Below are 144,179 nucleotides of genomic sequence, written 5' to 3'. Positions count from 1 at the left end.
TTTTTGAGAGTGATATTATGTCCCACTTTTCTACCCATACATAGACTGGCTTCCACAGAGCACTCAAGATGGCTTAAAATGTAAATAATAATAATAATAATAATAACAACAACAACAACAACAACAACAACAACAACTAATTAAAATGTTGTAAAAACAACTAAAATTAGGAATTAGTACCACTCAAAACTCCTGAATGAAGGAGAAGGATTTTTTAATTAGGATGATCAAATTTGGGTTGCAAAACTCCTGATGACCATAAGATGGCAGTGAAGATTTAGTTTTCTGTATCTCTTGGCTTCCATCTAGGGTCCATTTGGATTTTTATACCTAGATCTGGTAGCCCTAACCATAACATTGTTTCTAAACCTCAGAAAACACAAGTCTCAAAGTAATGCGTCCCATGGTATAAGACCAATGTAGAGGGCAGCTTAAGTCCCAAAGTGTCAGGCCCAGCCCAAGAACAACGATGAAACAGTCCAGTCGAGTACAGTTCCTTTATTTGCTTACCCCTTATAGACAGAATCTTGCCAAACTAAATCTATGCTACAGCAACTAATGGATATACCCTGGGAGATTCTAGGGAGTGGCTATTTGAATCTCTTACTCTTCTCATGCTCCCCCTGTGGACTGTGTGGTCTTTTGCCTCCTCTCCCCTGCTGGAATGCACCCCCTCCTTCCTGATAGCCTTGGTCTCCCTCATCACTCTCCTCCTCATAGATACATTCCATCACACACAAAAAAAAAAAAATGTGGTACGGTGGGCATAAGGGAGGAGTGGAGACGGAGATTTTTGAGATGGAGATAAGAAAATAACATGCTCTAATAATTCAGTGAAATAAGAAGCATCGCTGCTGAAGCAGAGGTGTTCGCTTTTCACCCTTCTCTCAATTACACTTACTGTGTCCTTGAAGCTACAAATCTCTCAAATTGTTAAAACATAAACAACTGTTTTCAATTACCTCAACTATCACACTTCCCTACCCCAAATATCTTTTTTGGGTGTTCACAAGCACTGTGAGAACAAATCTGATAACACACCATAACACACCTGGCCTTTGCTGAAGGTGGCTGAGTTTCTTCCTTTTAACTCCTCTGAGATCAGAATCTAATGCCATTTGCCCCCTCCCCACTTTCCCAGTTTTTAAAGTATTGTGCCTCAGTGGCTCATGGCTGAAACTCAGAATATCATACCTCAGGACCTCATGGCTGTTCCTCTTATACAATACATTGACCTATTATATAAAATTATACAGCACAAGATTCCGTGTTGGAAATAGAGCGCAATTACCACATGCACACTTACACATATTTACACACCCCTATCAATGTAAGAAAAAAGTGCCAGCTTGGAGTTTTCTGTGATCACCTGTAAAACCATAAGAATCTTTGTCAAACGAGACTGCAGTGTGAGAACTTGAAGTGAAACCATTCATGCAGAAAAGCCATTAGCTTTGATTTGACTTCACTCTGGTCAGAACTTTGCAACTTATCATTCACAGAGGGCCAAACCCACTGTGGTGTAACCAGAGATAGATGTTCTTCCCCTGGCTTTGCAGAAAAATTGAGTAGGAATTGTTAGAATTTTAAATCACCCCATTCTGGAGGAACCCAGATGATATGGGAATCTTCCAAAGCTGGATAAAATCTTGGTATTTTCTAAGTCCAACTTTATAATAAGAAATGAAGGCATCCCCCAGAAGCACAGCTGTCTAAAATGATGCTTATTTATTGTTGACTATAAAAAAAAAGTCCCAACTGTGCAGCCAACAATTCTCAGATTGTGGTTCTGAACACAAAAAGTATCACAGGACATTCCCACCCATCAAAACAACCAAGGAGGTCTTCTTCCAAACTCCCTCATCTGCTGAAATAAGGTGGGTGGTAAACAGGGAAGACATTTTCCAATACCAGAAATCATTCTCTAAGGCTTTACTCCTGGTCTCTGCAATGATGCCTTTCTGACCCAAAATCCATTGTCTTGTGTATGTTTATACATTATTTATAAGATATCTCAAACCCATTCTAAAATGGTAGAAAGTAAATCCATGAAATCATTTTGAACATAAAAAGAGAAGGTAAACGGTTCCTTCTTATCCTTCAAGTAAAAGAAAAGTGCAGAATGAGAAAATTTCACAAAGCTATGGTAAAGTTAGATTCCTATCAGTTGTACACGAGGCTTTCTAAGGCTAAAGCATTCCATGTGTTCATGTGAGCATTCCTGAGATCACAAATCTGACCTAAACCATGATTAGTGAAGCCTGTTCTATACAGAAAAGAGATTTATTTACAGGAAATACAATTTAGGAATAGGCAAAGGTAGCACCTCATTAGCTACATCTTACTAGGAGAAGAGACAAAAGATCATGTGCCTGGTGAGGCTACTGAGGGAAGTGACCCCAGATAAGCAATCTCATAAAACATAGAATGGGCAGAGTGATAGACAAAGAGGGGACCCAGAATAAACCCTTAACTATCCAGACCCCATTGCCCACTGATGATCAGTAGGTCACTGAAGCATCCATTCCATTGAAATCACACCTCCAACATAAACAAGTTTTCTTCAACCTTTGCACTATCACTTTGAGAGTCAGAATTAGTGGGAATCTTTGCTCAAGAAGGCAAGTTTTCAACCGAAATCTCACTAGAACTAGACAATACTCCTCACCACACCTCCCCCATTTAAAGAGAGGCATCTCTTGTTCTGGAAAAGAAAATGACAATAGAGAACAATATTAGGAAACAGGATAATAGCTCTACTAAAAGTTAGGATGCCATTATTTTTCATTCTAAGCCACCTTGCCTCCAAGGAACTGAAAATGCTATCTATGACTCTTGCTCTCCTTTTTACTTTTGCACAATGTCCCTAAGAAATATGAAAGAAAAATGTTTAGGCCAAAACCATCCAGTAAGTTTTAAGGGACGTGTGGGATTGGAATCCTAGTCTCTTTCAACCTTAAATCTAACACTCTGACCACTGCACCATGTTGTCTCTCTGTGTAATTTAAAATGTAGGAACCTGTTTCTTGATGTATCTTATTAAACATGCTCTCTTACAGGTTCTGGAAATGATTTATTTCCATACACTTTTAAGTAGCTCACACTAAAAGCAGCAGCAGCACATAGCAATAAAACCACAAACACAACAGCAAAAGGGAACAAAGATGAAAACAGAAATCGTTTATCATCAAAAGTAGATACAAGTTTAAAAGGGCTGAGTAAATTTGCACGAGACTACAAAGATAAACGACATAGCACTAAACACAAACTTCCAGGGAAAGAGTTCGAGCAATAGGAACCTTGTCTTTGATCATCACCCATCTTATCTCAGAAGGAATTAGCATTCCCAATACAGCTCAGAATTTGGGCATGTTCGTGTGAAAGGAAGAAGACTGTAAGAAAATCAGGCTTGATGCTCTATAGAGCTTTACAGACACATGTGCACAAAAACAGGCCAGGAAGTGGTTTTTGTATGTGTGTGTATATCTATCTTCCTATCCATCCCCTTTGTTGGGTCCTAGTTGCAATCCCCCAAGAAAGCTGGAAGGCAATTAAAATCAAGACCTGGACCATGTCCTACATGTTACAGTAACAAAACATTGATAGGAGTGGTCAGGCTCACTCTGCCTAATAGCTACAGCTGGTTGAAGGTTCAGTGTGTCCCCAGCACTAGCTGGACATTAAGAAGGCCTAATCTAACATCACCTTCAAGCTGCAAGCTTGGCTTTTTGAAGAGGAATGAGCTCCATTCAGAATACATTGAATTTCATATATATTCTCTGATATAGTCGCTTGAATTTGAACTATTAGGAATCTTGGAGGTTGGAGTAAATTGCTTGAGAGGAACCTCTGGTTAAACCTCTCTCAAGCTCTGACTTAACTACAATTATACTATTTTCATGAGCGTAATCCCATAATAATAAAACTTTCAGACGTAACAGGTCTAAATCTTCAGTTGATACTTTCAGACCAATTAGCTCCACAGGAAAGCCTCCCTTCCCTTTTTTATCTATGGGTGCAGGCCTGTCCCTGGTTGTGCTTTCATCCCACAAATCAACAAAAAGCTGTGAAACCAGTTGTTCTGGGATTCATATGGTTATATGGTTCAAGTCTTATGAATAACTATGGAATCATCAGGCCATTCAGCTACAATAGCCTGTAATAACAGATATGCTGTACCCAGTTTTTCCCATTCTAACAAACAGGAAGTAAATAAAAGTTGCATATCATTTGAGGGAGGAAGATAAAATAAAACAAAAGACTGACATCTAGTTCCACCTTGGTTATCAGAAGGTGCCACAGATCTACCCTCCCCTGGAATTATCCGCTATATTGTGTATGTATATGTTTAAATCTATATGCTGAGAATTCTCTTACTGGTTATTGATTCCCTTTATCTTAAAGTAGGAATAGAGTTTTTTAGGACTTGGGGATTACACCAAAAAACACAGTGTTATCTTAGATCCCTACCCATGGCAAACACAAATGCATAGATAGGAAAGAAAATGCTGAACATTTATGAAACCAGAGCTGAGAATAAGTTGAACAGGTGAGCTGAATATTTATTCTGCATTTTTAAATAATTCTATCTATCAGCTTGATCGAAAAGAAATTCCTTTTCTTTTTTCTTTTCTTTTTTCAACTATAGGTGAGGAAAACTGTTGAAAAATTCTCATGGATATGAATTTCTTGCCTTATCTTAATTATGAGATGACTGGAGGGCTAATATGTCATTCTTTCATTGCAGAATAATTTCTCTCTCATGGTCTAAAGCAGTTTCCATAACTCCCAACTCCATATCATGAAAAAAGTCATCTCCTGGAACAGTTTTTAAATCAGGACCAGCTAGAGAGGCTGAAAGATAACAAATATGGAACAGAAAAAGGGGGAAAAATCAGTACCAAATACCATCTTCTAACCATCAAAATAAATTCTAAATAATTTGTAGAACACTCAGTGAATGAGGTAGGAAAACAGTTTCTTTAGGGGGGAAAGGAGCCTGAGAACCTGGGATATGGGTTTTCTAAAATTTGAAGCTTACAGGATGATGCTATAGTAGGGGAAAAAATCATGTAATAGGGGATCATTTAAACCACAGACCAGGATACACTTTATTGGAGCACAAATTGGATTATTGACAGCACTGGAGGCAAAGATAGAGCTGAAGAGGGGTGCAGTTATAGTCCTTCTTTATAGACTTATGCAAGTTAGAATATATGTCTGATTGGCTGGAGCAGCCAGCCGCTTCCTTGATTATAATGCATCATGTGCCTAGTGAAGTCAGTGAGGCCATTAGGATGTAACTATGAGGTAATGGGGCAGGACAACAAAGAGTGCAGTTTTGAAAGAACATAGAGGCAGTATTCCATGAACAGAATTTATTTCTAGGGAGTTACTTTCTTCTGCTTTCTGAAAGTTCTGCTTTCTTCCCAATATCTTTTCCCAGCTTATCAGCATTTCCCAGCCTTCTAACTATTTTATAGCTAAGCTGACAGTGGAGTTTTCCTGGGAAAGTATTTTTGGAAAGGGGAAAGTTGCATATTTTAACACCATCTACCTGAGCCAGTGCTTTGTTTTCCCTGAGAAGATGTATTTGGATTAGAGGTTTTAGATTTGACCTGCAAAATTCTCTTCAGCACCCAGATAGATACTCAGTACATACACTTTAGTTTTACCCAACATGGGTTCTATTTCCCTGTAATCTATATTATATGGTAAAAAAGATGTCTGCTGATTTAATTTGTGCTTATGCACAGGTAATTAAGTGCAGGCCTACAGCTTTATATATTAGCATCTAAAAAATGACAGTCATTTGCACTTGACAAACAGCTTTTGTGAAAATCCGATTGCAGGTCTTTGTAAGGAAAGACCTATGGGTAAAAAATTTATTTGTATTAATAAATCTTGATTCTCACAGCAGTCCATGGAAATACACCTGCTTCAGTTGTTCCGGTTCCTAAGAAGTTATGAGACCCTGAAGCCACCAACAGGCTTGTCTACACAAAGGTGATTGATTCAATTACACGAAGCAATTTAGTACATCACAAAAATTGCCTCACTATTACCACAAGAAGACCAGGGGGTAATGTAAACAACATATGCTTATGGATGATGTTCATTCTGGCTTTAAAAATATCAGTTATTTTAAGTTTTAGCTTGATTTTAAATTTTTAAGAATTGGAATGAACTATCAAATATCCTGCCCTTCAGCTCCCGCCCAAGTCCTCTGCTATATCCAAAATTGTGACAAGTATTTTCTTCCTTTGCATTCCAAAAGGACAAAAATCAGAAAAGGATAGTGAGATACAGATGACCCCCTCCCTTATTTCCATCTTGCAGTCTACATCCAGGTGAATAATTGGGCCTTTTGAAGCACCTGACATTGCAGTAGGATCACTCTTCCAACCTGCAATCCCACATACCCATTCATCTAATGGTGGGCTCTAGTAAATCAAAGGATCTTGAGTTAATATGCACATTAGTATCTCAAACAATGTTTTTAGATCACTCAAATCTTGTATATCTTGGAGATTATATCACTGAAATCCCATGTTGATAATCTTGGTTTAAGAGGATTTTCCCAATGAACATATGAAACTGTCAGAAATTAATCCCACACCTGCATTGCTGGTTAAATTGGCATATTCAGTGTGGTTTAACAGATTCTTGGTAGACAGCTTACACAAAAAAGAAAGAAATGTAGGTGCTGTACAATAAATCCACAATACGTAGAAGTCCATGCTTATAGAATCAAGAATTTAAACATGCATTATGTGTGAATGAATACATGCAGGAAATTCCCTGTTAATGCATCTAAGTAAAATCCAGAGCATCCACTTTCCAGTGCCATGGATTAATCTTGATTCCAATATTAAGTGACAGGAAGTGGGAGATGGGAAAAATCTTTCACATTAAACAATCCTAATTCAACTTATTACTGCACTATCTCAAGGGTCACTGTCCCATGTCAAACTATAATTTGACAAGCCAGAAATAGATATCCTCTTTTACTTCTCCTCTTCTCCCACTGCACATTAGCACTGAAATGAAGAACCTGGTTATCAAAGTTTCCAAACTTTTTCAGGCTGGGGAGCCTGTTAGTTTTTCTTTTAAAAATTCCTGGATCCTCCGACTAAGAGGCAAAGCTCTAGTGACAGAAAACTGGTTGGGTTTGAGTAACCCCCCGCCCTCTTTGTCTCTCACAGAACCTCATCAAGCTCTTAGTCTGAAAAACTCTGGGGTAAATTAACCCAGAATTCTGGATTATGTCACATGGTATTTAACGTTACTTAACAACCCAGGAAAATAAACCTTGCTTTCTGAAAGGCTTAGCTCAGTAGTATGCAATCTTTTTCATCTTGCAATCCTTTCCACAGCAAACATTAAAAATGATCAGGAGACTGAAGTGATTTGAACCAGGACAAGATTAAATTTGATACACTGTAATGTAAAACATGTGACATGATCTGATCTATTCTTTTTAGTGTATTTCTTACACTGGGTATTACAATTCAGCAGCAATTGTAAGGCAATCTCCCGGGGTCACCTTCAAGACTTTATGGACATTGTATAGAAATCTGAAGCCACCAGTTGTGCATCCCTGGATTACTGTGAGGAGGAGGGGATGCAGGAATGAGGAAAGGAAGTGCTCACTTTCCAGATCTGTGGAAAGGTCTCAAGCTCAGCAGGTCTGGAGATATGTGGCAATGTCTGAGCAACGTGGTGTGGGGCTTCCTTTCAGTGGATGCAAGACAGCCATCTGCCTGGGATAATTTACTTTGAATTCCTGCACTGAGCAAGGGGTTGGACTTGATGGTCTTAATGGTGCATTTCAACTCCATGACTGTATGCTTCTGAACTGTTGCAGCAATAAACTATACCATTGGTCTATCCCTTGTTCTTGTTCAGTCGTTAAGTCATGTCCGACTCTTCGTGACCCCATGAACCATATTGCGCCAGGCCTTCCTGTCCTTCACTGCCTCTCGGAGTTTGCTCAGTTTCATGCTCATTGCTTCAGTGATGCTATCTAACCATCTCATCCTCCACCGTTCTCTTCTCCTTTTGCCTTCAATCTTGCCCAGCATCAGGGTCTTTTCCAAAGAGTTCTCTCTTCGCATTGGTCTATCCCACTCATTTTTTAACTTAATCTTTCTTTTGCCAGCTTCTCCTGCTGTATTACATTTGGTCCCATTCTCTTCTGTTTAGAGTTATCCTACTGACAGATAGATGGATGGATGGACAGAGCCCCTTTACATAATCCCTTTCCAATATTTTGTTGCATGTGCAACAATAAAAAGATGGATTATTCCATGGAACTGCCCTTGGTCTGCTTGCATACTCTTATTTTACCAGGAAAATTATGAGTACCCTCCAATATGGAGTCATAATCTTTTGAGGAAATTGATTGCCAGACTGGCCATAGCCCAGAAGCTATGCTATGACAAATAAATATGAAGAAAAGTAATCAAAAGGGAGAAGTATCCCAAAATAATAAGGCATCTGAAGTATTGCCAAGAAGTAATGTTGGACTGTGAATTTAAAATGTTTTCACAGCAGGCAGAGTATCTGAGTGTAATGATTTACAAAGGACAAAAGATTATACACAGTTATACTCATACTCAGAAAAGACCTATTGAATCAATTAGACAAAGTGGTCTTGAATATAGTACATTACACTGATTTTAATGGATCCACTATAACTTTGACTGAACCTGAGCATGGGCTCCATGAACAGCACTGTCTCTTAAATACACTCTGTAAACAAACTTTACAGAGCTAACAGCTTCAGCTTCTGCTTCATTCCTGATGGACTCCTTACAATAGGTTCTGGCAATGCAAGTCATGCTGAAATGCAGGGTCCAACCATTTTGAAACTACCATGAGAAACTGAATGGATCAATCCCTGTTGCCAGATTGACCTTATATCTGAGTGTATTAATGGCTAAAGGGTGGAATGTCAGAGATTTAACTGAGAATTTACTGGCACACATTGATTCACTGTACTACCTTACTCTAATTGTTTTCAGATTGTATTTATTTATTTGGTACTTAACATATCTAAATTTACATAAAGATGAGGAAGGAAAAAACCATTTATGAAATGTCTTTGGTGCCCCCTAATGGCAAAATGTCTTTTACAAGAGCATATACTTCCATCCCAAATACTTGGAATATACCATGTTAAGCCTTTAATTGTAACTGTGGTCAAATACAGGCATTTATTTTCCTTTTGTTACATACGAAGACAGGTAACACTGCATATGGTAGTGTACATACTTTGTATAACTTTGCATATTTTATAATGCAAAGTTATAAAATATCTCTGTGTGAAATTCTGTTTATTCCAGGTCTAATGCCAGTGTACCAAAATGGATTTGCAGACAGTTTCAAATAAAGCAGTAACAGATTCCAGAAATTCTATAAGCCAATTATGGTCACCCTTCCCGTTTTGTACCTTAGTTTTTCAATCTTTATTCATTTCTATTTATTTATTAAAGGTATGTCCCACCATTCTGCTTATACGATAAGCATTCAAGAAGGCTTAATGACAAGAAAACAAAATGCAAAATATAAGACATGGCATTAACAATCAAATAATTAAAAATAAAAAATGAAATCAATGTAACTAAAGTCAGTGCATTAAATAGGCTGTTGAATTTGACACACCCTGAATTGTTTTGTACTGAAACCTACCTTGTGTATGTGTGGCTGCCACAGAGATGTGCTAAAAGTTAAGCACATGCTCTCAAGAACAGTGTTTGTACTTCAAAATCTATCTGTCACGGGTGACAGCTGGGCCACTGACTGTCATCCAACAATCTAAACATATGAAATGTTGAAGACAATATCCACTTGAAAATCTTTAAGTACACAGCCGCTGTGCCAGGCAGGGAGCAAGGCAGCATTATTACTAGCTATACATACATAGTTCTCACCTAACACATTTCACTGTGAAATTATGTACTGGGCACAAGCCCACTCATAGGCAACTGATAAGTTGTATACAGGGAACATGTTGTGCTAACTTTACGGAGCCTGTAGAATACTCAGCTGTCTCAATTGCTTGACTACAGAGATGTTTGCCAGCCATCTAAATTACTTCTGAAAGAATAGGCACATTTGGGAAGATAATCGAAAAAAGAGAGCATCTAACAGCCATCACCCTGTAACAAGAGATCAAGGCCATTTATGACTAGACCAATGCTTCAAAAGTTTTATTTTCTCCAAAAGTCATTCAAACTTAAGAGGGAGGAAAGCATAGCAATTAGGGCTAAAATAACAAAAAGGATAACTTTTTTCATTCACTGTACTGAAAAACTCAACAAACTGCAAACACCTGATTCTACCCCTCTCCCAATGTTCAGGTTCAATATGGAGATAACATTGACCTCCCTTGGACGGTTGCTGAAAGATTATTGCAGTAATCCATGTGAGATGTTTTGAATGTCCCTTGTTATCTTACATAGGACTACAAGATATGCTTCCCCCACCACTACCATAGGATGACCACAAGTTAACAACAAAGAATTAGTTTTCTATATTGATTTGTTGTCACCTAATGGTAATCTGGATTTTTGTTGGTTAGACTTGGTAGCTGCACAGTAAAATTACTTTTTATTATAGCAATGTTGTCTATGATCCAACACAGGGCTAACAAGACTTGACAAGGCAGTCAGATGTGTTTTATCCTTTGCTATATTTGCATATACAATGTGAATAGCTGGAGGGATACATCCTTAACTGAAAACTTAGTTCACAAGAAAGTATCACTCATCCCTTCCACATCCTGATCTATGCTCTGCTTTGAGCAATATTCTCCCAGCACACATCGGAAAGGAGAAGACATCACAGCAACTTTCCTCAACCAATGTATGCTTTGTTTGAACATTAAAAATGTATATAGGAACTCCCAACAAACACAGCCGGAATAAAATCAGAGCTTCTTGCCATAATGCAACACACACACCCTCACAGATATATATTTGTGGTACTTCATCTGAATTATAAAAAGGAGAGAGGAAGCAAAGTTTAAAGCCATATAGTTTTAGTGGCAGAGCCAGTTTGAAGTTTTATTTTATTTATTTGATGGCCCATGCATCAAGCAACTCTGGGTGACTAGCAAGGGATAAAAGAGTTTAAAACATCCAAAAAAAGGAAAATAGTAAAACAATTTTTTAAATAAGGTAAAAGAAACTGTACCAGACACCAGACACACAACTCAGATTGTGTAGTAGGCCCAGCACCAAGTTTTCAAGGCCCTCTTACAAGGAATGGACCAACTAAATTTTGACAGCTATAGACTATTTCCCCCTGGTGATTTATACTGCCTTCATAGCATCATACAGCCATCATTAACATGATATAAACTCTGTCTTCATTACTATTATTTTGGCAAAATAAACTTTAGATGACTGTAGAAGACACTACATTTCACTAGTAAAGAAATTATCATAATTCCAATGAATAGGTTCTCACATTATTAGGCTAAAATGTGATTGGCAAGTTGTTATGTTGCACAAACCCACCCGGTGTGTCAATGTTTCACTGTGCTGTCCAAATCCAGGCAATTGGCTTCATTCCATAAGCCATTGTTTAGTTAACCATTGATTAACATGTGCAAATCCAGCCAATGGCTGGTTCTGGAATCTACAGAAACAAACAGGGCAGCACTTGGCAGGTCCAACTCAAAGGTGAGGCAAAATCTCAGGGTTCCAAAGGGGATTGAAGAACAAATCAGCTTCAGAAAATTTGGAAAGGAGGCTTAAGCTCATCAGGGATCCAGAAGACCCAAAAAATGAAGATCAGGTATGATAAGGAAGATGATTCTCAACCTCCTCCAGAAATGAGCCATTGATAAGCTAGATGAGACCCGACTGTTTTGTTGCAAGGCATGTGGCTTGAATTCCTGAAACCAAGAGGCCTTTCAGGGTTCAGAAAGGTAGCTGGTTGATTTCCCTTCTCTGCTTGTGCAAAAAGGACCCTTTAAGCTAATACTATCTATAGAGTCTCTAAAAGAGCCAGTTATGTGTAGAGCTAAGGTATCAGGCTAGAAGCCAGGAGACCGTGAGTTGTAGTCCCACCTTAGGCATGAAGTCAGCTGGACAACCTTAGGCCAATCACTCTAAGCCCTAGGAAGAAGGTAATGGCAAACCACTTTGAAAATCTTGCCAAGAAAATTGCAGGGACTTGCCTAGGCAGTTGCCAAGAGTCAACATTGACAGGCACCAAAAAAAAGAAAAGAGTCTCTAGGCTCTATGCTCTATGCTTGCCAGAGTTTGCTTGTTTCTTACAGCAGCATATTATCCTGACTTCTGGCTGTCTTAGGACTATTTGTTCAAGTGTAAGCATCCAGGGCAAATTGAGATGCTTTTTGACATCCTCTCAAAATGATGAGCGGGATGACATGATGTAACTCTTACCCTTACATACTTGCACTCTGATGTATATAAGTCACACATTTTGTCTCATGCTGTCAAAGAAAATAAAAACACAAACTAATACAGAATAAAGAAAACAAAGAAAGAAAGAGAGAAAAGGAAAAAGACAAATGTGCAAAAAGAAAATACAAAAAGAAATAGAAAGAAGCAGCTTCCTATTTCCTTTGCGGCAAATACAAGTATGATTACAAAGTTATCTCTTACTCACTTTTTCCTATTATCTATTTTTTTCTCTAATCATCAAAACCACAAGTCATAAGTGCATTTGTTTCTGTTTCATGCAAAAAGCCTATGAGGGGTTTTCAGTCAGCCATAAATGTAGATGTTGTCTTCTCTTGAATCAAAGAACTCAATTTACCCATCTCTGCAAGATCCATCATCTTCACCAACCATTCCTCTATTGTGGGCAATGTCAAACCTTTCCACTTTTGAACACAGAGTAATCTTGCTGCAGTTGTCATATATAACAACAAAGTTCCATGGCTTTTTTCTAGCTGTCTGTGCATTAATCCCAAAAGAAAAGCCTCTGGTTTCAATTGTACATTAGTCTTTAAAATCTTCTATATTTATTTGTTCTGAATTTTTTTTGGCATTTTTACACATCCACCATACATGATAAATGTCCCTTCATGTGGTTCACATTTCCAGCATAACTTCAAAGTCCCTTCACACATTCTAGACAATTTCTCTGGTGACAAATACCAATGGTACATCATTTTATAAAAATTCTCTTTAAGACTAGAACATAATGTAAATTTCAATCCTTTCAACCACATATTTTCCCATTGACACAGTTGTAAATTATAACCAATTTTCAGCCCATTTTATCGTACATTCTTTCACTTGTTCTTCTGTCTCATATTTCAACAAGTTTATATATTTTAGCAATAACATGTTCATCATTTGTACATAATTCCATCTCAAACTCAGTCTTGCATTGTTCAAAGCCATAAAATCTTTTATCCACTTTAAGCCTTTCTGATAATTGTACATAGACAAACCATTGACAAGTATATCTTTCTGTTATCAAATCTGCTTGATTTTATTTTACAATCCCTTGAGAAAATCATGATGTCATGATGCATGTTTCAGCACTTGTCCCCAGGTCAGGAAACAGACTCCGTGAGGACTACGGAACTCTACTTCATTGTTGCAGGGTATAATAGAATCATGAAAGCCTGACAGAGTTTCTTTCTCCCCTCTCTTATACCAAAAAGAATCAAGGCAGGTCTATCTTGAGTTTCTTTCTTACTCCCTTCTCCCTTCCAGGGCTGAGCAGATGTTTACATAACTGCTCTTGAATTCCTTCTTCCAAGTTATCTCTATACTCCTTGACACACAGACACCTGTGTATTTAAGCTATGTAAAACTGCTTATTGGGATATTTGCCTAGCATTTGAGCTGTTCATAGAAAGAGTTTTATGTCCTCTCTCAAAAACCTTGATCCTGCAAGAAGGCACAAGATATAAAGCAATAAATGAACATTATTTTTGAATTAGACCTTTCAATTAATATTGTCAGTTCAGCACACAGCTGGGTCAGGTAACTTTGATGGTCTGCAAATCCAGGAGATACTGCTTCCTTGTCATTGGTAAAGTTATTTACAGACCTTTTTCACAGTTTGTGATAAGCAATCATGTGAGTAACCATAGTTTGTTGACTAAATCAAAATTGGCTGTGTTCGTACATTGTGCTAAGCTAAAATGAAGCAAAACCCAGATATGTAGGGAATAGGAGAACATGCGAAAATTGTGGATAGGCATGTAGGATGTGGTGATGAAAACACCTGACAGGAATAACTGATTTTTAAAAGACTCATTCCAACTTCTGTACGCAATTAAGGGATTTTTTGCTTGTGCAAAGATTTCTGCCTATTCATATAAACATTTCTTAGTTGATATAAACTTCTTCCATTGAAGATCACCTAAAAGAGAGGGCATGACAAATTGGGTGCAATGAAGAGCAAAAGGAAGCCCCCTAGAATTTAAGCAATTAAAAGTAAATGCAAGTTCACATTGATGATAAGCTTCCACCCAAATCACCCAAATTGCACACAGTTTCTTTTTAAATTAGTCTTAATTATCCAATCCAAATTTAATAAGGAAAATTATTTCATGTATATAACGGTTCACAAGCAAATCGCAGTGCAATAATCATCATTAGAAAATTTTCAGGGTGAAATACATTAGAGTTCCTAAGGATTATTTAGCAGACTCTGGAGTGGAACCTATCATCAGAAAATCAGAAATTGTGTATCACATAAAGAAAAATGGGGTTGGTATAACAGAGAATTGGACTACCAATAATATGGCCAATTCACAGGCTTGGCCTGTGTACAGGAATTTCAGACCAACTTTCCTTCATTCTTATCTGTTGTTTTTTTTTTTCTTTCCTATAAGAGTCTGAAAGAAGCATGAATGTCAACACTTAACTCAGTGCACTGAGGGTCTGAACCTAGGAACAAATGGCAAATATATCATATCTTATTATCAAAGAAACTAGACTTGTGTGAATTAGGCAAAATCCTAGTCTCATTGATTGGGTTTGGAAATTAGGTTTGATTCAATTCAGACACCTGAAACTAATCATTAAATTAGGTCCATTGAGAATCCTAAACCAATTTGGAAAAAAAGCCATTATTACACATTGCACTGGAGCATCCAGAAGTCAATTTTTATATATTTAAAGAATGTATATAGCAGCCCAACTTGAACAATGAGATTTTGGGTAGCTTATAAAAAAGCAACCAAGATAAAAAGCAACAGTCAACAATAAACAATAAAACCAGTATTGGCTCACTTTCATACTCTCTCCTGATGGGAACGTACTCGTCCTGGCCCCGAAGCTCCCAAATTTGATTTGGAGATTCAATCAAATTCTGTGAATCAAATCCCTAAAATGAACTTCAGCACAGGTTTAAAAGAAAGTTTGAGAGTTAGGCTTCAGCAGTCTTCATTACAAAGCCAGACTTTTCTTCCTATTTGGCCCTTCACAGTAAGAAAGGCAGCCTTCTCCAACCTGGTGACCTTTGAATGTGTTATGAAGTAATACCCATCATCCCTAACCAACATTGCCAAAAGGGATGGTAGCTGTTGTGAAGCGACTTACCTAGAAAGCAGGACCAGACTGGGGAAACTGTGGAGAATATAATATAATTTCCTGCCAAGCCTCACTTCCTTCAATCACCCACTCTGGCTGAATCTTAGAATTTGCTGCAGAGGATGAGGAGATATGCTAACAATGCAAAGCAAGGGGGGCGGGATGGGGAGGGACTGTAAAAATACCAACACAATCCAGAGAGAAAAACATTTAAATATACCTGTTCTACTACCTTTCTCACAGTGGTGCTGTCAGGTGCCTGACCATTTCCACTGCTACCTGGGATGGCCACTATAGGGAGTAGGTAGCCTGATTCCCCCGCCCCCCACCCCCTGCCATTCTTTTCATGCAAAGATAAGCACACTTTTCTGAGCTGAGAACTGTGCTTGGCGTTTGGGTTACACTTCAAGAAGCATTGATTGCAGGATAGTCTGCAGGATATGGTCAAAAAAGTCAAGATGGCAGCTGTGATGATGCAATCAAAAGTCCATCTGTTTTGCACATGCAACACACATACAAACGGATGAAGCTTCCATTGCACTACTGTGGCTGCCATCTTGACTTTTTTGACCACGCCCTGCAGCCACCCCTGAATGATTGGGTGATAGGGCAAAACATTACGTTGATTTCATTGAATCTGCAGAACATTCAAGTGAAACTAAAATGAAATACAGTAATATATCTATGCTCCAGGCATGTATTCAATAATTGTTCCCTTTTATGAACCAGTGCATGAATGTGATGGAAGCAACGGTGATTTACAAGGGTAATGGAAACATATAGAGTAAACTTATAGATTTAGTTATATTTCCTTTCCTTTTTCTTATTCATGTCTTCAATTGCTTGGCCTTGCTGTTTCTTACTCTTCTGCTGTGTTTTCCATAAATCTGATTACCCCAAAAAGGAACAGAGTGATGGGTTGGCATGTCTGTTTATCTTTCCCAATTAAATTAGCACACAGCTTTTGGAGATGCTTATGGGGCAAACACAAGGCTTCAGAGAGCCACATGAGACCTGCAGTCTCAAATTGTTCATCTCTGTATTAATAGACTTTCATCAACTGAAGCCACTTGGATTTCATTCATATTGAACTGGTCTCCCTTAGAAGTTGCATTTGGCTCTCACTCTCTTGGCATTTTCAAAATCTGTATAGATGCAGCTGACCTCTTCTGCCAATTTTTGATTTTCATGAAAACTAGTATTGATTTCATGCATGATTTTAACTTTTTAGTTACTATTTTTGTAGTTTTTAAAAATTATAGTAGCTGTCTTGGAACAGGAGAAAGGTGGATTATAAATTTAATAAAAATGTTGTTTTGCAATCAGAAAATATGTAACTTCCATGTGAGCTTTTAGGCAGCCAATGTAAGCCCACTTTGTCATACTGTATCTTCTATATTAAGACATTTCAGGAGAACTAAGTTTGTTGCACTTCAAGATTTATTGATCTGAATTGCTTCCCAATGAATAAGCAGTTTCCTTTGTTTTGTCATCCAACAAATGTATGTACAGTTTTGCTACTGTTTTGAAAAGGGTAGTTTGTCCACAGAAATACACAATTGGGTATTTCTAAAAATAAAAAAGAAATAAAATATTCACTCACCTCTGTTCAGCTTCACAAAACACTGAGAAGCAGAAATGTTCAGGTCAAAATGTAACAAGTGGTCTTTTTTAGGAACATTAAACATTCTAACTCCTTCCATCTCATGAAAAGAAGGATGAAGTGAAGAAAGAAATGCTTTGACTTCTGCTTCTGAGCACTTTGAATACTCTCATTTTATCTTTTTAGTCCAAGTGAGCATCACAACAAAGACATCTTAAAGACTATTATTTTATTTATTATACCTGATATATTATATTGCTATTATAATTGAGACCTGCAGCAAATATAACAGGGCTAACGCTTTCTGTTCAGGGTTCTAAACTGATGATTCATGCTCAACCAACCATTCACTTTTTCATGTTTTCCCATAAAAGTCAGTCCTTCCATTTTTAAGATTCATCTAATGAGGTAAGCTGCAGCTCACAAAAGCTTATGCCTTTTAATAAAAATGTGTTAGTCAGAAAAGGTGCTACCAGACTCCTCCTGATTTCTTGCTACTATAGACTGACATGGCTTTCCTCCTGCAATGTCCTTCCACTTTTAGTTCGTTTATTTTTTTCTGACTATATTTTTACATTCTATGAATCTTCATTTCCCCCCACATCTACCAACACAGACCTTTTGTGTGTGGATGGGGGTACTTGAATTAAAAACAAACATATAAACAAATGGCACATAGAGAATGAGAATGATTACAGAATGCTGGTTAGATTTGAAATGCTTATTAGCATGCTCAATTGTCCATATAATTTTGCCATTACTGGTTATGTTTGTTTTTGTTGTTTTAACGTATCATGAACAATTCTGAATGCACTTGTTGGATGGGGGGGGGGGAAGAAGAGAAGCATATTAATTGAATTCTAATCTAGTAACATCTAGAGTAGGATTAGAGAAAATGATGACAAGGAAACCTTCTGGCTTCAGTAAAACTGGCCAAAAGTCCAAAACCAAGTTGTTTATATTTTCTTGTTCATCTCTGCCTGTACCTTGTGCCTAGAAGCATCGCCAATATCCTATAAGGCAGAAATAGGAAGAAAGCGGCCTTCCAGTTTTTGCTGGGCTACAGCCCCCAGCAACCTGACTAACGCTGAAGGATGCTACGGACTGTATGTAGCAGTATCTGGCAGGCCACAGGTTCTTCATCTTTGCCATAGAGGACATCCAGTTTCAAATCTATCAGTGATATCACAGCTGGGGAAGGCTCAGAGTCATCTGACTGGGAATTTTCCTATATATCAGTTTAGGTAGGGGACTGTGTTAAATGCACACTGGAGAAAAGGATGCCAGCTGTGTCTGTAAGTCAGTTCTGTTCCTGGATAGAGCCCAAGAGAAAAATAAGGATTTTTTAAAAAATGGAACTGAAAGCAAGAGGGAAAAAAATCTGCACAAATCCCATTTTCTCAAATATTGCAGTTTGGTCAAATTCAAGGGTTTTGTTTTGCCAGGATATCATACTGGATGCACTCCTATTATGGAAGAAAATGAAACTATTGACAGCCTGTTTGCTTTCGTAGTATTGGTGTCTGTGTTGTAAAATGACTGCTCTGAGCGATCATGAGAAATTTTCCACTGCAACTTTCTTCTTGGTGTGATCTCAGAGGCAACTAGTAGCTTGATACATGTTATTACTTATTTTATACCTTGCCTTTCTGCTTATGCCAAGACTCAACACAATCGGCAATAAAAATATATCAAATACAAAAATAAAACCAAATTAATATAATTAAAATAAAGATATGTGCTTTTGCCAATTTCTTAAATGCATCCCACCAATTAGAAGGTCCTGAAATACATTCAGGACACGCTCTTTCAATTCTAAGATAATCTATTTAGTAAAGGGTGGCATCAATAAAAGTTCATTAGATGATATGCCAGGATCAAATGAGCAAAATTACATCTTCCCCTTCTCACAGTCTTCCATCTTCCCCTTTCCAGGTTCATTTTTATTTTTCTATCTGATTCTTTTATTTTTCTTCTCTCCATTCTGTTCTGTGTTCCCCACAGACTTTTTCTTTTTTTTAAAAGAAAAAAGTGATATAAGTTGTTGAGAAAAACAGAAGCAGGGTTTGTTTTTTGTTTTTTATTTTTTGGGTTTTGGGTTTTGGGTTTTTTTGTTTATGTTTTTTTTTTTTTGTTTCTTTTTTTTTATGGAGTGACTGAAAATGATGGAAAATAAGTCTACTACTGCAGGCATTAAAATGGACTGGATTTTACTGATCTGTACGTCAAATCTGCTGCAAATAAGATTATGCTACAAGAAACTAAAAATGTCATACGGCCACTCATTTCTAAATTCAAGAGAGATTACCCCCAGTGTTTTGTAGATGATGCCCAGAGAAAGTATATAAATTCTCTGACCTGAGCTAATATGTCTTGAACTCCAGAAGACACAATCTAACAGCCCACTAAGGATACAGACACAATGGTTGGGGAAAAAAAAGAAGAGAAGAGAAGAGAAGAGATTAAATTGGAGTAAAGCCTAAAAATAATAAAGGGACACTGAATTGGCCAGGCAAATCCTGATCAGGCCTTATAGTTGTTGTTGTTGGTTTGTATGTTTGTTTGTTTGGTGCCTTCAAGTCATTGTGGACTCCTGGGACTTCCTGGACAAGTCCCTGCAGTTTTTTTGGCAAAATTTCAGAAGTGGTTTGCCGTTGCCTGCTTCCTAGGGCTGAGACGGTATGACTGGCCAAGTCACCCAACTGGCTTCATGTTTAAGGCAAGACTAGAACTCACAGTCTCCCAATTTCTAACCTGGTGCCTTACTCACTACACCAAACTGGCTCTCTTATAGCTCAAAGGTGGAAATTAAGACAAAGAAACCTCAGTTCAAGTGGAATATATGGCTGTCATTTTGCTTCTGATCTCTCACCTCAAACCCAAGTAACTTCCTGTATCTAATGCTACAAAATTGGACTGCATAAATGTGGATAACTATAGTCTGGTGTAGTGGTTAAGGCATCAGACTAGAAAGCAGGAGACTGTGAGTTTTAGTCCTGCCTTAGGCATGAAAGCCGGCTGGGTGACTTTGGGCTAGTCACTCTGTCAGCCCAACACACCCTCACAGGGTTATTGTTGTGGGGAAAATAGGAGGAGAAAGGAGTATTAAGTACATTTGCTGCCTTGAGTTACTTATAAAGTAATAAAGGCAGATTTTAAAAATCTTTAAGAAATGGCATCAAAGAGAGGCAGAAAGCTCATTATTTCATACCATCTAAGGGGTAGTCCATATTTTTGCTGCTTAGATCTGGTAGCTCTACCCCTGCCTATTCTGAGGAACCTAAAACCTTGAAGTGGTAAATCAGATTGTGCTCTACTCCACTGCAGCAAGTTTAATCAGGAGTAGTTTAATTTTTTTTTTTTTTTCTTCAGTTGTATTCCAGTTGGCCAACTTCAATCATCTTCCTGCTTGGTAAAATATTCTACCTAAGTCTACCAAAATAATAGGCTTATGCCACTTTATAATGTAACTCTCAAATGAAATCATACCAGGAAGCCCAAGTTTTATGGAAGAGAATCTGCCATGTTGTCCTTCTGATCCCAGGATCCTTCCTGACACAGGTGAAGCATCTGCTTGCACATGACCTGATGTTTCTGATATGACCACTGAAGCCTGAAAGAAGCCATCTTCCTGTGACTTCAGGCCCACAGCATGAAGGTAAGAACCAGGGAGCACCCTTATCAAAAAATGGATAGTTGTGACAGAAAAGTATAAATAAATGTACGTGCTGCCTTTTTGATTATATTACTTTACAGGCCTGAAGGCACAAGCATAACAACCCACACTAATTTTTATTCTCTTCATTTTTTGCTTACTCAGATCATTTTTATTGCTTTTAAATTAATATCAGTCCTTGGCTTCAACTTCACGAGCCCTCATCTTTCCTTCGACTGGTCTCCTGAGTTCCATATCAAGATGAAAAAGAGTTACACTTGCCACATCCAAAGCCAAATATTTTAATCTTTGAACTAAATATTCCATCTGATATCAAGACTTTCATAAATGCTTAAGGATTTAAAAGTCTCCCTTGAGTGAAACTCAACTCTTATGTTCACATAGTTCAGTTGGTCTTTTATCCTTTTCCTCTCTTGCTTTCTCTTTTTTCTGAAATGGAGAGTGTTTATAGGCTCATAAAGCAAGTAAACATGTTTATTTGCAAGCTCTAAAATGAGCACTGATGTAAACCTGCATTTTACGGATAAAATGATAGCTGCATAGAAGCTATTAATAGTTTGACTAAAATCTCAGCTACAATCAGCAAATTACTCATAAGTTTTCCCCCAGTACTTTTTAAGTTTTAGCTTCTACTAATGTATTAACAGACATATTTTTATCTATTAATCTATTATCAACAGCAACAACAAGTAGCAGATTCCTGCACAGGGAGCACAAAATGATTTCCAAAATTTCTTCCAATCCTTACATTCTATGATGACACAAGCAAATTGATGGGAGATTGTTTGGATAAATTTTTGTGAACTATAATTCTATTTACAAAAAGACTATTATTTTGTTGGTAGGTATGAATTAAAATAGCTTGTAGTTTTAAACAGGCAACTCAGTGTGTATAAGCTACTGAATCTACAGATTTCTTAGAAGAGTACATAAAATCTCTCTTTAAGAAGTTGGACATTTACTATTCAACAAAACATATAGTACAGTACTATTTATTATTTCAGAGTCTCAGTAGGAGCACCCAAGAAGATATCAGCACCTTGCCAAACTTGGTTGAACTCAAAAAAGCTAAGCAAGTTCAAATGAGATTAATGCTTGGATGGGGGAGCACCAAAACACCCTCAAGCTGTAGACTAAATGGGGAAATTAAAAATACTAGAAGGCAATGACAAGCCACCTCTGTATTGTAGATAGTTTCATGTAGTCACCAAGGGTTTTCTTTTTAGCAAAACCAGAAAAAATAAAACTCGCCTGAAATTAGGTCTTTCAGGTTATAGTAATGGACTGAAATCAGCTGCCACAAGTACCATATGGGTAGAACAGTGTTGTCCAAACTTGGCCACTTTAAGATGAGTGGACTTCAACTCCCAGAATTCCCTAGCCAGCCATGCTGGCTGGGGAATTCTGGGAGTTGAAGTCCACTCATCTTAAAGTGGCCAAGTTTGGACAACACTGGGGTAGAAAGACAGCCTATTGTCAGGTTAGAAAAAGAGAAATCATCAGGCCTTCCTAGGGCCAGATATGAAATATGCTAAAAGAACAACTCAAAAGCTATCTTGATTGCATCTGCCAAAGCTGAAATGTCACTGTTTCTTGGAAGAAGCCATGTTTCTGAATGTGTCTGTTTACAATCTGGACCTCCTACCTGCCTCCTAAGGTAAGAGAAAAGCATCTAGTGAGGAACCCCACTTCTGAAGCTATTAGGGCTAAATGCTCTGTCAGAAGCACCCTATCCTCACTCTCTCTGTGTGCAAATCTTGCATATTAATTGTGTTAATCAGACTTAGAAAAGGACAAAAAGAATCCTTGCTTAGGCACAGGGACACCCTCTAGGAGGGACATAGGAGGTGGAGGCACATGCAGAAATGTAACTATTCCTTCTCCTAAAACCTTACAGCCGTGCTCATCTGGGTAAGACTTAGAGGCATATTGATGTGGGCTTAGATTTAAAACTTAAAAGTTTAGAATTTATGTATTGGAATGTGGTATGTTTGCAATAAATTTTATTTTGAAGTAGCCTCAGCAATGGCATTCTTGTCTACTTTTCCCTCAATTTGAAAAACTTAATTCCTGCTATAACACACTATTGCTTTTGGACATGGTTTCCAGCCTGTGTTGTCAGGGTATATGTAGTTATTGCCATTCATGTTTAGGCAAGGACACATACAGTAGTAACACTTAAATATACAGTGAAATTTTAGAACCAGATTACTTTAAATAATATTTATAATTTCTGCAGGACATTCTAAGACAATATGCATTACCTAGTCATAAAACTTACAACTCTTCTGTAACATAATTTAATATTATATATCTTGGGCTGTGTGAATCTTTGGGAATTTTGATTCAGAATGAGATCTGAACAGAAACACAGGGAGGGATTAATTTGGTTGCTCCTTTTTTCCTTTTTTAAACAAATCTGAGTTATTGTTTCTTCTATGGTCATTTACCTTTCCCCAAATCCACATGCTGTTTTTATCCTTTAACTCTATCTTTAACCAGTAGCATAGTTCCATTCTGTCTGCAGTTTGTCAGTTCTTTCAGTCCCCTCCTTTCATTCCCTTTCAACCTCCCCAAAGTTGTCCATTAAAAAAAAAAAAACTTTAAAAAATTGCTACTTGTCTGTCTAATCTTAACAGTCTCATACTAAGTCAGTCTTCTTCACTGAATAAATAGGTTGAAGATAGTGTGGTTCCTGTTAGAACAGTGTTTTTTAAACTTGACAGCCTTAAGATGTGTGAACTTCAACTCCCAGCATGCTAACTGGAGAATTCTGGAAGTTGAAGTCCACACTTCTTAAAGTTGCCAAGTTTGAAAAACACCGTGTTAAAATGTGTTAGACAGGTAAGCCCCAGTTTAAGAATGAGTTCCATTCCCAAGGTCTGTCCTTAAGTCAAATTGTACATAAGCTGGAACATTATTATTGTATAATATTGTATAAGTAATATTGTGTAGTTAACTTGAACTATTGTGTATTTAACTCGAATTTTGCTACAATAGACTGTGTTCTTAACTATAGGTTGTCCGTAAACCAGGCATTCTTAACCTAGGCATTCTTAACCCATGGACTATCTGTATTGTGTAATGAACCTGAACCATTGTGTATTTAACTCAAATTTTGCTACAACAGGCTCCATTCTTAACTATGGATCATCTGTAACCCAGATGTTCTTAACCTGGGGACTACCTGTATGCAGCAATCTATTGCTTTATACTACAGTGCAGTTTTTCTTGATCTTAGCAACTTTAAGCCATATGGACCTCAACTCCCAGAATTCTCCAGCCAGCATGCTGGCTGCGAAATTCTAGGAGTTGAGGTCCATACAGTTTAAAGTTGCTAAGGCTGAGAAACACTGCTATAACATAATAAAATACACTTCTCAGACTTTTCTTTAAATTGCTGCACAAGTGACATATTATGTTCACAGAAGAGGCTAACCATGCCAATGGGCTATGCTAAGAAGCCAGTTAGCTCAGAAAAGCAAATGATCAAAGGGTAATGGAGTCTTAGTTACTTTTTAAACATTTTTTTTTAGTTATTAAGATGTTATTAAATTGTAGTAAGACACCTGTAGCTTTCATTCAGCACGTCTCCATAGACAATCTGGCTGGACTGCACTGTTGTCTTTCCTCATCCCTGCTATTTTTGCCTGAAAAGAGGTACTGAACAATATTTCCAAAATATATTAGAGTCAAATCCCTAAAACTATCTGGTTGGAACCTAGCAAAGTTAATGTCTTTCTAAAGGATCTGGCAATTATTTTCTACCATCTATTTTCAATTCCTTTCTAAGCAAAAAAAATGAAGCAGCTGTAAGTGTTTTGATGCTTCCCATTTATAGCCCACACGGAATCTTTTATGAAATCAAATTTGCTTGAAATCAAATCTTGTTCTCCTCAAATTTCACATTTATATTGAATCACAATTCAATTTGAATCAGATATTGGCTGATGCACACACTATTATCCCCTGGCCTTCTGTGTAATAGATAGAAAAATGCTATGAAAGAATTAAAGGCTTAAAATATTTAGTAACTTTATGAAAGAGGCACGATTCAAACTGGGGACCTCCTGATTCCCATTTCAGTCTCTTATTATGCTATACAGTTCTATACAGTTTGCTATGGTTAAAAAAAAAGTATATCTATTTTTTGTTATTGTTAAGCTAACCAATAATTCATCTGTGAAATATTAAAAAAAAAAAAGTCCCATCTGCACAGAAATCTAATATCTTTTTTCACTTTTTAAATTCAAAACAGAGACATGACACACACTTCATATGAGATCAGATGGTGCATCTGCCGTAAGAGCTGTATTATATTGCCAGCTAGTGGCTAGTTGACTGCAAGACACAGCAACTCAATCCTCACAGTTTTAAAGGATATCCAGATATTGCAACGCAAGTTGTTCCGGATGATGATGCTTGTGGCAATTAGACATGATTCCCCTCAGTATTCTTATCACAAACCGCCATGTAAAGCAGCACCCTCGGATGCATACGTTAATATTTAGCTACATGAGCTGCACTTGAGATTAGCTATTTATTTCAAATGTACAACTACATTTCAAAATGGAAAAAGCCATCTAACTGGTAAATTCAGGAAATTTAATACCTTTTGATTGCCCCTCATTCCGTTCAATTACCTCATTCCTTACTTGTAAAATTTAATACTATATATTTTTGGGATTATTATTCATTCTTTTAAACTATTGCATATGAATGGTTTCAGAAAACGCATTATTAACTTCCAGATATGGGACCCAACCCAACCTTCCCCAATCCACAGCCCCGCCCCTCCCCCAAAGAATGTCCACTGCATCCTGCAGCCACCAAATGTCATCCATCTCAGCTCTAACTTTTCTGGCCTAGCAAGGTGACCCATTTAGGCAGCCTTGGCTGATTTTGAAATGCTAAGCAGAGTAGGAGCTGGTTAATACTTACATGGGAGACCAACATCCCAGAATAAGTCAGCAGCAAAAAAAAGAAAAGTGTTACTATGAAGAAAACTACCTAGGTCAGTGTTGTCCAAACTTGGCCACTTTAAGATGAGTGGAGTTCCCCATGCTGGCTGGGGAATTCTGGGAGTTGAAGTCCAGTCATCTTAAAGTGGCCAGGTTTGGACAACACTGACCTAGATCTATCTGTGTAGTCACTAAGAGTTGAGCTTGTTGCTGTGGGGAAAATAGGAGGAAGAAGGAATATTAGGTACAGGTGAAACTCGAAAAATTAGAGTATCGTGCAAATGTTCATTTATGTCAGTATGGCAACTCAAAAGGTGAAACCAATATATGAGATAGACGCATTACATGCAAAGTGAGATATGTCAAGCCTTTCTCTGGTATAATTGTGATGATTATGGCGTACAGCTTATGAAAACCCCAAATTCACAATCTCAGAAAATTAGAATAGTGTGAAAAGGTTCAATATTCTAGGCTCAAAGTGTCCCACTCTAATCAGCTAATGAATCCATAGCACCTGCAAAGGGTTCCTGAGCCTTTAAATGGTCGCTCAGGCTGGTTCAGTAGGAATCACCAGCATGGGAAAGACTGCTGACCTGACAGTTGTGCAGAAAACCATCATTGACACCCTCCATACGGAGGGAAAGCCCCAAAAGGTAATTGCAAAAGAAGTTGGATGTTCCCAAAGTGCTGTATCAAAGCACATCAATAGAAGGTTATATGGAAGGAAAAGTGTGGTAGAAAAAGGTGCACAAGCAGCAGGGATGACCGTAGCCTGGAGAGGATTGTCAGGAAAAGGCCATTCAAAAGTGTTGGGGACTTTCACAAGGAGTGGACTGAGGCTGGAGTTAGTGCATCAAGAGCCGCCACACACAGACGGATCCTGGACATGGGCTTCAAATGTCATATTCCTCTTGTCAAGCCGCTCCTGAACAACAAATGTCAGAAGTGTCTTACCTGGGCTACAGAAAAAAAGAACTGGTCTGTTGCCCAGTGGTCCAAAGTCCTCTTTTCTGATGAGAGCAACTTTTGCATCTCATTTGGGAACCAAGGACCCAGAGTCTGGAGGAAGAATGGAGAGGCACACAATGCACGATGCTTGAAGTCCAGTGTGAAGTTTCCACAGTCCACTGTGTTGATTTAGGGAGCCATGTCATCTGCTGGTGTTGGTCCACTGTGCTTCATTAAGTCCAGGGTCAACGCAACCGTCTACCAGGAGATTTTGGAGCACTTCATGCTTCCTTCCGCAGGCGAGCTTTATGGGGATGCTGACTTCATTTTCCAGCAGGACTTGGCACCTGCCCACACTGCCAAAAGTACCAAAACCTGGTTCACTGACCATGGGATTACTGTGCTTGATTGGCCAGCAAACTCGCCTGACCTGAACCCCATAGAGAATCTATGGGGCATTGCCAAAAGATGAGGGACATGAGACCGAACAATGCAGTGGAGCTGAAGGCTGCTATTGAAGCATCCTGGTCTTCCATAACACCTCAGCAGCGCCACGGGCTGATAGCATCCATGCCACGCCGCATAGCAGCAGTCATTGCTGCAAAAGGGGCCCAAACCAAGTACTGAGTACATATGCATGCTTATACTTTGCAGAGGTCCAATATTGTTCTATTTCCAATCCTTGTGTTATTGATGTCATGTAATATTCTAATTTTCTGAGATTGTGACTTTGGGGTTTTCGTAAGCTGTACGCCATAATCATCCCAATTATACCAAAGTAAGGCTTGACATATCTCGCTTTGCATGTAATGCGTCTATCTCATATATTGGTTTCACCTTTTGAGTTGCCTTACTGACATAAATGAACATTTGCACGATATTCTAATTTTTCGAGTTTCACCTGTATGCTTGCCACCTTGAGTTATTTATAAAAATAATAAAGGCAGATTAAAAAAAAACTTTAAAAAAATGGGAAAGAACATTGGAAAGTTCAACATCTTTGCTCTCAATGATAGTTACAGTTCTTGAATAAACCACAATTCTTAATGTCGTCTTCCCTAACCTGAAGCCATAAAGATTTGTTGGATTTTCATTCTGAACATGCATAGGCATTGTTTCACGGGAATTATGGGAATGAAACACCAACACATCTGGCAGAAGCAGGTAGGGAAACCTGACTCTTAACCAACAGATTACAACACACAGTACCTAAAGATACTGAAATGAAAGCAGTTCTAAAGAATAAGTCCAAAATCTGACTGATCAATTTAATTATAATATTTCCATCCTACTCAAATAAGCATTCTCTGACGATTTATTATATATTAGGTAAATGAAAGATAACTGTAAATATATTAATTCCAAGCGGGATCCTGCAAGAAATTGGTTTGTTCAGCAAGAAAGGAAGTGGAAGGGTGAGTGATATTGTATCTCTGAGTATCTTTTCATCTGCCCAATATTTCTAGCCACTCCATTCTACTGGCCCACACATCCAGTTTTGTTTTGCTTTGTTTTCCTTACAGCAGATATCATTTGATGGGTACCAAGCACATTTAGTCCTCACTGGACTGAATTTCCTCCCAAAAAAGTTTGTTGGTTCAGCAAACTAGTCTAGAACTCAAACAGTTAAAACTGAATTAGCTAGCCTGCAGTTAACTAGTTGTCCTAATTTGGGGGGGGGGGGGGGGACAACAATCTTAGCATGAAACAATGCTTATCATTACTTTTCTGAATGAGGTGTACAATAGAGAGGTCCAAATTTGGGGTCCATAGCCAAGTTCCTGATTCTTTTAAGCCTGGTTTGACATTGGCAGTAGAGATGCCATGAATCAGTATATTTAAATCAGGAATAATTCAATGCCTAAGATGCTTTCCTGAAAGTTTATTACCTAAAATGGCTCAAAATATGCTACCCTATCTCCAGCCCTGCTTTTTATTGCCAAATAAGATTATCATTTCATAATATATGTTATATATTAGCAGTAAGAGGTTTGACCTAAAAGGAAGAGTCTTCCATATTGTATCTCCATCATCAGAGTAATTCAAAGTTTGTTTCAGGGTATGGGGGTATGTTAAATCATTATTCACTTTACTAAACTGCATTTTAAATCTTCACACAAACTAAGGAACTGAAAATTTAGCATTCTGAGATCTTTGGGGCCTGGTGACTTATACTGAAACCTAATACTTTGCTATGCAGATAAAAGGATCCTCTAGGTTTACTTCTCCCAAACAAACAAACAAATAACAGTTTCAGATGTTAATACTTAAGTTCCACATTTTAGCTTAATACAATGTCAGTGATCAGTGCCTGAGGCAAGGTCAGGTCTAACATGTTTGGGATTAGTGTTAAATGTTACTAGTTCAATGAACATCTCCCATGATAGCTTCTCTGTAGTAACAGGAATGTTGCAATCCTTTACAGACACACTGATAACTTAACATGCCCCTCAGATTTTAATGTGAGCATTTCAAGCAGTGCCCCTAAATGTTCAAATATTTTAACCAGTAAAGCACAGGAACTGATCTGACATTTATAAGGGATTTATAATAAAATCCCAATCCCATTGAAGCCTGAATTTTATCAAAAGCAACTCCATACATTTACCCTCAACTTTAGGGCTCTCTACCGGTGGCAGAATAAACCAGCCTTGTCCTCATAATTGCTAAGCCGGGACTGCTCTTAGGAGACCAGGAAAATGACATTGGAAGCCATTTCTCACCTGTTACCAAGAAAGCAACATGGGTGTCACTAGCAAATTCAGTTCAAGGGATTTTTTAAAAACCTTTTAATGTTTATAGCAATGTTTCTCAACCTTGACAACTTTAAGATGGTGGACTTCAACTCCCAGAATTCCCCAGCCAGCCATGCTGGCTGGGGAATCCTGGGAGTTGAAGTCCACCCATCTTAAAGTTGTCAAGGTTGAGAAACACTAGTTTATAGTATACAGTAATTGTTTTTCATATAATTGAGAAATACATTATTGTATTTTTAGCATATACCGTTGATTCATCTTGGCCACCAATTATTGAATTAGTTAGTAACACAGGAAGAAATTTTGTGCCAAATCAGTCCAGATAAGCAATGGCTTTTCAAAATTTCAGCCCCATACCTCTCCTGTCTGGAGAGGCCAAGGATTTAATGTAGGACCTTCTGCATACAAAGCAGATAGTCTATCACTGAACTATAATATACTGTTTGAACATAACGATTTTGATTGGATGAAAGATCCTTAATCTAGTTCATTTTCACTCACCATTCATTATCAATTTCCATATCCACTTGGAACATTAGAAGAACAGTTTAAAATTTTTTTCGAAAAATATTCATCTCCCAATAAAGCCAAAAGAGAAAGAGTATCATATTTCCCCTCCCAGACCAAAATACCATTTTAGGTTTTTTAATCAATCAGATTTGCCTGTACAAGAAGTGCCTGCATCAAAACAAAGAGAATGTTGTACTATATCAACAGAGTCCTCAAACTGGTAAATTACATTTTGTTATTATTGCCTTTGTTTTGGCTGTATCTTATCCTAGGCTTTGTGAAAGTTAAAGTGTTTGTCAATATATTATGAGAAACTTATACTGTCTTACTTCAGTCTTTGAGAAGCACATTGATAGGTTTGATATCCCTCCAGTTAACTTTGAACTATTTATATTGATAAAGTTGTCTTTATTAAAGCAACGGTATGTAGCATATTAAAAATTGGATGAAGAAAATGCTCAATGTTGGGCTACTATGTAGTAATGTTGGGAGATAAAAGACACCAAAATCACACCACACCCTTATATAATATAGTTTGCAAATTTATTATGCATTAGGAAGCTTATTAACTTAAAAACCAAACTGCATAGTACAAAAGATTTGATATCTTTGCTTCAGGCGGACCAAGTTTCAAAATATATATATATATATTTAAATTTTGTTCCGTCATTACACAATCCTTTATAAAAGCTGTATATCTGTCAGTGCCCTCATTACATTTATAAATACAAGATTTACACAGTACCTCATCAGGAAAAAAAGTAGAACTTCTTATAAATATCTACATATATTCATACATATAAAACATTCATAAGAGTACTTTGTTAGATTTTTGTGTAATGTTCCATTTTCACTGCCACAAAATACACAGAAACCTGTGCAATTTCATAAAATGCTTCTAAAAATTGTAACATGGTACTTCGTAGAAACTAAACCATCTTTTAAAGTCTCTTTTAGATAGACATTTCATAATTATAATTCTATGAGATTCTTCAGAGATTGATATGAAGGCTAAATATAGCTGATAACAATGTACACTAAGTAGCAGTTAAGGCAGGAGTGAAATTAAGTGGGACAGAAATGCTTCATATGGCAGATAAAAGTTGACAAATGATGCAATAAATACACACATCAATGTAAATTGCCTCAGCACCCAGTTAATTAGTTTGTATGTCAGAATCGGCCACACTGGTGGTGCCAGAAGTGAGCATCACTAATGCTTTCTGTCAAAGGAGTTATCATTACCTTGCTCAGGTTTTCAACAGGAGCCCTTTTAATTAACATTGAAGATAGAGATTTTAAAAACAAGAGTTGAAAATGCACCAATAATTTATCTTTCAATTGACATTTCCTGCACACTCTAGTTACGCAGTATTTAATCTATCAGGCAGCATATTGAGAGATATAAGAGTGTATTGATGGAGGGGGGTTATAATAAACACCTTTGTCAGTAATGTTTATTGAAATGGAGTATTTTTCCAAAACCCCAAAGGCTATAAGAGAATAGAGAACCAATTAAAAGACATTTGGGGGTGGGGGGAACCTAGCAGGGTCTGCTCACAGTGAATTTGGGTACTCAGTGTTCAACTACATTTGAAGATCATCTTTCCCAAGATACTGCAATTCCACATTCTCAGCTCAACAGCAACTGCATGGATACAGAAAGAAAAACTTGCTTTGGACTGTTCTACAGAAAAACCACAGTAAGTGGTTGTAATCAGCCTTAATTGAATACCAATGGCCACTTATACATTATATCTTAGGTGAGTGAAATGTGCAAAGCTTCTGACAGATCAAAAGTTCCCTCCAGAAGAGTACTGCTCTGGATTCAGAGCTCAGTGCGTGGATTGTGTCTGCCCAATGGCCGTCTCTATTGACCTTAGAAGAAAACTGCTTTCAAACACTGCTGTCTTGAAGCAGAGGCTCGATATCCTCTTCACTACCTCGATCTGGACTGTTGCTCTGGATACTGTTGATGCTGTTGCTGTGCTTTCTGGTATGGGCCGCTTTACTGTGCTCAGGGATAAATAAGGCAACCAGAAAGGCTAGGAGGACAGCACATGCTCCGAAAAGGAAAGGAGGGCCAGGTATAACTGCACTCTGTAGGAAGAAAGGGAGAAAGACTGAGCAACTACAGATTAGTAAAATGTGGACAGTGAGGCCACTTGCATCTGCATCTTTAACTATCCAGGCTGTTATACATGTCACTAATAGAACTGTACTGCTAACATCAAACAGACTTGCATCAATTTTGGCTGCTGCTGGAAGTTAGAAACATGCTTTTCCAACCAATATGTTCTTATTCCATCCTGATGGCATAATGAATTGAGGGAGAATACTAAACTAGTAGGAAGTCTTCTTGGTGTTTTGAAAGATTCAGACAAGAATTGCCATTTATGTCTCAACGTGTACTGCACCAGGCCATACAGGGGCCGAGAAGAACTATTGTGAACTGAATTATTGTTGTTGTTGTTATTGTTACTGAATAATTGCTTTGACACTGTATTGGGTTTCAAAAGCAGAGATTCTAAAATGCAGCATTTCAACCATATGTAACTGGGTAAACTGTCAATATCATATAGCCAATTCTATAAGTTAAGGTTTCAAAAGAAGCATTCTTCACTCTAAGAGGCTGACACAGAACAGGGCTGTTAGAAGGCCAAGATGAAGAATGGCTGGCAACAGCTGAACAATGTGAAAAAAATAAGGCAAGAGTACAAAAAGGTTATGGTCCCAGCTGGAAAACCCATCAAAAGAACCAATTGCTGATTCACTCCATGTTATATCTTGCAGTTTTAAATGAAGAACGATCACCCATAGGATGCCTCATCAAGAGCTATTAAGAGCCACTATTCCAAGTAAGATTTATAATCATTTTACCTCGTCACTTGGATCCTGCCTAGCAGCCTTATCCTGAACTGGTGCCAACTCATTAAGTTCCACATGGAAGAGAAAGAATATAAAGCCGTAGAGAGCAGGGCCAAGACCATTGCACAGACCTCTGATTCCAGTTATTATCCCCTGGACGACACCTGGGAAAGAACAAGTTCACAGTGAAGGAGAAATCACTTCTGCCAGCCAACCCCATTTTAAAACTGCAACGAAAGAGCTCTACAGCCTGCATTTCAATGGATTCCAAGTTCTTACACAGCTATCAAGTTGACCTTATTCTAAGTTGGCCAATACCTTCAAAGAGAGATTAGCTAGAATGCAAAAGTAATGCTGCAGATTAGTAGTTAACATGAGACATAGACATGCAGTCTGAAAAACAGTTTTTCTTGTTGATACTTTCAAAACAACTGAATCAGATCTCTCATTTCAACATACTCCTTTATACTGAAATGATTGGTCAAATTCAATTGTTTTGAAAGTATCTAACAAGAAAATCTGTATTTCAGAGAGCATATTTATATAATCTGATATTTCTACATTCTCATGTTCAGTCACCACTAGATGGCATTAACACCCATTTTCAAACTTCTAAAGATACTTCAGAGGATACTTCATTACAAAAAGAAAACCTGAGTGTAAGGGCTTATTTATACACTTTACCCAAGAAAGTTATTTTTAAAAGTGCCAACAGTGTATTCCCATTCTCTTTCATTGAAAATTGTGATCATTTTATAAGAAATTAGAAAATCTATATGCATTCTTCAAGCAAAAATCAATCTCTTCCTCTCCCCACCTCTCTCTCTCTTTCTCACTCATGCACCCACAAACCATACCCCGGCTGCCTCTTGGTAAAATGACTAAAGATTTTTTTTTGCTCACAGTCTTTCTGGCCTAGTTATCACAAATGAAGTCACTGTGGTGATTATGAAATCTCTATCATTCCCCCACTGTCCACCCACCACCATTTCAGAAACAGGTAAATCTGAACTACTGTTCTTCTAGAAAGAATAATAATCTCTGTCAAAAGCAAACTTCACTAAAAAATAAATGTCTGAGCTAATTTCACAATAAACTATGAAAGAAAGATAATGCCAGTTTCTAATCAGGGAACATTTTTCTTAAAGTGATTGCTGTAGAGAAGATATGAGAACCTCCAGAGTGGTCATAGCTGAGATGGGGGAGTTAACCCTCCCCTGGAATTAGGCGAAGAAAACAGGAAAGAGATTTCCCCCTCCAGCAAGGAAGTAAAGACATGGTAGGCAAAAAGTAAATACAAGTGCCTTGCCCACTGCTAATTCTTGGATTCACAGGCATCCACAGCTAGCTACAATTATGCCAAAATGTTGAACTGCATATCATGATGTCACAGTGCAAGCTCTGCCCTTTCATATTTGCAGCACCATGTTGCATACAATTAGTAAAGGGAAGAGGCTGTGTCACGAGAATGCAATGCCCTTTGTCAGTTGCCATCCTGAGAATGCCTGTTTGTACTGCCCTGGGTTTGCTTTAGAGCTACTTATCCTGCACAAGTTATACCCCCAAAAGGATATATAGCCCTCAAAAAGTTCTCCAAACTAAGGAAACACCATTTATGAAGATCCACAGTATGTGCAACTTACCTCCTCTTGAGTACACAAGGGGCGATAAAAGATACAGACTGTACTGCTTCCAAATGCTAATATTACTTTTCTAAAGCATAAAAATTACACATCCACACTGATGTTAGGACAGAAGAAAACAGCTGTAAGATCAATTTTGTAGAAAAATAACCTTGTTTTCACCTTGTTGATCTGAATCTGCGTTTCGTGACACAAGAGCACTGATTGCTGGGAATGTGATACTTGACATGGCTGCAACAGCTCCAGCTGCCCACATCATCCTAAGCACAAGAGAAAGTACTACTATATGCCTTGAAAGGAAGGGTTTATTTAGAAGACACATTTAATATTTTAAAGAATTGCCCAGGTAGTTCACCGAGTTTTATATTTTTCTATTGTTCTCAGATCAATATACAAATAGTATTGCTAGGTTCTGCTCAGCAGCTTGAAGCATGTAAAAACCAACTGTTCACAAGGATAATAATTTAGTTGGTTTTAGGTAGCTAGCAATAAGGGTAAAAGAGATAAATGAATGAAATTGTATATTTTAGATGATAATCTATATTACTATTTTTTTCAGTTTCTTTTCACCTTGCATTTTTTTTGTATTTAAAAATATGCTGCTCTTATTGAAAAACCTGATGTGCTTTTTAATTAAAACTCTTTTGCCTGTTTGGGTATGATTGGTTGCAGATCATAAAGACTGACTGAAGACATCTCTGCAAATGTTATGTACTATATCTTGTTAGTTGTGTCAGATCTAAAGCCAGGCTTTGTATTACAGCTGAGAATTACGATGAAGAATAAGTTGTACATACAGAGTACAGTCCCTCATGTCCTCATCACCTCTCAACTGCATTACACCAATTACATGGGGCTGCCCTTCAAAACCATCCCAAAAGTTCAGCTGATGCAGAACATAGCTACCCATATGATAACAAGTCAGACTTAGTATTACCGTGTTACATTGTTATTACAGGAGCTGCACTGGCTACCAGTTTGTTTCCAAGATGCTGGTTATTACCTATAAAGCCCATATGGCTTGAGATCTGGGTAACTTTGAGAGCACTTCTTCCAGGTAGAACTGGCCCAACCAAAGCATACCGAGTGCCTGCTCAGGGTTCCCACCTATTGTAGTATCTGTCGGAAGGGGGCTCAAAAAGGGGCTTTATATTATATCCCCCTTCTATAAAATGCCTTCCCCTAATATCCAATTATTTAATAAGACCTGGTTATTTTGGAAGGCCTTTGGAAACTAAAATTTTGCTGTCGTGAGATGCATCATGAATACTGTATGATAAAATATTCAAGGAGGATGTATTTATTGCTTTCTTGTTATTACATATATGCTGACTTATAAATCACTTAGAATTGGCTAGACTGAAGCATTATAAATGTATTTGTAAAAAAAAATAGTTTATTTGTAAAAACAAACAAACTGTTACATATTTCTATTAAAAAGTGCTTACTTTCAAAATTTAGCACACCAAAATATGGCAGCTGCCTTTTTTCCTTGACACCCATTACCGAGTTGCAACTACAAAACTTATTTCCTTTAAAACCTGTTTTGTCACCAATCCCAGTTCAAATTCTAAGTTTTAACATATAATGCTACAAATGACTTACAACTTGGTAAAGGTCTTAAGACCTTGATCAATAGATATTAGTCTTGATGACAGCATGACTGCCTCTGAAAGTCATCTGTTGGGAGACCACTGGGCTTCCTTAGGCACTTGGTTGGCCAAGGTGAGAACAGACTGCTGGACTAGATGGGCCAAGTGTCTGACCCAGCAAAGCATTGTTTATTTTCTTAACACGTCTCTTCCTACATCATCCTATTTGTGATCTGACCACTGAGGTATGAAACTGCAGATCCAAAACTGCAGGTCAGAACTGTACATAAAAATATGGCCCAGGTATATCTACCTTACCTTCCAGGCCCATGAGCACCCAACATGCAATATATTCACCAAACTGTTAAAAAGAAAACTAGGAAGAGCCAGTAAAAACGTGTCTGCACTGCACTTACCAAGGCTGAGAGCCAAAGCCATACCAGGCCAGCTGGAACATCTGAAAACCAAGGCCAAGCAGTACTGTGTTTTTGTTCCCTATAGACCTCATTAGGATGCTGAGAAAGACAGTCTACAAAAGTCAGAGAATACGTTGTGCAGTTTAAGTTATTATTTATAAATCCGTATTGAATAAATGCAGTGGCAAAAGACAACTTAGCATTTTAAAATCCATTGGTACAGCTGCGCAAAATCATTTGGAACCAATCTCAATGTTTCATTTATGCGTGCACAAATTCAGCATCAACCTTTTGGGGGGCCCTCAAAACTACAACCAAAGCCTCATGATATATATTCAAGGCAAAGATCTGATAAAAGCATTGACCAAAAAAACCTCTTCCCAAAGAATATATGGCTGGACGAATTCAAACATTCAGTTACCTTACAATCAGACTATACTATCCACTACTACAATATAATGTTGCCATTGAAAAGTGTTTGGAAACTGCAACTGCTACAAATGTCATGTGGTAAGGATGCTGATGGGAACTACAAGTAATCCTCAAAGTTGCAGCTATCACAGTTTCCCCAACATCACATGATCACAATTTGGGCACTTGGCAACCAATGTGCATTTACGACAGTTGCAGAGTCCCATGGTCACATGATTGCCACTGACAAGCAAAGTCAATGGGGAAGCCAGCAGGAAGTCCCAAATGATGGTCATGTGACATCACGCTTAACCAAGGGTGATTTGCTTCACAACTGCGGCCAGAACCGACATCATAGGTCAGCACAGTCATGTGATGTTTCACTTTTCAACCGTGTCACGTAGCGACAGAGTTGGTGGTCACTGTAGTCTCAGCTGGTCAAGGAGTTGGTAAGTGAGGACATGTTTTGAAGTATTACAAGTAGTCTGGTGTGATCTGTGCTAGGTGATAGTTTGTTTCCATGCTCAGTTTCATATGCTGTTTTTCACTTTTAAATCACTGATCAGCTTTATACTAGTGGACCATCTTCTTCCATAGGTTCCACCAACAGGTATCAAGTCATAATCTAAAACACTTTTTCAAATGTTCATTCTGTGAACTATAATCATGACAAAGATTTTCTGTTGCAGAATGCTTTACCTATCTGTCAGACTCCAATTCTTTGTCAGCATCTGGTAAAAAAACTACCTTTTAATATTTTTATTATTCTTTTTTCAATGCAACTTCTTTTTTGACTGCTGTATAAATACTTGTTACTCTGTTAAGCATTTTGAATTATTTTGTTAGACATATGAATTTGATATAAAATATGTACCTTATTATTTTTGCCATAATTTTTCTCCTTATTCTATAGTAGTTAGGCCCTACACAAATATTTTACTTACATATACATAACTTGCAAAGTACACATTATCACCTAATTAATACATTTTAATTATGTGTGCTTATCGCAATTTTTAAAAACCTTATTAAAACTATGCTTACCTGAGCAACTATAGAAAGAATGCCAACCACGGCTATGAATGTTGCAATACTTGCATACTCAAATTTTATCACCTGTAAATAAACAAAACAAAATCTGTATTTAAAACTTAAAAGATACTGAAACTGTTTTTCAGAAATTAATAGGAATTATTATATTCACAGAAAGTAAGTTTACAAAAGGAAAAAAAAACTTGGAAAGAAGACCAAATCTGAGGTAATTTCTGTGATGTATATAACTATAACTGCAAAAGGAAGAAGTATCAGTTGAAATCTACAAATGTCAACTTCTGGCCAAATAAAAGGCAACTGATTCTTCAGTACCATGACCCATTGCTAATATACATTGCCATATGCAGGATGGCACAGCAGTGCACAACACGATTTCAATTCAAAGAATTCTAAGCATGAGCCTTCATAAGACTTCCCATTCTGAGATGCACACACGCACACGCGCACACACACCCTAATGTTTTCAAGCATTTTGGAAGCCATAGCTCAGAATTGTGTTCCATGCTTGAGAACAGCTGTTTTCAATAATAATAATCATAATAAAAAAAAACATTTCCAGAACACTACAAACGGTAGTTCATCGCTACCATGACAGCCATGGGCCTGTCCCAGGCCATCGAGGACATGATACACAACAGTGGTCATATGACTAATCTGGTTTTCCTGTCAGAGTAGTGATTTGGAATTGGAGAAGACCTATCACTCCCATCAGTTCTCTGGTGCTTCTCCCCACTGCAGGGAGGCTGGACTGATTTAATCAATCCACCCCAGATGACTAATGGGCCCTACTGGATTCCAGAAGGAGCTTGGGGTTGTTTCTGAGGGTCTGCTGCATGGCCCAACTGAAGTCCTGCTCACTGCTTGGAATGGGAAGGTAGCAAATGACTTTGGATCGAATTGCGCCCATGCAGCTTCTCTCTTTCCATGGATCCCAAAACTCTCCCTGGTTTTCAAAGAAGATGAAGGAGATGAAACAGGTAAAGAGACACCTAAAACGATGCTGGAGGGTGATGAGGAGTGAACCAGACTGAGTATAAGTTGGAGGCCTACCACTTGGCAGTAATGATGGTGAAATGTATTTCTCTACCCTTTCTGTGTCTGCAGATTGCCATTCAGTGGCCTCTTTAGAATAAGCTGGGCCCTCTTAGGGAGGACTGGTTCAGAGGGTTACCTGCAAGGTCGCTGAGATCAATAAACTAGGTATCTATCAGATAAAGTCACTTGGATTTGCTCCAAACTGGCCTCTAGCCTTGGAGGTGACTGAAGATCAGACTGGCTTGGCTATCTGGGAATAGTTTGATCCAGTTAATCCCAAGGAAATGGACAGAGTTCTTGGTACTACAAGCTCAGTCACCTGTATAGTAGATCCATGTCCTGCTTGGTTAGTTAAGACTTTCTGGGAGATGATATATAGTCGGGTTCTGGCAATGGTGAGTTCTTCCTTGAAAGAAGGGGTGGTCCTGCTGTCCCTTAAAGAGGCAGTAGTTCACCCACTCCTCAAGAAGCCATCACTAGACCCTAAAACCCTTATGGACTTTTTGCATAAAACAGAAAAAAATGAATTTATGATTTATGGTTTTGATGATTAGACAGGTTAGATTATAAAAAGAAGAGAGTCATTATGTAACTTTAAAGAAAGAGGTAAATTTATAATTGTCCTTATAAATGCTGTAAAGATTATCAAAAGCCACTTCTTTGTATCTTTTTTCTTTCTTTTCTATTTTTACTTTTTCTTTGTTTCCTGCACTTTTAACCTTCTCTTTGATTTCTTTCTTTCTTTTTCTTCCTTACTTTATATTTGTACTGATTTTTACCTTCATTTTTAAAACTTTTAATAAAATTATATACATATAAAAAAAGAAGCCATCACTAGACCCAACCATGCTGGACTATTTTTGTCCAGTCTCCAACCTTCCCTTTTTAGGAAAGTAGTTGAGAAGGTGGTCACACAGGACTTCTGGGGAAGAAATGGTGAACTGAAGATAGCTCTGCAAAATGCTGAAATTGTCTGGAAGGCATGGAGTTGAGAAGATGCTTTTAAATGATTGCTGCTCTATTTGTAATGCGGGCCCCTGCAGTGACATTAATATCTTGCCTCTGACTAAAAGTTATATATTGCTATCACATTTAGATTGCCTTTGTACTATTTCTTATTTTTTTATGAACCTTCTGAAAGAATGGCTAGAGAAGGATTTTAATGAATTTTCTCTGCCCATCAAGAAGATATCAAATTTACATAGCAAATTATTCAACATTCTCTTCCTCTATTTTGTCATTACAAAAACAGGTTTTTGGTTTCTTACTTGCTTTTGCTTACAAAAAATAAAAATATGAAAGATCAAAGATCAAAGATCAAAGATCAAAGATAATGATATGTGCTTTGCAGTCAAATACTGAAAATATATATATGCTTGGAATTTACCTTTTCATTCTATGGACAGAGGAATTGCTATGATTAGAGAAAGGGATCTTATGTTATCATAGTGAAAAAATTTAAACTGAAAATGTCTGTTGTTTTTAAAATAAGAATAATGGATTATGCTACATGTTTAAGAGAGCTCCTTCAGATGCATTAAAACCTTACACAAGCCCCATAACATGGGACTTATTTTTCATTCATCTCCCATATGATTCTTCTGAATTTTGAAAGTAGCTTTCCATATGCAACTGGGAGAAGAGAAAATATGTGGGCTGCTATTAAAGAAATGAGACCATGGGGAGCATCTTGAGGGGCTAGAAAAGATGATTGGAAACATCCTCACCAGTTTGTAATTTGGTAGACATTTCATGAATGGGAAACTTGCCCATGCAAGATAGGCATTTTGTGAAATGGCTCATGACATGTTTTCAATTTCATCTGTGCCCACTACTCCAATAAAGCTGGAGACCCCACTTTAAAGCTTTGCTCAAGGATAACTAGTCATAACTTAAGACAAATAGTGAAAACTACTGGAAATTACTTACCTGTCTCAGATAAAGGAAAAAGCTAGAATACTGGCCAGCCTCAGGTAGATAAGAAAGAAAGACTGTGATGCAAGTCAGCAAGATTGTAGAATCTTTTCCAACTTTTCTCAAAGACTGTCAAAAGATAGAGGAAAATGACGGTAAGACAAAATGAACAATTATAAATAATAAATTACTATTTATTTATAACAGTATTCATGCATTCATTCAATTTGTGCCCACCACAGGTGAAAAGACTCCTGTGGATTTCCAAATTAAGTGGACTGATCCATATTGAGAAAATGGCCCTGCAAATACTTTGGTGCCAAGACAAATACAAGGCTTTATACTTTAATACTAGCACTTTCAACTGCACTCCAAAGCTTTTAGGAAGCCAGTGTACAGCACCACTGTAATATGCTTGTGCATAAACATCCAACAATAAAACCTCCACAGAACAATAAATCACAGATACAATAAAAGCAATAACAAAAAATCCTCTACAAACCAACAGCATCACTTTAACTTCCAAAGGCTCTCCAAAATAATTTAGTTTTTAAAAGCTAAAAAAAAAAAAAAAAAAGCAACAATGTCAGGATCAATCAAATATCCAGGAAGAAGCTATTCAGCAGTGCAGCCACACGACAGAGATGCAATCCCTGCAAGCTCTAGCACCCCTTAATATTTTATAAAAATGAGGAACAGCAGCAGTTTCTCCCAGGATTTCCAAATTAGATGAGAAAATGGCCCTGCAAGTACTTTGGTGTCAAGACATATACAAGGCTTTATACTTTAATACCAACATTTTCAACTGTACTCCAAAGCTTATAGGAAGCTAGTGTACAGCACCACTGTAATATGCTTGTGCTGTTAGTATCAGCCAACAGCCAGGCTGCTGCCATCTGGACCAATTGTACCTTCCCAATGGTCTTCAAAGGCAGCCCCAGGTAGACTATATTGTACACACAACTGAGGATGAGGGTATAAGTTACCATCACAAGGTCCTCCTGCTCCAGATAGGGCTACAACTAATGCATCAGCTGGAACTGGGCAAAGGTCATCCCTGACCATCCAGGAGTAGCTGTAAGCTCAGGAGGATTCCCAGCTCAGGGACCTGCTACCTCAGGCATGTGCTATGCCACTGAGACAATACCAGAGCTGTCAGAGCATCCCAATGAAGAAACATTAATTCCACCTTACTTAGGTTCAGTTTTGAACTATTTTGTCTCATCCAGACCTTACGATCTCTTGATTCTGTGTCAAGACATTGACGGAATCTACTATATGGCACTGGGTAACAATGAATAATTAGATAGCATCAGTATACTGATACCACTGCACCCCAAATTGACTGACTGGCCTCCCGTAGCAGGAGGTAACTTAATGTAAAAGTTAAGCAAGAAGAAAGAAAGGACTGAACTATCTGGAACTGCACAAAAGAGCAACCAATGAACCAATCTCTCTTCCCCTGCCCTGACTAGAATCGTTCACTAAGAAAGAAGAACCACTGTAACACGGAGCTTCCAATCCGCTATCCCTGTAAGCAGTCCATAAGTCCACGGTATCAAAGCCCACTGAGAGATCTAAGAGGATCAGCAGGAGCACATTACCCCCATCGAGGTCTTGAAGGTGATTCACAAACAAAGCGTCTCCATCCCATATGTAGGTCCGAACTCAAATAATCAATTTTCTTTAGAATGTTCTGTAACTATGCACTGATCATTGTTCCAATAATATATTCCAAAAACAAGAGCTTACAGACAGGGCAATAGTTGCCAAGGACAAATGGATTCAGAGAAGACCTCTTGAGAAGGAAGCATACCACAGCCTCCTTCAAAGCTGCTGGCATCAAGCCCCCCTGCAATGAGGTATTGAGAGTGTTCCAGATCCAATCTGTCATGTTCTTTCCCCAATATTCCAAAGAAACCAGGACAGGCAAAGATCCAGTCCTGTAGAGAGTAAGGAAGATGACCCTGACAGAGATAGACCAAATCCGTTACCAAAGCAGCGAGGAGAAAAACATGGCTTAAATCCAAAAGAAAGCATGCGTAAGTGGCTTAGAAGGACAACTTCCTAACTCACATGGGTATAAGAATGGAAGAGGCATGGCACTATCAGGCTTGCAAGATCTGTTATTACAGTCACCTCTCAATAAAAGTAGTCTTAGCCTTTTTGTGGAGTTGATTCTTGGTCTGGTCTACCTGGTGCAGCTGACAAGTCCACAGGTGAGTGTGAGAACCAAGAGAACATCCTATCTACTTCATTAGTTCTGCATAATATGGTAAGTCAACGTTCCATTCACTACAACAAACTGCACGTGAATAGTCAAGACTCTGGAGAATCTGAATGACTTCATTTGACAAAATGCTGAGCAAACAGGTTGCAGCAGATTTAACTGCTGTCTTCTGCCCAAAAGGGAGTTCGCCACCCTAAACAAGGTTGCTGGCTGATAGCTCCCCAAGACTGTAAGAGAAATAACATCGCTTCACTTCCCTGTTTGCTTCAACATAGGCTTGAACATAAGTTTGCACTCATGCTCAGTCAGCCACTTTTTGTCCTCTTTCACTGGCACCCCAAGTGTTGCTTCTGCCACTTCACCTCCCAGAGGTCATCAATAAACCAGGGGGCATCTAGAATTGGCCAACAGAAAGCCTGCCTTGAAATAATCACATCATATGCTATATTGCCTTCGGTTGCCAGTGCTAATCAGGTGCTCAATGGAACTGCCTGCAAGATTGCTGGGAAATTGCCCATGTTCCTGCCAGAATCCATCTGGAACCACAAGGCGACTAAGGAGGATAAACTTAATCAGCCCATGGAGGTTCTGAGTAGCAGTCAAACTAACCTGGATAGGAAAATGATCCAACCACGGCAAAAGGCTGATAGAAATGCCCTCCATATCCAGACCATTACACATCTGCTACAGGGCAAAAGCAATATTCGCCATGAGACTACCTACATGTTCTGGGACTGAGTTTTATTGGGACAAGCCAATAACTGCCATGGAGGTTATAAATTCTAGAGCTATGCCTAACCCAGTCCCAAAGGCTTAGAGATTCTAGTCATTCAACACCTAGAGGTATATGTACTCCAAAACCAAGACCAGGTTAAGCAAATTGGGAAGGGATCCTGTCAGGGAAGACAGTACACCAGTGGGATTTCCAACTTGTCCCTAGGGCCCAATTAATGCATAGGCATTCATGCCCCACTATTTCAGGAGGCTATTCCTTAGTCACACACATGGCTAGCCCAATTTTAAAACCAACACCAATCCTTGGCCCTGGCACTGAGATAGCTAGAGGACCTGAAACTTGGGACAGAAGATCTCTAAGAGGGTCACTGCATTTTAATAACATATGTCAGACCTGCATGCCCCTGAAGAGAGAATCTGGGTTAAAACAAGTGGAGGAACAAATGAAAGTGAGACTGCTGTTAGTGTCTACTTTTAATTTGCTTTTCCAGAAGCAAATAAATGACATAAAGTCATAATGGTGAGAAACGTTTTAATTATTCTAACATCTCATGCAAGGCACACTCTGCCAAACATGGTTCTTTCAGGAAATTGTCTTGACTTGCAGAAAAGTTTCAGAGAAAGGCCCAAAAGGGTCAGCTATCCTTGATTTGATAGTAGCCAACAGAAAAGAGGGAATGGTGACCATGTAATTTTAGAGCTCTTAATTTTAAGGGGACTAAGCTAAAGTTTACCTTATATTTGGATTTCTAAAAAATGGATTTTCATGAATCCAGAGAAATGGCAAGTAGGATTCCATGACAGAAAAGCTCATGGGAAAAGGAAGCTGGAATAGATGAAGGTTCCCAAAAAGGGAGGGACTAAAAGCATACTGCAATTCCAATGCTGAAAATCCTGTCCAAAACAGGTTATATCCACAATATCAGATAAATTTATCTACAGACCAATAATCCATCTCTCTAGTCTGAATAAGATTAAGCTTTTTACTCATGCTTAATTCATAGTCCCAGACTACGCTATAGTTATGTTGGCACAACTTTATAAAGAGAGGAGTAAGGAATCATTGGCACAATGATGAGACTCAACTCCAAAAATCTGGATAGCCATTCTCAAAACTCTCATGTAAATTTTGAGGCACATAGGTATTAAAACAGAGTTTCAAGGAATCCCAAAAGCCAACAGTCATGTAGTTGGCCAACAGTCTCCCACCATCATATTGGAAAGGACAGGACCTCTGCTAAATAGTGTTCTCCTACACCCTACTCCTCCTTTCAGGTAGAATACATTTTGTATATGGTTTGTTTCAAACCATTATTAATGTGGTAGTGCATTAAACAGTTCTCCTGTTTATGACTCCCTAAATTCATCTGGCCAGTTGTCCATAATAACCAAAAGCTTGACTTTGGCTCAAATTAATCAAGATGGCACTTATGGCATACTTTCTGGGCAAAAATAAAAACTGGCCATCCAATAATTTGATTCTACTTTGAGATCTCTTTAGACCGAATGGAGGTAAGTTCCAGTTAGTAACAATCTGCCCGTCACAGTTAATGAACCGAGACCATAGCAACTACTTATGTTGCTTCTTTTGTTTTCATTTCATAATACCAGATTTAAAAAGGACCACGATCTGAACTATTTTGGAAGTCAAGACAAATGAAATAATAGAAAAGCATACAAGGCCTGAGGTGTCATATTTTGTTTGTTACCTTCTCAAGCTCCAAACTGACTTATCTAGTAAACAATTCTAAGTTCCTACTTGTGTACCATAATATTAAAACAGAAAGCTGTGTTAAATATTGTAAAGGTTCCGTAGGATTTTACCATCACTAGCACTAACACCTTATTGCTTACAGCAAGTTAGTTATTTCTATACATAACTAGAAATTAGTTATGTCTAAAAATAACAATGATTTAAAAAGCAGCTTCATGCATGTTTAACAGAATTTCATTTTAATCGGTGCATACTAAATACATTTATCTATACATTGTCTTTAATAAACCAAAAAGTGGCACATTTTATTATAAAGAAGAATGAATATAATTAGCAACTTACTGCAAAGGGGTCTGCTTGTTCCCATGATATAAGAGCTCCCCATGAAGGTGGTCTCATTTTTTCAGGTAGAGATTCTGGTACAGCTAGTAGAATGAAACAGATATCTACAACAGCCACCACTGTAGCAACTAATACCACCAAGTTATCACCATATAAATTAGACAGATGTGCTCCAATAGCAGGACTAGTCACTAAACTTGCTGCAAATGTAGCAGATACCTAAATATAAGAAAAAAGTATATATAAATATAATACTTAAAAGTAATATAACAATTAAAAGTTAATTTCAAACATTTTAATCAGTAATGAGACACAGATGTTTTGATTTAGATGTATGTGTAAATTATCGAGAAGTGACTGTTAAACCCTAGCTCCAGAGAAAAATCCATAAAAAAAATGTCTTATCAATCCGTCACAGAATATTCAAGGAAATACGTTACATTAAACCATTGTGGCCCAATCCTTCTCCTTAAAGTAATACCCGTTCCAATTCATCAAGCTTATCTTGTATTGATTAATTTTAAGGTTGATTTAGCTTGAATTTTGTAGTTTTTTATGAGCGATTTCACTAAATATTTTCTGATACTAGAAGAATGAACAAGGTAGGTACATTTCTGCAGAATAATTCAGCCTATCCACTAGCTTTGGGAGAAGGGATCTGCAAATACCAGAGTTTTACTATAGGCTACACAAATCCAGTAGGTTGTAGAGAAATCTTATTTCACCTAAATTGTAACTTGCCCTGTACCTATCACCTCAAATCAGCATGCTGATGATCAAGAAGCTGAGCTGCAAAATCATCATCATTGTCAACTACTATTGCCCACTGACCTTATCACAGCTCAACATGCTTTGTCAGTTAGCATCTCATTCTTTATTAACACAGAAAAAAAACTTTTTGGGGCAACATGATTTCTGAAATATCCTCAGCAGCATTAAGAAACATTTACTAGAATAATTTATACTGCAGAGATATAAAAGGCGATGCCAAACACTCTTTTTCTAGAAAATGAATTTGTGATGCACAGTTTAACAAAGCCATGATATGTCACTTTAAAACAAGTGTGCATACTTTTCTGTCTCTCTCTTCTCTTACAGACTACAGGCAATTTAAGAGAGACAGAAAATTCTATCCCCAGAATTCTGAAGGCATTTAAAGATTTTTTTTTTTTTACTTTCAATATTTTGGGGTGTGGCTTTCTTGTTTTATGGCTGTAGTTAAAGCATTATTTGTTATTGTGGTAATTATTTATGCTGTAACATTTCCTTATTCAGTCTGAACTGCAATTTGCTTTAATAGAAAGGCAACATGAATGTTAAAAAGCAGTGCTTGGAAAATATATCCCATCTCTTTGACAGTATCATAATTTTTCTGTGTTAAAAGTCACTAGCAAATACTTGAATTTCATTATTTTTATCACAGTTATAATTATTATGATCATTATTTGGATGTTACATTTATTATCTCTGCACATTCAGCTCATCAATATTTGGTATTACTATTTCAGAAATTCTCATACTGATATATAATATCATATATATATATATATATATATATATATATATATATATATATATATGATATATATACTCATAATTTCTCAACTGCAATGTTTCTTCTATGGCCTTTCATTTACTTTAACCCTTTTGTTTTTCATTAATCTGCCATGTGTTTCCTTTGACTAGAATAATTTCAATCAAATTAATATTTTCCATTTCTTTAATATATTTTCCAATCCTTATCACAATATCACAATTATATTTCTGAACCTTGTAATAACTTCTGTTTTTCTCTGGATGACTATGTCTTTAAATCAAATGTTGTCAAGGCTAAAATGTCTGTTTTTAAACTTTATCCCTTTTGTTTGGCTACACTATACCAGGGATTGATGCTTTCTACAACTTGAGCATTTTAAAAGTTTTTTTTAAATTATTTTTTATATAAGTATCTGTTTTATGTAACCTTTGGTCACCAATGTAGTACCCACAGGAGCCAATGTGTCTACAGATACCACTGTGTTGCTCCACCAAATATATGGCCCATCTGATTTTACTTAATATTTGTATATATTTGTTGAATTAAAACAAATGTTTAATTTGCTAGCATGCTACAAAACAAAGCACAAACCTCAAACAAAGCTTTAATTTCTTAGGGTGCTTCTGGCCCTACATATATCTTGAAGGTATTCTTAGAAAATAAAAATGAAAGGGGTTTGCAGCTTTGGGCTTTCTTTGAAAGTGCCCCCACCTGCCCAGAAAAAATGACTAAGTTAAACTTCATATATTCCGAGATGGTCATATCCACCAAGGCAGCTACTTTGTGTTCACTGATCCCAAAGGACTAGGGACCCCTGATACATACAATCTTCTTAACTGTATCAGTGTGTGTAGTTTATGATTTGAGAACTGGATTACACAAATTAACTATGTACAAAAGCCAAAATATAATTGTGTTCCAATTCTTCTACTTATCTGGGGAGCACCAAGTAACAGGCTTATATTATAATATGAACAAAATGAAGTGCTTATCTACAGTGGGGCAAAAAAGTATTTAGTCAGCCACCAATTGTGCAAGTTCTCCCACTTAAAAAGATGAGAGAGGCCTGTAATTTTCATCATAGGTATACCTCAACTAGGAGACAAAATGGGGGAAAAAATCCAGAAAATCACATTGTCTGATTTTTAAAGAATTTATTTGCAAATCATGGTGGAATAAGTATTTGGTCAATATCCAAAGTTCATAATACTTTGTTATATATCCTTTGTTGGCAATGACAGAGGTCAAACGTTTTCTGTAAGTCTTCACAAGGTTTTCACACACCGTTGCTGGTATTTTGGCCCATTCCTCCATGCAGATCTCCTCTAGAGCAGTGATGTTTTGGGGCTGTCGCTGGGCAACACGGACTTTCAACTCCCTCCAAAGGTTTTCCATGGGGTTGAGATCTGGAGACTGGCTAGGCCACTCCAGGACCTTGAAATGCTTCTTACGAAGCCACTCCTTCGTTGCCCGGGCGGTGTGTTTGGGATCATTGTCATGCTGAAAGACCCAGCCACGTTTCATCTTCAATGCCCTTGCTGATGGAAGGAGGTGTTCACTCAAAATCTCACGATACATGGCCCCATTCATTCTTTCCTTTACATGGATCAGTCGTCCTGGTCCCTTTGCAGAAAAACAGCCCCAAAGCATGATGTTTCCACCCCCATGCTTCACAGTAGGTGTAGGGTTCTTTGGCTGCAACTCAGCATTCTCTCTCCTCCAAACACGACGAGTTGAGTTTAGACCAAAACGTTCTACTTTGGTTTCATCTGACCATATGACATTCTCCCAATCCTCTTCTAGATCATCCAAATGCTCTCTAGCAAACTTCAGATGGGCCTGGACATGTACTGGCTTAAGCAGGGGGACATGTCTGGCACTGCAGAATTTGAGTCCCTGGCAGCGTAGTGTGTTACTAATGGTAGCCTTTGTTACTTTGGTCCCAGCTCTCTGCAGGTCATTCACTAGGTCCCCCCGTGTGGTTCTGGGATTTTTGCTCACCATTCTTGTGATCATTTTGACCCCACAGGGTGAGATCTTGCATGGAGCCCCAGATCGAGGGAGATTATCAGTGGTCTTGTATGTCTTCCATTTTCTAATTATTGCTCCCACAGTTGATTTCTTCACACCAAGCTGCTTGCCTATTGCAGATTCAGTCTTCCCAGCCTGGTGCAAGTCTACAATTTTGTTTCTGGTGTCCTTCAACAGCTCTTTGGTCTTGGCCATAGTGGAGTTTGGAGTGTGACTGTTTGAGGTTGTGGACAGGTGTCTTTTATACTGATAACAAGGTCAAACAGGTGCCATTACTACAGGTAACGAGTGGAGGACAGAGGAGCCTCTTAAAGAAGTAGTTACAGGTCTGTGAGAGCCAGACATCTTGCTTGTTTGTAGGTGACCAAATACTTATTTTCCACCATGATTTGCAAATAAATTCTTTAAAAATCAGACAATGTAATTTTCTGGATTTTTTCCCCCATTTTGTCTCTCATAGTTGAGGTATACCTATGATGAAAATTACAGGCCTCTCTCATCTTTTTAAGTGGGAGAACTTGCACAATTGGTGGCTGACTAAATATTTTTTTGCCCCACTGTATACCTTCACTGCTGCATTACAGCGAATTCTAAGATGGTAGGGGAGGTGAAGCATCTGTACTTCTCTGTTATTTCTGACTACCGAATGTTAGCCTTGTTTAGAGTGGGAAACTCCCAACTGCGCACTTGTGACAGTTCTCCACTACACTTTACCAACAAATTTACTCTGGTTTGTCAAGTTGTAACTCTTCATGGGCAGAGTCCATGTGATGGCTGAGGCAACGTCTTGTTGCATTGATACTTTTTTTGTTCTGTGGATTCTGGTGAGGTAGACAGGATGCTCATTACTAAGCCCCCTGCCACCTGTGAGCTAGATCCTTGTCTCTCCTTGCTCTTGCAGAGAACCAGCGGGGCATGAAAGGCTGGATCACTTTGGGAAGGTGGGCTTTCCCTGAGGCTTCGACAGCTGCCTTGCAAAGACCATGCAAAAACTACAGCTGGTGAAAAATGCAGCAACCTGCCTGCTATCTGCCATTAGGCACAAGTGCACTTTACATTTGTGCTGCAGGATCTGCACTAGCTGACTAAAGATTCAGTTCAATTTAAAGTGCTGGTTTTAACCTATATAGCTTTGGACTAAGGCACCTTCAAAACTGCCTACCCAACCATAATCAACCCTGGGAAAACTGCTTATGATTCCCCATTCCTGTGGTCATTAACTGTTGCTCCAATTTTAAACTGAATGTCTGGATTTTTAATTATTATTTGCTTTGTACAGCTGATGTTTTATCACTGTTTCATGAATGGTTAATATTCTACTTTTATATGCCATCAAGAGTCTAATGATCATGGTAATCAATAACGATAACAACAATGCTGGATTTTTTAAAAATAGGAATCTTTTTTATCACCATCTCAGTGGCTTAACACTTCTATGTTTTTAGCAAAATGTTTTTCTGATATTTAACTACTCTCATTTTACAGGGGTCGCATCATTATCATCAGATTAATGATGCAACATGGGACATGACAACAAAAGTTCAATGCATTAAAAGCATGTTACTGTTTCCTGATAATTAAATCTTCTTCATCTAGTACTGTTTTGTTGAAGCCATTTCTTTTGAGTAGATCCAGACATTGTGGCCTATTTGGTGTGAATGCTGAATTAGAAGCAGCAAGTATTTATAGTGTTTATAATATAGAAAATAGGAAGTATTTACGGTAAATATTTATACATATAGTTAGTCCTTGCTTAACTATGGTAATTGGGACAAGCAACTCTGTTGCTAAGCCACATTGTCGTAAAGCATGACATTACATGACCATGCCAACTTACAATGGCAGTTGCAGCAGGTCCAGTTGTCATGGTGAATCCTGTGCAGTCGCAGCATCCCATAGTCACATGATCACCATTTGCAACCTCCTGTCAGCTTCCCCATTGACTTTGCTTGTCAGAAGCCAGCAGTGAAGGTCACAAATGGTGATCACCTGACCGTGGGATGCTGCAACTATCATAATTGCAAGCCAATTGCCAAGCACTCAAATCATGATCACATGACCGCGGGGATGCTGCAATGGCCACAACTACAAGGAACAGTCATAAGTCCCCTCATTCAGCACTGTAGTAACTCTGAACAGTAGCTGAACAAGTGGTCACTGAACAAGACCTACCTGTATTACAAAATATACTTACTATAAATACTTTATAAGAAACGGGAAGGTGTGGGCTTAAATCCCATAGCTATTGAAGTAGTGGATGATCATTTAGACTTGTGGACATAATACCCTCATAAAATTCTATCAAAAATTTAGTAACTGTCATTCCAATAAAATCTGTTCCTAGACAAATTCACATAGAAACATAAATGCAGTGCCTTATACTAGAAACTAACTACTACATAGATATAGGAGAGGAAACAGAAAACCACTTGTTCTCATCTAGAGCTTCAGCTATACACCTTGAAATCAACAATTACCTACAGCTCATCTTGAACAGTGGTATTCCCTTTTCACAGGTCTTGAGTTCTAGGCATTTATTTGCTTAAAGATAGACTCTCAATCTAAAATTTAGCAACAACTCTGTAGCATACCTAATGTCAAAACTATTTTCAATGTCTTCTTGGATACTCTTTACATAACCTAATTGTGTCATTCACAACTTTGCTGTATACATATATCTCCTTATCTCCAAAACAATACATGCCATAATCTGTGAGCAATACCTCACTATTCTCAGCTCCTATGCAAAAGAACAGACACCACATCATTAGCGGCAACTTTCAATATCTGATGGGGAAAATTTAAATTCTGCAGGATACTTTAGGACTCACTATAAAATAATGTCTCTTGAGCAAAAAAATGAAGATTGGCTTTATCATGAAGTAGCTGAAATAATATGAAACCCCTCTGTAAATACTATTTCTCATGGATTAAAACAAAGACGAATATTTCTTACTATTGTCCATGTGTTAACAACACACTAATTTAAGAATGCCTGTTTCACCCCACTCTTTTGGAAATGGCCACTATCAGGTAAGTAATCACTACAATCTTTACCATATACACTTCAAGAGTTCCTGACCTCCCTGTTCACTATACCCATACTTATGATGATTATACTCTTCTCTCTCTTATCAGAAGACAATACTTCATGCATCTCATGAAGTAAATTGTAGTTCACAAAAGATTGCGCTTATTTAAAACAGCCAACAGTGCTCTTTTGCTTGTGCCATATCAAACTAACACAGCTACTGTACTCCCACGCCGCACAAATTGAATCCTGATGTTGTCACTTACTTTAGCCATCATCTACATTAAGAAGTATGCTATGTCAAAGAAAATATTTTTTAAAAACAGAAGATTTTATGCTAACATTTGCAAAAGATTAAACCAGTGGTTTCCACCAACATTACTGATGAAATAAAGACAAGTTTCCATGAACTGGCCAGTTAAGAGTCAGTTTTTTATATAAAGATCTACTAGAGAATCATTCTAAAATGCCAATTACTATCCTAGGACTTCTTCAATCATAAAGGATCCAAGATAGGAAAAACTGCATTCAAAGAAATGCATAAGTTGGCCAGGAGATATTATCCTCTCTTCATAAACTGTTAAGCTGACAAAAGGAACCAAGTAAGATACTATTCTTCCTATTTCATGGATTAGCTTATTCTTGAGGATGCCATGTACAACAGTTAATTTTTTTTCTCTCAAAGCCAATTAGACATCATGTATATGAACACAGCTACCATAATTTTTAAATAGCAGATTCAAAATTTACTTTTAAGCAACATCACTTTAAAAAAAATCAGAAATCACCAGTGAATGCTGATAGAAGATATTCAGTGAGCCACAGTTCACTTTATGTCAAAGAATTGTTAAGAAACATTCTTACCAGTCCATACGCAGTGCTCCTCTCATGTTCTTGTGTTATATCAGCTACGTATGCAAATATGACAGAGAATGTAACAGCAAAAATCCCAGATACAGAAATCATTGCGAAATACCACCTGCAAAAATCAGTCATACATGTATTATAGCTACACAAAAAGCTTTAGGTAACCGTAAACCTATCTAAGAAAAGCACAATTTTAGTTTATTTATTAATTAGATTTATGTCCCACCCATGTTTAGTGACTCCTTTGCCAAGTATATTCATTTTGAGTATACCCATATAAAAGGCCTAAACTGACTCACTTTGACCCAGAAGCAGGAAACCGAATCTTGCCATGAATTTAATAGATCTTTTCTTAATATAACCCCCAAAAAAAACATCAAAATACCCACACACAGTCATTTATGCCATACTTACCATGGACTTATCTTCATTAATGGAATAGGGACACAAGTGAAAAAAACTGTAATAAGGAGGAAATACTTTCTTCCCCAGACATCAGACAGAGCACCTATCAGTGGAGCACTCATGAAGGATAAAAAACCCTAAGAACAAAATGATAATGATTTTAATCCATGCTGATCCCTGTTGTTTCTAGTAGTTAATCAATGCAGTAATTATAAAATGTGTTACAGTTTGGGAAGCACTTACTGATAAAGCATAATTTAAAAGACTTCAAAATAACAATGGTTATAGAACTAAACCATTTTCTTTAAAACACACACATGCACTCACAGCTGGCCAGTGAAGCCATATAAGTCCCAAACACAAGTGTTATTCCTTTGAAATTCAATAAAACTCTTGAAGTACAAGGGAAGACTGTTACCATGGCAATGGCAAAAGTGAAAGTTGCTAAACAAATAGGTGAATTGTTCATTGTAATATGTCTGAGCGAACATCTCAGTACAATGAAGAATGCAGTTTCCATCAGGTCGAGATTACATTATAATATACAAAAGGTCACAGTGACTATAGACTGCTAGAAGCCTAAAGTCATATTCAAAGGGTAGATTAAAACAAAATAAGAAGCTGAGAACATGTTATGTAGTATAAAACCAAACATCTAGCTACGCTAGAATTATGCTTCTATAGCGACTTGACATCGCCCACAGGTGGGACATGAATGCAGTATCACCTCTGTGCTACTAGAAACCTAGATGAATCCTCATCAAGTACAGCTGATAGTCTGAGATTAGTAAATGTTATAGTTTTAAATGCTAAAATGGACTTACTGTAATTATTTCACTCAATGCAGAGAAATCCTTTGATGAAAATCTTTTTATTCTTTCAAAACTTCATCCTCCTTAGGATTTTTTAAAAAGCATTATAATTATTTAGTGTTATTCAAACTTGTAGTGAGGACTTCATTTAAACCTTTTTATTTGCTGCATATATTTGCAACAAATGCAAGCTTGGGAAGTGTTTGAAAAAAAGGTCAAAGGACTGTAGCAGCAAATGACCAGACTTCAGCTAATATGAGCAAAGACAACTCACTTTTAAAAAAGAAGGCTCTACAACAGAAAGTAGTAATTAAAGTCTATAATTATGACTTCATGCCTCTCTGAAAAATCTGAAAACATCAACCGTATCTTCTTGTTGAGCAGTGGGAGTAGTCATCAGTAACAGTATTGTTTTTACTTGTTCCTCCACTTACTTTATCCCAAGTGCTCTCTAACAGCACTGCCAGGTTAATTTGTTTGAATTTTTAAAGGGGCATGGATACTTATACCATACAGCACAAGTCCTCCTCTTTCCATTGTGGTATTCGTTTTAGAAATTACTAGAAATCAGCACAGATTTATTATGAATAAATCTTGCTAACCTCTTTGATTGTGGGAATGCTGTAAATTACCAGAGCAAAACATTTGACAAACACACTACTTTGGGTAGATACGATCTGAAAGAACACCACACAGAAAGTCAAGACTTGTTCTCTCTTATTCCAGAGTGCATGTCACAGAATCATGGATTTAAGTTATGAGAAGGCAGATTCTGACTGAATGTTCAGGGGGGGGGGAAATCTTTTGGGCAGTAAGAGCAATTGGACAATGGAACTCACTACCCAGAGTGGTGATAGGTTACTATTCACAATATCTATTTAAGCAGAGGCTAGACAACTATCTGTTTGGTATGATTTAATTTAGACACCAGCATTGAACAGGAGGTTGAACTCAATGATCTAAATGTCCCACTGCAACATTATGATTCTAAGATCACGTTTGCCTAGCCTTTGTGTAGTCAGTACTGCATATAATATTCAGTTCAGCATCCATATATGCACTTTGGCAGATTACACCAAGAAGTGCAACAAACAAGAAAGTAAATCTAGTAAGAAAGCAACGGTCACTAAACTTTAACTAGAACTTGATAAATCAGTTAATTTGGCAAGGGGAAATTTTCCCTAGAATTTATCTTATGTCATTATTGCTTGAAAAAAAAAAAACAGGATGGGGGGGGAACTTCCAGAGGAATAATGGCAGACTGAGACCGAAAAGCAGAGCCTATGACCATGGCTAAGAATGGCAAGTTCTTTGAACCTATCCGGACAAAGGAGAGGACAAGAAATTGCCCATAAGTGCTCCAAACAGTTGTTCCTCGCAAGGAGACTGCAAGACAACAGTCTTCAGCAGATTTTGAGCACTGGGAGATGAGGGAATAGTCATCTTGCTCAAACCATGGTTGTTGCCTTTGAAAGGACTCTGTTTACATACTTCCTTTTCTAATCACATTCAGAAATTGCTTATTAACTACTTTTCAGCTATTAGAAACCTTTGGATTGACAAGTCTGAATACACTGGGTGAGTCTGCCTTCAATCCTTAATGAAAGAAAATGCTAGCTACAAACTTAAGAACTTATTTTTTAAAAAATAAACAGCAAAAGGCTGGTTAAAACTTTGATTTTAGAAAGTTACAAATGGACTAAGGGACAAGATAAATTTGAAATAAGATTTTGGAATTAATTATAAAGATACCTTCCCATGGGAAAATGCTTTTGTTTTGAATTCTTTAAAAAAACATAATAAGACTTTAAAAATTGGATACTAGAGTGAACTACAGATTTCAATTAAAGGAGAACACATAAACTTGATTAACAGTTACAGAATGTGCAAAATATTCTAACACTGGAAACATGAAGGATATTTTTGAAAATGGAGTCAGAAATTAATATTAACGTCAACAGTGATATCTGCCTCTATGGTTAGAGATGTTATAGAAGAGGAACAAATTTTACCTGACAAGAGGAACAAATTTTACCTGACAAGATAGAGACTGAGTTGAAAGTGGACTTACAAATGACAGGCTACAAGAATGACATGGAAAATGATATTACACTGGACATACAAAAGAAACTGGCTGTTTTAATAATTAAAAGAGACAGACAAACGATAAACCAAGACAGTGACCTAGACAATTTTTTTATATTGGACTTACAAAAGAAACTTGTTAAAGTTTTGAAGAATCACATGAGAAGGGACAAAGAAGAAATGAAAAGAAATCAAGTTCTACCACATTATTTGAATGGACTAAAGATTAAAATTGTTAGAAGTAAAAGGAAGGAATATAAAGTTGGTTTCTTTGATCAAGGTTAAAATAGATCTGTTCTTATTTCTAGTAACTTTTTATTTGTTTATTTGTCACATTTATACAGCCACCCATCTCATACAAAATGACTCTGTGTGGCATACAACAATTAAATAATAACAGCAAATAGATTTAAAAAAACTATTATAAAACGATACAAATTATTAAAATGAAAATATCACAAATTTTAAAATATACAAACCCCACAGAGAGAGCAGAGTATCAATCATAGTGAAGCCGTCTAAGAATGTCTCTGGTTCCCAAAGACCCCCAGGCCTGATGACACAACCAGTTCTTGAGGGACTTCCTAAATGATAGTAGGGAGGGGCAAGTCTAACTTCAGGAGGGAGAGTGTTCCACAATGGAACATTAATGGACTTTTGCTGACACCAGGACTGAAATGACAATGCTTTATGGATTTGTCTATAGATAAGAGATAGGATATGAGAAGAAGTGATCATTTGTTGTAATTTAAGAGGAAGTAAAAAGCAACTAAAATTGTTTATACTTGTGATGAAGCTTGGGAGTCACTTCTCTATATATTTCTTATATTTTTCTTTACTATATTTTTATTTTTCTTTTCTTTTTTTCCTATTTTTTATGTTTTTCCTATTTTTTTTCTTTGCACCTTTTACTCTTTCTTTCTATTTTTCTTTCTTTTAGTTTGTATTACTCTTTACTATTGTAATTATAATCTTTAATAAAATTACTTGACCAAAAAAATAGGATGGGCTTGACCTCATGTATAAAAGGTAGTAAGACGGCATGAGCAAATATGCCTACCGAGTTCCTTAATTCAGGCACCACTAAGCTGATGAAGGTCACAACACCTGGAAAAAAGGGCCTCCAAGGAATAACTTAATTGATGTGCTACTTCATGTGAGAACAGAAATTCTTCCTTCAGTGTGAAAATAGTTCAACAAAAAACCATCATAGCTATTTTTCAACTGATCAATTTAATGACAGTGCAACAGAAACGATGTTGTGCTTGATTTTTCAAGGTAAGCCGTTTCTTACATATCCTTTTAATCTGCAAATTAGATGTAATATTCCAGCCCATGATACCTTAAGTCATGAATGTTCAATACTCTACAAACCAATTTGAAGTAAAGGAAGACTAAAACAGAAAAATTAAACTAAGAGATAAAATCAGGGGGAGGTTTCCTGACTGCAACCTAGGTGCTTCTGAAAACTTGGTGCTTAAGGATATCAGACTCACTGACAAAAGCAGTCAAATGTTGACCAGTATTTAGAGAATTCTAAAACTCATGCTGTATACTAAAGGAGGCTTTGGATTTATTTCTCAAATATTTTCAGCAGTTTCTGATACTGCATAATGGTCAGATTTTTAACACTGGACTACAGTAATGAAAATATATTTAAAAAGTAAATTCCATTGGGCTAGCTCATTTCTGTTGCACATCCATCCAGCCAGCCATCTGATCCCAGCCTTGAGAGTTCAATAATTAACAGTGTGTGTGTGTGTGTGTGTGTATGTGCGTGTATATATAGGCTTTAATATTTATCACCTTTGAGAATTTCAAAACATTACTTTGACATACTGGTACTTAAAAATGTTAAGCCTTATACATATCAATTTGGATCACTGGGACATTTATCTGACACTTTACATTATTCATCCAAGAATATCACCAATGTCAAGTCCTCCAACAGCAATACTTTTTGGACACATGCTTCTAGAAAGAGTTCACTCCAGAAGATTCTTCCTTTCAAACTATTCATTATAGAATGTCCAAGGAAAATACAGTTATTAAATACTGAAATTTATTTTAAACATTCCAAATGTCTAAAGTATACTCTAAATAACACTTTTGGTATAAGTATTGTGTGTACTAATCAGAGCCTCCTTGGAAGGGAAGGTATTACACAAACACAAAGAATTAAAATGAACAACAGAAAAAATGCTGCAAAGTCATAATTTTAAAAAACACTATTTTGTTTTCTGTGCAAGCTATATGCAGACTTGCTATTGCATAATAGAAGAGCTTGAGACCCAATGGAGAAGAGTGAGATTATTTTGTTTCCTCCCTTAACCATGAATGTCATCTCCATGCTGTTCTGGGAAGCATTTTCCCATTCTCTGCATCCTCCCTGGAATGCTTCTGGAAAATTAGAAGTTGCTTTCTACTTCATTTCATTCAAATAAACATTTCTATTCATGCATGGGGCAAATGCAGAACACTAGCATTTGCCCCATGAGAGGTGCTTGGAGCTTAGAAACAAAACAAAACATTATATTCTTAGAAAAGCAGCCACAGATTATTCTGAAATAAGTCAATGAAAATACCTAACAAAATATAAATTATGTTTGGCATCTATCAGTCACACCAAACCAAGACTTATGGCAGATCCATACATCTATGCATTCAGTATGTTTCCTACGAAAGAAGATGGCTAGCATAAAAGACCCTAAACTTGTTCATCTCACTTCTACTTTGGAAGACATACGTCCTCAACAAAACTGGGATTCTACAAGTAGACAGTAAACGAAAAATCACTACTAATGCCAGTGGGATTTAAATAGTGTACATATAATTGCATTAATCTTTGGAAAATCTCAATAATGAAGTAGATTTCCCATGTAAACAAATCACATTAGTCAGAGAATTGTCAAGAAAGAGACCTTTATACATGATTTCCTTAAAAGCAGGGAAAAGGCATTCCAATGGCATGAAAGATACATCAATTTAGTTTTCCCCTAACACTTTTTATGTAAAAATTCCTTTTCCTGTCAAGCCATCGTGTACTTTTCAAAACACTGACATTTTCTGCAACTTTTTAAACATATTCCCTGATAGATCACATCAATGTAAAGGTCAGTCTACTTTTCCTTTTTCTGTGCAGAAACATTTAAACTTGAATTTAGAGCAACCCTTCCATTCACATAATTGTTGTGATCCATTAGAAGAGGAAGGGGCAAAGGTTTTCTTGATTCACCTTTACTCCACAGCCTCCAGAAGTACTCTCCAAATGGTTTGGTATGCCTCCAGCACACCACATGTATCAAAATTAGTCACTGAAATTAATCTTAGTCCCCAGTTTTCCCAAGATCTTTGTTTTTTTCACAAAGCACGGAACACTTCTTTTAAGCTCAAAGTATTACAAGTCAAAAGCAGTCTGAAACAAAACATAGGTGATCTGTATAGGTAGTCCTCGCTTACTGCTTCATTTAGCAACTATACAAAGTTACGACTGTGTAAAAAAGCCCAGCTTTGTGACCAATCCTCACGTTTATGACTGTTGAAGCATCCTGCAATCATGTGATTGCAATTTGGGTGCTTTGTAATGACATACATTTACAACTGTCATAGCATCCTACGGTCACATAATCGACATTTGCATACTTCCCAACCGACTTGCAACAAGCAGAGTTAATAGAGAATGAGGAAGTAAAATTGCAAGTTGTGGTCACATGATGTTTCGCTTAACAACCGCAGTGACTCACTTAATGACCAAATGGGAGGTGACACTGTAAGTCCATTGCGGTGACATGAAGTTTTGCTTAGCAACTGCAGCACTTACCAATGGAGTTGTAAGTCCCAATTGTGGTCACTAAGCAAGGACTATCTGTAAGCTTGTTCTGAGCATGAAAATGTTTCAGCCTTTTCTCAAAACAAAACAGGATCATTTTAAGCAACGTTGTTTCAAGAACTTCAGTTTTTCCAACTGTCTGATTGGTGAAATATTTTGCAAAATGTGATCATTAATCCCTACCCCAAATGTTTCTGGCCTAGCCAGTACTGCACCATGGTCTGATTCCATCCCTGCTGCTACTAGGTTTGGATAGATGTAATGAGGAAAGGGGTAAGACAAAATCAGCAGTCATCCAAGCATATGATCCCAGTCACTGATTCATCTAGATCAGACATAGTGCTACATTTGCATACAAACTCATTTCTAGTTGGCTGGTTCCAAACCTGACTGCCAGGTAAGTAAGTTTACTGTTTAAAATATTTATCACATTTGTCACCACCCGTCTTGTTAAAATGACCGTGCACTGTGGAAGTTAGCAGGTTATGTTGCAAGTAATTAGTATGTTCTAGGCTGTGCTTTTTGCAGGCAGGTATCTAAGAAGGCAAATGGAAAAGGGACATGCAGTCGATAATGTTGTTGTGGTTTTCAGGCTGGAAATTGTAAATGCAAATAGTGTACTGTTGATTTTGTTGGTTTCTGAGCATTAGTGCATGGCTTTCTGCACTCTGCATATGCTCTTCTATCACTGACACTGAGCTTTCAAGCTAGAGTCTACCAATGCAAAAACTGGTTTGAACACACACTTATTTCACACAAGCCACTTGCTGAGGCCAGAATGTTATTTATCTATCAAACTGATATACTGCCAATTTCATTTAGACTTTTTATTGCTTCATTTTTTAATTTACTAAATATCAGTGCAGCCTTATCCATTGAGAACTAAAGCCTGCTGAGTTCAACTGGTCTTACATATAATTAAGAATAGACTACAACCTTAGTTACATAACTAGCTTTGCGATTTTTTTTTTAATTGTATATGCCTGTACTTGCTTTGATGCTGTTTTCGTAACTATAAATCATGAAATATTTCCAATTTAGAAGTAATGTTCTGTTAACCAGTAAGAGTGATAACAGTATTTAAAATATTCTTACCTTAACTCCTTGAATGAGGCCATTCATTAGAAATGTATGCTGAGGAAATGTTTTATGTAAGACCTAAAAGAGAAATATTTTATTTCAAAACTAACTTCTCAATTAAAGTAGATACATATTTAATAACTGCAAATGTAAAAGCTCCCTCCTGAAAACAAAATTCCTCCATTCAATCTAACAGAGGCACAAATATATAGGAGCGGTGTACAGCAATTTTTCTTGAGTAGCATTTCTCCTTGAGGTCCTCAACATTACCTGTCTAGTCCTCCAGAACATGGAGATGGTGTTGGGAACAATAGTAAAAAAGAAAAATTAAAGAAATTTGCCACCTAGATCCTTTCCTTCTGAGCCAAACTTTGCTGAACACAAATGAAGGCCCAACCCACAATACAGACTAAGTCATCACTATCACTACGGCCGTATGCACCATCATAAATAAATACTCCAGACCAAAAAGAAGCATATCTTCACTAGTTGCTAAAACTGATATTAACATTTTAAACAATTCTTCAATTGCAACATAAAGGCTATCCTCTGTATAAGATAACAAAGAGGATGCTTATTTAATTATATACACACACATTTCCAGCTGCATGAAATGCAACAGTAGTAATTTGATACATTGAAAGAACTGATTTGCTGTAAGAAAAACAATTAAGCTTATTAATACATTATACAAGTTTCTCACTAGCTATTAAACATCACTATGAGATGTATCGGCATCTATCCCACAATCTACTTATAATAGATATGGCAACAGCTATTGTGACTGTGAGGAAGGAAGAAAAAATGCAGAATTTGCATTATGTAAATTGAAAGCACTAGCTCCAAGCAGCACAAGAGCAAGAGAATGTGTTCTGTACATTGAGCAACAATGTAAGAGAGGAAGAGAGGAATTAAAATGTTGCTCAATGTACAGAACACATTCTCAGTATGAGAACAATTCTTATATGCAAGCTGACAAGCCATTCCCAAAATTCAGCTGACCTTCAAAGGAAGCCTCTAAGGAATTGATACTGAAACAAGAAATTGGATCGTTTTTGACAAGAGCAGTGTTACTTGACTTCCATCAACTGCAATTAAACATCTATCACTCCTATACTTCAAGTATTACAGTATCTCAGCAAATAAGAACCCAACTGACAGTAACTAGAAATAGAGGTTTTACAGCAATAACAAATTTATTGTCCAAAGAAAGAAAACAATGATGAGGATGTTCTTTGTTCCAAACAATGAGACACTAACAGCATTCACATACAACGTTAAGCACCAGCCTAGGAGTGGATGAGAAGTGCCTTGGAAGCCAATGCTCCATATCTAGTGGAGCAAAGCTGGCATATTAATTAAGAGAACTCCTCCTTTCCAGTATAAAACTTAACATGTTGTTTTATTTGTCCAAAAGAATTGTGCCAGCTTATCACAGAATTTTTAGGATACACTTGTTATACTGGTGATTGCTTTGGATTTTGTCTCAAGAAATTCATGTTCTCTCTGCATTGGGTAGCAATGCAAGCACAACTGATGTCTAGTCTGGAATAGCCGAATTCCTAAATGCATTCTGGATCCTTGCTAGGTTTCTGGGCTCTTCCAGAAACCTATGAAGACTTCCCGCCTCTCTTGTAATCCACAATATGCTCATAGCCTCCGAAACCTTATTTGTTGAGAGTTCCTTTTAGCCACAAAACAACTTTGGGAAAGGGCATTTCTTCAGACCAGTAGAGAACAGAATAGTTCCCTCCAGAAGAAAAAAACCCAATGAGGTTGCAGCTGATGGAATATGCAAACTTACTGTGAGCATGGGTGTTGTGAGAAGCCCCCAAGCAAAAAATTCAAGGAAGATCACAACAACAGCATGGTACACACTTGGTCGGCCAATACCTTGCTGTAATAAAAAGAAAAAATAGAGTATTAATAGTATACAGACCTTAGGAATTTGTTTGTAAAACAACCATTTATATATTAGAAGAGATGGAAACTTTTTTTGTTTTTTAACATAAAATCTGTAGGGAATTATTTTTAATCTGCACTCAGTTGTTACCGACTCTGCAGTGACTGCTTTTGGACGAGTCCTTTGCAGTTTTCAAGGCAAGGTGTTTCGGAAGTGGTCTGCCAATGCCTCCTTCCTAGAGCAGAGCCCAGCTGGCGAGCGCAGGAGGTGGAGTTTCCGTTGCTTCGCGCCTTTTTCGGGCGAGCACCAGCAACTGCTCCCGACTCCTTTTGCAAGGCGCCGCCAGCATTTTTCCTCCCACCGGAGTGAGAGTACCCATTTATCTACTCATGTAATTTTTCGAACTGTTGGGTTGACAGGAACTGGGAGAGGAAGCAAGAGCTCACTCTGCTACGCAAAGGTTGGGCTCGAACCGCTGAAGTGTCGACCATTTCTGGCCGGCAACTTTCAGCCTCATTAAGCCGCTGCGCCACCGCGTCCCCCCTGGGAATTATGCATACCACTTTAGAGAGCAAAACTTGACTCTGTAGTCAGGTACAAGGTAGCCCTGTTGCAACCCTTTTGAGATGGCCACTTAGAAATGGAGGGGAGACAAAAAGGCCCGAATGTCAACTTAATAGAGAGAGTGTCCCTTGCTTTTATCTGCCTGTCAAATCCCTTTCCCCATTTAATAAAACAACCAAATACTAGAACTCATAAAATAAAAAACATCAATATATACACAAAATATATAGAATTAAAATATAACAAGCATCTGTAAGAATTAAAAACAATCCATACTGCAACTGAGGGATTCTCCAGAAGAGTTATTAAGGATGCGTGAGAAGTGGAAATTATCACTCCTTATTTAACTGTATAGTTAGATTTCACAATGATGTTTAATTTTCAAGGTTTGGCATTTAGCATCTAAAGCTTATAAAAATCAACCATTTAATGTAAATTGCTAGTAGAAGCAATACTCTCTGCTATTTTCAAAAAACAGAGTCTATCAGATAACCAAGATTTTACTAACATAGAAACACACAAGATGCTTTCACCTTTGCCTAATACACTAACATTACTGTACAATTTAAATAGCTGCAAGATCTTGTTTTATGGTGAAGTCATTACTCATTATGTCATTCTCAGAGTATGATCCTTATTCTCCAATTCATTTTCTTCATGTGTACTATCCATAGCATTCTTAGAAAGCAGAAATTGCAAGAGATTGTACACCACTCTTTTGTCTGGTTGTGCACTTATATACTAGGGGAAAACTCACACAAACATAGGGACATATTATAGATGGACATTGTATTCTGGTCAGTGCCATAATAAAGATAATATAGAGTTAGGGTTAGAGGAGTGGCAGAAACATACACACAGATTTGCCTTTGGAGGGTGTTGGATCCCACCATGGAGCTATTTTATCATGAAAACTGCAGAAGCAAATTTGTGAAAGTATTTATGGCATGACCCAGCTCTCTGGAAAAGGCTCTAATGCTGGGAAAGGTGGAAGGAAAAAGAAGAGGATGACCAGCAGCAAGGTGGATGGACTGTTACAGTGGCAACGGATGCACCATTGGAAGACCTGAAATGTGGAGTCCTTGGGGTTCTCTGAGCTTGGTTCTTTTCTTGCAAATGTTTCATTACCCGGCTAGGTAACATCTTCAGTGCTAAAATGGGATGCCACAGCATATAAATAGAGAGCAAACCCCATCCCATTTTAGCACTGAAGATGTTACCTAGCCGGGTAATGAAATGTTTGCAAGAAAAGAACCAAGCTCAGAGAACCCCAAGGACTCCACAGTTCAATCCTGAGCTACACATATTCACCTCCACTGAAGACCTGAAAGACGAGGTTAGGGATAGATTGTCATGGAGAAAGTCTACCTATGTAGTCACTAGGAGTCAAAAACGACTTGATGGCACCTCATCCATCCATCCATGGAATGCTATCAAAATTCCTAACACACCTACTGGCCGCAAAGGTAGTTACCTCATTCTAGACTACCTTTTTAAAATACATGTCAGTCTGTTCAGCTGCCTAAAAGCGAAAGCAAACCTTTCAAAACCGAAAGCGATTCTCGCAAGATCTGCTGAAATTCTGTAAATGGGATGGGTTTAGAGGAATGCAGCAGCAAAACTCTTCCGCGGAGAACCAACCTGCCACTCACGAGCCCCAACGCTTCACAGGGAAGGGAACTACTGTCCCTGCAACCGCAACCATTCCAAAGACAAGCTGGCCCACGCATCCAGAAGCAGAGGAAGGGCGTTAAGAGGATTGCAGGTTTCACTTCGCAACGCTGAACCCAGCCGACCCCTCGCCCCCGCGAGCAGGGCGATCGCCCCGGGGCTCGCAGCGTGCCCCCGACGCCCGAGCTCCCCCAGGCCTCAGCGGGCGGAAGCCGCGGGGAAGGAAAGTGGAGGTCTGTTCGCGGACACTCACCGAGGCACCTCCGCCCGGCTTGAACCCGATTCTCCTCACCAGCATGATTCGACTGCCGCACTTTCTGCCGCCACTCGCTCCGGAGGCCGCTGCTTCGCTCTCCACCACCGCCGCCGCCGCCACTGTCAAGGCCACCACCTCCGCTTCCCGGCCTGGGGTTGGAGGAGGAGGAGGAGGAGGAGGAGGAGACGGTGGCGGCTTCGGCTCGGGGCTCATTTCGCTCCCATCTTGCCTAGGCGGAGGAAGCGGCGGCGAAGCAGGGGCTCCGGGCGGCCTCCCGCCGGCTCCTTCATCCGCTGCCACTGTCTCAAGGGCCAGGCGACGCGCGCGCAAAAAACAGCGGAAGAAGAGGAGAAGCTCAGGGCGCCGCAGCGACTTTCGGCGGCAGCGCCCCTCCCGGCTCTCCAAAGCACCCTCCTGCTACCTGTGATCACGGGGACAGCCACCGAAAGCCACTCCCAACCGGAAGGTACGTCACATACGGAGAAGGCGGGGCTTCCGCAAAGCGGAGACGCTAATCATATGCTGTAACAGGCAACGTGGGCGGGATTTCCCCCCCGGGGGGCGGGAATAGCTGGAGCCCCGAGGCTTTTTCTGTGTGGTTAATTTCGGAAGGGAATCAGGTGTTTTCACCTATTTTTATGTACCACACCTTTCCTACCTAATCTCCAGATAAGTGAGAAAGATGCTATTATACTCGCACTCTCTATTTGTACAGGTTTATGTGTAGTGAGTATTTTTAAATACTGTATTGTTTTGATGCATTTTCATTATTGTCTTCGCTTTTTATTGTATACGTTTATGAGTATATTAAGCATTGTATGTAAAATTATTAAATCAGTAAATATTACTATTTTTATTAGATAATACGTGCCAAGGATAATTGTATTATTGTATTGGAAAAGTATTGGGAGTGAGAGAGAGGCAAGATGGTCCAATATTAAATTACATTTTAGTTATACCGAAATTCACTGCTTATTACTTTTTTCTGTAGTATAGACGCTGTTGCTAAATACTTTCTGAAGGGGAGCTCCACTCCTGGTAATTTATGGGCACATCGATGTAGTTTTCTTGGCAACCATATGGAAGGAATTTGCTTCAGGGATTTATTTATTTTTTAGTCCTTAGATTTCCTGGAGTTGTGACATCCAAGTATTGCTCAGGTTTGCTCTTATTTAACTCTTCGGAAGTTACCCCAGTACTAATCACCTTCAACCCATGGAATAGGAATTAGGTTTCAGGAAGCATTCAATATCATGAATGCAAAATCAGTCATTCTTTCTATAGTGAAATGCATCATACATTCTTATATGATATCCATGGATCAAGTCAATTAATTTAAAGTCATCAGGTCCAGAAGCCATTGATCCCTTTCTTAAATAGCGCTGGTTAAAAAAAGAGATTTTATCCAAGGAATTATTAAAGCTTTAGTGATACAACATTTTTTTCCTGTTAATGAGGATGAGGCTGGGCATTTTATTGCATTTCTTGAAAAAAAATTAAGCTTCATGTTATTACGAGTTTATTAAAGAATACACAAAAAATACAAAAATAACAAAAAGCCAACATAAACAATAACCAAAAAAAGAAAAAATATAAACAATCTAAGCATATCACGTGTATATCAAATAATAAATATGGTGCAAAAATTTCTAATTTTAAAAAGGATGAAACTATTGTTTTAAGGTATCATGAAATCTGTGCCAAAGGGAAACCAAAGGGATTGGTAGAAATAACGCTTTTTCAAAAATGGATAAATTACACATCTCCTGAGTCCAATCCTTTCTTTCCCAATTTCTCAAGATAATTCTTTTAGCAATTCCTCCGCATGACATAGTCAGAGTTCTTTAAAAACAGTCAAATAACAGTGCAAACCAAAAACTTTAATTGTTTTAAAATCAAAGAAAAAATTATTTTGAAGGAACTGTCTTCAAAGCATAAAATGACAAGACTGATTTATTAATGTTCAAGTTTGGAATTCTGTCATGGTATTAACTGACCTGTTCTACTTGTGTAGTCAGAAATTGCCATTAGCATCATGGTAAAGAAGAGATTTGTATTCTAAAATTGTTATCTGAATTTCATTGACTTGATGGTACTACTTCATTGACAGTCAAACAAAGCATGTTAGTATTCAACACTGATAATACATTTGGCACATAGGTTTGCTAATAATAAAAACTGCTTCAGTTGTAATTCATTATATTGATGGAACAAATATAACTGCCTATTTCTGTTATTAAGAAACAGAATCAATGGAATATCTGGATTCATAGCTCCATCATATTGCTGTTTCTTTAGAGACAATAAAGCAATTTATTAAGCATTTGTAAAATTAAAATATAAAGATATTTCGCTAAGAATTGATGCATCAACATTTTATTCTGAATAGAAATATATTGATTACATCGAGACTTACTCTAGGTAAGCATAATTAAGTCTATAATTCTATGCAAACAAATTCATTACAGTCAATTGTGTAGACACATATCTTCAGACTACTAATTAATCTGAAAATAGCTGCTTTCTTAGAATTAAGTAAGGGCTCTTATAGCTATAATGCTGTCCACCAGTGCTTGAGCCTGAAGAAAAGTATGCAGGCATAAATTGTGCCTTCCTCCGCCTCCCCCTCCCCTCCCCTCCCCCCCCCCCCCCGCCTTCCAGGCAATCCCTATTCTGCCACAGTTACTCCAGCAAATGGTGCTGTGCTTATTTGATTATAGACCAAGTTCAGGAAAGTGACTGCCCTGGCTTCATTTTTCCTTCTAACAAGCATCATCTACCAATGGGAAAACAGCCACCAATCACTCTCCCTAACATGAGGCAGGATGGGATCAGGTGAATTTAAACTGATCCTTGGATGTCAGGTTTAGCATCTATCCACCCGCCCATCTCACTGGTGGCAAGTGCTAAGTGTGGGTGTGGGGAGGAGGGATGCAGGATGAAACAGAAAGGAGTCCTCCTGATCTTCCATACAGCTTGTCCTCTGTACCTCATACCTGTCATTCATGCTATTTCTGTATATTGCTTTTCTGAAAATGGGCTAAGTTCAGAAACAGCACAGCTGACAGGTAAGATGCATACAGTGGATGTGGGATTAAGTAGGAAGAAGCAGTTGGTAAGCTCCATCCCTAGCTAGGGCTGAATGGTAATGGCAAGGCAGGCAACAAGCAAACAAGGAGTCCAGTCCTGACCTCAAGTCTGGCAGCATCCAGAAGTAACTAGAGAATGTCCGGAGAAAACTTGAGTGCTAGAGCAGACATCTTGAGTCACACAAATCTGAGTGACTTGCCTATAGCAACAACAGACATCACCATAGCATCTACCGCTAACAAAGCTGGTATGAAGTGGGCAAAATGATGTCTGCTCTCCCTCCAAGAAGGACATAATACTGTTAATTCTCTTAAAAGTAATAAGTAAATAATTATGAAGCACTGCACAAAGTCATGGAAACTGCAGCTACATAAGCCTGGTCTTAGGTCATTGTTCAGTTAGAGTGGTAGTTGAAGCACTTTCATATGAGTCCTCAGAGGTAATAAAAATTATGAAAATGGCAAACCTTACATCAGCCCAAGCTGTGGAAAACCTGTAATGCATGTAACACACAGCTGGAAGAACCTGGCATTCATTTCCCTGTCAACTCAGCCTCTATAGGACAGGACCAGCTCTCTTTCAGAAATGTTAACCTGTATTTACAAACAGGTCCAAAGATCTTTTAGAAAACGGCTGACCCTATGCTTATAAGGAGCCTGTGTAAGCCCTGACAAGCACTGTTGAAAGCACCAGTCAGACATTCCATGGGCAGATGCCTCTGCAGAAGCCAGGGGGTCTGCCTTACAACCCAACCCAAGATCTGGAGGGCAGAACTCAACAACCACAGGGAATGGGGTGTCCTCACAGTAGCCAAAAGTGACCAATAAGAGCTGAGTAGTTCACAACTCTTGAAACTGAATCCACATCAAACATTGTGTTGGGATAAGAGGGAAAGCACCACTATATAACTGGAGCAGCTAAGGAGAAGTTTAAGCTGCCTCGGCTATGGGCAGGGCATGAGATGAATGCAATGATGAGGCTATGGCAGGATAAAACGTTGCTGGGGCATGGTCATGCTGTGGTTAAGGACAAATGAGGAACAGCCCATATCACTTACTAGCATTTGCCACATTGTTCTCTTAGTGTCATTTCATACAAGAGGTTGGCAGCCATCAACAATATTTGTTATTTTGGTGTTATTGTCTGAAACAAGGACATTGTATTTTTACCATAACGTATATAGATTTCTTAGTCTAGGAGCCTGGTGGGAGAACATATTAGAGCTATCTGCTCTCACTCTCTCTGTTTTAACATCTCTTAATGCAATTTTCTTCTTGTTAAGCATGACCTTCTTGCATTGCATGCAAGTACTGAAGGCGGCATTTGTACTGTTATGCCATGATGCATGTTTCATCAGTTGTGTATCATTGCAGTTAGTATCAGATGCCTCTGCTAATGCAGCTCTAATAGCAATATGCTTTGGTGTTTCTGTTTATTTTAACACTGACTCCTGGGAACTTAATCAATTCAGGGTCTTTAGGTTAACTCGAGTGCCAAACATGATTTCCATCCTTAAGTCAATTTCTAAATAATTTCACACAAAGGTAACAAGGTTTCCTACTTAATCCCCCACACTCCCCCTTGATCAAAAATTCAGAGCAATCCAAAGACCAGAAATAAAAACATTGCTGTGCCTTCACATAATAAGAAGAAATGTCCCCTCCGCCTTTATTGCTTGTTTGCCCCCAGTTGACTTTATTTTGTTTACCTTTATCCAGTTGATTGCCACTGCTTGGGTAAAATTACCCTGGAGTAAAATTACAGGGTTGTGTGCTAACCCCAGAGCTGTTCAATATGTTCTTCACTTGCATGTTGTCACATGCTGTCCAATGTCTGAAGTAGGGAGTGTACATCAGGTACCGATTGGACGGCTCTCTCTCTGACCTTTGCCGCTTGAATGCACGGATGAAGTGCCTTCATACAGTCATCCAAGAAACCCTCTTTGCTGATGACTGTGCTCTCCTGGTGCACAAAGACAGTGATCTACAGCTGATGCTGAACAAATTCTCAGATGCTGCTATGATCTTCAGTCTGACTCTGAGCTTGAACAAGACCAAAGTACTTTATCAGCCTATGCCAAATACCAACCCCGTAGAACCAAAAATCACTGTTGACAACACCCAACTGACAGATGTAAACAGCTTCAAATACTTGGGAAGCATCATCTCAAGCAATGGGTCTTTCGACAAAGAAATTAACTCCAGGATCAGCAAGGCCAGCCAGGCACTGGGGCGGCTGTGTATTAGAGTGCTCAATCAACACAACTTCCATATCTCCACAAAACTGAAAGCCTACAGAGCTGTGGTTATCCCTTATTTACTATATGGATGTGAGTCCTGGACTTTGTACCAAAGGCACATCAAACAACTGGAGAAATTGCACATGCGTGCGCTCTGCTCCATCCTCAGCACTTGTTGGCAAGACCGTGTCTCCAACCTGGAGGTCTTGGATTGTGTGGAGTCTGCCAACATTGACTCCCTGATTATCAGATATGGTAGATGAAACTCATCATCAGAATGGATGACCACCATATACCTCGCCAGTTGCTCTATAATGTACTGGAATCTGGGAAGGGACCTCGAGGTCAACCATGCAAGCACTACAAAGATGCTGTGAAAGAAACCCTATGCCACTGTGACATCCAGCCAAGGGAACTAGAAGCTGTGGTTGCTGACACAACCTCCTGGTGAGCCTGTGTTATGGAGCCTCCACCAGCTTTGAAGACAGGCGCCACCAAAATCTGATAGAAAACCATGAGCAGTGTCACAGAATACACCCAGTTACTACAGCAATGAACTTCCAGTGCCCCCATTGTGCTGGACTCTGTGCTTCATGATGGGGACTGCAGAGCCACCTCCATGTCCACAGATGAACTGCACAACAGCGTGTCTTCTTCAAACCCGAAGGACTTCCATATAGATAAGGGATAGGATATGGGATGAAGAGATAATTGTTGGTAACCTTAGGGAGGTGAATAGTCACTAAATTTGTTTATACTTGTCATGATGAAAGTTGGAAGTCACTTTACATTTTTTTTCTTTATTATATTCTTAGTTTTTCTTTCTCCTCTTTCTTTCTTTTTTCTTTTACCTTGCACTTTTTATCCTTTCTATTCTGTTCTCCTTCTTTAAGTTTAGTTTGTATTAGATTTTACTATTATAATCAAAATGCTTAATAAAATTATATATTAAAAAAAAAAACCTAAGTGATTCTGATGTCCAGGTAGGCAGTTGTGCAGTTCTGGGAAAAGACACAGCTGTTCCAAACACTTGTTAGTGAGTGCCCCTGAATGCTATGAAAGACCATCTTGCCTTCAGACCCAAACACTGCACAAAACCCAACAGCATAGGCAGTTACAGTATAATTCCATTATAGAGAAAAGAAGCACAGAAGAAAATCATTTTCACATAGGTCATGGAAACTTGCCTCACACATTGGCTAAAACAAAAAGTGGCTTGTTTGTTTTTGGCTTAAAATGTTGAAGGAATCCAGCCGATATACTGTATTCAGTAACACACAGTTAAGCAAACTATGATTTAGCATGATGTTTGAATTCCAGGTAGAAATATAGGACACAGAGGCTATTTCCTAGTTGTTCAGATTCAGGATATAAATTTAAATGAGATGTAAAACACTCCCCAGCTTAATGTAGAAATGCTCCAGGATTATGTTGTCCAAAAGCAATAATCAAGTTGTTCCCTAACTCAACAAATTCCAGTAGTGATTCTGGTGAAACTGCATAGCTATTATTAAGACTCCAGAACTATAAATGTTTGATTTAAAAATAGATTTCCAGGTGACTAAATGATTGAGCTTAGCTCCAAAGCTGAGGTTGAGTTCAGCAATTTTTCTGAGAGTCATCAGAGAATCTCACTCAGTGATCTAAGTATCCTTCTAAAAAGAAGTCTTGCAAAATATGACTAGATTTTAGTGATATTACAATAAATGTTGTGGGGACCAAGTGATTCCAGGTCAGTTTTATTCTGCCAAGTAAGTGCACAGTCCAGACAATAGAAGACAGCAAGGCAAGTGGATGGAAGACACAAGAAATAATGTAAGATAATAAACTTTCTCATGAAATTTGGATTGTGGTAGCTGGCTTTTTCTATATGGATGAGGGACTAAATAAAATGATTTTGGGGAATGTAAGGGATTTTTGAATGCTCTGGAGAATGTCCTGCTGAGTGAGTTGATGATTCTGTTGATAACTTTCTCCACGAAGGATGGTCAGATGGGGAGACAATTGTACTCAAATGACTTCTCTTAATGTACTGATGTCTAGATTTCAGAACAGCTATAAGGTTTTATAAAAATAACTTAATAGCTGTAGGGTTGTGTTTGGACTAGGATGAGAGCAGAGTGAAATATTGTTTCATCTTCTCCCATAAAAAGAAACCATAGAAGGTTCAGAATAATTTGAATTTTTCTAGATACGTTTCACCAAATTTAGTCTGTTAGAAACAAAATATGGCTTAAAGGGAGGTGGATAAATATATTCTACTCTAACTTCTTGACTGTTTGGAAAGTAGTAATGCTTCAAGGGTTTTGAAGACTTCTTTGTGGATCTACAGAAGATATATTTGCCTGCCAGACAAGCAATGTTAGGTGCTGGCATTTTTCTAGAATTAACTCCCTTTAATTAGTGGTGTATCCCATATCTCTCTTTAATGGAGACAAAGCATAAATCACATAACACATGTTTCGCTGCATTCTTTCCTGCTATTCTGTTTCTAGCAGCACCTCCATTCTCTTCTTCAGTAGCCATTTGCTGGTCAATCTGGGTTCAATCTGGAGCCAAGGTATCAGAGCAATGCCTAGAAAAGAAATATAAGAAATATACTGTAGATGAACAGAGAGCCAGCACACTTGGACTCTTCTGTAACCTAGACCAGGTTTGTACAACATACTGAGCCATAATGTGGTTGATTTCTATGGTTCAGCATAATGTGCTTCATGACTAAGAGCAGTACATAAAGCTAGGTGTGAAAAATATCTTCTCTTTCCTATCCCAGCCTCAGCAACCCTTTATTCTAATATTGCTATTGTAGAGTGTATGTATATTTTAAACATACAAGAAATAAAACCCTATTTTACTGCAAATTGTGAGTTCCATTTGACAGAACTGCGACCACTATGTACATGGATGCTTACATGAATTAGAATTCCAAGATCCATTTAAAATCAACATTAATTTCATTGTTTAAGTCAATTTCCCTTATTTCAATCCATCAAGAGAACTCTATTTTCTAATTATTCAGAAATAATGATGTTTCTACAACTGTCATCATCTCCTAAACATCATCATCATAAATGTAAATGTGTGATTCTTACCTGGAAAAGAAGGGGAAGAGTTACCTAAAAGTGTGATCTAAATTACACCAGACTACATCACAATATTGCTATTGTAGAGTGTATGTATATTTTAAACATACAAGAAATAAAACCCTGTTTTACTGCAAATTGTGAGTTCCATTTGACAGAACTGCGACCACTATGTACATGGATGCTTACATGAATTAGAATTCCAAGATCCAGCTTATGATTTAATAACCAAACCAATTGGACAGGCATTTCCAGCAAAGACAAGCCAACTGCTAGAACTGTGCATATTAGCAACACTTTATAATACAGCCAAATACATCCACATCCATAATTCTATATAACTGCGGCCTGTAGTCCACCTTGTGCTTTCTTCAAATAGCTCAATGGGAAGAAGAAAACTAATCACACTATAGCTTAGCCCAAAGTGTGAGTCAGGCCTGGATGTATGAAAAGTGATGAAATTTGTAAGCAATTTTTTCTGTTGTGTTAGACTTATTTCAGGATGAGGAAACCATTTCCATAATCATATATATTTCAAATCATGGTGAATTAGGACAATGTCCATGGGTTGGAGATCTATTTTAATATGTTACCTCTTGGCCTAAGAAAAGTTTAACAATATTAATTTCCTGTCATAATTCTTAATCTACTAAAGCAATTGTTCAGGGTCCCTCTTTCTCTGAAAGCAGGCACCCAACGATTGTTGAATAAAATTTGGTTCTTTTCTCCTCAGCGTTGTGCTCCTTCCTTTGGCAAATTCCATGACATTATAAAACTTAAGCTCACCCCTAAGAGAAGTGTGTTAGAGATAGGTGAGAAGATACAAAACCTCTACTATGACCACTATGAAGATTTCTCTTTGTTGCAGCAACAGTTCTACAGTCTGATCCTCAAACATTTAATACTACCCATAGTTTTATGTTCCTTTATAGTGTTTTCCTATACATGTCTATACAGAGTATGGGATGGGTTACTTATAAAGAAATATGTATAGGATTATAGGCTTTGCAAAGTCAAGATTAGACCTTTTCTTAAAAATCTGCTACTGTTGCTTTGATGGCAATCTTCCATATGTACATTAAGTTGGTTTTTCCTAGAGAGGGATAGAATGATGGGAGTTTTGAGTATACATTATGGCCAGTGTCTGTTTGAGTTGCCATGACTTCAAATAACCCGGAAATAAATCAGAATTATAAAGGCAACAAAGGTGTGCATGTCTCTCTGTGTATGTTGGTGTCATAGCAACTGTTATCAGAGCAGGTAAAGATAAAACTGGTGAAATTAATACTGGAAGGCTTACTGAGGTTGAAGATACATTAATTCCTGTATTTCTAAAGAAACAGAAGCACAAGGGTAAGTAGAACACAGAGAAAAGAAAAAAGAAGGAAAATTCAATTCTGTTTCATGCTTTATCATTATTGGAGAATTTCCACAAACTAACTTCAAGGAAAATGGCAAACAGAACCATTACTGTTATCAATTTCAGTGAATATGATAATACTGATAGATAATACTTTTTCAGTTGGTGATGTTTAGACATGTTAAAGTCCAGATCCTGTATTTTCCTGCCAGAATTTCCTTTGGCCATGCTGGGTAGAAGTTCTGGGAACTGAATTCAGACACATCTAAATGGACCATGTTGGTAAAAGCTGAACTGAAGATAGCAGTTGAAATCCAAGATTTCTGTATGTGCAGTGTGATTTATCAGGTCCTTCCCATCTTCTGACTACAGTTGTTCATCCTTCTCCTTCTCTTTCTTCCACATAAAAGCTGCTTCTAAAAGTTGGGACAATCTCTAGAATGAATTTTCAATAGAAAAAGGAACTTGTCAGTCCTGTTCACTTTCACAAATGGAAGCATTTCCCAAACTCATACTGGTTGATTGCATCCCAGACATAACACACATTCATTAGTGAGTACCAATAGAAATTCCATTATATACTCTTAGAATAATCCAACCATTTTTTTTTCTTTCCAAATACAGTCTTCTTAGTAGTTCTAAGATGGCATTAGCAAGTGGACACTGGAGTAAAAAAGAAGTGAGTGGAGATCCTCCAACTCCTAGGTATGATATAGTGGTTAAAAAAAAAAAAAACAGAAAAAAGTCAGTCTTCATTTATTTATATCTGTGTGTTGTACTGAAACATAGTATTAAAAAGGTTCAGTGCATTGTTAAATTTCTTTCTTTTTCTTGACTATCTTGTATTAGAATTTAACTTTATATATACTGTAAATAGGTTTATTGTGAATAAAGATTTGATAGTACAATTGTGGTTAGCTTAAGGAAACTATTTTTGGCCTATGTGAAATCTGTGTTAAAAATCATAAATGTCCCCTTAAGAGCAAGAACTAGATTTTCCTCAGCTACAGTTTGTGTGTGGTAGAACTGCATTTCTCTCAAGTCATATATTGGTTGAAACACTATTTAAAAAGACGTTGAAAACATATCTCCTGCATATGTATTTTATGTGTTAGGTAATATTTCTGAACAGTAGCACTTATATCTATAAAATATATATATGCCAGTATAGTTTCCATACTATTCTTGGTCAGTGAGGATAATATGAGGGTAAAATCAAACTGTGAGTGTAATTTAGAATGGTGTGAAACATCTTCCAAAGACCACATTATGCAGACATGTTGCTAATAAGCATAACAGCAACTTATTTCTTATATATTTTTATAAGGCTTAAATGACCTCCTTGGGAACCCTCCAATCCATGATTCTTGATTCTTAAGAGGACAATAATATCAAGGAATATCCATGGAATATCCATGGCATCATGGAAACCAAATAATAGGCTGTTGCTCTTGTTAGTAAGACTTATCAATTGTCAACAGAGATTTAAAGCTGATGTCTCATTCTTTATCCTCTCTCAATGAGAATGATATAAAGAAAATTTCTCTGTGTGAAAGAAGATGTTTTCAGGCTGGAAAAAATGCAGACAAAGTGACTTGGCTCTACAAACTTAGAGGTCCTCTTGATGTTTATATTGCTGTAAGATTTATTCCAATTCCTTGTGATTGTACAACCTCAACTTCAGCAGCTAAGCCAATTTAGTTTTGTGGTCGGCTGTGATGTTTTTGAAATTGCAGTGAAACTACAGTAGTTTGGTTTTGGAGACCCTCAGTTCTATGAAGCCTGCGGGCAATCTGCTTCCTTATTCATGGAAACCCTAGCTCAACCTACCTTCTGACTCCTGGTCTGCAGCCATGCTGTTTTGTCTTTCAAGGGAAAGGTAGTTTAAAGGCTTTTCAGCTCCCCTCCCCATAGGAACCTAGAATTTTTATTTTATTTTATTTTATTTTATTTTATTATTTTATTTTATTGCAGACAGACATTCAAATAAATGAAATATGTACTGTAATAAGTTTATACATAGAAAGGTACTGTATATATATGGGATTATGTACAAGTGATTTAATTTAGTTTTCTTCACTGCTGGATAAGGTTTTTCTTTCTGTTGTTTTTGTTATTACTGCAGGGCCTGTAGAAGTTCAGGGAAGCCTTGCAGTTTTTTGCTCTTGGTCTCAATATGCCTGAGTTGGTACTAAAGAAGAGGATTGTAGGTCCTCTTCACACTGCTTTGAAGGGTTTGGAGAGAGGAGATGGTAGCAATATGGAAGGGAGCTCAGGGCACTGGTTGCCTTTCTCTTCCCAAAGTGCTATTGTCCTCTTAAGAATCAAGAATCATGAATTGGAGGGTTCCCAAGGAGGTCATTTAAGCCTTATAAAAATATATAAGAGATAAGTTGCTGTTATGCATATTAGCAATATGTCTGCATAATGTGTTTTCCTCTTCTTCTGGCCCAAACTCGGCTGCAGACGCCATCTATGATGCCTTGCTGATGAGGGTGGAAATGTCAAGGTCAAGGGCTGGAATCTGCCTGGCTCCTATGGCCCTCTTTAGGCCATTCCAGTCATGCCCATTCCTCTCCAGTTAATATTGTCAGGCAGTCAGTTTATTACAGTCCTCAACCAGTACAAACAATGGATCGATTAGTGCTCTGTGAGTGCTTATAAATCTATCTTAAAAGATAGTAAATACATTTTAAGGCAAAGTTAAAATACATTTATGAAACAACCTGACTAGAATCTGTGAGTGAAGTCCAAAAGGAGCAATCTATGTCTAGGTTATAAAGTAGTACCTAAGTTATATAAAACATGGTAACATCTCTAATTACAAAAATGTGATAGTATCTAAAATGTAAGTAAAATGTGATAATATGTAAAGTTACCAAAACATATGATAATATCTAAGATTACATAGAATACTTCTGCCTAGTGGGAACTTGGCCCGTCAAGGTCCGGCAAATCTTCCACATTGCTGCGCAAAACCTAGCCAGATATGCTTAATAAAAGGCAGCTCATCTATGAGCAGCATCTGGGCATGGGCCAAGTCTGAACAACCAGGATATCTGCTAATCAGAGGGTGGATAAATCTGGTCCGGGTGTCTCTGTAAAAGGAGCAATGAAGAAGAACATGTTCTGTGGTTTCCATCTCTCCAGAATCACATGGGCAGAGCCTTTCAGCCAATGGTACTTTTTTATATTTGCCATCCAATACTGCAGAGGGGAACTTCACTGCCCTCCAGTTGCTGATTCCTGCCCTCTGTGGTCATTTTGGCCTGGGCAGTCAGAGAGACCTGGCTCCCATGAAAGCGTTTGCCCATGTGCTGCCTAACCAGGTATTACACAAGCTCCATATATGGGTTAATGCTTCAGCCTATTTTTAAACCTGCTATTAGCGGTCTGTTAAAAGAGCACTAGAACTGCCATTATGAAAATGAATTGGTGCCTTGGTTGATTTAAACCAAAAATGAGAGCCAGATCCTGCCAGTTGTTTGTTGCTGATTCTATGCAAATAAGAGCATTCCAGATTTTCTGCTGCTTTTACCAACAAAGGGGTTTGCACATAGATAATTTCTTGTGATTTTTTTACTGTATTACTGGAAGCACCATTTTTCATACTCCTGTGCCATTTTACAAATTCCACCAGCTACTTATGGGTGCTACCAGCATTGACTACCCTTGCAGTAGGTACCAATTTAAAATACAAAGAGTTCTTCCTATTTCTCCTTTGAAACTGAGTGACAGGTCACAGGTAGCCAAGTGGAACGGGCTGAATTTCAAGCTGCCAACCATAGCTGCTTGCTGCCATTCCTTTGCAGCACATATTGATTGTTTCCTTCCACTTCTCTCTGCGCCCAACTGATACACTGCATGCACCGTGGAGAAGTACAAGATGAAGCAGGAAGAAACTCCCTTTTGCTTCAGTGTGCATCACTTTGCTTTGCGTGCAACCTGCATTTGAGCTGTTTTGGGGATATGGGTTTAGTGCTTTTCCAGAAAAGCACTAGACCTATATTTAAACCAACAAGTCCAGCACATTTTCAGAAGAGTGCTAAATCTGTGTTCAGAAACAGCCCAAGTAGCAGGTCAGCAATACAGAGACTTCTGTGTCCACAATCTGTTACTCAGGCAACTTGATAAGTGGTTAAAGCCCTTGCCTTAAACACTTTTGCATAGTTGCCCAAAACCACCCCATCACATATTAAGGACAGCAATTGTGACAGTGTTTCTGACTGACAGGTGACACTGGCTGGGAGGAGAAATGCAGCTGGAGGCTCTACCAATTGCTGCCCTTAAACTGCTCCTTGAAACCATGAGTTTAGGACCAGTCCCCAGCCTCACCACTGAGGCAAAATAGAGCTCAACCATCAGGGCAGTTCAGTGTGCCAGTGTACTTCCTGCCAACTCTCTCTAGGAGAGAGGAATGCATATTAATGGGCTGAAAATTCTGATGTGAGGTCGTTTAAATTTGGCTGCTTGCCTGAATAATTAATGCAGTGTTTCTGCTATCCCTAACTTGAGCATTTGTAAATGAACACAAATACTTAAAAGACTGCCAGATCCCACAAGAATCCATCCAGCATATAAAGAAAACTATAGAGGTTTCCGAGTTCTTTCTTTCCCCTCTGAAGCCAAATTGATGTCCACACTGATGAGTTCCTTCCTAGCGATATGGTCCTAACTTTCTCACTCTGGCTGTTTCCTATGGCTTCTCCTGACTTTGGTTAATTTTCTGACTGGGTTGATATTTTAATATATCCATGTATTTTTAGATTTTGGTTTTAATCTTGTTTTTAGAGTTTCATAGGCCTCTTGCTATACAGTAGCAAACTGGAATTTTAAGTGGCAAATAACTACTGTTAAATAAAATTAACAGGAGTTTAAAAATAAAGGTAATGAATAAACATTTCAGAACTCCATATGGTCCCAGTGACCAAATTCCAGAAAACCCTAGAAACTGGGTAAGAACTGCAGCTTAGAAACTGATTGGATTATTGTTGTGATTGCTGACGTGTGGACATCCTTGCCCCAATTTCTGTAATTTCTGTCTATGCTATGTAACTAACCAAGTCCATCTTATTTAAATTACAAGTAAATAAAATTACACTTATTTGATTTAGTGGAGGGGAGGTTTTTCCATGATGGAGACAAATAAAGAAGAGATGATGATGATCAAAAGCAGTATAAATGATGATCTCACTCAAGTATGGAAATACCATGAATTTGTATCAGTAAAATGGCAAACAACAAAAAATGCTTCCACTTTTCTATAAAACTGCTTTCTTCCTTTCTTTTTTTTAAGGGGTTCTATGAAATGTTCACCTTACAGTGTAGCTCATATCACCTGATTTACTCATCTTAAAGTGGCCAAGTTTGGGCAACACTGCTCTAAAGAAAGCCCCACCATATTTACAGGACTTTATTGCCAGGGAAGGGCCCACTGAATTGAGATTATTGCCAATTTCTTTTTCTACTTTGGTTAACAAAAATGGCTGGCAAAAGCATGCTTCTGTATTGAAGAAAGCTTACTCCCAGCACCCTCAGCCATACATTGTCCTGTTGGTACCCAATAGCACTGTGAGGGATATGAGAGATGATGGCACACCACGAAGAAGAGGGGAAGAAATGTTTGTAGTTATGGCTTTTGTGAATAAGCTGAGACTGTGGCAGTTTTGGACCATGAGAAATTGAGTGCCTTGTTCAGCCCTGTGGGAGGATCTGTACTAGGGAGGCCCAGCCGTATGGCTGGTCTCTCTTTTCAGTGAAAGTGAATAGAGTCAATGTTGTGAAAGTGTCCCAAAATGTTTACCATTGTTTGATTTACTATTTAGACATGGACATGCATTGGTAATGGCTGGAAATATAGCATTTATATTTGGGGGCTGCTCCTTTTATAATACGTCTGTAAGTACCAGTTTTCTTTGTTATCTCGTTAATCTGATCACCATTTGGCATCAGCTGTCATGCTTTGAAAAATTGCATGCTTCACCCACTTTTCGCTGTTTGATTAAATCTTCCTTCTTCCACTGGGCATTAATATTTGCTTAAGAATCACAACTTTCTGGACATTGTCTATTAATGGCATCTCAGAGACATGTCTGCTTCTGTCTGGATAATCGTTTGACTATTATTTCTAACACAACTCACTTGAGAGAGTTAAACTACACTTTAATTTTAAAATCTTTCCTTATCTGGATGACAATATTGATGCCCTTTGAATAAAATAACAACTTTAGTCTCTCTCTTTCGTTCTCAGGATGATCAGCCAACATATTTCAATGACTTCTACATGTTGACAAGTGAGATACTATTAATCTTTTCTAGCAGACAGCATGTTCAGGAGTTTATTTGTCCCTTTGGAGTTGCACATCTTTCACTCTAATAGAGCAGTTATTTGTAATGCAGAAAAAAGGTTATCATTGTGAAATAGTGGAATTTTATTGTAAACAATAAAAGAAGGAATGCTTTGAGAGTAGTGTGCATGTTCTCCTATGCACATTCCTAGTATAAAACGTTGCACAAAATCAAATACGTCATTTTGCAGAGTGTATCTTCTGGAGATTTTTTTTGGCTTGATTTGTCCCACTAACATGGTTCATGCTTCACATTGTTTTAACCAAGATTTGTTGAATAAGCTTCCAACGCATGGATTAACACATCATGCTCAACCATAAACCATGGTTTATAAATATAATGGCTAGATTCATGCAACATGCTAGGAGTCAAGTGATGTACAAATTAAACAAGCAAATAAATAAATGCTAAGCTTAGATCAAACAAAACACATTATGGCTTAGAGTAACTGGGTTCATACATTGGGCCAGAGCTATGTGCAGGAGAGTGAAGAAATCCGTGTCACACCGTCATGACAACATGATGCTGTTTTTATCATTTTGATGAAAGGTGGAGTCTGCAGATGCCTCTGTATTGTGCTAAGTGTATCCAATGTTTTATTCTTGAATATTTGATTGAATAAAGAAATGTTCTTTATTCAATATTTCAGGAAACATGCCATGAATGCCACAGTGCTTGATAAGATCACTGCCTGAGTGATCTGTATGTCAACAAAAATTGCACATCACACATGAGATTAAACTGTGATTTTCTTATTATGGATTGTTTTCTAACCACAGTTGTCTGGGTTATTATAACACTGTAAACCAAAACCAAAGAAACCATATTCTGACTTAGCATGAGGTGTGAAACTAGCCAATCATTCCCCATATATATAGTGAAAATATTTCCTCTTCTCCCTCTCTCCTCTTTTCCTGAAGCAGCAATCAGTTTCTTCAGAAATAATTATTCTCCTGTAAACAAGAATAATTAGCTTTTTTACATACCACAGTATAATAATGAAAATGTGGATCTTACAAATGAGACATGTAGTCTTGCTTTTCTTGGAGGGAAATAATTGTGTGAACTCACATCACAATAATTTCTTTAACTTTGGAAATCTTATTTAGATACCAAGGTGTTATGTTTGTGTGTAGGCATCCATGCACATGTACATATAATGATTTATATAATGATAGTGGTAATCTCAAATATTTCCTAATTTTCAGTTACTCCTACTGATTTGACTTGGGAAAAAATACCACAGGATGGACACATCCCTTGTCCAAGGCAAGGGCATTCACTCTGGTAAGCAAGCAATTCAGAAAAAGAAAACTTATCCATCATTTATTGCAGTGTTTTTCAACCTTGGCAACTTTAAGATGTATAGACTTCAACTCCCAGAATTCCCCAGCCAGCTGGGGAATTCTGGGAGTTGAAGTCCACACATCTTAAAGTTGCCAAGTTTGAGAAACATTGATTTATTGGTTCAGAGATATAAAAAGAAACTGATTAATCTCACAAACTCAAAAAAAAAGGAGATCAGCAATGTGCGCCCTTTTTAGGAAGTAAACTGAGTTTCATGCATTCTCCATATTTAACTTGTATTATATTCTAATAGCTCAGAAAATCTGAAATCTTACTTTATATTGCTTCTGATTCAATACTTTCCATTTATGTATTGTCCATATGGAGAGCATCCTACCCATTCCTGGTTTAAAACACGAAGAGCTAGAAAGAAGAAAGTGGCCATTAACCCCAGTAGCTGGTGCCATAGGAGTTATTCTCCAGCACATTAAGGGCACCTAATTGCAGAAGGCTGTTCTGCAGCATTGATTTCAAGCCATTGAGTTCAACCTAAAGAAAGGAAAGCACGAATACTTTCTCCAGAAATAATGATGAAACTAAGATGTACTTGATTATAGTCCTTATCCTAGCTAAGAATAAATGAATTCCAAGATGTTTCATGGTATTGTCCCATTCATTTGTTCTGCACCAAGCAGTTTATCTCAGCTGGTTAGTTCTTGGTAAGGAAGCCATATTTATGATTGTGTATGGATGTCTGTTCTTCATTGTCATCCATAAAACCACCATTTCAATATAATTTCCCATATCGGCAAACTCTCGTGGATTTCAGCAATGGACATTGCACCATCTCTGTGCTACAGCTTTGCTCAGCTGGGAATAACAAAACTGCATTCCAACAGTACCCTTTAGGAGCCCAGAGAGTATCAGCAGCCAAGGAAGCAGTTGCATCAGATCAGATTTGGTGTCAGATTGACTTTAAGTCTCATTATCTTCGGGCAGCATGAAGGCTACTGAAATCTGAAGGCCATTAGTCTGATGTTGTCTGCCTCATTTTTTTCAGCAGTTCAAATATGTAGAAACAAAATAAAAAAAAATGTCAATTATTAAACTGTCAGAAAGCCCATAATCAATTTTGTTCTAAATTATCTTCAATTGCATTTTGGTGCAGGGAGTTGAAATGGAGTCTATCCCAGCTTTCTCCAGAATAATGCAGTTGTGATCAATGGAGCTTGTTTTTTTGGTAAAAGTGTTTTAGATTATAACACAAATAACGTTGTTACTAGTTTACTCTAATTGATTCACATTACAATGCATATATCAATATTGGCATGTAGTGAAAATGAGATATTTCTTTTCTCCATAGAAGCCTCATGAAGCTTTTTTCCTCTTTAGAAGCCTATTAAAGGGGAAATTACTCCACTATATATTATTTTATGTGAATATTTGAAAACATATCTTTTTGGCTTAGGAAATGTTTAACGTCTGGATGCTGGAGTCATCATTCTTCACTTTCAAATTTATTAGGGGGTATAGATATAGATTTCCAAACCTCAGATGCATTTCTTCGCCAACTCTAGCATAGCAGTAGCAAGAATGTGCAAAGTTCTGCAAACTTGTATGAAACAGCTGCAAAAACCATATGGGGAATTTCATGTCCCACCCCTCCCCAAATGTGATCAAGACAGCAGTGGATGTGAATTTGTATTTCTTGATAGAGAAATTTAAAAACACCTAGCAAAGAATACTTAGAAATAACAGCAAGCTAACCACTCCACTAGACATTGGTTGGCTTACACCATTAAAAAATATCTAATTGCCTTTGGGGCATGTTTTCCTTACTATATATGGCTATGCAGACTTCTATAAGTAGCCCCACATAACAAGCGCCACAAGGTGTTCATGTTCAGAAGGTCTCTAAGGTGTTCACATCACTACAAGCCTTTTTTGAACAGGTGATTGCAGTGTGGCATAGAGCAAATTACCTGAAACTGCTACCACTGAACATAAACTTTCCTGTTAGTGAGGTGCTACACACCAAATGCTTCAACCCACCGTGAAAGACGAGAAAGTGATTTTCATGTGTAAATCATCCCTGCTCATTACCTTCAAGTTTATAATTTTGCTTCCATTTGGACCTGTTTCTTTCAATGCACAGGTGTGGCTTTCAGTTTAGAAAAGACGTATGAGAGTGAAATAGGATAGAGGTTAATAAATTTATCCACTTTCTCAAGAAATTAATGTTTTACTCCATCTGCAATAACACTATAGCAGTTTTCCCACTGCCTTCTTCATGCCACGTGACCCCTTATGGAATTAATTACCTTTTTTTTTTCTTTTAGTTTTTAGCAAAGCATTCTCTTCAGGAACCCATTTCCTGACCTAATGGTGGGAAAAAAAAATGTTACACAGTTTATTTGTTTATTGAGTTAGTCACTATTATTTATATGTCCTCATCAAATCATCAAGGCCATGCACTTGTGCACACGCACATACAAACACTGTAAAAACACTACTTGCAGAAATATAAGCTGCACCAGAGTAAAAACCGGTCAGAATGTAGATCACGTATGGGCAATCTATGACCCGCAGATGACCTGTGGCCCTCAGCTGGTTTCCATATGACCCATCTCCCCTCCCTGCTTCTTACCTGATTCCACTGCCTAGCTGATGAATGCTAGAAACAGTGGGGAAGCACACCCACATTGTCGTAATCCTCAGCTTTTCCCAACATTCATCAGCTGGACAGTTGTCAGAGGCACATCATAGAATCCTTCCAGCACTCTTGGTTGTTGAGGACCAAAAGGTTGTCTACTCCCAAATTAGATTATTGATACAACTGTGTAATCAAGAATATTATAGGTCAGTAATACCCTTTGAGGAATCAAGGGTATATTTTTCTACAGAAAATTCTAACCATGGGGGGAAGAAGTTTTATGGATGACTTTAACATTTCAACTTTGCTTTATAGTGTAGTAAAAGGCAAGATATATTTATTTGGAGGGTGTTCAAGCAAGAATGCTGAGTATTGCCTTCCAGGAGTCTACGTCTTTGATCTTGGTGAGTAAAAACATAAATTTCGCAGGATTTATAGTTCATTTAGTTAATGGCAAGTCAGAAGCATTCTTGCTCATGTTTTGTAAAAAACATTTCTTATCCTAATTCATTATTATTTAGGGTCAGCAATGACAACTCACCGTGGTGGCTTTTGATGATCCCATCCATTTTATCAAGTGGCAAACTAGTATTTGCTGTGTGTGTATAGCATGGTGGGGATTCTACTAGCTTTGTTGAATGACCTGAACCTTTTAAGATTAAAGCATAAGTTTTAAGCAAAAATCTGATTAAGTATTGGGACCCGGTTCAAAACTTATGGTGTCCCTCTAGTAAGATTATTTATTATTTCTTTTCATGGAAAATTGGAGCTCATTCTGCACAGATATATTACAGAGTAGTTGAACAAATGAAAGATGAATGCCCTTTGATTAGATCTATGCCACAAAGAGTTGGAGCTTACTTTCTCATGGCACCTAGAGAGCTGAAAGGAATGTATCTCATTTAAAAACAACTCCCTTTTAGATATATCTTTGCTCACTGAAGGTGATTTGGCTCTAAGGTTAGATTCCCTACTGAGAACATTTCAAATCAAACGTTCACTCAGTGCTAAATGTAAGTTCATAATCCACCGTATCTTAGATTCCACTTTAGACTGATTTGTTCCAGAAGAGAAAATGCTTTAATCTTCCATGGGCCTCATGCAGGGCAACATGCCAGCCCTAACTTTGGCAATAGTTGTAAGACTTTGCAATGCAAATAAACACTGACTACCTTCTGAGAAGCAAATGTAGATTCTCTCAGATCTATTGCACACTATTATATGTGCAGAGGTTTTGAGAGAGCTTTTAGAGTAGCCTCCCCATCCTAGTGACATTAAGATGTTTTGGAGTTCAACAAATGGATACATTTTAGTAATAAGGGGCTATGTTTTCAACATCCCTGATTAGCAGCAATTCTTGATCAGTTAGTAGATGCAGAAGAAACATAACCTGGCAAAGTATATTTTTTCAGCTGTATTCCCAAGATGTTGTCTTCATCTCATCCAAATCTATGAGTAACACAGGTTCATGTCATTCTTAGCTATATTACAGTTAATGTTTCCCCACTTAAACTGGCAACATCCAGTTGCAGTTGAAAGATGTTATTCTTTACCACTCATATCAGAGGTGAATCAGGGGATCTATAGCAGATAAGAACAAAGTGACATTGGTCCATTCAAGCTGATGTGGGTATGCCTTCTCCCAATTGGTCACTGATCAGTTTCATCTGCCATCATTCTGCTGTTGTCTCTAAAGTGCAAGACACAGCAATGTGGCTTTAAATAGTGTATCCTAATGTTGAAATAATGTAACAATGTAATACCATAACAGGCTGAAAGAGCATAACACTGAAATGACAGGACCAATTCTTCTCTACTGTTTTTCCCAAACAAAATATGGAAGAATCTGGAGGTCACAGTTTGTTGTCTATATTACAAAGGCTAAAACTGGTTAGACAAAGACCAGACAAGGCAGAACCATTTGTAAACAAGGAACAAATGTACAGGCAGTCCTCAGGTTAAGAACATCCAAGTTATGGACAATTCATACTTATAAAAGGGCTGCTTATTACTAAAAATGGTGGACGGCATTCTCCTTCCTGGAGCCAACGAACCACTGAAGCCAGTCAATGTTTTCATGAACAGCTGAAGTGGTGCATTTTTAATATACAGCCTGTTTTCAGTGGTTTTCAGCAGTTCATGAAAACATCATGTGGCTTCAGTGGTTCGTCAGCTCCAGGAAGGAGAATGCCGTCCACCATATTTAGTAACAGGCAGCCTGTTTGTAAGTATGAATTCTGACTTATATACAAATTTGAGTTAAAGACAGTCTTAGGAGCGGAACTCATTCTTAACCCAGGGACTGTCTGTATTCTACATTAGACTGATCTTTTGCACATATGCAACTCTTTTCATATCTACAATAAAAACTACTTATTCAGTGGTGTCCTTGAAGCTTCTGCAATTAGCTATTGAGTACAGGGCTAGATTTCTGGAGAGAGATTTATTGACAATCTGATGCAAACATTAATGTATGTAAAGAAAGGGGAGAGAAATTGTGCTGTTAGTGACTCAACTTGCTTCAAGACTGTGATCTATTTTTTAAAAATTAAACTTGGTTACAATTGAACAGGATATAACAGAAGGGGCACAAGAAGGAGCCTAGTGATGATGGACATAGTCCCACAGCCAGACCTGCCCCATTTCTGCTACAATGCTGTAACTGGTGGATGCTTTTTTCCCACAGACTACCAATATGTGGAAGAGAGAGGGAAGCAAAGCCAGAGAAATCAACCAACTGCTTTAGTAATCATCCGCTGTGCAAATATAATCAGGATAGTACCTTTAAGCAAGGAGTCAGAGGCAATAGAAGCAGAATAGGCTTCCACAATGGGGTCAACAAATGTCATGCTGGCATAGTTTTTTGTTGACCCAAGGAGGGGTGGATAATACTATCACTTAGCAGTGGGGAGAGACCCTTAAAGGAAACAGGGAGATCAGGACTTCTGCTCTGGAGAGTTGCCGAACAGGAGAGATTATATGACTTGGCAGTGTCAAAGAAAAGGGCAGACATGTGGATAATATTCCCTGCAGTGAATACCTGGGAACTACCACAGAGTAATTATGAACCATAATGTTGCTGAGTGTAGAACCCCAGATTTGTTCCACTGCCGTGTTATACTTTTCATATTTTTTCTGGTAGCACTGCTTAACAGTACAGCAGATTCTATACTCTATAGCAAAGGCACTCACCAAGCATCATTGCTCCTAATCCATGCTCTACCCTGTACAGGTTTACATTATTGCACAGAGACTGGCATAATCCTGCAAGAAAAAATATTCAGCTAGTCATGTCTGGGGAGGCAAACATTTCAACCAGTCCTTAACAATTTACTAGAGAAGGAAGGAAGGAAGGAAGGAAGGAAGGAAGGAAGGAAGGAAGGAAGGAAGGAAGGAAGGAAGGAAGGAAGGAAGGAAGGAAGGAAGGAAGGAAGGAAGGAAGGAAGGAAGGAGGTTCTTGTGATATAGTGTCACCTTTCTTTAAAAGACTGATACTACCTCTGTCCATAGGCTTCATTTCTAAGTCCATTATTTCTGAATTATGCACAGTGGTTTATAAATGATTAACACTGGCTTTCCCACTAAAGAATTCATTAATCCACTTCAGATGCTACACTAAATAATGATTTAGCATTACATCCATGAGCTGTGGCTATGCACACTCTCTTTGCTTTTTTCTCTGGCATAACTTTAAAGAGGAAACTGGAAGTTTTGCTTCTGCTTTTCATTAACTGTGTTTTTTCATCTTGTCCAAACTCACAGGGATCGTTAAATTTAAAGTAAAATTAGAGCAGCCTTCCCCAAGCTTGTGGCCTGGTCTACACCACCTTTAATTCCAAGTCAGCCTGATCATTATCCAATCTGGCCGAGGTTCAGACATAATAAGCCCACGTTAAAAAGGGAAGACAATGTTTCCAAACTCTTTACTGTCCAGAGTTTTTCTACGTAACAGTAGTATTATATTACATATGAATGAGGCTGTTTTTGTGTGGGAACATCACTGAACATATGTATTAGACACTCTTTTCTCTATATAGTTAGGATCACAATATACATACGTGTGGGTATACATTGTGCAATATTGAAAAGCTCATACATAACTTGGGGGATATTATTTTAAAACATGAATGAGAGTAGCAATATAAGAAATGAGGTGAAGATGCTTTTATGAAATGCTCAGTGGTCCCCCCACCCCAAATTTCTTTTTGCATTGTATATGATGAAGGATAAATCAAATACGTTGCTTTTACTTAACTTCCATCCTGTATTACAGTTCAAGAAAACTATACTCATAGCATTTATGTGTGTGTGCATGCTTGTGTGTGTGTGTGTGTTTCATTCTAGTATTTTTTTTCTGGGACATATCACAAAAATCACAAATATTGTTGTGATTTTCTCCCAGGGAAAGTCCCAGATTTAGATATTATGCCCACTGAACAGTAAAGACCAGCCCTTAAATAAAGAAAACAGATGTTGCCCACAGTCTCAGTAACAGATCCATTGGGTGTGATGAATTTAGTCTATGGCTGGAAATATTGGCTGAGATGGAATTGCTTATCATGAAAGGTCTAACAAGAAGGAACAACTCTTTCACTAGGCAGATCAGCATATAGTGGCAGAATTCACCCTCTTATTTTTAAGCAGCAAGGTAGAATACCATCCCCCCACCTGGGTCAGGAAGATGGAGTTCTAGAAGGCTGAGTTCGCCCAACACACTAGGCTAAACTGTGGTTGGCTAGTTTGTGACTTCTTGGCTGTGATCACACAAGACACTTACCCGTGGATAAATTAGTCATTGCTTTCTCAATTAATCCAGTTTTCTGAGTCTGTGCAACACAGTGAACCATAGGGTAGGTAATCACAACATCCCGGAATAAAATGTGGTTGGTGAATTTGCTCAGTTTATTGTGGGGATATGTGATGCAAATCCAACCACTATAATTAATCTAAGGTTCACTGTGCATGCAAACCTAGGTAATGGAATTAATTTAGTAAACTATGGTTCAGTTAATCATAGGTTAGCATGCTGTATGAATCCAGACCCTGTATTTCACAGCAAAAATTTCAAGGCAGTCTTGTACTCTACAAGTAATTCCTGCACTGCTCATATATTGCATCTCCAAAACTTGAGGAACTTGAAGATAAAAACCAACTGCAATTTTTTTGGCCACAATCCCCCTAGCTGCAACATGATAGATAGATAGATAGATAGATAGATAGATAGATAGATAGATAGATAGATAGATAGATAGATAGATAGATAGATAGATAGATAATCTGCTGTTACTGAGGGATGGGCCAGTTATGGCCCACCAGCTGCATGTGTCTTTCACGTTTTTCTTTTGCGGTCCCTAGAGTCACTTTCAGTTATAGTGCCAAATTTTAACAGGATAGTTTTCTGCTGATAATTGTTGGGAAACTGGCATTTAAAATGTAAAAAGCTTGTTTGAATGTTATTCAACTGGTTTTTTTAAAAAATATAGAACTATTTGCTTAGGGGGGTTTTTTCGAGGAGGAGGATAGCTTAAGTCAGGGCTCCCCCCCCCCCCCGCAATGTTTTTGTTCACTGGGCACATTTTGACAGCATGTTATGCTATGAGTTTCATGGGGGTAGACAGTCTCAGCTTGTCAATGCACAAAGTGACATATTCAATCACAAAACAAAACAGTTAAACTGGGCATGGAATCCCAAAGTTGCTGTGGAGGAGTCCACTGACACATTGGTCTCCATGAACATTATTTTGAGGATCCTGTCTTTCAGGAATTCCCTCTCCAGGCCCACCTATTTGCTTCACAGCTCCACATTCAGCAATCTGCCTTCTGTGGCACTTAGCAAGAAAATAATATATAATGTGCCTATCCATAACATAGACACTCTCCAGACCTCCTTGTTGACACAGCTCATATAATAAATGAGCCAACTCTAATTTGCCTTGAGATGCAGAGGAAATGCTATTCATTCTTGTCATTTTTGTAATTCTCTCTGACCCTTTGGTACCTTCAAAAGCTGGAAAAGGCTTCAGCACATGCATTTAGAAGGAGGGGGTAGGCACATTCCTTTACAAAGCAGCTTCAAAGGGGTAGCTCAGTCAAAGCATTGTGGAAGCAGCCCTTCGACGCTTGGCACAGCCCTAATTGGAAGTGCTGAATTAAAGAGCAGCTGTTTGCCTAAAAAATACATTGTCAGTGTAATGGCAGTAGAAGGATCCAGCTTTTAAAACAGTAATTTGCAGAAGACCTATGGAGATCTAAAGAAAAGTCTGCATTGTAGCACTTCTTTCAGTGATTGTATTTTGTGAAAGAAACAGAATGAGAAAGTGGTTTCTGCCCAAGCCAACTTCAAAATAAGAGAGTAATTTACTTTTTTTTTCCTCTCCCTTAAGATTTTTTAACCTGGCAGAAAATCACAACCAGTGGTCTTGCTCCTCAGACTCTTGAACATAGTTCAGCTGTAGTAGGTGAAAGCATCTTTCTGTATGGTGGCATGGAAAATGATATAGCAGTGGATGATCTCTATATGTTCAACACAGGTGGGTACAACTAAATCCTCACAGGACAATTTAGTTTGCTATAAGTCAGTCACTCCACAATTATTTAAAAATGCAGCATATGTTCATAAAACAAATGCAGATAGAAATGTATTAAATGTTCCCATTTGATTTCTTATTTCTGTTAACGTGCAATACAGTTTTGTGTAGACCCCATTATTACATGCTACTCTCTATAAATTGGCCTGAGAGCTAATCCTACTTAGAGCAAATACTTAATCTACTAAATTAAGTTCTACTTTCAGCATGCCTAAATGTAGGCCTAGCAATACATCCCTGTATATATCATCAGCCAACCATGTTAATTGTGTTCTGCAACTATTTATAGAAAACTACCAGGGAAATCTCTGTGAGAAGTAGCTTTATATGGCTTTTGCTCCCTATGTCATGTTTTCAAATGATTTATTTACTATATCCCAGTACTTCTGTACGTACATTATTGCTCATAGTATCTTAAAAGTTTTCTTATTGTTCTAATATTTCACATTGGCGTTCAGTGTCTCACTGTTGGACCCCAGTGAAAACCTCTGGTTCAAACCCAGGTGCCAGGTCAGTGACTGATTATTTTTATTCTTCTTCTAGCCTCTTTGTGTTAAGCAAACAAGAGTTTAATCAATCCTTTTCCTTTGTTGTCAAAGAAATTGTAAATGAAAATTTAAATCCCTAAAGCAGAGGTAGACAATATTCTGTGGCCACGGATCACACTTAACGTTTGGAGGTTACCGTGAGCAGGGATCTGATTCAAAGAGGAGCACATGGGTACATTCATGGGCAGCAGCATAGTTTTTTCTTTTCCACTACAAATGCAACCTCCAGATGTGATTTCCTGGTGTGATTTTAAAGTACTCTTTTCCTCTTACATCATCTTAAGCATTCCTATCCATTTGGGCTTTATTTTATTATAGGTTAACTTCAGCAGCTTATTGATTACTTCACAGCAGAAGGAATACCCCCTCAACTGAATCAATGGTTACCATTGTCTTGAATGCCTTCTAGACCTGTCTTTTCTCATAATGCTACAATAGCACAATGGTTATAACACTTGTCTTGTAAATAGAAGGTTGCTGGATTGAAACCCAGCAGAAACTTTTAAAATAAAAAAATTTAATAGTAATTTTATTAAACATTACAATTTAAAAGATAAAAACTAATGCAAACAAAAAAAGAAAAGAAAAAAGAAAAAAAAGAAAGTTCAGAGAAGAAAAAACAGAAAAATAGAAAAGAAAAAATGAGAATATAGTAAAAAAAGAAATCTATAAAGAAATTACTTCTCCCTTCATCACAGCAAGTATAACCAATTTTAGTAACTTAGCACCTTCTCTTAAAATGCAACAAATGAACTCTTCTTCCCATATCCCATCTATAAACAAATCCATAATACCTCATCATTTCAGTCCTGATGTCAGCAAAAGTCCATTAAGGGTTACCAGAGATAACAAATAAATGTATTTTAACCTTCATCAAATAAACCAGCTTTATATTCCTTCCTTTTACTTCTAATAATCTTGGCCTTTAGTCCTTTCAAATAATGTCCTAGAACTTGATTTCTTTTCATTTTTTCTTTGTCCCTTCTCACAAATTTTTTCAAAGCTTTAACAAGTCTTTTGTAAATCCAATATAGGAAAGTTATCCAGGTCACTGTTTTGGTTTGTTATTTGTATATCTCTTTTATTTATTAAGACATCAGCCAGTTTCTTTTGTATGTCCAGTGTAACATCTTTTTCCATGTCATTCTTGTGGCCTGTCATTTTTAAATCCACTTTCAGATCAGTCTCAGACTTGTCTGGTAAAACTTGTTCCTCTTCTATAATATCTTTTAAACACAGTCTATCTATAATGGCAGACACTCTTAAAATTAACTTCTGGGCCCATTGTTTAAAAATATCATCCAATGTTAAAGGATTTTGCTCCATTCTGTATTAGTAAGTCAAATTTAAGTGTTCTTCTCCTTTAATTGTAATCTTGGTTCCTTCTGGTTCCCTCTAATGTCCAACTTTCAAAGCCTCATCCTATCTTTTTTTTTTTTTACGAATAATTCAAAACAACAGCATTTTTCCATGGGAAGGTTTCTTATAATTAATTTCAAAATCTTATTTCAAATACATCTGGACCCTTAGTCTGTTTGTAACCTTCCAAAATCAATGTTCTAGTCATCCTTCTGCTGTTTATTCCAAAAGAGAGAATTGTTTTTAATCCTTAAACTTGTACTTAAAACTTCTTTCACTAAGGATTGAAGAAAACTCACCCAGTGTTTTCAGACTTGTTGCTCTGAAGGTTCCCACAAGCTGAAAAGCAGTTAACAAACAACTTCCAAAAGTGATTAGAAAAAGAACTATGCAAACCCAGTATCTTTTTGAAGGCAGCAACCATTTGTTTTTTAAATTATTATTTTCCCCCAAAGCTATCTAGTTTCCACCAGCCTTTAAAAAAACAAAAAGTCCCATGTGCACCATTTCATTATGTCTCAGGTCACTTGAAACTCCAGTCAATTGAGATACAAGGATTTCATCTCCTCCATGTTTTACCCCTCTGTAAACTAGTCTGTAATCCTCTTTCATTCCAGCCTACATCTGAATCTAACAGCCAAAGCTAAACAGGATTTTCCCCACAATAAAAGCTTACCTTGTTAGAGGTGACAAATTTCACAGTTGACAATCAGTTGCTTGACTGAATCCTTGAAGTTAGTCCTCAGATCCATCACAATGTTAGCATTTGAATTCCAACATATTTGTCAAGCAAAGAGGATGCAGTAACTGTAGCCACTTTGCCTGGCAAATATGATGGGAATTAAAATGATTGTATTGCCTCCTTGCTCACTGTGAACTATTTACTTGCAGCTTGTTTGGCCAAAACTAGTATAGGAGCCATTGGGGGAGGTATATTCTGTCCTATCTGCTAGTCCATTGTTTGGACTAATTGATCCATCTGGGTCACAATTTGGTTCTGATACTGGAGCAAGACATTCACAACTTCATTGTTGGTTAGCAGAGTTGGAAGAGAGTTTACACCTCTTGTTGAATCCTTAGTCTTTAGGCACTATCTTCTCCAGTAGTGATGGTTGTAGGCAAATCTAGCTGTCAGACTTCAAACCAGCATGGCTATAAACTTAAATCTTAGCTCTCCAGACACTTAACCCCTTATTTTAAACATGGCTTACTCAGCAAAAGGCTTACAGGCATGATTTGGCAAGATTTGTCTCTTTAATCACAGATAAGAGTGAAGCCATATATACACAGAAGATTTGTAAACAGCAGTACACAGAAATCAAGGCCTATATATAGGTAAGTCAAGGTATAAGTCTGAGCTCCAGGATTCAAATTTTAGTCTGTTTTTTCCATCTTTCTAAGAAAATAGAAGACCATTTCAAGACCATTCTCTTGATGGTCTTGGAAGATACCTGATTTATGTAAATCTAACAGTTTCTCAAGTCTGGGAAACACTAGTTTATGCCTCACCCGCTTCAGTCCTTATGAAAGGGTAGAAATAGGATATTTGGCCCTCTGACATGTTCAGTTATTTCTTTTTTTGCCATTTTTATTATAGATGGTACTAAAAAATTCATTTAAAAATTATCAACTCTGTTCTCATAGAAGATTGTTACAGTTTTATCCTTTAAAAAAATTCAATATTATTTATTTCATTTACAGCTTGCCCTTCCTCCACCAGGTCAACACAGGGTGCACAACACTCCTCCAATTTTATCCTTACAAATATTCTGTGACTCAAGAGAAGCTGAGACATAATGATTGGCCAAAAGTTACCTAATGAACTTGATATCAGCACAAGGATTTGAATCTGAGCCTTCACAATCCTAGTTTGCATTCTAATTACTAGGAAAATAATCATGAACAACATGATGGTGATGATATAGTAGTAACATATCAAGCAATAAGCTGATTACTGGTAGAAGTTAGCATCTGGTATCCAGCAGGGTGTGTAGAGAATGAGGAAGATGAGCTTAGTGGAGATATGCAGGCTCTTTGTCTAGGCAAAAGGATTGAAGTATTTTTTAAGTCCAGAACAAGATAGCATTCAGAAATGGCTCTGGCAGATGCCTCTCTAATTCACTGAATGGGGAGGAGGTGCAGCACAATGAGACTAGCAAGATTTTGTTATTATCGCCAATCTCAATAAAAATGGATGTAGTCTTCCTGTGGCATTAATTTCATGGTCTGGTCAACATAGTGGGTCTGACAGGTGTCAGCATCTAGCCAGACTAAGGGAAAATATGATCTCAATGTTAAGGTACATGAAAAGTAACCATAGTCAGGCACTATTTTCTGTGGTCCACAGAAACAGGATGAAAAATAACAGGTGTAAGTTGCAGTAACCTAGATTTTGTTTCAATATAAGGAAAATCTTCCTGACATTAAATTCTGTATAACAGTGGAACAGTACCTATAGAAGTTGTGGGTTCTCCTCTGAAGGTTTTTGAGAAGAGGTTGCACAGCCACCTCTCATACATAGTTTAAGTGGTTTTCCTGCACATTGCAAAGAGTTGGACTAGATGATTCTTGTGATCCCTTCCAACTCCGTAATTCTGTGATTCTATTAACTCATTCAAATAGCTAAGGAGGGTCAGATTTGATTAGTACTTGGATGGAAGTTGACCAAACATTCCAGAAGAACGCAATGGTAAACCACATTATTGCCAAACACCAGAAAATGCCAGGGTTGTTGGTTAAACTGGGAAGTTGACCAAACATTCCAGAAGAACGTAATGGTAAACCACATTATTGCCAAAAAAACCCACCTACATGGAAGTGTCCAAGAAGTTACAAGAGTCCACCTTGACTTTTCTTATAGTATATAGCAGCTATGCCTGTACTAAGATATGCTTTTGATAAGAATATAAACAGCACTTTTAAAATTCAACTTCATTTTATATTCTGCAAGTTACAAAATTTTATCCGTGTTTCCAACAAGCAGGATGTTATCAGCCAGTCCTCTGTCCAAAAAATTTTATTTCATTAGGTGCTATCCATAAATCAAGATACTACCCAAGAAACATAAATGAATTTGATTTTACTATTAAGCTCTATGTACCACTGCCATAGTCCTGCATAGTTTGGTGCTCAAGTGCTCACCCAGGAACAATTGTCATGCACCTCAGGGACTTAACAGAACCATGTAAAAAGTTTCCTTTATGTAATTTAAATAAGTTTTCACCTGATCCATTGCTTTCAAGAATGCTGCTATAGCTGAGATAGCTAAGATCAGCTTATAACCATTTTCAAAAACATTCAATGTACAGTTCCAAGTATGAAGAAGAACACTTGGCTTATTAATATTTTGGCATATGCACAAAAACCACAACATGACAAATCGCAGCCAGCCAAAAATCATTAGAGTATGCAATGCACCCGCGCAAATCTGCAAGCATGACAAATTAGGAGCAATTTTTTTCATCCTCAAAGAAAGTGGAAGCACAAGCTCAGACAAGTAAAGGAGACTTTTAGCAGGGCAACAAGTGCAGGATATGCCATCCCTGTAGGCACTAGAAAGGTGAGAATGGGCATTTGGTCAACACCCTCTATGCATGTTGCTTGGTAAACAAATGTTTTAAAATAATGCATCAGGAATCCATTAATCCCCACCAGAATGCATTTCATTAATCCTTTTTGATGGTCATGGCATGAAGCTGACAAGATACTTCTTGTTATGTCTGACATTTCTCTTAGCTGAACCAAATGCAATTTCACTTAAATTTAGGGCTACAAATACAGATATGACCCATGCTAGATTTCAATGTAATGAAAGTGCTCAACCGCTCCATAAATCTGGAGCAAGATTGGAGCCACAATCCCTTGCAATTACAAAATTAGAGTATCAACACCCGAAAGGAAACGTGGGCCGTATGAATCATTCTAGCATTGATATGTTTGTTACTGGAATGCTTCACAGCAGAAATCTTTGGGCTATGTTTATAAATTGCAGTTAAGTAGTTTGGAATGAAATTTTGCACTGGCATAAGTATGCATACAAAATCATTATTATGCCTTGCATTTGCCAAGATTGATATTGAACTTTTTAGGACTATAAACTAGTGTAATAAACATAGCAAGTTTTAAGAACTGACAAATGTAGTTCTCTGAGTTTTTTTTTTTAAGCTGTATATTTGAATATATTACAAGGAAGAGAATCATTTGATCATTTAAAAATTACTTGCATCCTAATGTGTCTTCCATTCATGCAAAATATCCCACTCAGTTCTATGCTATTTCAGAAAGATCTCCAGATTTCCAAAAAAGGAGCTTTTGGAGTGCGGGGGATCATGTTGAAGAAGAAGAATATACTAAATAATCCTGTTTTCCTCATTTGTGTTATGATCCAAGCCACTATCATTCATCCTTTAATCCCCATCCATTTTATTAAAACAATAAAGGAACTAGTAAATATGTATTTTGTTACTATTTAAAAAGACAAACAGTAACACTTAAAATAAAATTTCTGCAAAAATAAACTTCCACAGGAAAATCCTATCTGTGGCAATGGAACCATGAAATGTAGATGCTACCAGAGCCTCAAGCGGTTGTTTAACTGGTGAATCTATATAATGAGTTTCCTGCATTTAATATAGTTAGATAATATAATGCCATATAATCAGTTGTTTCATTTGTTCTTTACAGCACTCTCGAGGGATGGGGACTCAGGTAGCTAGATGTAGCCTTCTTGTAGATGATAGTTTTAGAGTCAGGCTGAAAAATCATCCCAAATGTTTTTTTACTATTCATATTCATATAGCATGATGAAAAATGATTTTTTAAATTGTTTCAAAGGTGGAGTATAGTGTTCTTGCACAGATAAAGTGTAAGACGTGTGTGTGTGAATATCCTGTTCTTCATCATTCACTCATATTTCTAGTAGCCTGCCACTCCCCTGGCATCCCACTCTCCAATTAAACCCCATGGGAAAACTTTACAAGAGGGCTCCTTCCCCTGGACTTCTCAGTAGCTGTGCTACTGTCACTGCTAAAGGGAAGATCTGCTACTGAGAACTTTCTAGAGAATTTATTTTAGATATCAGTCACCCAGTTTCCCTGCTACAAATTTGGTGGAGAATTTTGAGAGAACCTCTGTGCTCACTTCTAGTTAATTCTCACCAAGCAGAATTAGTGGAATTGGAAGAGCAATTAAACATTTGGAAGGGTAATTGATAGGCTGAGAGTAAGAGAGGCCAAGAATGAAATAAGAGAGGCCATGCACAGCTCATGGCATGCATGTACTGAATCTCAGTTGGGAGATGGGGACATGGGACCAGCAGAAGTTTTGGGAGGAATGGTCTTAACATATATTTTGAAGAAGAGGCAATTAAGGAATCTGGGATATGATGGCTTCTAGTGCTCTGGGCTCAATAACTTTTCCAGGTAGCCTAGGAGATATTTGATACTGTTGTTGTACATTTAAAAATGCCAAGAGTTAATTCAAAGGTTTTTTTGCCACAAAGAGCCAAAGCCAATAATGCATGCAGAAGAAAGAGTTCTTGACTCCTATGGAGCTGTTGCCAGAGTAGAAGTGAGTTTTTCTAGCTACTTTTTTGTAAAAATTAGACTTCCCATTGCTGAATAGGTGTCATGTTAGAGCAACATCTGTGGCCAAGGGATTCAACTATAAATCCATAAATGCTTGGTTTAAATCTTGACTTTAGTCTGGATTCATTACGTGGCTTTCTCAGCCTCAGTCTTTCCATGTGTAATCTTGGGTTATAACATTATTCATTTGTATGATTGTGGTTAAGTGCACATCCAAATAATCTGAATGCTTAAGTACACTAGATAAATTGTATTAAGAATTCTTATTTCTTATAGATGTAGCTGAGTAATGAGTTTCCATTTCTGGAGAATCTTTTCTTAGTGAAAGCCTATCAACAAATACTGAACCTTTTCAGATTCTATAGTTCAGTCTTCTCCAATTCAGTGTCTCACAGTTATGAACTATACTCTCCAGCCAGTATCTTCATTTCCCATTCCAGTTGGGGATGATTAGTGTTACAGTCTAACATATTTGAACTGTAACACCAGATTGGGAAGGAATGTTCTACTCTATCCATATGCTTGGAGTGTTTTGATCCATTCTGCCAAATATTCTTCCTTTCAGCCCATTTCTTCAGAGTAGGATAATCAATGGGGAAGTGAAACAAATTGACTCATTTGCTCAAAGTTCAGATAACTCAACACTTCACAACCCAAGAAAACTTGTGAAAATCCTAACAATACAAGTGGCAATTTTGCAGTCATGCAATCCTAAGCATGAAGGTTTTACGTAATGACTAAGTCTCTGAATAATACAATAAATTTACAAGTTTTTAAATATGCCTATTTTGGAAAAGAGGAAATTAGAAGAAAATATAAAAATAATAATTGTGCACATACAATTCCAAATAAAATCATTTAAGTTGATCTGATTTAGCAATCATTTCATTTTTCCTTGAGCAGGCTTGGTTTTCCAAGCATTATGCAGGAAACAGATCATACAAGGAAGACATATTTGGCTTCTTAATTAGACATCGTTAGGATGGCTGAGACTAAAAGCAGAGTTACATATTTATGGAAATTTGAGTTCAGGGAAAACCAGTTTCTAAGAAGAGCATATCATGTTTTGCTCATTCATGTGATTACCTCCTATTTTGCATCTGAATCCACCTTTTTAATAAATTTATATTAAACAAGTCAATTAGTTCCAGCTAAAAATTAACATAAATATGATCTTAGCACATGAAAATATTCATTAGAAAAGAAAAAGGTTGATTTGATCCATTCAGCCTTCTCAGCCTGGAGACAATTTGTTAGGGAGCCAGAAGAACATCAGAATGTAAGAATGTTTTGTTAAGGGGAAGGATCATTACAAGGAAACTTTATGAGAATGTTTTGCTCCAGCAATGTATGGGTAGTAGGATCATGGATACAAAGGCAGTGAACACACAAGTGAGGTAAAGCCTAAAAGGAAGTACTGAACAAATCAAAGCAAAAGAATAACTTTAACTGCAAAATATGATATTGACAGGAAATATCTCCAGGGAAGGCAACCAAACAAGAAATGGTAACATCTGATAGGGAAAGTAAATACAGAATAGAAGATTATGTTCCTTCTGCTGTTGGGAACCCCATTCTTGTCAGAGATAACAAACATTCCCCAGCATGGTCATCTGCGGGCTCCTGCTACTTCCATCAAAATGAAAACTTGTCCTGCAAGTTGTACCCCATCTGGACATGTGTGCAATCTCACCATGCACTGGAAAAGGACAGGGCTCGCATTGTGATGGCATGAGGTTGTAGCTCTCAAGATAGCATGGAATATACATCCCCTCAAAAGTCATCTCAGTGTAACAGCCCTACAATGATTTGCTTCTGATTCTTCTGCCATGGTAGATATTAAATCAAGTCTTGGAAAAAGTTCATCTTTCATATCTCTCTGCTATCATTATTAGAAATAGTATGCTTGTCCACATGTTATAGAGTAGGTGTAGCTATCAAGCTGTTTCACTCTGCTGTAACATATTTGTATAAAATAAAATTTTAAAAAATCTTCGAAAAATTTGTTCAATAGAATATTCTTCATTGTACTCTTCTCCCCTAGAGGTGGAGGAAGAGGACATTTTGATTCTGATTTTGGGGACATCATTTCCAGAGGCTTTATATTGTTTCTTGTAAAATGTTCTTCCATTTTTGTCCAGTGTGAGACTTCTTAATACATATAGTCATCTGATTTAGTCAGAGGTTGCTTCAAAGACATTTACCTCCTGGTTTTTCCTGCCATCCATGTTTCAAACTCTCTGATGCAGGAAAAGACTGCAAAACTGACCAATGTATAGAAGAAGCTCACATGGGGCACAAAATATCCAACAGCAGAGAGTGATTTCATTTAGGATATTCCCCTAAATGACAGTCTGGGGCAGATTTGGTAAATGGAATAAGTCCTGCCATTCCTGCCCAGAATAATGGAAAACAAAACTTTTTAGGTGTCCTGCTCTTCTGAAGAAAATATTAGCAAGTGGCCTTTTTTCAACCAGTATTATTAGCAATATTGAAGTTAATTTCATTTGCTTCATGTAGTTCTAGATTTCCAGAAGTACAAGTTGGCTTCTAGCACACTTCTTCAGTGTGGTCCCATTCCAGATATGTGGACTTCTACTCCCAACATTCACAGCAGCCTGACCACTCTGAGAATTTGGGGGGTTAAAGCCACACATCTGAGGAGTCTCCAGATCAGGGTAGGCTGGTGTATAGATTCAACATGTCTCCCACAGTTGCCCACAAGGATAAGAATCCACCAAGAAAGACTGGGAGGTTGAAAAAAACATCCCAGAAGAAGGCAAGAAATCTATGTGAGTTTATCTGTGAAGTGATCAAGAACTGAACTTGATCTGAGGAAAACATTATCTTTTATCTCCAACAAGAACAGTTTCAGGAGATAAAAGTTTCCCTTTTTAAAACCAGATGGTAGGAATTATCTGACTTTTTCAAGAAGAAGGAATCTTCAATTGATGAGTGAGCCCAATCATTATTTTCCAATATTTAGCACATTCCTACTGACATTCTTTTACTTTGAGAAACATTTCTTTCTGAATTGGGAGATACAGCCTTCAATTCACATGGCATTGCACTTTTCAGGTCAGGCCATACTTTTGCAGCCATTGGAGAAATCATCTATATGTTTGGCGGTCGTTCCAATGAAGATGAATACTATACTGATGTGTTTGCACTGGACACAGGTGTCTTTCATTATATACAATCATTTTGTCTGACTTATGAAATGCTATTGTAAATTAGCAAAGTAATGATTCAATGGAGAGATTAAAATAAAAATCCCAGACTATTTATGGATATCTTTCAAGCAGTTTCAGGATCCAAAGAATTCTACTACAAAAGAGTTCAGATGGTTACCTACTGTATTTGACAAAAAGGAAGATGAGAGTTTCCCACTCCAAATAATTACCTGTAATTGGGGGCAGAGCCCTCTTTCATTTGCTAAGAATATGGTAGTATTAAAGGACACATGCATTTCCTTCTAGGAAGAAAGGCCTCTTCCTTGGTTGTAAAAGGAAGAGAAAAACAGTTCAGTGTCCAGTGATCTATTCTCCTGTTTCTACAAAACTCACATGGAATAAATTGAGCTAAATAGATCCATCCCCAGCACAGCATTAGTCTACACATATTAATGTGGGAGAGAAAGGCATTGAAATCGTTGGGATTTACTACAGATAGGATGCCGTTTACGCTAATTTCAATGTGGGATGCCTTATAAATAAATAATTTGGCAACCAGACAATTAATTTAGCTGACAGGGTCCTGATGTCCTAGCAACCAATCTGCCTTAGGGAGTGAGGCTGGGTCATCCCTTTTTTCAGATAAATATGGTACTCATGAAAATACAACATTATTCTGAATTCTCTGTAATCTGGCAAATAAAATACAGTGATATAAAAGGAGGAAATCCAAGATAGTGTAAAAAGTTAATAGTGTAACGTAAGTTCCACCAATTTCAGTGGAATTTAAATTCATCTAACTCTGCAACCATGGCATTGTGCAGAGTAGGTGATTTTGGGTGGCTGGAACATATCTAGAATTTTGAGAACATGTGTTAAGTGCATTTACAAATGACCATCAGGGTAGGCATGGTCAGTCACGAGATAGAAATGATGCTCTCTACAGTTTGATAAGGCCTTTGTGGGATCCAAAGGTATTCCTGCAGTCAGCATAATGCTAGAAGCTGATGATTTCCTTTACAGAATTCCAGCTTCCAATTTAATGTTGTCATTAAAGGAATATTTTCTTAAAGTCACATGGGTTAGGAGTCAGTAGGAAGCTGTCCAAAGTTGGATTGTTCCCTGTTTGTTTTCTACTCCATGTGGATGCTTTTTTAAAAACAAAGGGGGAAAACTCATGTCACACCTGGTTTCTTTGACCCCATTTGAACCACTGTTGTTTTTTTTAGTTTTTGTTTCACAAAATAAGACCCCTGTCTAACACAAAGCTTACTAGCTGCGGCGTCTGCAAGCGTGACAAAAAAGTGAAGATGGCAGACAAAGCCTTGCCCCTTATTATGTCTGTACAACGTTGACACATCAACAAAAAGAATGTAGCTTCAATTGTGCTGACACAACTGCCATCTTGACTGTTTTGTTTTTTTTTACTCACCTCACCACCCTCCACAAATGCCAATGGTTGCTGAGATTCTGACAAAGAGAGGAACTGGCAAACTGAGGCTGACTAGTGTAGCCGTGATGTTTAGGGTATATTCTCTGGTTAAAGGCCTTAATGCTAAAGCCTACTTGCCATACCATGTGAACATAGCTACTGCTTTGCTGGCCATATTCAGGGATTTAGGAACGTGCTTTCATTGAGCTTAACTCTAGGAGGGATATGAAACCTTCACCAGCATATTAAAACTCTGGCTTTGGCGATGCTTCAGTTTTTAAAAATTGCACTGCATGTATGAGAGATATTATGACTCCTGTCTAAATTTGTCTAAATATGGCTATGCAAATGGGCTCCCTTAATAATGTCTGTACTGACGGGGCTGTTGGTTGCTTCTCTTGCAATTTTTCACAAATCCTCACCCATCCTCTAATACTGCCGAGGCTGTAGGTGTGAAGTTAAAGATAGTGCAGCATAAGTACTGTGAGGAAAAACCTGGAATCACATCAAAGAATCCAGTCTTTGGGCAGCCTAGTGAATTAATGTGCTTTTATAAGAAAAAATGGATGTAAATGTCAAAGGCTTGGCATAGTGCTATTTTCAGATACTACAGAACAAAAGCAACAAATGAAAGATGTTTGTGTGTCATTTTCTACCCTCCCATTCCTCTCCCCAAGTATCTTTAATGTGGCAAAAGTGTGAAGTCAAGGGAGAAAAGCCTATTGGAAGATCACATCATACATTTACAGCACACAGTGATAAGGTAAACAACTGAACATTTTGCTCTCCTGTTACAAATTTAGGTGCTTTCAGTTCCATTGTATTTTGAGAATGGAAAATCGTGATTGCAAAGACTTAGGGCAGATCCACACTTTCTGCTTGGCCCATTGCCAGTATAGCCCACTCACCACCTCCTGAGTGCAGGAAAGGATGACCTCCTCCTCCTCTCACTCCCAGTCAGTGCAGATGCACCCCACACCCATGTTTTCCAGCTTTGATTCAGAACTGCTGTTTTCTAACCTGAGCCATCTTAAACACTTCAGAATGGATGGCCTCCAGGGTTTTGTTCCATTCTAATAGTATCCCCAGCTCTGATTGGCTGTAGTTCCTGGCCTGCCTGCCCCCCCCCCCCACCCCCACAGCAGCTGGTCACTACCATGGGCAAACCTTTTGCCCTGGGCTAGTGAAACATGTTCCCCTTGTTTTCCTACCCCTTGCCCACGGACCTGCAAAGGCCTGCCTGCCTGCCTGCCTGCCTGCCTGCCTGCCTGCCTGCCTGCCTGCCTGCCTGCCTTCCTTCCTTCCTTCCTTCCTTCCTTCCTTCCTTCCTTCCTTCCTTCCTTCCTTCCTTCCTTCCTTCCTCATCTTTAGGTTGAAAGAAAAGAACACTGTTACTTGTTTCTGTTAATCTCAATTATTAGATCTTCCTTGTAGATGCTACAAAATTTCCATAGACCTACAGAGGAACATAGGAGCAAAAGAATAGCCTATTTCCTATTGCTCTGATTATTGTAGCATAAGAGCCAGGATGCAATCATAAGGGGAAAAATGGGTCTGAGTTAGAATCAAAGGAAGTAATGTGGAAAGGAAAGGTGAAGGCATCCATGTGTGCAAATATCTGGGAAAGCAGAGGAAAGTCACATGGACTAGTGAGGAGGGAGCAATTCTGAAAAGGAAAAGGCAGTACGTGGTAGACCGTCCCCACAGGAGACATCCAGTGAAACTTGCCTTCTCTGCACAGATAGGAAAGGCAAGCATCTGGGGAACAACCAGTCATGTTTTGTGGTGGCCATGGTCCAAACCCAGCCCAACTGCCAACTCATTGCAACACAAAGTGTAATTTCTGACGCTGGCTTAAGAAACAGCCAAGAACTGCATGGACGAGAAGCAACTTAAGTGCAGTGCAGAATTGCCCTTAATAGGACTCATAGCAAAGATCAAAACCTTCAAACTTGCTGAACCTGCCTTTACTTCTATGAGATCCAGAGCTCCACCTACCAAAATCTTGACACCAATTGTGGGCCTTGAATTTGTTTTGAATACTAGAACTCAATGGAGTGCACACCTTTTCTACAGAAAAAACATGTTCATACGTAACACAAGGCGAGACTATTTAAAACCATACTTGAACAAACCATAGAGAAGTGAGATTGTATCAAATGCTAAGTTTTATTTAGGCTTAACCCCAAAACAGAAAAACCACATTACAGCTTAATTTATGTGTGAATTGAGCCATCTGATGTTGCTATTGCTAAATAATTGGGAGTCAGAAGTTGTTGCTAATCTATTGTAAACCATTCATGGGAGGGGGACATGTGAACAGGGACAGCAAGCAAAAAAGAAAAAATCTGCAGGGTTGTTATAGGTTAGGAAGAAGTTACTAGAAATTATGCTAGAGAGCAAGGAGGTTTAGCTGTCACAGTTCCCTTTATGGCTTTTCAAAGCAGAGATATCTGTTTTGCCTTTGCAGTTATATTTATTTTTATTTATTTATTCAATTTTTATATAAAATGCTGTGTACATCTGTTGCTGAAGAACTTAATCTCTTTCTTATATTTTCCAATGCTTCCTCTATCAAGAGAATCTTTAGGAAAATTGTGATGGAATGTCTATCAAACCCTGAGAACATGTAGGAGGGGAAAAGATTGTTGCAGGAGGATACAGAAAAGATCCCTGTGTCTAAAGGAAGGGAAAAGCATGAGAAAGAAAATTAGAGTAACTTCACCTTAATTCCACTACAGTAGTTATAATTTAAGCTGGATAATTGCTTTGATAAACTTTACAGATTCTATTACAATACTCTACTAGCAACAAAGGTTTTTCCAGAATCCAAGTGGTTCTTGTTTGCCAAATCTTCCTGCCTTGAAGGGGTTGATAGAAATACCAGGAGAGAAGGACAAAACCTATGCACTTTTTTTTTTTTACCACCCGTCACTGACATCCACTGCATCAGTAATGTTTTCCACCAAAACATCACTGACAGATCCATTTCAGAAATTGTCCGCTGAACACAGAAAATGAGAGAATATCAAGAGAAACACTGCAAGATCTTGCTTGCTCCACAAGGTGGGGAACCCTGCAGAGCTTCTATCTGACAGGCAGAAGTGGAAAGAATATAATCACCTGGTATTCAGCTGAATATTCCCTTCTGAGTATTAGGCTCAAGGAGCTGACAGGGATCCAGGTTCTGCCCTCATGGCTTGGTCCAGGGATCATTCTCCTAGGAAGTCCCTTGGCTTGAAATGACACTTAAGGAACAATGGGAAGACTGCAGTAGCAGAATGCAGTTGTTTCCTGTCCATTCTTTTCTTAACCTCTTCCACCTCCCATTCCATCTTGATGTGCTTAGAATTTCACAATGTGTTATTCAACCATGTTATTGAGACTTAAATGAAGCCTCTGTGGTTTAGCAGACCACACCTATCATTTGGAGTCCTTTGAAATGTGAGGTGGAGAGGTAGGCAGGGGAGTTGGCTGCTTTCCAGTCCAGCTTGTTTTAAACAGATTGCTAATTAGCAGACATTGGCCATTTCCAAGGCAACTAGCAATAATAGTCCACATGTATCCCCAGAGGTTCAGTGAGGTGTGCAGGGCAAGACAAAGGCTCACAGCAAACTTCCAGACATCAACAATTGGAAGCAATCTTAGTATCCCTTGAGCAATGTGTTTGTAGTTTAGGACTCTTTTATATTAGCATAGGAACCCAGAATAGGTGATAAGTCCTTTGTGAAGCAAAATGGAGAAATAATGTCCCCATAACGCTAAGATATTTCTTCTGAATAATTTCAAGGTTGAAAAGAAAGAGTTTTATGTTACAGATGTTTGGCATATTACAAAATGCCCATTAATGAAGGGATCAGTTAATGGAGATATCTTTTTAAAAATCGTTATTGTGATGGCCTGCTAAAGAAGAATAACTATGAAGAACAAAATGTTAAGTGCTAAATAAATTAGCATGGTCATATCTGCCTTTGTTCTTCCTTTCAGGACATTTATCTGTTTGGAGGAACTTCTGAGTTCAAAGTTGGTAAAACCATTCCAAAGAATGATACTATGAAATTAAGTTTAGGTGAGTAAGGGAGAGGAATGAATGGGAAAGAATGAATATTTTATTTGAAATTTGTTTTGGGAAGCTGATATTTGGAAATATATTTTTGAACAAAAAATCTTCTAACTTTTAAGGTCGTATCAAATATTATTTAATTTCTGCTCATTAATTCTGAATGGTTATCCTTTATGCTGAAGTTTTCCCTTTGAATGTTCCATATTTTGTTCATACTTTTTAAATGTGGCAAATACAAGTCAAAACTGCCCCACTCCCATCCCCAAAAATGTCTGCAAAAAAAGTTTGATATTGTCCCCCAGAAGTTTTTAAACAGGTAATAAACTTTTATGAGTTACAGAAGTGGGGGGAGGAAGCATTTTCACCAAGCTGTTCAACTAATTCATGAGAAAACAATGAAAGCACCACAATAAGGACTTAAAATGAAAGCAAGATGCTAGTGGAGAAGGTCTGGCTCCAATTTAGTCTGAATCTTGTGCATTCTTCATATAGAGGATGTTTGCAAAATAAAGGGAAAAATTCCATGTATAGGCATGAATGGGAAGCATGAATCCATGGAATAAACCCTACAATGTGATATCTACAGACCTGGCAACCTATCTCCAGGATCAATCAGGTTTAGATTAAATACATCAGTTTTAGTAAGCCGCACGGTCAAAATTAGATGCCATTTAGTGATTCCTGTTCATAAGCTTAGATACAGCATTTTGAAAGAAATGACAACTGAAAGGTAACTTGTATCGGTTTCAGATTTATTGTACTGATCTTCTTTGAGAGAATCAAAGTCATTTCCTTGCATTATCTGTTGCTGACCATTTTTCTTTTCCTCCTTGTTTCACATTAATCTATTTGACTCCAATATTGTTGCAGTATATCTTTGATTTGAGATAGTGGATTGGTTTCAGTAATCTTGAATTAATTAACAAGCCTCTATAAAAAATGGAGAACAATCTCTTTAAAAGAATGTATTTTTATTTGCCTTTGTTCTTCTAGTCAGTGGAATGATTAGCTTAGTATTTTTTATATAGTTCCTTTCAAAGCTTTTTCAGTTAGAGCTCTTTCTGTGATATATCTTGCTATTATATAAAAGCCTTAAATATTCAGTCGTTTTACACGTTTAGAATATTGACTATACATATGTAATCTGCTGCAAAAGCTTTTTTTCAGTATTACCAATGAATTTGCATTAATATTATTAGTATTTAAAATATTTATGATATGTTATATAGCTAAGATGAAATGGAAGAAGCCACTTTACATAGGGATCCCCCCAACTTGCAGAGGGAATCATGTTGCATTTATTCTCCATAATCAAGTAAGTGAAAATAATTTTAAAGTGAGAACAGGCCATCTTTGGTCTGTTTGAATTTGTCCCAGTCCAGTAACTCTCATAGCCTACTCTGGCCTGTGCTTCTCATACATGTTGAATTTAAATTCCTAGCATTATTAAACAATATGGCTTTTAGAAGAAACCTGGTTGGGGAAGCTGTTGTATCTCCTTATTTTAAAAGAGCAGTAAGCATAAGCCAATAGATCACAATGAATATACTATGCTTGTAAAGGAGGTAGGGGTGACTAGGTCATTTTCAAGATGAACCCAAAGATGATCTCCCATGTCCTTCCATGATTGCCCAGGAGTGAGCTTTCTCTGCTCCAGAATGTCCTCCCCCAGTGGGATCCCCCAGCAAAGATTTATTCTCCTACAACTTTAAACATCTTAATAGTTAGCAATTTCCATCTGTGTAATGAACCCTTTTAACTGATTTTATTCCTGCTGTTGTTTAATGTTTACTGGTTAGAAATCATGATTGTTTGTACAACTGTATTTTTAGATTATGAGGTTGGATTTGGAATTTTTGTAAGCCAAACTAAAGGGCAGCCTGGACAATTTTAAATTATATAAACCAGTATTTATTTATTTATTTATTTATTTATTTGTTTGTTTTTTGTTTGTTTGTTTGTTTGTTTGTTTATTTTAAGATGGAAGAGACCTGTTCTATTCAGATTTCCTGGCATGGAGACAATTTACCAATTAAAATATAAAGACTTTTCACAGAGGCTCCCAGCATGATCTTCTGAGTTTCTTTGTATTTTAGCTTCAAAAGGGAAGCCTTAAATAAAAGCACATCATGTTCACTGAAATTTGTGAAAAGTGAAAATATATAGGTCAAAATTTGCTCTGGAGCCAAAAAATGGAAAATTATCTGCTGTCAGAATTCTCCAGAGTGAGTTTGTGATCTCCACCAATATTTAGCAGGAATCTGCTGAATGTCTGTTAGGTAGCCATCTTGAAAGGAACACCTAATAAAAATATCTGAACAATGACTGCAAAATTGGCCTGCCCAATTTCATTTCAGACCATGGATTTTTTCTTCCTTTCTCTGTTTCTGATTTGAGAAGAGTAGAAACTGCACAATTTGTCCTGTAGATATATAATCTCTCTAAGAAATATACATTAGGAAAGGAGTATCCAAAATCTTTAAAAAAAAAAAAAAGGAAAAGAATGGAAATTCTATGACATAAATATTTCCCTAAATGTGATTTGTGTTCATTGCTTTTTAATGCACTTTAAGTGAACTATTTTTTAGGATTCTTACATGTTTGCATTCGTAGCTCTATATTTTCGGTGGAATTAATGGAAAAGAATTCAATGACCTTATGGGAATGAAACTGATAAATCCTTCAGACAGACAACCTTGTAAGTTTATTTAAAAGATATTAATTGTATTTATTATTATTTAGAGCTCAAATTCTTTATTCCAGATTTCTATGAATTATTTGTATTTATCTTTGTATTTTACTTCAATTATTATTAAAAGTGAATTGCTGGGTTAGCCTCTAAAAATACTTCATCTAATACCCTCAAAACAATAGGCATTTCCAAGGCTGCCATTGCATCTGAGCCAAACTGAGAACGTAATAAATGATTTAATTGAATAGATTGGCATTCAGCAGTTTTAAGCAGGTCACATTCTTTTTGAAATCTGTCAGATGTCTTAACTGTACAATTAGTTATAAGCTGATCTAAGACATTAACGCCATTTTAGTCTCTCTCTCTCTCTCTCTCTCTCTCTCTCTCTCTCTCTCTCTCTATATATATATATATATATATATATATATATATATATATATATAAAAAATATAAGAATTGTTCTAGAAATCAATTTTTCATGAGACAAGAATTAAATTTCAATTTATTTTTCAGTAGCATCCAAATATGTCTCACTGTCTTTAATGATGAAAATTCAACTATATTCCAAGATCTTTGCCAAGATCTCAAGGTTCTCATCATCATAACTTCTTCTTGAGGACCTTAGACTGAGAAATAACAATCAAGTCTGGATAGTAATCAGTCCTAGCCCAATGCTGTAAGCATTGTATCACATACCCCTATAACCTTGATTTTGCCACTTTGGCAATGCCTCCATATTCTACCATATCCAAGTGGGTAAAATACCAATAGGGCCCACCAGGTATTCTAGATTTCTAAACTCATAGAAGCACAATCCTATAGAATTCAGTATATTTCAGACTGGATCCTATAGAATTGTGTTTATATGAGTGTAGAAATCTAGAATTAAGTTTTATTTAATTAAATGGAACTTTAATTGTAGAAATCTAGAAATAAAGTGTAAAAATATAAAGTCTGATTTAATTAAATGGAATTTAATTCCAGTTTAACAGTCTTCCTTATTCTTCTCCATCCTTCAGATATGTTCAACTACAAACACCATTATCCCTAGTAGGACTGTGCCTGCTTTTAAGATGATTGGAAGGGGTGCTTCAGAATGTGCCAGAAGGCCAACGCAGCAGTTTTTGAAAGCTGCTGTACCATTTTTCAGGCTTGTGTGAAAACCCAAAATAGTTGTTGTTATTTATACTTATATAACATAGCGGGAAAATTACAGAGAATCCTCTCTTTTCTAGAATGACAGAAAGAATTGGCTTCTTCTTGGCTTCTGACCAAGGACACTGGAAATGGGAATGGGGGAAAGGATGGCTCTTTTCCAACTTTCCTGGACATATTTTCCAATAGACATAGCTGGGAAGGAAAAGTATGCATCCTCCAGACTCTTCTTCACTTTCCATACTCTTCTCACTTTCCACAGTTAATTTACTGGTCCAAACTGGTGTCAAGTGGTTGTGTAAGTGTGAGTTGCTGCTGCCAGTTAGAGGGTTAATGAGAATTGACTGGAGTCTGTACCAACAGCAAAAATACCAGCTAACAACAGCTACACAATTAACAACAGTTAAGGCTAGGCTGAAAATAGTTATAAATGATAAAGTAGAAGACCTTCCCTCTGAGTTTGAAGATCAGGCCCAGTTTGGATTGCAGACTGACTTTGATGCCAGAAGCCTGCCAGAGAGCTTGAGCAATTGGGGATAAGTCTGCATAGCCTGGAGAGACTGCAACAGGGTGTGGGTTGGAGGATGGAGGCAGCCATCATGTGCCAATGGCAGGGACAGTGGCAAAGCTGGGTGAGACTGGTCACATCCTGGAGAGGTCTCAGAAGCTAAAGAGGAGATGCTAAGAAACTGGAACTCTAAAGACAGAAGTCATAATGATGTGGGCCCCAGGCAAATTATAGTTTTTAGAGGGACGTGGGAATCATCAGCCAGAGTCTGACTTACTGATGTAGTAGAGGATTGTGGGACTAGACTGGAGTTATCACTCCTTTCCTAGATTGCTTCAGGTTCTAGACCAAAGGAGAGAAGGAAAATCAAGTGGAAGAAGAAGAGATTGATGAAAGAGCTGTTTCAAGGTGGAAAACTGAGGAAAAACACCCCTTCCCTGGAATGAAAAACAGAGAGGGCAGATTCTTGACCCCTACTAACCCACTGGGTGAATTCAGTATGTGGTCAGTGGTGTGGGTTGTTTGGGAAGATAAGATGGCCATTGTGTGGCTGGAATTGGGAAAAGAAGGGTTATTATTTTTTGAGTTGAGGGGTGTGACCGGAAGCTATCTGGGATAGTGGGGGGAGATTTGATTTGGAAGGGATAAAAATGGAGGGAAGAATAACAGTAATGATTGGCAAGGGAAAATATGTCAAGACTGGGGGGCGGGGAGGGGAACTGTTCCAGGAAAGAGGACTTAAGTCTCAACTTGGAAGCCAGGCAACCAGATTGCTGAGTGCTTTGGGCCCAGGGTGATGCTACTGAATGCCAGATGTCTATAATAAAACTAGCTCATCCATGATTTAATTGTAGGCAAAACGATAAATCTGGCATGTATCACTCAGATTGGCTCGCTAAAAGGGGTATGTTCCCCTTGCAGATATCTGTCCAGCCAGGTTTCATGCTTTAACTCATGTCTGACCCCAAGGCAGGGCAGGGCAGAGCAGACTCTGGGGCAACTGTTTATCAGAAGACCCTAGCTGTTGCTAAGAATGCTGTTCTGTAAGTGTCCAGATATGAGGACTTCTCCAAAGGTACAAGTCAAGAATGATGCTATTGTACTGTCCTCCCAGGCACTATGGCAGCATCCCTCACCCAGCTGTTTCATCTTATTGCAGGGATAGTTGTAGATTCACCCAATCTGCTAATACTAGGTGATTTCAAACCCCATCCTAGGGAATGACTTGAAGGTAGGAGGAAGAGCTGTTACCAAGGCAACAGTCAGATAAGTGGGACTTGAGCCCATTCCAAGAAACTTACTTGAGAAAACATCTCAGAGAGGCTCCTCCCTAGTTTACACAAAAATAAAGTGAGGAGGGGAGAAGCACATTCAGACTCGTAAGATTCTGTTACTATAGCTGTTACAATAAAAGTATCTTGACCTATATTTTTTCTTAGCTTGGTCTATCTTATAGGGCTGACACATCCCTGGGATCTGAGGTGGCTTGGGAATTCATGGCTGCCATGACAACCACGGGCTTGTCCCAGGTCATCACTGACGTGATGCACATGTTAGATTTGGCATTAACTTAGAGCAAACATGTCATGATATGGATCTGGATTATTTTTCTGTCAGTCCACAGTCAGGGACATATCACTTCCTTGTGATGATGGAATTAACTTGTGTTACCAACCTTTGCAGGGAGGAGGAGCCCATTAAGGACTCCAATGGATTCAGCAGGTTTCCTGATGGCACTTGGGGAGTTTCCCAGTGATATGGACAGCAATTCTGATGGGCACCTTGTTGACCTCTGGAATACAGAGGCAACCAGGGCACTCCACAGGATTGCCCCTAAGCAGCCTCTCCCCATCTGCTGATCCCACACAGCTCTTTGATTTACTGAGGAACTCTGAGAAATGAAGCAGTTGAAGAGACAACTAGAGTGACACTGACAAAAAAAAAAAGAAGTGAATGTGACGAGATGTAAGCCTCCTCTGTGAGAATAAAGGTGGTAAAACATCTCCACTCTTTTTGCATTTGCAGACTGTCAGAAAACTGCACTGTTCAAAGTGTCCTGGATCTTTAAGGGGAAAGATGGGCTGGAAGATCCAATCAGTATGAGTTGTTATCATCTGGTTAAACATTTCATAAAATTGCTCACATGCACTCTGAGTTGGAAGCCAAATGGACAGAATATATTCAGGTTACAGAAGTGGTATCTTGTGGTGTAATCTGGGAGGCTTTTGAGTTTGTGGATCGAAATGAAGTGGACAGAGTCCTCTGCAATCTTGGCTCCACCACTTGTGGACTGGACCCCTGCCCCATCTTGCAAATAAAAGTAGCAAGAAAGGGGACTGACAGCTGGATTCAAACTGTAAAAAATGACTCTTTGAGGGAAGTTAAGATGCCAGAGGCCCTTAAAAAGGCACTGGTTCACCCATTCCACAAAAGACCAGGTATAAATCCAACAAAACTACTGTCCTAGGTTATTGAGAAAATGGCAGAACTGCATTTTCAGAACACTCTAAAGGATATGGATAATCTGGTTCTTTGGCTGTCTAGATTCAGATCTGGGCATGTGATGGAAATCACATTGGTCACTGTCATGGATAACCTATGGTGAGCCTTGGATGGAAGTGGTTTGACTATCCTTGCCCTCTTAGATCTCTCAGTAGGTTACAGTACTATCAGCCACAGTACCCTTCTGGACCACCTGTAAAGGTTGGAAGCTGGGACATGGTAGTTGTGGAAGGATGTAATAGTATGTGGGAATGACCTTGGGAGAAAGGAAGAAGAGCCACAGCCAGGGGGACAGGCAGCTGTTCCCAGAGCCAGGGGAAAAGGCAGCTTAGCCCACAAAAGGAATGTGGGCATGGCAAATATCTCAGAAGGAACCCTTCCTAGTTTCTTGGGCTGTAAGGTGATGGGGGAGAAATGTACTTTCAGACTTGCCAGATTCTGTTAATGTAACCTTACAATAAAGTAGAATTAGCTCGTCTGGGCATGCTTCCTGTCTGGACCATCTTGCAAGGCTGACGGGGCAAGAGGTTGTACTCACAAGCATTTTGTTATGGAGTACCTAAAGGTTAGAGTTAGACCCAGTGTCTGGAGCTTGTCAGAATCTGGATAGGAAAAAATAGGTTTAGACTCAGCACAAACAAGATGGAATGGGTGCTGATTCAGAGGCTGTCTGATTTCAGGAATGCACCATCTTTGACTTTTGATGGAGTGGTGCTTCCCTAGAAAGACCAAGCTCTGTCTGGAGACCCTCCTGAACTCACAGCTCCTGCTTGAAGAGTAGGCAGAGACTACAGCCAGAATGGCTTTTTCACAGCTTTGGCTAGTGAGCCAGTTGTAGCCTTACTTGAAACAGGATGCACTGAGGATGGTCATGCATGCATGTCCTTGTCAACTCTAGATTAGATTACTGAAATTTGCTGTACATGGGGTTGCCCTTGAAGCCCACCCAGAACATTTAGGTGGTCCAGAACACAGTGGCACACATGCTGAATAACCAGCCACAATACTGCCACATTATATCTCTACTGCAGAAGCTGTGCTTGTTACCTATAAAGCCCTATATGACTCAGGGGGTGGACATTTTAGGGACCACCTCTCCTGCCCATCCTACATGAACAGCTAGGGAGTGCCTACTAAGTGCCTACTTACCAGGAAGTATAGAGGGAGAAGGCCTGGTGGCAGCCATCTATAACAACTCCCCTTCTTTGCAATAGCTTGCTTGCTGAGGCATGCATGGCACATGGCCTTCCAGAAGTAAGTGAAAACATGGCTCTTTTGAAAGGCCTTCAGGGATAAATTATAACAGCAGGCCCATGTTCAATATATTTTAGTTTATTACTTTTAGCATTAATTTAAATCAAGCCATAATTGGATTAGTATTTTAATTCATTAATGGTTGACTTGTTTAAGCATCTTGTGGAAACAGGGTTTCTGAAAAGCATTGAAATCTGACAATACAATATAAGCAGGATAGAAGATATTGATGCTTTAGAATTTTTTTTGTCGGAGAAGACTCCAGAAAATACCACAGATAGACAAGAAAAAAATCCAGAGTTCTCACTCAAGGCACAAATGAACAGATCAGATTATTGTATTTTGGACATATTGTGTGAAGACACAGCTCCCTTGAGAAGTCCATAATTCCAGGAAAGATGGAAGAAAAGAGAAGAAGATGATGACCACCAGCAAGGTGGATGGTCTCTGATCATAGCGAAGAATATACTGTTGGAAAACCTGAAGAGCCAGGTTGGGCAGAGATTATCCCAGAGAAGGTTTTCTGTGTGGTCATTAACAGCTGATCTTGACTTGATGGCCATTAATCAGTCATCATATAATAGTTCCTATTTCAAATAATAACTGACTCCAAATAACACTATCTGAAAGCTGTCAGAAAGAACCATTGGGAGCAATGTCTTCTATTCCCATAGTTCCCAGATAATTCAAAAGGATGCAATGAACAATGCTAGCAAAAAGTATTGTGAGATCATGAGCCAACTGAGTCATACTCCCTCTGCTGGCATCTAAGATCAGACCAACCAAAACAGTAACCCTGAAGCCAGTCTGAAATGAATCAAGACAATCTACTTTCTCCAGGACTGCAGGAAGCTGGAGGGTGGTAGTTTCTTAGTCACTTTGCTCAGTCATGACAAGTTGCCACAAGCTTCTTTTTAAAAGAAGGCATCAGTTGCCTCTTTTGAAAAGGAAGGCATCATGCCCTCCCTCAGAGAGGTATTTATGTTGTTAACTAAGTCATATTAAATAAATCCTTAGCTAGAATTTGGCTACTGAACAAGGGTCAAGAAGACAAGTAATGCCTAATAGCCTCTCCACATCCAGAAGAAATTACCAGGTAGCCCCTTAACTGATGCTGCATTAATGAGCCACTAAAGATCTATGTTCAGGCTCAGAGAAAACAATAATCAAATGCAAGTCAGCCCTCTTACAATCCAAAACAACTCTGCAAGCCATGAGCTGTCAGATGCAGTATGTACAGGACAAGACTATTTCTTTGCTGCATACATATTGTCATTCATTCATTGCCATTCATTCTTCACTCTTCTAAAGAGCTTTCTGCTATGCCTTATCATATTTCAGTCAGGTCTTACCCCACCTGTATCCCATACCTAAGGGAACTAATCTCTTGCTTTTAAAGATACCCCCAGGCACCCCTTTGGCATACTAAGCTACTTCCTCTGGTAAATCATTACTGAGCACGTGTTGAGCTTCACAAAGCTAATTTCATCTATCTTCAAATTCTACACTTGTGGAAAAATAACATTAACAGCAGTAGGCTAGCTAAATAAGCATTAATAATTGAGATTACCTTATCATGGTGATGGTTAGTATGGGATCATCCTTCCTATAAACTTGTACCCTATTGAATGAAGGTTGAAAACATTGCATTGTGGCAATAAGAAGGCACATGCTTCAAAACTAGTTAGTATTCTAGACAGAAAAGTCCTCAAAGGAAGAAGACCTTGTTTTTTCTAGAACTGTATAACCTTCTCTAATGTGTTAATCTCCCAATGTGTTGGAGAATAACTCTCCAGATATGCCAATGGAGAAGACTGTTCTAAAACAACATTGTTGCACTCAGGTCTAATATGTATGTTGCTTTCAAGAAAAAGGCTGGTGAAGAAGGATAGTCAGAATGAGGATCACATGGACAGAAAAAATGGAAATTAACCTTTTTTCTCTGTATCAGGCTCTATTGTCATCTGCAGGGGAGAAAAAAGATTTGCAAAGATATTTTGAAAGTGTAGTTCCACTCCCCACATCTGACATGATTTGAATATTATGACTTGAATTTATATTTTACACATATGGTAAAAAGATAGGATTAATTTGAATATATCACTATTATGTGGCATAAGCATATTTTACTCCCTTTCTTACACGAACAATCTTACAAATTCCATCTTTGAGTAATGGTATAGTGGCAAATAACAGCAGCCAAATCTCTTCTTAAGATCCCAAATTCAAAAATTCTATAGCCTGAGCCTTGACCTCCATCTATCTTGAATCTGCACAGTATATTTTATTATCCAGCTATGTTACGTTCTGGGACCAATTTAGGTATGGGACCAATTTAGTTCTCCCATAGCAATTTGTTCACGTACTGAAAGCATTGTCAGATCATTTCTAGTATCTTTAGTATTTGAGTGATGGAGGGACAGAAATTACTATTTATTGGGCAACTCTCTACTTCTCTATAAATGAAGAATAATAAAGAAATTATCACCGAAAAGAGTCCTAAAAGATTTTTGCTAAAGTGTGATGAATACAGTAATTTTAGAAAAGCACTTTGACTAGGAAAAGTGCTATAGAAATGATTAATAATAAATGGAGATGAGTTTTAAAGTCTATTAGAGGGTCTTTGATCATTTTAGTCAGTGGGATTTTATACAACAGAAGCTCAAAAAGTTACCCATTTTATTGTACTAAGAATATTGGAAGATATTTCATACTAAATTAGGAAAAAATGTGCACTGTGATGTTATTATATATAAAATGCAATAATAATCTACACTCATCTGAGCTTTTCCTTGATGCACAAGTTTTAATTTACACAGTCCTGAAAGCTGTTAATACTACTCAAAATATACTTTCTTAAAGAAGACATTTCCTTCTTATACAGTAGTGAATAAATTAGTACATAGAGTACAGAATACTTTTAGCTCAACCTTTTTAAACTTAAAAAACTGTCTTGATTATAGACAGGTTGTTGAATGTTAAAATATGTGCTTTTTGCACATATTCAGAGGTTGCCCAATTAAGTTTTAGGAAGGAATTCTCACCATTCTCTATTATATGTGGTTTGTGAATCTTGTTTGTAAAATTGCCTTAAAGAATTTGCCCAATGAGCATCTCTCCCTAGCAGCGCCTGCTTGTGGTTTGTTATGTGTTACTATAATCTGCTTTAAAGGTTTAAAAAAGCTACTGCTCTCTAGCTATGTTACTTATCTGAACCTCCTTCTTTCTTTTAGGCAAAGCCCATGGCTTACCCTAAGAAAGGAAAGTGTTGTCAAATATTCTTAATTTTTATTTTTTAACGTCCCATGGTTGTAGTTCTGAAGTCAATCTATGAAACAATTTTTGCTGTATTATAACATCTGGATCACTTGTGTTCTATATGACACACTTACTAGCCTGCAGTCTTCCTATCACTTCTGCTTCAGTATTCCAGTATTTGGCATACTTAATTAATGATGGCATCTTTGTTTGCTTGTTTATTATGGCCAAAGTGGAAATAGTCTCACCCCATAGACCAGATTTCACAGCATACCTTTCTCTCCTTCACATTTCTCCTCCAAGTAGAGGGATCCTTCCCTTCAACAGAATATTTATCATATAAACCTTCATAATTGTGCTGTTAAGTACAATTGTTATAATGATTTGATGCAACAAGTGAAACAGAGAATTAAGTAACTATTTCTTCTTCCCAGTTCTTCCAGTCCTCTTTTGAAGAAAATAAAGTCTGGAATCTCTTTGTAAGCCTTCTTAATTACCTGCCCTCCTTCTTCCTCCTCACTTTCATTCATATCCACTCAAAAACAACTAGGAAACAGAGCTGGCAGCTGAAAACATGTCTACTGTCCCTAAGTCCCACTGTCTGCAAAGTTACTTCTAACCAGAGAGTAATAAAGAGGGAAGACACAAATCTGGAATATAGCAGCAAAATAATGTGTTTTTGTTCTTTCTTTCTGTTTATAAACCACCAAAATCACGTTACTTTACTTTAATAAAAAATATAAAAAATGGAAACAATTGCAAAGACAACCTTATCCAAAAGCAAGCATCAAAATTACATAAAATAAGTAATAACAACAGCAACACACATATGATGGCACCAACCGGCCATGGGGAGCTTCAACTTCCAAGGCCATGCAAAATTATTATTCTTGGTGTCTTTTGGAAAACAGCACCAACAACCTCCAGTTGGAGATTATTCCACAAAGAAAATTACTGCTCTTAGGCCTCTACTAATCTCATCTCATGTGGATCACACAACTTCAAAATTTCTAACCAGGAAAAATGAACTGGACAGGTTGGTTCAAATTGGAGGAGATGGTTTTATAAGTACCTAGAGGCCAGATCAACTCTTCTGTTGATTTGTAATACTGGGAAGAAGGAAACGTATGCTGGACTTTAAAAAAAAAAAAAGAGGAGAAAATATCTTATAAAAAGACAGAGATGAATAGCTTGTCTTATTCTCATGATTTAGAAAAGAACAAAATCTCTAATGTTTCTCAAATTCTTTATTACAGGTCAGTGGCCTAGACTAAAAAAAACTTACTAAATAAAACCTACAGAGTAGAGCTACAAAATAGAAGATATAAAATAAAATAAGGCATACAAGACAAAAAATATACAATCAAGCTTGCACTATTTTATTATCAGCAATATACGAGTTTTACAAGCTACGAAAACAAACTTTGCAATGGCATTAGTTACCTCGGGGTCCTTCTCTGCTAGTAAAAATTGCACATATAATTCTTCAGTCCATCCTGGAAGTGGAGTAAGAAGAGGCATTAAGATCATATGTCTTGACAGAAATTACAATATAACAGAATATGAGTTCACATTTCAGTGTTACCATCTTTACAAGGGCAGAGTTTTATGAAATTTTCCCTCCAGCTCTGCTGATGGTATAATATGGAACCATAATAATATAAATGCTCACCAACCTTTACTGTTTGTAAGTTGGTCTAGATACAATCCTGCATGGAAGTGTGCATTGCTATGGTCCAATTGTACCCTAGGTGAGGGTTTACTATATTCTGACTGTAATTCTATTCAAGGCTCTTTGCTTAAGTACCACCATTGCCTGGTCTTGTCTAATGTTTCTTTGCAACTCAGAGATTTAAAGAGAGAGAGAAAGGAGGAGGAAAAGAAGAAAGGGGTTAGCTTTATATTTAAAAAAAGATGGCTTAGGAAAAGTTTTCCTAAGATTGCTTAAGAGAGTGAGGTCTGCCCACATAACAATTCTGCAGAAAAGCATCCACACCAAGCTGAAATTTCAATCGTGATGACAAAAACCACATCACGATGTTACAACTCAAACTCTGCTTCTCTCCTAAACAAATGCACAGAAATTTCTGACTGCTTCCCATTTCTCTTATTTCTGCAGCACCATATGGAATGGAATTACTGCAAACATGAGATGCTGCAAAATATCAATGAATATTATTCTATTTCTTTAAAGATTTGTATGCCACCCTTCAAAAGCAGGTTTTCCCAAACAATCTCAATGAATTCACTCATTCATTACAGGGTTGCCCAAAGAAACATTTGAAACAAATGCCAACAGGGCAGTGCCTCTAGACAAACTCTTCCTCAAACAACAACACTGAGCACAGTGCAGAAACAGCCAACATTTTTTAATCTTTCCATTTCATGAAAGTTAGAACCCTATTGAAAAGACAAGTTTATTGTTTCAAACACAGATTCACCCTCCAAGTGAAAACCTTAAATAAAATCATATTGAAGCCACTCAGTATAGCTTATGTATGTATGGTGTCCACTCTCCATCACCCTTACAGTATATCTTAAAGAATCCAACAGACCTTATTAATTTCTGTTTTAACTAAATCATATTCATGAACTAAAATATATTTCTGTTCTTTTTTAAAATTCTAGTTATGAAAGAATTTTTTTCAGAACTGGGAATCCAAGGAATAAGCAACAGGTATTTTTTTTTTCCTGACATCCTTTTTTTACCTCCTACTGTTTCTCAGAGAGAAAGAAAAAGTGGAAAGGCTATTTTTTTCTTTTAGCACGAACTGATAGGTAGTATGCATGTGTATACAATTATCAGAAAATCTCTCCAGTATGCTAACACTAAATATTTTGAGTTTATTCTTAACAGGCTTCTTCCTTCTCATGCTTTAGGGTGTAACTCTCTGCACATTCATCTATTAGTAAGTGCCACGGAACTTAGTGCTGGTTACTTCTGAGCAGATATGTGTGGGCTGCTGCTGCTTTTTCTCTACTGTGCTTCAAGCAAGGGTATCCAAGACCTTTCAGGCTGAACTGCTTTACAATTTGAAACATCCTCTTTTCATCTCAAAACAACCCATTACCAGTTCAAATACAGCTGATTCTAGTCCAAAACAGCTGTTTCATACTTGAAATGGGCTGTTTCATAACAAGGGGTTTCAAATTCAAGATGGTCTGAACCCAAATGATTTACCCAACACTACTTCAAACATATTCCTACAACTCTTTAGTAATTTTATAGTTATTTAGCCCATCCTTCAAAACTAATAATAATAATGGCAGCTTACTGTACAGCATATCTAAAAACAAGGGGAAATCCCTGAAAACAACAATAAAATGGTTGGAGAAGTCAAATCTGTGTGTATGAGCATCCCTGACAGCCCAAATCTAGCCTGAGCATGGATCAGTGATGCAGATTTAATAGGAAAGAAAGTTTATTTAAGGCAATACATGGAGAGGGACGGACATAATTTAGCACCTAGCCAACTGCATCCTATTAGGCGAAAAGTCAGCAAGCAAAAGACTCCGTGTGTGTTGGAACAATGGCAGAAGGAAGAACAGGCCACACAGTAAAAGACAAAGAAGGGACACCCGTATGGTCAGTAGGCTGTGAGGTGCTGAAGATCAGTGCCACTGAACTCACACTTTAAAAAAACAAAAATACAGATAGCAAAGTAAAATATCCCAGAACATCTATACAATAATTGTAAAAATAAATCTGAAACATCCAGTAATGTCATACAACATCTATACAATAATTTTTAAAATAAGTCTGGAACATCCAGAAATGTCAAGATAAAATTCACAATCAAACTCTAATTTATAAACTAACCACAGCCTTAACAGAGTACTGTAATTTTGGTAGATGAGTGATGCACTTCACTCATCTGTTTTTTTTTTTTAAGTGATGCACTTAATAAGGATTATTGTTACAGAATTTAATTCCATAGAACTGTGTTCATACAGCAGACATGTCAGGCTGTCATGGCATTAGCAAATTTGGCACCTCATGTGATGGGAGTTATAGAAGTAGCAATCAAATATATGAAACAAAGTTAATGGCCGGGGTTACCTAAACTTAGTTCATAAGTGGAGTAGCCCACAGGGAGCAGCCTTAACAAGATGCATAGAATAAAGGTCTCACCCATGTGAAACCGTGAAATAACCAATTCATGCCTCTTGAGAATTGAAGCAAATTCCATCTGCGATATGCTTGGAAAGTGTCTGGAAGTTACAACCAATGCAATATGCAACAGCTGCTGCTAATGGGTATAAATATAGGTTTCACATAATGCCTATCCTGAAAGATCTGCACTGGTTGAAAATTGGTCATAGAGCACAATTTTATTATTAACCGATAAAGCTTTTGTGAATGTAGCTTCCTTGCCAGCTATAAGGCTAAGAAAAAAAAATGGATATTTCCTCTCCAGACTGCAGAAATTCACAATACATATTACTATTTATTTATTTATTTATTTATTTAAACTATGAGAAAGAGATGTTCTTCATCACCTACACAAAAGGCATATACCCCTAGCTTCTCCCTCTGCTGGAGACAGATAAAGTCTGATCCTTTTCAGACTAGGGGCAAAACTCAAGAAGAGAAGCTGAGGAGTGAGGTTAGGAAAGACTGGGTTTTACCATCCCTTAATGAAAGAAAGTACCAGTGAAGTGGGGTAGTTAAGGTGTTGGAATAGGAGTAAGGAGACCAGGTTCTAGTCTACCCTTTGGCACAGAAGTCAGCTTGGTGACTTTGGACTAGTCCTTCTCTCAACCCAAGACTATAAAGTTGAAAAATATCTACCTGCCAAGCCAGCATGTGCATGTGTGTCTGTGTATGTACATGTATGTGTGTATGTGTATATCTATCTATCTATCTATCTATCTATCTATCTATCTATCTATCTATCTATTCTGAAAATATGGATTACTCCTCAGTTCTTCAGCTAGATAGTGGCCTCCAGCCAATCCTGGCTTATTTTGAAAAGCTAATCAGGTCATACCTCTTTAGTACTTAGATGGGAGACTACCAGGAAATTTGCAGACTAGATCGGAGAATCCCCCCTCCCCCCAAAAAAAATTCCTGGAAAAAGACTATGCTTAAGCATTTCCATTTTATTGCCAAGAAAATTACATACACACACCAGTCCCTGAGTAGACTTTACCTGTATACAGACAACGCATGTTCTATAATTTACTATTCTCTCAAGCAGTTACATTTCCAAAATCCAACACTGAGTTATATACAGTATATGGTTAGTAGAATGGGGAACATATAATTCTCTCTTGAACACCTACTATGACTCATGTAAGTTTAACTTCAATCTGCTTTTAATATGCTGTATTTGATATACAGGTTCACACCCACCAAAATTCCTAAGGTGAAATATGAATTGACAGAATATTCTTTGCTGCCTGCATCAGTTTCTCCACCACCTTCAGTTCCAGTAAGTGACTTACTTTGGTTTTGCTATGTCACACATTTTATTAGAACATTGCAGTTACTAGACAGACAATTTTTAAAAAATAAAGAACCAAAACAAGGTTGTTCATCTCTTAGTTAAACTCTTACAGAATGACAGGATATGTTTTATGCTCCAAAGGTATGCCTGGGGTGCATCTGAATACTGAATACCAGCAAAATATACACATCTGTCCAGAATTTCTCCTTTATTGGTTTTCTAAGGTTTTTTTGCCACAAGAAATCTCTCCTTGCCAAGGACATTTTTTTTTCCTTTGCCCAGATACATCCCCAAGCATGTAGGTTCTTGCCTAATACTAGTTTTGGACCATTGATTCATCTAGATCAATATTGTTGACACTGCCTGGTGGGAATTTTTTTAGCACTGATTAGCAAGGCCAAGATTAAAGCTGGGATTTCCTGCCTGGAAACATTTGCTCTACACTGAGCTACAACTCTGACATACAAAACATCACTTCCACTCCAGCAATTCTCCTGTGGTTACTCAGTTCTGGGGTATAGAAAGATAATCTAACTTAGGTGACAAGTTAATGGAACCATGGACATTTATGGTACTTTTGCCACCTCAGAAGGTTTGATTTCTGCCTTTGGGACCAAAATTGGAAAGGTTATATTTGTTTTTTTGTTGTTGCTGTTTGTTTGTTTGTTTGTTTGTTTTCTCATTCCCTGGACTTACCTTCTCAGAGAATATATTAAATAACTACAAGGACAAGTGCTTTCAAAGTGACCCTTTGATAAATCTGTGCATTGCTCTTCTATTTTGTGAAGCATTAAGAAGGTGGAAACTGTGTCATGAAGAAGTGAAAGGGGGGAGTCCGCATGAGTATTTTAACCCATCATTGTGGTATCTGCCTCACTCAGGATTCACCCAAACTTGTCCTTTTCCCACTTTATTCCAGTTTTTTTTTTTTTTTCTGACTGCTTTTAAAAATTTGGAAAGATGGGCAGTTGCTGTGGTTACAAATGCTACAGAATTTAATGCAAGTTGTGGTCAATACAGTTGTAACAGGAATCACTGGGGAAAAGGCAAGTTATTAGCTTCAGTACATTCTAGATGAGATGGAGAAAGAAGAGGAAGAGAGAATAAGTAGCATAGACATATGGCAATCTTAAATCTACTAATAGAAGAGAAGATATGTAGCTCACGGTTGAACTGTGGAGTCCTTGGCATTTCCTGAGCTTGGTTGTTTTCTTGCAGGCATTTTGTTACCCGACTCAGTGACACCTTCAGTGCTGGAAGGGAGTGGGGTTTGCTCTCTGTTTATATACAGTAGCTTGCCCTGACTGTGTTCCCGGGGTTGCTTTTTCTTGGTAGTTCTTAGATTAGGTTGTTGTTTACTGCTTGATTTGTCTGGTGTTAATCCTGGTGTTAATCCTTGCTTATCTGAGTGTTGACTGCTGGTGAGGAGGTGTTCTGGTCTTTTTGTTTCCTTTTTATTGTCTCTTTTCAAGTGGGAAACTATGAGCATCCTGTTGTTGTTGTTGTTGTTTAGTCATTAAGTCATGTCCGACTCTTTGTGACACCATGAATCATATCACACCAGGCCTTCCTGTCCTTCACTGCTTCCCGGAGTTTAGCAATTTCATGTTCATTGCTTCGGTGATACTATCTAGCCATCTCATCCTCTGCCATCCCCTTCTCCTTTTGCCTTCAATCTTTCCCAGCATCAGGGTCTTTTCCAAAGAATCCTCTCTTTGCACTGAGCTTCAGCTTCAGTATCAATCCTTCCAATGAACAGTCTGGGTTGATTTCCTTTAGGATTGACTGGTTTGGCCTCCTAGCAGTCCAAGGGACTCCTAAGAGTCTTCTCCAGCACCACAGTTTAAAGGCATCAATTCTTCAGCGCTCAGCCTTCCTTATGGTCCAGCTCTTGCAGCCATACATTACTACTGGAAAAACCATAGTTTGATTATGCAGATCTTAGTCAGCAAGGTGATGTCTCTGCTTTTTAATATGCTGTCCAGGTTTGCCATAGCTTTCCTCCCAAGGAGCAAGTGTCTTTTAATTTCATGGCTGCAGTTTCCATCTGTGGTGATCTTGGAGTCCAGATAAATAAAGTTTGTGACTGCTTCCATTTCTACCCCTTCTATTTGCCAGGAATGAGCATCCTAGACCAAGCTAAATCCAAAAACACTAGGGAATTCCCAGAAGCTTGGCATTCAGACAAATCAGTCATCAATAGACACATAAACTACGTTTACATACAATTCAAAAGAGACAATAAAAAAGCTAAGAAGGAAACAAAAAGATCAGACTACATCCTCTCTAGCAACCAACACCCAGATAAGCAGGGTGCCAGAAAAAAATCAAGCGGAAAACAATACCCTAATCAAGGAACTACCAGGGAGAAAACCACACCCCCACCAACATTGGCAGGGCAAGCTACTATATATAAACAGGAAGCAAACCTCACACCCACTAGCACTGATGATGTTACTTAGTCAGGTAATGAAACATCTGCAAGCAAACAGATGTTTACAAACAGAGAACCAAGGACTCCACATTCTTAAATCTGCCCTGAAGGTGGAGGAAAGGGAATAATTCTCTGGCTGAAAGCATTTTTTGTGTCTTTTTCTAGGAAAAGAGACACTTCCAGCTGTAGCCCCTATATTTTACTCTCAATCAATACAAGCAGCAAAAAGCTGATCATTGTCTCATCATTTTGTTGGGGAAGAGGGGTATTTGGAGCCTTCATAGGCTGAGAAATAAAGGTCACCTGCCTAACATCTCCTTGGACATCCAGATTTGTACGTTACCTACTGGTGTACATCTTCTGCTTACTGTTTAAACACAGTGGATAGTGTATTAAATTTATTGCATTTGCTTACAGAGCAACACTTGAATTTCCAAGAAATCCATCACTCTGGTGCCTCACATCAGGAATGGTAGATCCTGCACAACTCTTTTTTTCCTTCTGTAACTTTCCCCTGCTAACGCCACAGTTGATACAGCCTCTAAAAGTTAATTTAGTAGCCCCCCCCCCAAAACAACCCTGCATTATTTTAAATAGCCTTGTAATCAGCTTGGATGGAAAAAAATATGCAGATATTTTTCAGTAGATAAACAAATCCAAGGGCTATGTAAAAGGAGTTTCATTAGAGTTTGCTGATTTTTCTTCTGTACACCCTGTGATAGAGGTCCAAACACTGGTTTGGTGGGATGAATGTGCCTGTGTGCCTAACTAGAGATAATGGATCAGTGTGAAGGGTCACAAACAAATAAAATGTTAAATGTTGTGAATTCTTCTGAATGCAGCTGCACTTGAACTGTTTGATGAGTAGTGCAAGGTCTGTTTTATATATTTCTTTCTGCCTATCTAGCATTTGACCTACATACATGGTCTCCTGCAGATGCTGCCTGAAGACATTGCAAGTCATTTCAGAATAAACTGTTTGCTGGAGGGACCCATTTAAATGTTCTTTAAATCATTTGCTTATAAAGATTTCCCAGATTACCTCAGTATCATCTTTACTTAACAGATTAATTACTCTGTAGTTAGCTATTAAACTAGCAATTAAATATTTGTCTTCATGATATACTCCTTGGCAAGTGAATTAATTAGCACTGAATGTTGAGAAATGGCTGTTAAACAGCAGGCATTATGCTACAAAAGAATAGAGTAATTACATTTCATTATGACTATTATTAATAATTTTATTAACTACATAAATGTCAGGTATTTCCTCAACTCCTACTCCAAGCTGTATCATACTATTTGAGAATCAGATACAAAAGTAAGATGCATTTATCAGTGCAATTGCTAATTTATCGTGTCTGGAGTTAATGAAAGAGCAAGATTATGGAACACTTTAGTTCCAGATTGAAATTGTAACAATTCTCATATCATCATCATCGTCATTGTCATCATCGTCATCATCCTACCACCCACACCACCACCAGGCCAAGTAGTAGAATATGCTATGAAAAAAGCTTGACTAATTTTTAAAAGACACTATCTGTTAGTAATGGATATCTTAATTAATTATTATAAAGATTTTCTTTATCTATAATAGAAGTTCAAGCACTGTTAACTAATGATTTTCTATATAGATAGAACAGCTCCAGGATTTCCATTCTATGTGTAGCCAAGCAATGAAAATGATTACAAAAGCTTTCCATTTATTGGATTCTGAATTTCAAAAACTTAACATGTAAGTATTTTTGTTTCTTCAGTTTACTCAACAGAGTAGAATCATTTCCTCAAATATCAGAACATTGTGTTTATCCCTGTAAAAATTCATAAGCATAGTTCTTACTATTTCAAAATATATTACAATCTGGCTGCAAATAAAAGATTATGAAGTTATTTTCTATTTTAATTAGATGAAAAAATAAGTAAAAATAACATTCCTGATCAATTCCCTTCTTAATTATCTATAGGCTGTATCTCTGGTGTTCTTGCTGGAGAAGATTTTTTTTTCCCCAAACAAAATGCATTAAAATATGAGAAAAGTATGTGTTTGTATGTGTGTCTTCAATCAACCTAAAACCATAGCAATATAGTTTCATGGTGCTTCTTTCAATTATTTATGTGTGTGAATGTATGCATTTAGCTATTTCTATATATCTGTCCTGTATATATATTAGCTTAGGTTTGCTTGTTTTGTTTTACTTTAAAAGAAGATCAAATGTTATTTTCTTGGATGTATCATTTCAGGGTAAAAACTGAACTGGCTCAGGCAACAAAGGCTTTTCAGCATGAAAAAGATCAGTATGATAAAAACTTGGAAAACCAGCAGAAGGTAAGGTTTTGGTTGTTTCCGGTAATATTTGTGTTGCAAGCTGGGGCTTCCTTCATTGCCAGTTGTGTCAAGACCTTAAGCAAGCTAACACCTTCTGGGAGCCCCATAATAAAATTAGACTTAATAACCAATCAATGCAATTTATTAAATAATTTCTGAAGTTAATAGCATTCAAGGCAAACAATCCCTTGACATTTCATAGTTACAATTAGCAGTAATACAGAACTCTTAAGCAAGTTAGGGTTAGGGTTAGGGTTAAGCAACTAATAATCCAGGGGGAATTTGATCCATTCCATTCAGTAAGATATACAGTAAGCTCAAAGAAAGGTATGGAGCACTTTTATGGAGTCTGCAGAGTGTTCAGCTATTAACAGGTAAAGAAAAGGAACAAAGATGCAAAAGCTTCTTGCCACAGCAAAGAGCGGGAAAAAAGTTTTAAGGCTTCTTGTTACAGCAAAGAAGGCAGGAAGTTTGCAAGATGCATACTCTATGAGTGAGCACCTTTTGTATAGACACCACTTCACCTGGGAATGGAGAATAAAGTAGAAAGAATGTTATATTCCTGTGGGAGAAAGGGAAGAATGAGGATTTCTCAACCAAAGATGAAAAGAGGCAGGGAAAAGGGGAAAGAGTCATCTGTCCTTTGCAGAGCTGGGCTGCTTACGTTGTCCTAGGTATATGGAAGCTGGTGTAGTAAGAAGAGGGTTATTGGTTGCCATGTTCTCCCCTGGATGAAAAGGAAAGAGAAAGGGAAAGAGAAGTTTGAGTCCATCCATACAGCCCCCTTGTCCCAGCACAAAGATGCTCCATTTACCATTTGCCATGGATACATCTTCCCACTGCCTTTATCTCATCATCGGTCACTGAATTCCTAATTCTTTAAGTTCAAGCACCTCTTGAAGGAAGCAAGAGAAAGAAGATTTTAAAGGCAGATAAAGAGCAAATCCAAAAGACCTCAGATAGAAAATATTGAAAGACAGAGAAAAGCTGAATTTAGAAATATTTTAGTATGAAATTAAAACTACAAAAACAGGTATTACTAAAGAAAAACATACACTTTAAAAGGTCATCTTATAGATAATGCAACTAATAGAATTCAGTGTCTGGACTGGTGAATGCCTATTGCCAGGCAATATTGATCCTTAAGGGTCAAAGAATTTACTAGACATATCAAATGCAAATACACTTTTTCTATATCTGCCATTGTCTTGCTACAATCCAATATTCAGTCATGCAGATGGGGAGACGGGAGGTTTTAGCAATCTTAAGTCACTGCTGCTTGGATAGGTCATCTTTGGGTCTTTTTTAAGAACTTGGGCCTCCTGCCTTGACCAGAGTAAAACATTGAGACAAATTAACGGTGCCATTTAGGGAGGGGGAAGTAACCAGACAGCACTTGCTTAGCACCACTTACAGCTGTATTTTCTTAGGTAGCTTTCACTTGTTATAATTGCTAATAAAGCTTGGGAGCTGATGTGAATTAGATGGTATATTTATGTAGTTGGTAGATGGTGGTAAACATTCTTTACTTTCTTATAAAGATTTTTTTTTTCCTTTAAATCAGGAGCTACAAGCAATGCTAGAAAAACACAAAATCCAAAACGAAGCATGGCTCAAAGCCAGAGCAGAGGAGAATGACAAGGAGAGGAAGGAGCTCTTCAAAATGAGAGTAAATATTTACAAAATTCAAGAGAAGGGTAGAGACTGGCAGGTTTCCCAACATTTCCTTATCCCCTTCCCCCTAAGTTGCCTTTGATGTTCCACATAAAATAACTCCCTAGGAACAATATTTCAGCTCTGTAGGATAGATATAGTAGTATCAACATTTGAAAATGAAAACTAGTTTGATAAAGCTATTGCATTTGCTGGAGCTTGGGAAAGTTAAGATAATTTGTGTTTCCAGAACTCATAATTTCTTTCTGTTCAGTGACTATTGAATGAGACACTTAGTACTTTCTAGATTAAATAATTTTGGCCTAATTCCAATGGTATCGCTGAAGGACCTCTTAAGAAAACACTCAGAAAGTCTCTGTTCCTCCAGAAGTTCTAGTGGGCACTCCTACATTAAAAAGAGTTTTGTTTCAGTATGAGCCACAAATTCTGGTGAGAGCTGGGGAGAGAGAGATATATTAATAGTATTTTCTGAGTAATGTATTCATGAGTAATATTGTTTTTATCATTTTTATGGTTTCAGTATTGTAAAGTAGCCTTGCAATCTAGCCAGACTAATCCAGTTATTGGACAGCTAAAAAATATAATAGATAAATATTCTAAATGCAATTTGGACCTGTGGGAATATTACATTACATATTTGTTCCATTCTTGTACTGAGTTGAGCTTGGGGAATCTATTTTGGATACAAAGTGTAGCACTTGGCAGAGTGGAGCAAAATATTCCAGCCTTTTTTAATTATATAGCTTTAAAGAAGTTTTCCCCAGTTTGGTCCCAGAGGTGGGGCATGAGGCGGGCAGGGAGAAAAGATCTTAAAACTACATCATGCCCTATGGAAAGCTATCAGGTAAAGCTATGAAGGCACACCTCAGTGTTAGTTTATAAATGAAAAGATTTTAAAAGTTAATATACATCCAGTAGTTCCACACGTCTAGTATGACCCTAAATCTGTTTTTCACTTTTTGCTGCTCCAGTACCTAAATAGGTTATCAGTTATTCATCAGAACAACATAAATGCATTACAGTTATTACATTTTAAAGTAAAGATGAGCTACCCATAGCCTTAAGCCTTAATGTAACTTAATATAACTCTCAAACCTCATTTTTGCCCTCCACAGAGCCCCTTCTAGCTGCACCACCATATTTCAATACCATGTAAATCAGCAACAGTTTTCTGAAGTCTAAGCTCTAAAATAGCCTTAATACTTTTCTTTTTAAAAGAAAAAAGAAAAAACTTTTAAAAAATGGAACCCTAGGGCCACCCATGTAGGTGTGTTATGGCCTTGCATACCTTGTGTCATCAACCCACCCACTGTGGTCCTGCTTCCCTTCTTCCCAAAAGCGCATGACCTTTTTAATTCCGTCTACCTTTCCCAGAGTTGTGATACTTTGTTTTGGTGAGGACTTCATGCTCAAGTATTAAAAACAGCAGATATTATGTTGCACTTTTTTATCATGTAGCTACTGAGCAGCAATTGCATCTCAGAAAAATACAGCTTCCATGGTGCTGACGCACAAAAGGACTCAAATCATCAGAATAGACCTTGTGAGTGTCACCCCTCCTGCTTTTCCTCTCCCCATTCCAGTAGTTTTATTGTCCTCATAGTTCCATCACACAAGGGCATCATTAATCTCTACACTAATCATCTTCCTGGTGTTTGGGTGCATTCTTGTCTTAGTGAAGTTCCAGTCTGGGACACTGTAACTGAGGTCAGTAGCAATAATTTTTCATAAAGATTTTAATCTCATTTGGTTAAAGAACATTCACTTGTTGTGTAAGTGATGATATTGTCAGAAACACTTGTTGTATAACTGATATTCTTTTTTTCAAGATAACTACTGCCAAGTTTAAACATCAACCAACCTAAGTCAGCTTTGAAAGAGGGACGGACAATGGGATTCAATTTAGTGCACGGTTCTTGTTTTTTGTTTTTTTGACTCCACATTAGGAAGTGATCCAAAGAAAAATGTAGTGATGATTCTCATATCACTAGATCTAATTCACAGCATTAAATTGTTTTCAGGGTATAATTTACTGTAGTCTCCAGTTTTTAATATGTATATGTGTGTGTTATGTGCACGTGCATTGTTTTTTCTCTGAAATGTTTCAAGTAAACAACTGATTTTCATTGGAGCAATAAACAGCATTTATTTCTACACAGATCCATTTTTATCACCAATTTTTAGTTCTAAAAATTCCCATGGTGAGCATTCATTTCTGGAAAAATCATATGAAAAGCAAACAAAACCTCTTGCGCCATCCACTGCCTCAACTAATTACATGAAACAGTAGATAAGGCAAGGTATTTTGTTTGGCTAATGCTGTATATGTGCAAATTACACCAGGCAGTTTATATGTGCGGTGCATATTAAACTAATTCCATAGTTTAACATTACAGAGAAATCTATCACAGTCCGTAAATTGGTTTTCTCTTTGTTATTACAAATCCTTATCGACCAAAATGCTGAAGACAACCCAGTGCTGGCTGACTTACAATAAACAAAGTGGGATTTCTTCTGAACAGGCCTGTATAAAGTCAGGGTACAGATTACGCTATAGCACAGTAGCATAATCTGGCCAAATTAAGTTTCTTTGGAATGCAGCCAGGAAACACTTCTTGCCAAGATGAGTAATAACCTAACTTGCAACAGAATCCTAACCATGAGTAGGCAACTTGGTTTCCTCTAGAACTTTTGAACTTCGGTTCCCATCATCTCCAGCAAGATGGGCCAGTGACAAGGGATTGTGAAAATTGTAGTCTAAATCTTCTAGAGCACCTCTATCCGGAGTCTTATATTCCTTAATCTTACCTAGGCCTGCAATCCTCAGGACACATACTTGCAGGGCAGGTGAAACACTGTACCCAGTGGGACCTACCTTCACATATTTTCACACAGAATCAGGCTGGTAAGGTAAAATTGTTTCCTTCCTGGTCTTTTGCAGAGAGCAAATTATCTCTGTGTAGAATCTTCTGATGGAATAATAACATCCAGAAGTCATGCATTCGAGCCCCTCTATAGAAAGCAGTTGTCTAGGTAGAATCTCCCCTCCTGCACTGTAGCGAATGGGCAGACAAGCCCTCTGCCACATTCACAGTTATTATGAGCTTCATGATGCTTTTTCTTGCCCCAGAAGAAGCAACTGTCAGAAGGATTAAAACACCTTCTTTTCCTTTCCTTTCTTTTTCTGTGCCAAGCTGTCCCAATAAAATATATCAGACAATCAATGGAGAGTCAAAATATGTATATTCACCCAAAGTTATTGAGCTGCTTTGGGTGGGTGGCCGCGCAGCACTTCTCTTTGTTTCCCTTTTTATAGGATTCTGAAGTTTAGAAATTTAGCCAATCATTATCAATGGAATGGAATGCATTAGCTTATTACAAACAAAGGTTTCCTTATCTTAGAGTGAAAGCAGATGTCTCCTCATTTATAACTAAACAAATGTCTCTTTATCTAGAGCTAAAACAGCTATGTTTTTCTATGCATAAGATATATTTTCCTTTACATGGGTATGCTACATTATGCCTTTATTGTTTCTAATGGAGAAGCCAGCTTTTATACAAGGGCATTACTACTGCCTATTTACTACAACCTATACAGTCTTTATTCCAACACAACCTTCTGAGATTCTCCCTTTAAACTCAGTGCTTGCATCAGAGTACTGAATTTAATGGGACAGTAAAAGACAAAAGGGTGGGAGGGTTCCATACAATACTTCCTGTCCTGTTTGGAAAGCCTCTCTGTCAGGGCAGGGATAGGAAGGAAGGAAGGAAGGAAGGAAGGAAGGAAGGAAGGAAGGAAGGAAGGAAGGAAGGAAGGAAGGGAGGAAGGGAGGAAGGAAGGAAGGAAGGGAGGAAGGGAGGAAGGGAGGGAGTGGGGAAAGGGGAAGGGGAAGGGGAAGGGGAAGGGGAAGGGGAAGGGGAAGGGGATCAAATCATTGACTTGTTGGAAGTGGAAGGGGGTGGCCCTGAATCCTGCAGTGGGCCAATAGGAGCTCTACAGGTCACTGATCTTCCTTAGGCTCTCTTCCAGGCAAATCAGAATGTTCATATGGGCGGCTTGTTTCATTTTCCCTTTGAGAACACTACTTTCCTGCCAGATCCCCTTGATCGAGCTTCAGCTGTCCCAGCAGCAGAGTGACCCTGAGATGGAAGATCCATTGTGGGGATATGTCTTCCACAAATGATAAGCAGACCATTTTAGCACCAGGGCAAGAAGGGTGTGTAGATAGGCTCTTTGGAGAAGACTGAAGGCAGAATTCCTGGAACAAAAGCAGTTACAAATTGCTGGAGAGTTTGGGCACAAGTAGACTTTACCATCTCCCTTCAGTTTCTGATTTAAGCTTGGAATATCCAGAAAACCAAGTACAGGGAAAACTGAATCAAAAAGTAACTTTTAATTCAAGGAGTTTTTACTGCATTCTGCTAAGATTATTCTTTTGTTCTCTGTGTATTTAAGGTTCATTTCTTGTCTTTGATAATGCATGCCTTCTATCCTACATGCTCAGATCTTGTGTAACTGATGAAAATGGCACTTCTTTACATCAGAGTACAAACTGATACCTTCTTAGGGTTTGCTAAGGGAGATCTTTTTCAGGATTGCTATTTGCAGTATGGAACATCTTTATAGTTTTATCTCCCTCACTGATTTCTTTTGCATGGGAATAAACAAAAAGGAAGTTTGACTTTTTTAAAAATATTTTTTTTCTTATTTTAAATTATACTTGTGCCCCAATCTAACTTTCCAAAAGAGGGGAGCTGTTTATTCTAGCCACATGCCCCAAAGCTAGTAAAAGGGCCAGAAGGTGTCACTATAGAATTTATTTCATTATTTCATCTTCCTTCTGTTCTGACTCACTAGTAAGGCCATAAGCTGTAGGGCTCCACTCTTTTTTGCACACTGATATTGAGGACACCAGATAAAGGCATCCCCCAAGAAGATAGGTGGGGACAGTAGTAACTATCAAGAAGCTATGCCAAGGCAGAAAGGGGGGCCAGGGTATGTGAAAGCCAAAGGATCGGGGGCTGAGGCTTCCCACCTTTCATTCTATGGGCTCAGTGTTGTACTGCATGCAGTTTGTCCCTGGTTAAGCCACAGACTATTAGCAAATAAGGAGTGCCTCACCAATTTTTTTTTTTTTTTCTGTGTGTGTCTGTGTGCCTGTGAGTCAGTGTTGATTCCTGGAGACTGTCTGGACAAATTCCTACAGTTTTCTTGGCATGGTTTTTCAGAAGTGGTTTGCCATTGCCTCCTTCTTAGGAATGAGAGAGAATGACAGGCCAAGGTCACCCAGCTGGTTTCATGCCTAAGGCAGGACTAGAACTCAGTCTCTCAGTCTCTGGCCTGGTGCCTTAATCACTACACAAGACCAGCACTACACCTTATCAATATGTGATGGATTCAACGTGCCTCAGCACTTTATTTATTTCTTGGTTTGGATATCTCATAACAACTGATACCTGTAAAGGCATGATTTGTTCAATCATGCTTTACTGAATAAAATTAGCTACCTTTGTATAATATTATATGTATCACAAAGTATGAATTTATAATCACTGGCCTATTTCATAGTATTTCTTTTGGTTGGTTGTTTTTCCTCTTCACATATTATGCAAATTAAGCCATTGTGGTTAGTAAAGTAGGGTTTGTGGCTTAATGTAGGAAATGGGTAATCTTTTGATATCCAGAGCCTGCACTAGAGTTGGGAGTGGAAGGTGAGGGTCACAGTGGATGGAACATTGATGCAAATGGAGAAAGCTGTGGCAAACATGTGGGCAGATCTGTGATTTTTTCCATAGTTTTTTTTTTGGGGGGGTACTTAAATTGTTAAGCCTACTTCAGGGCATCAACACTATAGTTTTCATGCATTTTGTTTTTCAACCAGCACAAAATAAAGGCAGTAGTCCAAAGAGGGTCACAGGAAAGCAGTTTGGAAGTTGCCAATCACCATGTGTTGTCTTAATCAAATAAATTGTAGTTTATGTAACAAATCATGGTCAAATGAGTCATGGCTTAACACAATGCAGTCATTTTTTTTTTCCTGAAGAAAGGCTTCATGTGATTCTATTTCCCTCTGGACAGGGTGATTAGAGATTTTAAAACATATACTTTGCTTACCCAAAACAATAATTTGCTCATGAACATTGTGTAACACCTACTCAAATTCTGGAAACGAAGGACTTTATGGAAAGGATCTGGAAGAGATGGATGATTATTTTTATGCTTTGCAGTTTATTCCTGTGGTTCAGAATTTTAATCTGAATATGTTATCTGATTTTTCTCCCACAGGAAGCAATTCTTCAAGATCAGGAAAGGCTGAGAGATGAACAGCAAACTGTTCAACAGTGCAATCAGCAGCTCCTTTCTGTAGTGCAACAATTCAAAGGAATGTGAACCATTTGCTGAATAAAACCTGATCACACAACCCAGCACTTCTCAAACAGATGAACTCTTATGTATACTGGAACAAAGATCCTGCTACTCTATCAGTTAAAGCTTGATCTTGCTGAGGTTCACTGAACCCTAGGATGTTGGTTCAATTAAATTCCCACTTGCTTTAAAACACATTATAAAATTTTGATGCACCATTTTTTAAGAAACAGATATATAAAAGAGAGTGACTGAGGTGTTAAATAATGAGTAGAATAAATGTACTGAAATGCCGCTTATGTATTTTATAAAAGTTTGGATCATGTGCTCCTGTTCACAAGGACAGAGACATGTGTGGCACACTTAAAAGGGAGTGGAACTTCAGTAGTTCAGTCATGGCTTCCATCCTGGCTCCCCTGCTGATGCCCTGATTCTTCTTTTAAGACATGTTTAAAGAATATATTATCATTATTTAATAACCAAATGTCTGATGATCAGAGTAATGGAGCTAACATATTGCCATAGGGGTTAAAAATACGGGTATTGGGATTGAGTTCTTAATAGTATGTTACAATCCTCTTTCCCGCCCCCATCCCCATATATAGCTATTCAGGTGTCAGTCCCATTGAGATATCTCCAATGCTGCAGAATTATTACACATATCCTTATCATGTTATCATCACATTAATCAACTGAGGTAAAAAGATTGCTTTTCCTACTTTGCAGTTGAAAGTTAAAAATGAAGGGATAATGTTTTGACAAAATCCACCCTGTAAACAAGTGGCTAAATATGTACTTCAAGCCAGGTCACCTTGACTCTCCTGCATTTTGCTGTCCTTGCACTGGACCCATAGTGGCTTTTACTCCAGCCTCAAAAGGCAAGTATCTGAATCCAGTGCCTTTTGCTGGGTATAGAAGTTTGGATCCAAGGAACAAGATTGCTATCCTTGGCCATTTATCTAGGAGTAGGCATTTTGAAGTCAGTGGGACTTTTGAAACGCTGGTAGAAAATTTCACTGTAAAAAATCTCAGTGTTATGTCATCAGCCTCCTTCTGAGAAATAAGTCCAGGGTCCATTAAGAAAAGAGACGAAAAGAGAGACTAGAAATCTACATTTATCAGGAACAACCTGGTTGTAGAAACTGAGCTGAACAAATGTCATTTGTTCTAGGCATCAGATCACCCTGGAAGCCCAGCAATACCTACATCATTTTGTCATCTTCAGAACAGCAAACTAGTTTTAACTTCTTGTCATCCCCCAAGCAGAAAAGCAACTCAAAATACTTTTTTTAGTTCATACATCACCATACAACCATAATCTGATTTGTGTGGGCTGCCAGTGATGAGTGAACTGAATCATTGTGGTTTATTAGCCCTGGTTTATAGCTTAGTATTATATGTGAGCTAGGCCAATATAGCCATGAAAACATGGCTTAATGTGTCTGGTAACTCTCCTCTATTTTGACCAAAACTAAACAAGGTAGGTTATTTGTTACTTAGGATGTTCTGAAAACAAAACCTGCACTCTTGAAGTAGTTTCTCCAAAGTTACCTTATTGCCAATTTCTGTAGAACCATTCTGCATAATGTAAAAGATGGTTTTGTGGATGGATGGATGGATGGATGGATGGATGGATGATAGGGCTAGGAAGTATTTCAAATCTGATCTCCAAAAATACTTTAGAAGATACACAATCATGAATGAGTCACCTGTCTGCAATACCTTAAAGGTGCAGTTTTAGCACTGCACAGCCCTAATACAGTGTTCAAATTGCTAAGTGGGGGGGAAAGGTATATTTTGGAATAGATCTCTCCCTTGCCCTTTAAAAGTACCCTAAAAGTATTTGAATCTGGGTAACAACTTCTTCTCCTTCTCCTTCTCCTTCTCCTTCTCCTTCTCCTTCTCCTTCTCCTTTTAAAAATATTTGATTAATTGATTGATTTACCCCAAACCTCAACAGAAAGACATTTCCAAAAATTTAGAATGCCATCTCATCAGTATTCTATACTGAGCCCTAAAAAACTATAGCTAGAAGGACTTTCCTTGGATATGTATGAATATACCAAATTCCAGCTAGCATGAAAAATGGTTGCCATAGTACTTAGCTCCCTCCTTCTTTCCCAATCAAACAGACCTCTATTCAGTCTTGGTTAGCATCATGCTGCTCAAATCCTGGGAAATCTCAAAATAAAATTGGCCAAGAAAATAGATATTTATTGATACCTTTTTTAAAAAAAGGCAGTTAGGGTCTGAAGCAGTCCCAGCACACGTGTTGGCAAAAGTTGTGTCAAAATCTGGGTCTTATTTTCATTTGTTAGTGAATGTCTCCCATATTTCCAAGTGCTGTTAGCTTATGAAAGTGAAGTTATTGTGTTCTTGGTTAGCCAGTTCTTTATTTCTGTTTTTATGCTTAGCATTACAAGGGATAGATTAGGAGCATGGCTGGCTGGGGAGTTCTGGGAGTTGAAGTCCACTCATCTTAAAGTGGCCAAGTTTGGACAACACTGCCCTTAGCTCATTCAGAACCTGACCAGGCTATTTTACCTGAGCATCGAGTATTGTGCAGTATGCTCCATAGTCATGTCTGAGAAATTTCCACCAAAAAGCATCATATGCTTTCAATCTTGAACAGGAGCTGTATGCCTTTAGTTTAATTGTCACTAGTAATATGGTATTATATTGCAGCCTTGAATACTACCATTCACATGTTCTGTCTCAAATGATAGAAAGCAGTCAGTGCTTGTCATGTTTCTCTTTGTTTCTGGTTGGCCACTGTCAGCATAACTAAATTAAAGGGACTGTTGATTTAGCATGACAAAGGAACTCAGCATACATTCAGCATGTACATAAGACATTCTGAGCCAGGCCTAGTGCTAACTACGAATGAACCACTTACCCACTGGTATAGCACCAACAAAGTGGCAACTTGCAAGAAGCCACAGCGGGTTAATTACCCTTCCATTTGTGCTGGCTGGCTTTTGCATTGGCTAACTGGCCAATACCTCCTATTTAAAGCAACAACTATTCTTTAAAAACAAGCAAAAAACACAGTGGCCCAATTGAAGTCGGATCCATGTGGGCCAAGCGGAACCGGGGGAAAAAGTTCCCCAATTCTCCTTTGTATCTCCCACATACCCAGAATATAGAAAAAAGAGATGGCCATAGCAGGGACACTCTAACTGGATGGGCCTCATTTGCTAGTTGCTCCTTCTGGCTATCTCTGTGTTCATAAACCAGGAGGAGGAATTAATCTCATCTTAACTATACATATATGTTCTTGGTTCAAATTATATGCTAGGGCTGGTCCACTGTTTAGAAGCGTAAGCCATTTCCAGTTTTGGTTAACACAGTTGCTTTAGTAGGCCCAATCATAACATGGCTTGATATAAAGTACCAGTGTGGTCATTGGCTTAACAAATGTGGTAAATAAATACTGTAGGCCCAATCTGTAGGCCCACAGTAGGCCTACTATAGGCCCACAGTAGGCCCAATCATAACATGGCTTGATATAAAGTACCAGTGTGGTCATTGGCTTAACAAATGTGGTAAATAAATACTGTAAATACTGTAGGTTTATTGTGCACATACTACAAGCCAAGCCAGTTGGGGGATATTCAATAAACAATGGTTAAGCAAACCATGGTTTAGCAAGTCTGAACTCAGTAATATTGTTCAATTACTCTCACTTAGTTTCTCCAAATCAACACAACTATTGCTTGCTTAATGTCCAGTACAAACTGAGATTCGTGGTTGGTTCCTTTCCTAACAAGGCAAAACCATTCTACTGTATTCCATTCCTCAGGGGCCATGGTTATTCTACAGAAGTCCATTTAATAGATCACGTATTGTTGTCCTGGGCCCTCATTACTGCATCCTCCCATTTATGATATCCAAGCAGCATCTCATTTACAATATTCATTTCTTATCTATGCATTGCTTAGAAAATACAAACACAAAGATATTGTTTTAATCTTCTACCAGAATTGAATCCACACCCCTGGATGCAAACTACAGGTATAATCACCCTTGCAGACCTTAAATCAGGAAGAGTCTGGTAGCACCTTTTCAGACTAACATATTTTATTAAAAAACATCACCCTTCCTGAGCTATAGCTCATTTCATCAGATGCATACAGATTTTGTAACCTTGTAAATTTCCCAGATGCCACTACCAATCTGGCCGAGTGTTACTTTTGAGATGATTCAGTTGTCTGGCACAACCCTGCTGGAGCATCAGGGTGGGTAAGTTAGTATTGTTTGAGGAACTCTAAGTTTCCCCCTTGCCTGCTGATAATTACTATGCAAAGCAGCTGCTAGCAGAAAATAAAAGCTTGGAAGTAGGGTGAGATGGGAAACAATAACTGTAGGGTAGGATTCCTAGTGAAGAAGGAACATAGGAAATAGTTAACTCTTCTCCTTTATTGAAGTTTCAATCAGATCAGGCAAGAGAGACAGAGAGAGAGAGAGACCCATTCCGGAACAGGATATAAAGGCATGTTTAGTGTCACAGATGTATATATGTATGAACTTATAAAACTTATTGACTCCTTGACTTCCAACAACTTCAATGTTCATACGTGCTATAACTGAGGAACACATAATCTCAATACATTCAATAAGATGAACCTGTTTATTTAAAAGCAATTATATAGTTATTATTTATCATTGATTGTCCAGCATGTGTTCAAATTTCTGCTTAAAAATAGCAATCTTAACAGAAGTTACATTGCCATTCTGTAGGGACTGTGTATGGTATATACAAGGTAGCCTTTCTCTGTTAAATGTACATCCCACTATCCCCCAAGGCAGTGAACATGGTGCCCCTCTTCCAACTCTTTCCTTGCAACCATCCTGTGACTTCACTTGGGCTAAGAGCGACAGGCCCAAAATTATACCAGCAAGCTTCCATGACCAAAGATGGACTTGAACCTCAGACATTGCTCATTTGTTCCCCTTCCTGGCCAGATGAAATAGGTACTGTAACTTGTTGCCAATTCTATTCATGCCGACCACCACTAACTGAGATGAGAAATTTAAGATGCATGAATTGTAAATAGGACTGGGGCCACATATCCTACTAACTTGAGTTCAAAGGCTTTTTTGCTAACCCCTCTTGAAGGACACATTTCTCCTCTCAACCCCACCCCATCAGCAAGGCTGCCTAACTTCATACTTATCTAATCCAACCTTTAAGGTGTGTTCTCCATCTTTTTCTGATTTAAGCCTTGCTATATGCACAATGTGTGATAATTTGGCAACACAATAGTGATTATGAGGCAGGAATTAGGATCTGTGCAGCCCCTGAAGGTGCTGCAGGGCTATCCCCTTATCACCAGTCACTGGCAATTATTGCCATGGCCATTTTGGCCTGGGCAGTGAAAGCGATCAGGCAGCAGGCATCTGCCCAGGTGATGCCTAACCAATGCATCACAGGAAAATGGCAGCACTCTGATCAATTTCATCCAGGTTTTTTTTTTTAATGTGTCATGTGTCCAGCTTAAAAAAAAAAGTCCAGCTTCCTACTCACCTGTTAGTCAAAAAAGTCTATCACTTCACTGGTCCACAGTGAGGTTTTGTCTTTTTTTTTAAGTTCACTGATCTTCTCTAACCAATGCACTAACTGTTAGCATACCAGTTGCACTTATAAAATAGAATACCTGGAGAACAGGTATTTCAGAGCACTGTTTCTTAAAAACATAAAAGGAACCCACCTAATGCCTGAGAATTGCCTTGCA

General features: G+C 37.9%; 2 protein-coding genes across 3 annotated transcripts; one reads left to right on the top strand and one right to left on the bottom strand.

Annotated features, from left to right (window-relative positions):
• Positions 1-30,511: 30,511 nt before the first annotated feature.
• SLC71A2 (solute carrier family 71 member 2) lies at positions 30,512-66,439 on the bottom strand. Its single transcript, XM_025168552.2, has 12 exons — positions 66,012-66,439; positions 63,425-63,517; positions 61,636-61,698; positions 53,824-53,951; positions 53,407-53,521; positions 45,944-46,162; positions 40,938-41,051; positions 37,965-38,036; positions 36,510-36,622; positions 34,664-34,761; positions 32,871-33,022; positions 30,512-32,090 (listed from the first exon to the last, which is right to left on the bottom strand). The coding sequence occupies exons 1-12, from the start codon at positions 66,225-66,227 to the stop codon at positions 31,887-31,889; spliced, it is 1,587 nt and encodes a 528-aa protein (XP_025024320.1). The 5' UTR covers positions 66,228-66,439; the 3' UTR covers positions 30,512-31,886.
• LOC107326205 (kelch domain-containing protein 3-like) lies at positions 66,380-138,732 on the top strand. 2 transcript variants are annotated; one of them, XM_025168554.2, is made up of 19 exons: positions 66,380-66,480; positions 76,411-76,491; positions 81,612-81,684; positions 82,037-82,079; positions 83,343-83,421; positions 86,390-86,478; positions 92,458-92,604; positions 93,120-93,171; positions 103,232-103,332; positions 105,436-105,521; positions 108,746-108,827; positions 110,051-110,136; positions 111,435-111,519; positions 122,819-122,867; positions 125,535-125,625; positions 129,712-129,812; positions 130,319-130,403; positions 131,968-132,072; positions 138,364-138,732. In XM_025168554.2, exons 2-19 carry the CDS (start codon positions 76,430-76,432, stop codon positions 138,466-138,468), a joined length of 1,521 nt encoding a protein of 506 aa, XP_025024322.1. In that variant the 5' UTR covers positions 66,380-66,480; positions 76,411-76,429; the 3' UTR covers positions 138,469-138,732. The 2 variants fall into 2 exon arrangements, with proteins under 2 accessions (XP_025024322.1, XP_087986551.1); XM_088130425.1 differs by lacking the exon at positions 76,411-76,491 and having other exon boundaries at positions 66,457-66,740.
• Positions 138,733-144,179: the final 5,447 nt, after the last annotated feature.

This window comes from Python bivittatus, unplaced genomic scaffold (genome assembly GCF_059951505.1).
Source record: "Python bivittatus isolate LINGU-HERP-01145 unplaced genomic scaffold, Pbiv_v1 ctg000850_np1212, whole genome shotgun sequence".
In the NCBI taxonomy this organism is placed as follows: domain Eukaryota; kingdom Metazoa; phylum Chordata; class Lepidosauria; order Squamata; family Pythonidae; genus Python; species Python bivittatus.
Note: the sequence above shows the minus strand (reverse complement) of the source record. Positions and strands in the feature narration are given on the sequence as shown.

Excerpts from the sequence above, each read along its gene's own strand:
- SLC71A2 (XM_025168552.2), bottom strand. The coding sequence starts at position 66,227 with ATGAGCCCCGAGCCGAAGCCGCCACCGTCTCCTCCTCCTCCTCCTCCT. Across the intron at positions 53,952-61,635 it reads GCCTCATTCAAGGAGTTAAG|GGTTTTTTATCCTTCATGAG; the intron begins GTAAGAATATTT and ends TTTTGTTCTTAG. Across the intron at positions 34,762-36,509 it reads GGCTTTGGCTCTCAGCCTTG|GATGATGTGGGCAGCTGGAG; the intron begins GTAAGTGCAGTG and ends TCTTGTGCTTAG.
- LOC107326205 (XM_025168554.2), top strand. The coding sequence starts at position 76,430 with ATGGCATTAGCAAGTGGACACTGGAGTAAAAAAGAAGTGAGTGGAGAT. Across the intron at positions 92,605-93,119 it reads TCTCTATATGTTCAACACAG|TGTCTCACTGTTGGACCCCA; the intron begins GTGGGTACAACT and ends ATTGGCGTTCAG. Across the intron at positions 111,520-122,818 it reads TCCTTCAGACAGACAACCTT|TTATGAAAGAATTTTTTTCA; the intron begins GTAAGTTTATTT and ends TTAAAATTCTAG.